Genomic DNA, 119,064 nt, shown 5'->3' on the forward strand with positions numbered 1-119,064 from the left:
TTCATTGATGCATCTGATAATTTTAAACTTTTTTTATTCTAGGAAACAATCTATTTTTCCAATTCTTATGAAACAATGAAATTCGACATAAATGCTACTCTCTTATCCCGAAAAATCTGTTTCAATGACAAACGTTGGTGTTACTTACAACACTTGCCATAGACGACCCCGCTGACGAAATCAGCGTTTTAAGCCGACTTTCCGCAGTTGCTTCTGAGGGTGAACACCCGAGTGAGAAGTCTGATTTCTATCTCATATGAAGGTGATACTCACACGCTTGCTTGCACAACCCGTTTTTACAAGGAAGGGGCTCTTTCACACATCTCACAGATAGAGCACAGGGTAAAAAACAATCATGCCTGAACCAGGAATCGAACCCGGGCCGCCCAGAGCACGTGAAAGCCGCGCTACCCCTAGGCCAGGACGTCGGCGACGACAAACGTAATGCTGATATATCTTTGGTTTAATTTTTTTCAGAAATATCACTCAATTTAAATTTCAAATTACGAAATAATTGCTCTCGTTGGATTTCCGAAAGCAAATTCGAGCATTTGCAATGCTGGAGGTATCTTTTTCCATTTGCAAAGGCAATCCAAATTTTCGGAACGTCACGATTTTTCGGAAAGGAATGAAAAGAAGGGTTTTAATTCTTTTAAATTTCTGGCAATCGAATATCTCATAACAGCACAATCAGGCATCGTATTAACTTAAAATTTGTCAGTGAAATATAGCATTTTATTCTGAAAACGCCATTTTCTTAATCTTGACTTTTGAAACAGAGGAAAATTTTTAAAAAAACTCTCCTCAGCAATCAAGTAACCTTTCTTAGCTGTGAATCAAACGAGAAATTTCACTATAAATTTCCCGCCTTTTAATTTGAAAAGTGAGGAGAGGGAAAATACAAACCAACTTGGTTCAACACTAGAAATTAAGTTCGACAGAACATATTTTTCATTTTCATGTATTGAAAATACTTGTTAGACAGCAAAAAAGGGGAGGGGGCAAATAGTATTATCAAGAAGTGAACTGATTATTTGGATTTGCTGCAAATTAAATAAACACAGAAAACTCAGAAATCATAACATTAAAAATGAACGCACATAATGAAAAAAATTTAAACAATAAAAAACAGTCTCGTAATTTAAAATAAGGATAAAATAGCGAATCATTAATCGGACATTTTTAATGTTTCTTACTAATAGAATACATTTATTTTTTTAGTTCGAAACCACGTGGAATACTGGAACGTTTCAGAATCTATACCAATGCTACACAACGCGATGAAAGACTTCCGTGCCTCGCTGGTGTAAACCTTCCCTGGTATAACACCCTTGTCGGCACGCCAGTATTTGACAAACAATAATCAATCAAAAAAATTTGCTATCCGTTGAAATATTTAAATTCCTTCTTTATTTGAAACGCATTTAAAATTAAAATTCAAAGGAAAAACAAATATGAAACAAAATTTCCATGCATAATATGCCGTCATGTAATGCCGTTGGATATTAATTTTTCAACATGCTGTTGGTCTTAAAGGATGTTTTTTCATTGAACTAGTTCTTTGTTAAATTAGTGTAAAGATGAGATGTAGAGTACATTTTTAGAAATATGCGCCATATTTATGTCAATGCGTCAATGCGTGGGTGGGAGGGTTTTGGGAAGCACGCACACGTGTCGGTTTCATCTTTCGCTTCAGCTGTAAATTATAAAAATTAAATTGCACCAAAATGTAGATAATTCTTCAAAGGTTTTAAATCAATGACTCATGATGCATATTTTTCAGAGTTATGTTTAGTTAAATTGAACGGATGAATAGTGGAAAGTAGGAAGGTGAGCAACAAGTATAACTTCATAACAAGCTATCAAGTGCGTAGTGATGCGATCGTTATTGGTAGCAGAAGCTGCCGCGTGATACAATGGTAAACAAATGTTTGTAGTTACTTATGTTAGTTTCCGGATTGAGGTCTTGCGAACAAGTTGTTTGTTTTGAACTCTAATAAAACCAATGGATTGGTTTTTTAGAGGAAGATTTAGGAACAATCCAAGGCACGATATGTAAGTGTTTAACCCTCATTTTTTCTGTTTTAGTCGTTTTTTTATAAGTATCTGCTCTTTTTATCAGTAATTGATAAAACGATAATTATATAAGAAATCTATGATCAAATCAACACAATAAATATTGTCCCAGAAATTATGCTATGTCTAGAAATATTTATCTTCTAAATCATATGGTTATTTTTCAAGAAAATTCGATTTTGCATTATTTTGTTTGCATTTATATTTATTGGCTCGTGTAAAAACGTGCATGCCATTATATTTTTTTTAATTAGTTACACCGCATTTTCAAAAATAAAAGCTGTTATTTAGAGGAATATTTTAAAAACTTGCCTAGTATTTCATGTTTATTTTATACAATCTATGATCTTTGAGATTATGTATGCCATCAGTTGATAATTTTTGAATGTTTACCATATTCTATTAGCATCAACGTAGCATATAAACGCAAATATTTATTAGATCTGTTTTTTATTCACATTTATCGAAATGCACGCCTTGTTCTATAATCAGAAACTATATATATAATATTCACACACAATTAAGATTTCTAGATCTGTGAATTCTGCTCTACATTTACTTTAGTTTGCACCACATGTATTACTTTTGATTTTTGTTAGATTTTAGGACAAACTGATGTTGAAAAGAATTTATATATATTTTTTATAATTAAATTTTTGAAATAGGTTACAACACTTAATGATTATTTAACTCTCATGGTCAGTGGCAGATTTTCAGCTAGACAAATTAGGTAAGCTACCTAGGGCCATTTGACTCACAGGAAGCCAATAAGCATATAAATTTTATGAATGATAAAATATTAACACTTTAGCAAGTATATTTAACCAGGTTCCTATATGTTTCATTACATTCACTTAGTTAAGAGAATATTTATAAAAATGAACATCTGCTTCAGTAACGTGTGTGCTAACATGGATATGATTAAGTCTGAAGTCATGATGAGTGAATGAAAATAAATACATAATCACAAAGTTAATAAAGTAAAAAATATTAACCCTAAAATAAATCATTAACAGGTTTAAAATATCTGAAACTAAATTAACCACTTTATTAAAAAAGGGGCTTCATAAAGTGCATTTCCTAGGGCTGCAAAATACTTAAATATACCTCTGCTTATGATTTTTTAGCCATGAGCAATGATGGATTTTGATTCACTATTCATAAAATATTTGTATTTTGTATTACTTTTAATACAAATAAAATATTTGTATTAAAAGTTTCATAAAATATTTGTCTTGTATGTGAATCTGTTGTATATTAAAACTCTTAGAGATCAAATATTTTATCATAGGTTCAGTTTATAAGTTATAAAATGCCTCTAATCCTGAAATGGTGTTATTAAAAATTTCAGTTACCTACTCTCAAACTCCCTATATTGGTTATTTAATGCAATTTGAAGAATCATTTTAATTTCAAATGTTTTATTAGCATTAGTTAAATAATTATTTCTAATTGAAATGCTTTGCTGTATTAGTGATTAAAACTCTATTTTCTAACTTGCTTCTCAATTTGAAAAGAAAAAAAAAAAAAGAGTTAAAATGGGATTGCAAATTTGAAAAGATTGAAGAACGTTTCCTTCTAACCATCATGTAGATTATAAATAGGATATTGATTATATTAATCAAATTGTATCAAAATAGATATTTTAAACTTATTAAGTTAGATTAATGAATTTACAAATTGCCTTTCTTTTTCATCAATTATATTCTGTATAAAGAATTTATTAAATTTCAGTATATCTGTAATGGTGTAAGACATTTTCATACTCTCTATAAAAAAAGTAAAACAATAACTGTTGTTCTTTAAAAAAAATTATGCATTTACTCTGGATATATTTCATTTAATTTTTGAAATTATGCTACAAATAAAGAAAAAAAAAAATAACTGGATGAACATGGTTTATTTTTAGTTGCATTTGTCAAGGAAAAATTCTGTAAGAAATTGCATTTTTTTTAATTGTTATTCATTTAGAAAGCTTAGAATTTTTTTAATAATATTCAAAAGGCCTAGTTTTGATTTACTTTGATTTTTTTTTATTTCTTATCATCACAAAAACCAACATAGACAAAGAAAGAAAAGGAGATAAAAAATTAATTATGGATCATTATAAATTGATAGAAATATATGCATTTTTTACATTGTTACTGAAATTTAAAAAAAAAAAAACTAACATCAACTATAAACATGTTAAAAATGTTTCGAAACAAAATTAAATTGATCAAAATGGGGGAGGGAGGCTCATAATATGTGCTACCTAGGGCTGTAAAATGCCTGAATCTACTTCTGCGCATGATGAGTTTAAGAAAGCTGATGCAAGTTCTTCAAAATATTGCATTAAATCTAGATTTATATTATATTGTTTTAAAGCAAAAAAAAAAGTTTACAATTACTTAAAAAGATCAAATGTATTAATTTTCTGAAAGCAAAAGCATTTTACAAAGTGATCATTCACATATTCATAACCTTTTGTCTTGGGGAATAAAATGCATGTTATAGACTACCAAATGGATTGCTGTCATATTCTTAAATGAGAAAAATTATTTAGATAGTGTTTAGGACTTCTGGTATTTTCTACAAAACTAAGAATTTATTCAGTTCAACAAATAGGAGGAGTTAAGCTTGATGATCTAGTTAGCAGTTGGATATGGAAGGAGATTGAGCCTATTCTTTCAGAGTGGGTAGTAGACTGAAGTATATGGATTATATTTAATCAAAATTTCTTTTGATGTCTCAGAATTAGGCAAAGATCAGAGTATGTTTAAAGAAAATGGTCCATCCATTCACAATGTCATTTGAATTAAAAATAAATTTCATTCAAATAATATATTCGTTTTACCACAGCCAGTTGGAAGTTCCAATTGTAGAAAGTAGAAAATATCATAATAGTACTGATTCATTTAGTATATGATGATAAATATCAGATGAAATCTGTCATTGAGCTTCGAATATAATGAATAGGTGTATGATGCAATTTTTACCTAACTGAAATATAATCTCCTAAATGATTCTTTGCTAGTCAGAGTTTTGAATGCTATAAAAGCTAGTGGAAAGAAAATTCCTTATTGATATTTCTTTTTATTTTATTTGCAGTGCTATTGTCTTTTTGTTTTTATAAATAAAACATTAAAAAATAGAAACTTATATTACTGCAATTAATATTTTATATTTACAATTTTCATTTCTATTACTATTAGATATTTTTGTGAAATGTAATATTAAATGTCTGTTATAAAAAGAGTTTGAGTGAACATAGAAACTTAGATTTTTTTTTAAGTCAATTGCCTTACTTTTTTATTACAGGATGTATATATAATAAGGAAAAATAATACTAAATACTCAAGGTTAACCTAATCAAATAATTCTGACATTTTTTAATGCACTTTGACCTTCGTCCAAATGCTTTCTGTGCATATAATTATATGATTTAGTTTTAGTGCTGTACTTTACACTCCTACCTCAATGGAGTAAGACATGTAATCATGTTTCTTGGATGCCTAAATAAAATAATGTTTCTCAATGTAAGTATTAAAGGGACTTCGTTTATTTTTATATAATATTGCTTATTAACAATTTATTTTTAGTTATTGATTTTTTTTTTCTAAAAATGAGTTTTAACTAGATACTTGTAATTTAGTCCAAAATTATTGAGGTTTATTAAAAACATTGTTTCAAAATTACAAAATTGGAATTATTCATCTATATTATTTTGTCAGATTCTTGAATGTCAGACAAAAAAAAAAAAAAAATTCTTAAGGCCATCTTTATTTTAAAAATTCTGCAATTAACCATATTCAATTAAATTTTTTTCCTGGACATGTAAGATTGTGCAAAAAAAAAAAAAAAAAAAAAAAAAAAATGAAGCAAAAAGATATTCTACGTGTAGTAGCAGATTAATGTTGATTTGATATAATTTTTATTTTTTGTAATAAATGCTTTGAGTCATTAAAAATCTTAATAGTTCATAATAGAAATATTTGCTTACTTTTGGCAAAAAAAGATATTTAAAATCTCAAAAAAATTCTGGCTTTTTTTTTTTTTTTTTTTGTAGTTATGTATAGAAAAAAATATATAACTGAAAATTAGTTTTCGTGAATATATGATTAGTTTTCGTGAATCCGTATGAATGCATCACGCCCATTTTTTATACTCTGAGTATCACAAAATTGAATACTTAGAAAAACTGCCAAAATTCAGTTTGCTTTAGTTAAACAAGACTATAATGTGCAAGGCTTAATAGCTACATCCTTCTCTGTGCTGCATTTTAATTAGCATATTCTATTAATTCTGTTATGTTTTTTCTTGTAAAATGAAGTGATTGCTAAGGTATTTAAGGTTATTTGATCATTTATTTTTATTTCAAAGGTACCTAAAAATTTTCATTAGCATTCTCCCAATTATTTTTTAAAAACTAACCTGCTAATAGTTAATTATCCTTATGGATTATTTTTACTATTTTTCTGATATTTTGCTCTCTTTCACTTTTTAAATTAAGAAGAAATATCTGGCAAGCAAACTCTCTTCAAATGTATCATTTATTGGCAGATTTGATCATAATGATCAAAATTTTGAGGACAAAGATGGGCATGAAGGAACAAAAGATTCATTTGATATCCCATTCATTGATCCATTTGAGAATTTGGAAGATACATCCATGGATTTGTTCCGACGTATGGATGATATGCTAAGCCGAATGTTTTCTTCATCTTTTGGTGCATTAGGTAATATTTAATATTTTTTATTTGTTCCATCAGTAACATTTTCTTTTTTAAATATATAATTGATTACAAAAATAATTGCTTATTTGGTGCAGGGGAGATATATAACTAAAACTCAAAAGATATAATTGATCTGAGTAAACTAAGGATCGGAATGAACTCTAATAGGGATCTCAAAAACTTTCATAACACCTACTTCTATGTAAGATTTTTCGATATTCATAAATAAAAACGAGTATACAAATTATCTTAACATTTCATAAAAATCTGGATGATGTTTAAATTTTTCATTTCATTTACTATATCATTTATTAATATTTCACTTTCTTCCTATTTTTTTTAATTTTGAGGGAGGGATTTCTAAAGGGGGAGGGGGCTTGTTTTAAGCTAAATTTTAGAAACTGGAGATAATGATTAACTATGACTATTAAAATGTAAATATTATTTTGCCATATAAGATTTTAAAAATATTTTTTAAGCATGTAAATTACTCACTCCAATTCATTGTTTAATATACATTTAAAATAATGAGCTAAGAGATACAACATTAAATTTCTGATATTGAGATATAATTAATCTATGAAATCTCTTTTAATTTACATTTTTTTATGTCATTAAATCAAGTATTTGGAATTGAGCTTTTTAAGAGCAAACAGATTTAAAACTGAATCATCAATATATTCAGAACTTCCAGTGATTTCATTTTTTCTTTAGGCATGGTTAAAGAAAAGCAAATAATCCCTCAGTTTTTAAAAAACAAGATGAAATTGTTTTAATGAATTATTATTATTATTTTCATTTTTACAATTTTTATTTATTTATTTGTATGACTTTGTTTTGATTAGAATATTAACCTGTTGCTAAACTCTAATATTTTTATTGGATGTAACTACCTTCCTTATTTTTTTGATGAATAACAATTTCTGCTCTTGTATCTTAAATACATAAACTTGCTTTAAAATTATGCATAATATGAAACCGTATACACAAAGTTTAGTGCCACAGAAGATATTTTATCTAGGGTGATTTACATTAAAATTCCATTTTGTAACTGTAATTGCTGTTGATTTTTTTTTTCATGTAGGTATTGGGAAAGCAAATGAGCTTTATAGATATTAATGTTGACTTAAATAATTATTTGTGATTGCTAAGTATTTATTTAGCCATAAAATAAAGTAACACTCTCATTTTTAAATATGAATTAATTTACTTAATTCATACTTAAGTTTTTACATGTATTTGTACTGCTTATTATTTTTTTTTTATACTGGCAGAATCTGAGAATTTCAGTGATCAAGTACAAAATGAAAGTAACCCCCGTGCCATGATGCTGAAGGAGCCAGATTGTAGCAGTTGTGATAGTTCCCCTGTAAGTATTTAAAGAATTGAAACATTATCCTTAATATATTTTTTAAAAATTTATAATTTTTCTTGATGTGGTTTCTATAAAACATTCTGAAATATACCAGCTTTCAATATATGATTTTGTGGTTACAATTTTTCTAAGTGCAGTGCATGTTCTTTAAAGTTTTATGAGTTTCAAAATGAATACCAGAATTTACAATATATTCGTATTATTATCTTGGTTGTTTTATACATTTTAATTTTTTTTTTCATTGTAGAAATATGTTACCAAATATTCAACAATAAAGCCTGCTAGATTTACTTGTTATATACAGAATCGTGTAATGAATCAAATATATTAATTTATTTTGATATGCAATAACCATAAAGATGTGTGAATATAATTATAAATTATCAAACATACAAACATTTATGTGTAATAATTGCATTTTCTTACAAAAATATAAGAAAATTCCTCTAAAAGTATTCTATGAATAGATTCAAAATGACTTTGTTGCTTGATTGTAATACCAGCAAGAAAAACCTAGTTACGATTGTTAGTATGTTATATAGTTATGAACCTAGTTATATTATTTTATAAAGTCATTTATAACAGTAAAATATTGCTAGAAATTTCTTTCAACAAGAAATTTACACACCTATTTTCTTTATCATATCAAAAGAAATAATTTTTATGCATTTTGTTTTTATTTCAAATCATTTGTTGGAAGAAAGCATTTGCATGATGTATTCAGTATTTCATATTGGGAATGCTTTTATAAGGTATTTGATTTAGAAGTAAAATACTGTGCAATGTCTTCTTCGCTTGGCTTACATTAAATATTATGAAAAATACTCGGATGATAAAATTTGATCTGGACAAAGTTTCTATAGTTTAATTTTTAACTATTATTTGTAATTATCTTTCTTGTTTACAAGTTATTTCACTTGCTTAAATCCTTTTAAGATAGATTTTTAATAATTTGATATTCGACTTTACTTATGTTGTTCTACTAAAGCCAAACCATTTTACACAAGTAACCATTTGTAGTATACCAAATGCAAAAGATTAATTTCCGAAATATTTTGTTAAAGTCACTGTTTATGAATGTTGGTATTAGATATTCTATTTATAGATAGTTCTGAAGATGAGGACATTAGAAGTCAAACAGTTGGCAAATTATGGCAATTAGCCTCACTTTTCAGACTGGCATGTTTGCTGGTAGTTTTGTATTTGATATTTCATTTCATTTAGTTTTATTGTACAGTGCATTAAAAAAACCGTAATTACGAGGAAGTATATATATGTCTAGAGAAATAAAGTACCAGAGAAACTATTGTATGAGAATCTATGAAAAGGAAATATGTATTTGGATACCAAAGAGTGTAAAAATAAAACACATAATCTCATTACATAGTTCTCCATATTTGTGTCAAATTATATTCGAATAATCCTTTTATCTGTTGTAAAATTGAAGACAAAAGAACAAGAGCACCTGGGATATAAATTGATGTTCCGAATTTCAATCAAATACTTTTTTTTTTTTTTTTTTTTTTTTTTTTGTTGAAGCAAAATAGCCTTTTTTATAAAATCTATTCATTTAAATTTCTAAGCATATTTTGCCATTATTTCTGTAATGATTTGAAAATATTGCAATTTATTTGAATTTCTATTCTTTTAAGTTAGTAAGGTTGTAAAAATATTTATCTTTTTGTTGAAGTCCTGATTTACATGAGAATAATTCTAACACAAGCTTCTTTTATTAAATTTGTGTTTATTAAATATTTCTCACTGTAGATAAAACATGATGTAACTGGAGTTCTCATTTTTAATTCAATTATTTTATCAGTGTAAAATTATTTTAGCATGATTTATTTGATAAATTTTTACATGTAATATCCTTGTTTAACAATGATTTATTTTATGCATAGTTTCTGATAGCTTATTTTTTCCTAATTTACTGTCAAAAGTTTTTATGAAATGAATTCAAAATATATGCTTGCATTTAAATAAAGTCTAATTTTTTTGTTATCATTTATAATATTTCATTTATTTGGTATTAATTTTTATATTTTCTTTATCCTTGACAGAATGAATTTCCTTTTGATTCAAGGCAGCATCCACCATTGATTGATTCTGGTATGTAGGAAAGCAACATAAAAAAATGGTTTCTTTTAAAATTATAAAAGATTTATTATGTTTTTACCCTTTGAGGATCCTATACTTCTTTAAAAAAATTTCTTTGGTACAACTACATGAATGAAATCCTTTTAATAGTTCACTATTTTATGCCTAAATAATATATCCTGTCTTTATGGTCTTTCAGGCAGATGTAGGACATGAAAAGAGCATAATGCTGTATACAATATATCAAGAACTACTTCCAAAATCCGTTTCATAGTGTACGATTTCATGGTTGTTCATTGAAAGTAGAATTAATTATTCAGCCCAATTACTTGATGCCTGAAAGGATTGTAGCTTCTTTCCTTCAATAGTTATAAGTAATTGACTGTTTTTCAAGTACTGGAATAGAAGTTATTTTCTTTTCAAACATAGGACGTTAGGTCTTAATTCAGTACATCTTGCCATCAGTAAACATTACCTCTTTTCGCCATTGAAAGAAAAATTATTGGAAAATATTGTCTCGCGTACATGCCTGTCCAAACGTCATCCCTTTGGTGTGGTGTGGAAGTTTGGAGGGGAAGGTGCAGCTCAGATGTCGTTCCCGTCATCTGACCGCGGTTCAAAATTACGAGATCCGTCCCAAAATAGCCCAAGTATTGCTTTAAAATAGGACGCTAATATAACTAAACCTGTATGCGCCTGCAATTAACAGCTTAGGCAATAAAAAAGTTATCCAGTGAAATGCAGATAAACATTTTAAGTTATAATTTGTAAAATGACTGGAAACATAAAAAAAAAGCATATCGTTTTTTTATGTCTGTATTCCAAGTTCCGCATTTTTTAAAAAAAGGTGCAATGTTCTTCAAATTGTGATGTTTATCATTCGAAAAATATTGAAAACTTCTAGTGATAATTTTTTGAGGTTTGCTTTCCTATTTACTAATATGTAATTCAATAATTTTATACGTTCTCTATTTTTTTTACTTATTCGAAAAAGGATTTAAGAATTTCACATTTAATTGGAAACTGAGGTGAATATGGGAAGGAGAAAGGAGAATATTGTGGGTATGGCAGTATATCTCATCCAACTTGTGAAAGCTTTTGGCGAGTTATCAAACTTGTATAAGGGAGGTCTCCCATTATCTTGATGGATCTTGCGATCCACCAAGATCTATCCGTGTATGTGTCTTGATTTCGATTCTCACATTTTCTGTTTAAGTGAATCATTAAATTTGTCTATCTGATGACAGTCCATTTCTGAATTGACCGTTGTGTTTTCCGATAGAAGGTCAAAAAGAAAAAGAACGCTTATCCTTTAAAATTTCACTAAACAGCATCACTTTTTTTTTAATGAATATTGGTTTTTGAAGTGCTTTGAGCCAATTAAACTTTTTTACTTCATGGTCTCTTGCGTTTAACATTGTTATAGACAACCCATTTCTTATCTCCAGTGATGATGCCCTTCAAAACTGGATCATTTCTTTAACGTTTGAGAAGCAAATTTACGATTTACCGACGTCAACGCAACGGCATCAATTTATTTCCGTAAGAACAGGAGGAACCCTTATATCGAGCTTTGAAATTAAACTGAACTGTTTCAAAGGATCATGAACGGTCGATTTCTATAAATTTAATTTCTCTGCGATGTCACGAGTTATTATTCACCGAATTGCATCAGTTAATGCCTTTATTGTGTCTTCATCAGCTTCAACTGGCCTTCCAAAACGTTGTGCATTTTCAATATCAAAATTGCCTTATCGAAATTTTGCAAATCGGTTTGCACTGTCGTTCTATCAATATATCCTCTCCATACACTTCGGATAATTTTTTTTCTCCTTCCTTGAACAGCATTTTTATCTTTTCGATAATAAAAAATAAAATAAGCCGAAAATGCTGCTTCTCACTTTTTATATTTGAAAGGGCACGAATCAAAAACTATTGCGTAGAATCAATTGAACTTTTTTCACTAGCAAACCTTGCTATATCAGCTGTCGAAATATATTATGTTATGCGGTTTAATTGCGAAGTTCGCTCCGGAAAAATGCAATTAAATCCTGTTGTGAAAAAAACGAAATTACTTTTCAAACAACCTAATAGTTTCGATTTTTGTGTTTTATCATACATAAATAAACAAACCACGTATCAATATTTTTTGTATTTTTAAAGAAGCGGATATTTTGCATGATATTTTATTTTTATCACTTTTACATTTTTTTTTAACTTTTGCCATTTCTAATTTTATTCCTTATACATATTTTTTTTTTTAATTTTATATTCTGAACAGAATTGCAAATATGTTCTGAACTTTTAGCTTCAATGCAGTTTATCCTACAAAAGGATCTTGCAATAGTATAAAACCTACATCTTATCTTGGAAGTTGTTGAAGATAGTCAACGATAATAATATAAATTACTATACATAAATTATAGGTATTGACTTTCATTGATATTGATACGGAAAACAGCTTGAATATTTTTGATATATAGAATTTTTAAGAATTCTGAAGCTTTCTTGTTAAATTTTATACAATAATATTTGTGCAAAGATTTTTCGTGCATCGAGCATCGACCCTGAAGGCATCTTTACCTATAAAACTGAAGATTTTATTAAGAATAATTCGTTTATCGAAAAAAAATGAGCATTTAGAAGAAAAAAAAATTGTACTTTACATTTTGTTGATGCTTCATATTTACGTTGCATATATGTTTCAGTGAAATATTTAATTGAAATATGAAACTTCTATTAAAATTAGAAAATTAACTCTACTTTAGATATAGATGACAAAGTTGCCAAAAATAAGTGGTTGTTGAAGGAAAATCCATTTCAAAAGATAGAACCAAACTTTTCCTATAAGAAGTTTTCTTCCATAAAAACTGTGCGTTTGCCCGATGGGGTAAGATGTTATTTTTTATTCAGTTTGTTAAATGAATTTATATGCAATCACAGTATGTTTATAAATAATTAGTTTCTCTTTTTAGTAAATTTGAAATTAAAAGAAATAGAATATTCATTTATTAAATTTTCGTATGCGTAATTATATAAAAATTAGAAAAAAGTCTTTTGTTTGTTACAAGAATTTTAAAATGCCGAATTACAGCAGTATGAAATTTGCCCATGCCATTATGGTATCCATTTCTAGATTAACTCTGCTATTTTCAACTTTTAAAATTTATTGTTTCATAATGTATTTAATTTAAGTGTAACTGAATTATTAGCTGCACATCGCGAAAATTAAGCCTTACTTTGGCGTTTTGGTTCAGGCTTGCATGAAAAACTTCTAAAATAATTATCGTCTTAATTTATCTTTCCAGTGGTAACTTAAGTAGAATTATGCTAAATTCCATCTAATTTTTTTAAAAAAAATGTAAATGGTCTTAATGAATGTAATTCAAACCGTTACTAAAACCATTACAGTTTTTAGTATCGGCCTAAGGAAGGAGGGGAAATATTATGGGGGGGGGCTTTTCCAATCGAGCACAGAAAAGTCAGAAAGTAAATTATGCTTCGGGTCATAACTGTAAAAACTATGAAATGAATAGACATATTTTGTAGTTATACTAAAGAAAAATGGAATCCTAAGAGTTATACCCATGTCATGAGTTTCAAAGCACAGTAACAAAAGCGTCAAGATGTTTAATTGCCTGGACGAAGAATCAAGAGACACGATAAAGGATGAACGAAAAGCAGTAAAAGAGGCTTCAACAACAAAGTCTTTATTGAAAGTTGAAAGGAAGAAAAAATTTCATCCGTTATTATTATTTTTTTAACATTTATAATATTTTGCAAAAATATTTTTTGTATTAAAATGATTGATATGAAAGTATTTACTCACGGAGCAACGGCAAGTATATAATAAAAAATAAGATTAAAATGCTTTATGGAAAAATTTTTAAAGATGTTTCTGAAATAATGCTAGACTAATATTCCTTTTTTAAATTCATAATTTGCTATTAATAATTGCGATGGACACTTCAGTAAAATAAATATGTAAACAAGATTTTTAAATGGATTATTTTGAAATTTATCAGTTTTATTGAAAACGAGTTTTGCATGTCTGTTTTAACTTTCTACATGAATGTTTTTCTGTGATATAAAATGTGTATTATATTTTTTATTGTAGACTCTAGAAGAACATCGTACTGTCACAGACAGTCAGGGAAAGACTACAACAACAGTACGTCGCTCAATCGGTGATCAAAGCTATGAAGTGACGACCCATAGTGATGAGAAAGGGTTAAAAGAGAAAGATGAAAAGTTTATAAATATGGATGAGAGTACGAATTATTTTTTTTTTCATCTATTAATATTATTATTTGGTAGTTATTTTGATAAATGATATTATAAAAATCTGAATTTATGGTTGACAGCCAAACGAAAATATTTTAAAGCTAATACTGGTTATTTTCGGCATCTTTTGTGATTCATCTATTTAAACTGCGGCCGTCTTAGCAGCTATTTTAGAAAAATTATCTTTTTCGTAATACTTAGCTTTTCTGAAAGCATTCGAAACATTTTTCAAATTTGTATTGAAGATTCTAGGGAAGATCAACCAGTTTGACATTAAAAATGAATAACCAGCAATTTGGCGAGTTGTGATGTGTGTAGCATTAAATTTTGAGTTTAATAAGATGCCATATGGAGGAGAAAGCGAAATTTTTCTATGTTTGCATATCATTAACTAGTATTGAACCTAACTTTTTTTTTTATCATTGAGATAAGGAAACAGTATTTATTACTTAAATGTCAAAAATTATGTAGACTGTGTCTGTTCTTAAAGAATGCTTTACATTACAGAATGTTTTCAATAAAGAATTACTTAGGCTTTCTTATAATATAGACTTAAAATCTTGAAACAAGAATGGGATTATGAAAAAGATTTATTTCTGGTATTACTGTATGTAGTTCAGTTTTGCATTTTCATTTTACAGATGATCTGGCGAAATTCGAGAAAAAATGGCAAAGTATCAAAAGTGAAAACATCCCATTTCTCGTACCTGATATGAAAACAAATTCATTGGAAACTACGTTGAATTCGCCTGTTGGAGATCCATCATATACATCTTTATTTAAAAAGTTTTTTGGTTTTTAGTAGAGTATTGCTCGTAGTTTCATACGAATAAATTTACGAAAATATGAAAATGGATTGTATTGTAAAAATTCGAATCAGGTTATTCTGCATTTAAAGCTATTGGTTCGCACAACCTGATTGTTATTACTTGTGTTTTTACAAAATGTGTAAATAAGTTTTGAAAATTACATGAAATGTGAGTTGGTGAGATTTTTTTTTTTTTTTTTTTTTTTTTTTTTTTTTTTAGAATTATGAACTTTATTACTTGGAACAAAATGTTTGTTGTTACTGGGTAAAACGTAAATAAGTTTTCACCAGTTTATCGATATTTTAGGATATAATTTATATGGTTGTTTATGAGCACCAGAATTTGAAAATCACCATTAAATCATTCCTATTCCGGGATAAATATCAATCTAAATGTAAGGATTTGAATGAATTGCACTTGAAGTTTAAACTGTGCCAGATTATGCAGGGCGTTTTTGCAAATTTGCAGGGGTTTTAAAAGAAAATAAAAAGTAACTTTGTTGTTCATCAAAAATTACAAATAACAGTTGTAACTGTTTTGAATTTAAATTTTCAAATGCTCACTAGTAGCGTTTCCAAAATGTGGTACGATGATTCATCCCATACTTTTTCAGCATCGCTGATGCGATGCTTTGGAAATCTGCACATATGCCTTTCTTAGGTTTATTAACGCCAAGTGGTAGCAGGTGAACAAATACCTGTTGTTTGATGTAATCCCAGAAAAATCAAGTATCACTATATACGCATATTTACATTCTTTCAAAGCTTCACACCAAACATATAGAAAAAAAATTATGGGATGAGTTTCCATACTACTTCTATCTCTTTTGTATTTCTAGAAGGACTTGACACTTATGTATTGATTTTAAGTTTTGATTTCCGATGAACTTACAAGGTTGTACTTTTAACATACTTGCAAAATTGGGATATCACCCTTAAATTTGACTGTATCTCAGCGAGTTTTATAGAAACATAATAACGAAGGCATTTGAGAATATGACCACTGTTTGCGTATAACTCTGCTAGACTAAAAGAGACTATTGTTCTCTTTGGATGGCTTACACTCAAATTGTAGATTAAAAAGTAGATAGTAATTTTTCTTGAAAATTTTAATAGATAAAAGCATGCACGATTTTACATTCAGGTCACATTATTGTAGATAGTAATGAACTTTGTCAGTGTTTCTGTTATAAATTTTCTGAAACAATGGAAAGCTGTAATTTGAAATTTTTCACTTGATTTCAGAACTATCCTTTTCATTTAAAATCACCCTGTAACTTGGCCGTTCCTCATCACCGAGTGTCTTAAAAACATATTAAAAACGAAGGCGTTTGAGAATATGACCACTATTTGAATATTCCTCTGCCCCAGCACAAATACGATGCATTGTACTCAAATTGTATATTAGAAAGTAGATAGTAATTTTATATTCAAGTCACATTATTGTACATAGTTATGAACTTATTTATATCTTTTCATTTACGTTGAAATTTAAATTTTTCTTTTTTCGTTTGATTTCAGAAATATCCTTTTCATTTATACTCACTCTATAAATTGCCCGTTCCTTATCACCAAGTGCCTTAAAAGCATGATGCAGCATAACAACGAAGGCATTTGAGAATATGCTCACTGTATGCATATTCCTCTGTCCCATCACAAATAACTATGCATTGTACTAGTTCATCGACTAAGGAAACTAATTCTCTTTAGATGGCTTGTACTCTAATTGTAGATTAGAAAGTAGGTAGTACTTTTTTTTTTCTCTTGCGAATTTATTGAAAAAGGCATTTTATATTCAGGCCGTAATATTGTAGATAGTAATGAACTTATTATCAGCACTACTGTTTCCAGTTTCGGTTTTCCATTGTTTCAGAGCTACCTTTTCTAATCTGTTTACTTTTCTTCTTTGAAAAATTTAACTATACAAATCTTTTTGGGATTTTAAATAACTGTCAAAGAAAATATTGCTATACAAAACTAGAGACTTAGAAATTTGATGTGCTACTTGATATTTCAAATATTGCTGTATAAATGTTTCATGAAATCTGTGCTTTGGATAATTTATTGTAAAAATTAACATTTTCATTAATGAAATTTGCCTTTCTTCAAGTTTGAATTATTTATTTATGTGTATTTTCATTGTTCACTAGCTTTCGTCATATTTTTCCTTTCTCTACAAATATTAATTTTCTGACTCTTTAACATGCCTTCTGAAAATAGTTCAAATCGTCGCTTAATAAGCAACACCAATCAATTCAAAATCAATAAAATAAACTATATTTTGAATATTGAACAACGAATACTTTTTCACTTCTATTATGAGCATGAAACTGCATGTACATACCAGATGTGAAAAAGAGTAGAACTATCGATCGCAAAATTTTTGTTTTAATTTAAATTCCAAATATGAGATGAGTGATATCGTTTATTTCGCCATGTTTGACATAAATGAGTCATCTTACCTAGGTTTACAATATTAGTATTTTGAACACTTATTTGCTCTGCATTAATTTATTTAGAAGCTAATTACTCTGTAAATGTTTCATGTAACAGTTATCAAATAAAAACTTCGAACAGTTTTTTGTATTAGATTTTTTTATTATCTCGTTCCTTGAAAATCACATCTGTCATTGTTTTTCGCGCAAATGTACAGCATTGTAGAACGTAATACTTATATGTTTCAAGCCTACACATGTTGTCTGAAGAAATTCAAACTTATTAAATATTGATTCATAAATTATCTGTATAAGCTCTTTGACTCGTTTCAAAAATGTTCAATTAAATATAATATTTACATAATGATCGAATGCAAATCAAAACCAGCTAAAACACGATGATTTTTGATCTTGGTGTATTTTCTAAATCGTCGTCCAGTGTGAAAAGGACCTGTAAAAAAATGTGAGAAAATTAAATAAAAATAGCACTAATTTTGTCGCTTAAACTTTAGATTAAGCAAGACCATGATTATGCTATTTTAAAAATCATTCATTTAAACTTTTTTTTTTTATGAAATCAATGTCTTTTCAAAGTCTATTTCTAACTTGCTTCAACTTATCGAAAAAGGAAAAGATACTGCATTCTTGTTCTTTTGTGTGATATTCAAAACTTTCAGGGATAAAATTACTTACAAAATAGGATCAGAAATAGTATATATATTTACATTTATATATATTTTTATGATTCGTCGCTAATAGTTATTTAAATGTTAACAGAGAAGAAATAAGAAAAGAAAATACATCTATATATGAGTTTACATTATTGACAAATTTCGGCACTTCGAATTGATAAAATTCGACTTCCCTTGAATTCGTTCTAAAGAAAAAATTGTAACTAGGAGATTAGAATAAAATGTAAGACGAAAATTTTTGCCTGCGCCAATGAAATGTCTAAACTGACTGATAAGTTTTAATTACTCTTACCATGCCTGGAAGAAATAACACTGTATGCACTTAATAAATAACCATAAGTTTTTTGTTTTTTTTTTCTTTGGAGAAAACGTCGTTCGTGCAATTATTGTGAAAGTATTTTTCACAGTAGCATACACTGAGCTAACAAAAGTCAGGAAGTACATTCTAATAACTGGTCGAACCTCCTTTTGTGTGGCGAAGTACAGCAACTCGACGAAGCATGGATGTTGAAATATTGACGCTTGTTGCCTTTATACACATCCATAATTGCGAAAGAACAAAGTTCATGAATAGTTGCAAGTGGTCTCTAAGTAGCTGAACATAATTATTTCCAGTCAATGATCGGTTCAGTCGGAGCAGGTCCATTCCATGTAAAATGAACCCACACGATTATGGAACCACTACCAGTTTCTACAGTGCCTTGTTGACAACTTGAGCTCATGGCTTCTTGAGGTTCCATTAGCTCTTACCAACCAAAATCATGACTCCTTGACCAACCCACGGTTTTCCAGTCTTCTAGGATCCAACCGATATGAGCACGAGCCCAAGCGATGTCGTGCTATTAGTATAGGCACTCAAGTTGGTCTTCTGCTGCCATAGCCAACTAAACTGCGAAAAACACGGGATGCAACAGAAAATGGACTGATTGCGAACCCGCGGTATACGCAGCTGGAGGGTTAACGGACAAGCAACACTGCGTGAAGTAACTACAATAATCAATGTGGGATGTACGACGGACGTGTCCGTGATGACACTGCAATGAAATTTGGCTTTAATCGTAAAAATAAACTCTAACCCTTTACAGATTTTTATTATATTATCGTGTAACATATAATATTATTTCACTTTCTTTGAAAAGTATTTGAATTTATTTGCAAACATCGCATCTAAATAGTGATTTTAAAGAATTACGCAGCCAGAGGGTTAACACTGAAATTCTATGCACACGTCAGTGGTCTCGGTCATTAATCGCACGCGGGCGGCCATTGCGTTGTTCATGGTGGAAGGTTATGCCTGAAATTACGTATTCTCGGCCCTCTCTTTATACTATGGATGCCTGGATATTGAATTTTCTATCGATTACCTCGATTACCTAAATGAAATGGCATTTAGCACCAACTATCGTTCCGCCTTCAAAGTCTGTTAATTCCCGTCATGCGGCTATAATCACGTCAGAAAACTTTTCACGCGAATCATTTGAAACAAATGGAAGCTTTCCAATGCACTGTATATTTATATTTTGTACGCGATACTACTGCTATCCCATGACTTTTGTCGCCTCACCGTATTTTATGTGTTATATGTGGTAATTTTCCAAATTCTACATGTTAAGAAAAATAATTATCTAGCATAAAACGTTCGTATCAATTTTTTAACTGGTTACATTTCGAAAATTAAAATATTCATGTCATTCCTCAATTGTTAAGTACTTAAAAGTATAAAAAAAGTAATTTTTTGCTACCAGTAAGTTTTATCGCTAATCATATTATTGTGAGACATATTTGAAAATGTTGAAAAGAATCAGTAAATACCAGTTAAAAAAGATACCAACCATGAATGAAAAAAATAATGCACAGCTTGATAAGAAATGCCACACATCGTGATGATCAAAAAAATTCAAAATGATGCAATGTTTATTCCTTTCTCGAGATTCAGCCGGTGTTACCTGTAACATAAATGTTTCATTTTCATCTATTATACAAAATTATTAGATAAAGATGCTCAAGAATTGCTATTTTCAAAGGAATTCAAGTAATTACAACAAATCAATCGATTTAATGTTTCCTTTTATTAAGAAATATAGTATGAAAATAAATAGATAACATTCTGTTAGCACTTCTTATTTTTATACTTTCATATCTTTCCTAGCTCCTTTGTTAGTAACATTATAGAATAACAATCTGCCTGAACTCTCGAAATCTGTTCGACCCCTCCTTAGAGATGAGGGATGCAGAATCTGTGAAGGATGCAGGATGCATCTGTGAAAGAGCATATACTCTTCCTAACTGGTTTTTATAAGAAGTTTCTGTTAAGAAACTAATTGTTTAAGTTGTATTATACCTTATTTCATTTCATGATGAAAATATAGAAGTTATAAAATTACAGTGAAAATTAATAATCTTTAACAGCTGAGAATCAAAATTATGCGAAAGTAAAAGCTGCCAGAATCCTATCATAATAAACAAAGAGTATTTTATGAACTGAAATTATAAGTATGCTGAAAATTATATGAAGTAATTTATAAAAATAATATGTTAGAAATGTTACGATTCCATTGTAATAGCTAAGCTAAAGCCATTGATAAGAATTGTGGCTTCAAAAAGAATTTTTATCTTAATGAAAGTTTTAAAATTCTCTAGTAACTCTGAATCGCAGAATGTAGTTGCAGTTTTCTTTAGAAATAAGTAAATGTGCTTAGGAAGTACCAATTTACTTACAACTATTAATGCACTTAGTTATCTAAATTTAAGTAAAACTTATTTTAACTAATCACACTAAAAGAAAAATCATTTATACTGATAGTTTCTTGTAACAGAAGAAAGTAATGGGAAAATGCTGGTTTGAAAGCTCAATGTCGATCTATTTAGATTGCTCATTTCCTGGTATATATTGCATTAATTAAATCTGTGTTGGTCTTAAGGCACTTTTAACAGGTCATATAAAGATACATCAAAACGTTTTTCCACACGTTTAGTTTGCTAATCTAATAAATTTTTTGTGTAATGATTGTAATATAACAGTTTTATTATTCGTATAATTGAGTGCAACAGTCCTTTCGATTATGTTTAGAAGTTGGGGTGGGGAGGTCTTTCTAACGTAATATTTGATGTTTACCATAATCCAATGACCACGTGCAAATATAGATCGAGCTATTTGTTATTCACATCTAATAATTGGGAAATAATCGTAGAACTGAAATTTTTTACATTGTACTGTTTACCTGAAATCCCCAGATTAATTATTAGCTAAACTCCTAATTATTAAAAGAAGCAGTGTATTTTTGCTGCTTGAAATATCTGTTATGATTGGATTATTTTTTAAATTGAAAATTAAAATCTTGTTTTTCATTCATAAAATCAATTGCAATTTTAAATGAATTTGATGCTCTTTACGGTTGGTTTTAAGACATTTCATTCGAAAAGGTAAGCTATTCAAGATAAGCAATTAAAATCCAATGCATACCAAAACTGTTTATTTTTTTTCTTTTACAATTAAAGGAAGGAAATTCAATATCAGCTGAAAAGTTTTTCTTCTGCATAACATTAAGTACATTTTTTTGTTATAAACGTACATTTACTATAATAAAAAAATGAACATTATTTTACAAAAGGAAATATATAAAATCTTTCAATATTAAAATAAAATATATGTATTTATGATTATAAAATGCAAGACATTATGCGCATATTTTAACGTTTCTCATATGGAATAATAAACTTACCTGCCAAGAAGTATTCTTTGCTAAAAAGAAAACTAATGCTGCTCCCCAACAAATAAAGGATAAAACCATATACATTGCCGGTATCCATCTGATGCCTTCTTTGTACCTTATCTGTTGTGTAAGAAAATAAAGATTATTTTTTAGAACTATTAGTATTCTTAGAAATGTAAAATCAGCATTTAACTACATTGAAATGTCAGAAAAACTGGTACAGGCCTGCATATGTAAACAAAGGAGCTATGCAACCAATCAGCATAAAATGCTGTGGTCTGCAGCTCCTATATAAGACCATAGGAGTCTTGCAAAGCTGTTTGATCAGTTCTAGCTGCTACAATGGTAGTCTGAACGTGACGTTAAAGTCGACGTACTGGATATGGGGCGTAGCTTCTTCAAGGTAGTTATAAAATTTGGATTTTTGAATACAACAGTTTCATGAGTGTACTGTGAATATCAAATATTTGGTAAAACATTAAATCTGCAGGAAAAAGACCTTAAAAGATAGGGACCATCAACGACTGACGAGAATCTTTAAAAGAGATACAGGAATAAAACTTTTTTGCCGTTGGTTTAAATGCTGGAGCGTCAATAAGTGTCAGCGTACGAACTATTCAATGAAGCATCATTGATATAGGCAATTGGAGCCAAAAGCCGACTCTTGTATTATTTTGACTGAATGATACAAAGCTTTAAGTCTTGCCCAAGATCGCCAATGCCGCTGTAGGACTGTTGATTCGAAACACATTGCCTTGTCTGACGAATTACGTTTTCAATTGTATTGGCCAGATGTACGTGTATGGGCAACCTCATGCATTCATGGACTTTATAAATCAAGAGGGGATTGTTTAATCTGGTAGAGACTGGAGTAGTAAGGGGCATGTGTAGTTTTCGTGATATGGAACTCCTGTTATGTCATGCAACAGGTACATAAAAATCCAGAACGTTAACCTACATTCCATTCATGTCAATCGTGCATTTCGACGGATTACGGCAATTCTAACCGGGCGATTCGACAGCCCATTCGTCGAGAATTGCTAAAGAGTTGCTGCAGGAGACTCTTCTAGCTTAAATATTTCCATAGGTCACCTAATTATTGAATATTTATGTGACGTCTTAGAACTTGCTGTTCAAAAGCGATCTCCACTAGGATGTCCTATAGATTTATGGACTGCTCTGGGGAATTTATGATATGAATTATTTCCAGTATACCATCAAGTGTTAATCGAGTCTATGCCACATGGCATTTATGTGTGCTCCACGATATTAGGTAGGTGTACCAGTTTTTCTAGTTCTTCTTTGTATTTTTATTTAAACAATATTATCAGCACTGTGAAACAAATTTAAAGTTCATAGCCTATTAAATAGGAGCTTATTGTACAAAACAAAAAATCTTTTATATTATTCCCTTTTTTGAAAAAGGAAAAGAAATTTCAAAAGGGGGGGATCAGAATGAATTTAATAATTCTTGGTGAAATGACTAATATAAAATATTAAACAGAAAGTTCAAATCATATCCCATCTTTAAATAGCATAGAATATTGCGGTTTAAAAAGACCGCAATTTAATTATAGTTACCTGAATTGAAATGAATGCATTAGTGAATCAAAGAAATGCCGCATTATAACTGGTGGGCGATGGTCACTCCAAAACTCTCTTGCATACGCTCTAATAAATGTGCTATCCCCCACCCTCCATGTCAAATTATGCTCAACGCTTATTAAATGGGAGCAGGGCCATGAATGCTATAAATGCTCAGATTGTTATTGTCAGAATCCTACACATGCGAATTGTATGCTTCGTAGTATTGTGAAGAATACCTGTATTTTTGTATTCATTACATAGCATTTGCAAACAACAATTATGAAATATCGATCTTAAATCTAGCATTTTTACCGAAGCTAGCATGCTATCTTTGCTAATTTTTTGGTGATTAATTGCCCGTATGCAATTAAAACCTAAGTATCAGAGAATTAAATATGATTTTTTTCCCCGCAACTGATAGAAACCAAAATTTGACAAAGAACAAAAATTGCTGTGACAAGATCAAATACCAAAAAGTCATCGCGTTTTTGAGTTATGGCTTTACAAACAAGCGAAATTGCAGACCGACAGGTGATCAAGTCTATGGCAGCTTTAGTTCAAAATTTGAAAAGAATCTCTTAAAATGTTAAAACTGTACACCAAATATCATTTATCTATTTTGAATAATCGCGTTTACATGCAAACGAACAGACCGTACAGATCCCTTAACGGATTTGGTTTCTTATTTGATATGGATCTACATTTCAGATTTCATCCACCTAGGTCTTTTATGTTTTATAATTACCCTGTTCAATTGTACTCGAACAGTGACTTGCTGTGAATGGATTTCCTTCAAATTATTTTACAAATGTACAAATTTGGTATAGTATATCTACGAGGAGTGATCCAAAAAAAGTTTACAAGCAGCAGTTTTTGGTAAGTAGAGATTGTGGTTGGGAAGTGGAGACAGATGGCCCTAGTTGTCTTAGATCGGTCAAGATAGCAGATAGTGCAGTACTGAGATGATATAGCAACTGAGCAGATAGTGTTAGTACTGAGACCTGAAACAGCGACAGTAATGGCAAGACGTCTAGAGAAGTGGTCTCGCACAGAGGTGCGAGCCGTGATACGATTTCTATGGGCCAAGAATGTGTCCCCATTGGACATTCACGGATGAATCGTTGAAGTGGTGTACGGGGGATCGAAGCAATGAGTTTACAATAGGGGGCGAAATGGTGTCGTTCTTTTGAAGCGGGCACAGAGATTGCTGGAAATGTTTAGATGGGAGGTCTGGAGCCCCCCCCCCCCCATACAGCCTCGATTTGGCTACCAGTGACTATTTCCTTTTTCCGGCATTGAAGAAAAAACTCATCCGCAACTAGGTTCATATCAAACGGTGATGTTCAAAAAGATGCCGAGAACTGGCTCTATAGCCAGAGACCTGCAGTTACCAAAACGGGTTAAACAAATTGGTCCAGCGGTGTGATAAATGCCTCAACAGGTTTGGTGATTATGTAGAAAAGTGACCGCCACATATGTCTCTTAATTACCATTTGTATTCTGTGTCTATTGTTAATAAAGCAGTTTTCTTTTTCCTTGTACACTTTTTTTTTGGATCACCCCTCGTATATCAAATTTCATCCGTCTAGCTCAAAGCGTTTTTAAGTTATCGTGTTCATAGTCATAATTCCATTTTTCAGACTCGGGGATATAGGAAGCGTGGAATGTTTCATATTCGAATTTTTTTGACAATACTTTCTCTCTGTTTACTTTGCATATGATAAAGCGAAAATTGAACATTTAATTGGAGAATTAAAATATCTTAATTCTGCCTTTTTTTTAAAAAAATTTAAAAATGCTCAAATAAATAAAAGCATTGGGAAATGTTTTATATTTTTCAGAAGGTAATTTAACTCTTTGCAGAGCAGCGTATTTTGATTTTTCAATTTTATTGATTCTTGTGTATTTTCAGATCATTAAAATGGAATATCAAGTTATCATTTTTGCATTGATATCTATCAATTGCATTTAATAGAAGTGTAAAGATAGCCGAATTTACTCGCATGAATTGGTACCTTGTTTGTCAAAGAGGCAATACCTCAAAGTACTACCAGCCGTTGGTTCTCGCGCATTTAAGAAATAAAGAAATAAATAAAACGCTTAATGAACCTTCTTCAAATGAGCTGTAGAATTAGAAAAATGATCATCAATTATTATTTAAGCCAATAAGTATTTGAGTGGAAAAACTTTATATTAACTTTGCTGTCGAGTTTGCACTTAAAACTCAACGAAGTAAAATGATGCAAAATTAAATGTTTCGAAAGCAGGATTATACCAAAATTGTCAATTTCAATAATAGGCTCAATTTTCTTTTAAGTTATGAATATTACTGTACATCCGTAGTTTTTATCACGGTATATCCTTAACTAAAAAGGCGTAGATTTTAAAGACATACAAAGATTTGAGAACAAAAGCGAGCCCAGCCCCTAGAAAATAGAATAAAAGTGATAAATAGAAAGGTGTTTAATTGTAATTTTAGATGGAATTTAAGTGGATTTTATTATTAATATTTTACAGAAAATATCCACAAAGATACCAATGACAATTGGAAATCTATTCAGCTATGAGGATTGCAGTAGTTACTAATGCGGCAATAATAGTTAAATGTGCTATTAGTTATCAAGTTCTTATTTTTTAAAAAAATATTAATTAAATGAGATGTTTCAAAGTTCTTCGAAAATTATTCCTTCCAAAACTTTTTAAAAATAGGCATACAATTGAAAGGATATGCTTGATTATTTATTATCAAGGCATACAATTGAAAGGATATGCTTGATTATTTATTATCATATGTTATTGTATTTAAACACAATATCCATTTCAAGTATTAAATTTTAAATTATTAGATAGATATATCTAACTTTATTCTAAAATATGAATAAAACATGCAAGAAATTTTTATATGAATATACCCTTAACTCACCTTCATCATGGAGTAATATATAAGATACATCATGAGATTGGCTATAAATACTGATAGCAGGAATGCACCAAAATTTGGAGGTTGGCTTATTAATCCAAATAAATCACTGGAATTAAGAGAAATCTGCGATTAATAAATTAGTAAACAGGTTAAGAAATTAAAGATGCAAGTTTTCGATACTGAACTCTAAACTTGACGATTTGTTTCAGAAACAGCAATTTTCAACCGTTATAAAACACATTTTAACCATTAACATTTAAATAACGAAAGCAATGCATATTTTAAGGTTTCTAATTATTTGAATTCTTCGATAAGTAATAAGTAAGTTTCTAATTAGAAGTAGTAATTTAAAATAATTAAGATGGATTTTAAACATGCAACATTAATTTTAAATAAAAATAATGATTACACAGAAAAGTTTTACAATTTCTGAACTCCAGTCTTAATCATTATATCTATAGCAAATGAAAAATAAAGACATATGGATGAAAATTCACAGCATTTCTTTGAATATCTCGCTATGCTATTCACCAAACTAATTCAAGTTCTCTAATTAGGAAAAATTCTTCCTAAAATATTTATGAATGCTGGTGCGATTCAAACATAAAACTTCGAAAAGCCGGAATAAAAACATTCCGAATGCGTTACTACAAGCGCATTTCTATATATAATTTAGACGCATCTGAATAAATTAATATCAAGAGGCAATGAAGTGGAAGCAATCATAATAATACAGATAGTAATCATAATCCAGGTATTGTAATTCAAATGCTTAAAGTCTTCTGCTTTTATAAAAGAACATCTTGCATCTGAACTTTTTATTTAAATTAAGGAATACAAACGTACTTTAATTTCTCACTCGCAAACAAAGTCATATTCAGGTTTTTATATTTATGAAATAAATACAATTCAGAGAGGAAAAAGTTGATTTATGTGAAAAAAAATGCACTTACAGAGAAAAATTGAGCAGTACAGCAATACTCAGCATTATAAAACGTCCCTGAAATATAAAAAAGTTTTAATATATTATAACGCTTTTTTCCTAGAAATGCAAATCTGAACATTCGATCATGAAATGTAGATATTACCCTATATACGGGCTGGAAAGAACGAGCTGCAATATCGATTTTGATGCTATGGTACATACGTTTCCAAATCCAGCGATCTGAAATAATAATTATATATGAAAAGGGGGGAGGGAGAGTGATACATTTTATAAAAATCTTTACTTAGAAAGTCTAATTGTGAAATCAAAAAATAAACCTAAGAGACAAACAAAATATTTGAAAAAAAGTACTAACAGATATTAATTAGATGAGACGTATATTGACAGGACGGTGTATTGAATATTTGTGAAGTGTATCTCATCGTATAGCACATTTTTAGCAAACAAATTTGTATTGAAATTCATTTGAGTTTTGTAGAAAGTGAAAATTCGTTCAGAAACTTCCATAAGTTGTCTTATAAATTCTTTATATTTTTTTTCTTCGTATTAATGCCAACATGATGAAATAAAATATAACAGAAGTATCCAGAATTAACTTTTGGATAAGAAGAAAAGTAATTATAAGTAGTTTAAATGGTGTGATGAATTGACCTTATGTTGTAATAAAAATGTTTAAAATTAATTTTCACTTAAAAGAAAAAAAAATCAACTATCACTTGAAAAAAAAATAAAAACCATAAATATAATCGCCACAAATTAATGCTATAGTTATCTGCTTGATGAAAGTGTTAATTACCATACTATATAACATCAAAACTCATGCGTTTGGTAACACATGAGTTTGTGAAGTGAAATTTAAGCATATATTTTATGCGTATACTGTGGGTCTCAAAATTGTACATATATCAATCATTGTCTTTTTAAAAGGTGTAAAAATGTAATACAAAATTTATTTAAGCTTAAAATTTCCAAAAACGTTAAAGTATATTGGGCCAAAAAACAAACATGAAGTCTTCGAAATACCTCATTAATATAATTCTCATATGATAAAGACAAAATCTGAAGTCATAAAATTGAGTATATACCCTGAAGAATTTGTCAATTAATCACCACTTTTTTTAAAAAATTTTTTTTCTTTAAACCATTATATAATTACACTCGAAGCATATAAACAATAATTTTTTGCAAATGCAATTATTTTTTTTCTCTATATAAACCCTTGCAATGAATTCTAGGAGGGAATAATTTCTGAGAATGCAAGTTATTTAGTTATCGAAAAATGGCAAATTTCTTCGGTGAATTGTTTTATTGATTGGGAAAAGAAATGCTTACGTCCAAAAAATTCTACAGAAGTATCGTAGAACTGATTGCGTGGCCAATATTCCAGAAACAGGATGCAAGGAAATTTTGAGCATCACTGCAAAGAAGATGATTATACGCTTCGTATAAAGAGTATCGTATACGTAAAGAACAATTTGAAATCAAGCTCCCCAAAGCTTGCATCACCCATGTCCTCAGCGATTGGAAAAAATTTTTAATTTCAAACTGTTAGACGTGTTCTACATAATGCAGAATTTCAGGGTCGTACTCCAATACGAAAACTATTCATGAATTACGTCAACAGAAAAACTTTTGCAAAAATAACATATTTTAAAATCAGAATCATTCTGAAACAGTATTATTTTCTCTGAAGAAAGCAAATTTAATCTATATGGGAGAAATGGACAATATAAAGTATGGAGAGAAGTTGGAAAAGTTAATGTGCAGTTAATAAGACAGTTAAATGTGCGGGTGGATCCGTCCTCGTTTGTGGTTGTATGGCAACAAATGAAATGAGAGAACTTGTTTTCATTGATGGCATAATGGATACACTAATATATCTTGACATTTTAAAGACTAACTTAGAATAAGGATAGCATTTAATTTTTAGCAAGACAACCATCCGAAGTATACTACGAGGATTATCAAGTTATACTTGTTATACCACATTTTAAATAAAAGATACATATATCATCCCAATCTCCAGGCTTGAATGTCATAGAAAATTTATGGTCTCAGTTGAAGAAATTCGTTTATGAACTTTACGTGAAAAGTAAAAGGGATTTCAAGAAAGTCTCTAAGGAAGAGTGTGGCAAATATCAGTATAAAAAAACCAAAAAAGAAAAGAAACCTAGCGGAATCCATGCTTAAGCGATCACAAGCTGCGAATCATGCAAAGGTTTTGAAATTAAATATTAATTTGCTTATTAAAACAACATTAATAAATTGTATACACATTTTTGTAACATTCTTTCTTGTCTAAATGTTACACTTATTTTTATATTAAAATAAATTTTGTTATATAATTTTTTTCACATGTTCGAAGGTGATAAATACGAATATCATTAGTAAAAAGACACTTTCGTCAAAGCGAAATTTAAGCTGTAAGTAAAAACATAGTTTATACATTCAGGTATACACTCAGTTTTGGGTATATTTCCAGTATACAGTAGGTATTTCAAGGCATATATTTCACAGAAAGCATTCAAAAATACATTTCCTTAATATAATGTATAAGATGAAAGAAAAATATTAAAAACCTTGTGGATTTTTTTCTTATAAAAATATGACTTAGTATTATTATAAATTAGAAGGAAAAACATTATCCAATAAATAACTTTCAATTTACACGATTTACAAGCTCTGTTATTTCGGTAATATTTATTAAACTGAAACTGGGTTTATTATTTTAATTCCTCAAAGTCATTGTGAAAATATCAGGAGTATCCTGACTACTCTCTTCTATTCTATATTGCATTTCATATGAAAAGGATATCAAGTAATTTTAATGTATTAACACAAAATAAAACAAGTTAAAGGTATCGTTTCGTAGAATATTTTTGGATTCATATAATATAAAAAGATCCATTGAGCAGACTGAACGATGCTTTCTAGAGAAAACCGAAAATCATTCAACTATCCAAATAAAGAACTGCATTATGTATAAGAACATCTCTTATATTTCATTGTCTATCAAAACGAGCCAATATCCTCCTCTTTCAATCAAGCAATACAAGCTTCTCTCAATTTCTATAGTTCTTATTTGGATAGCAATAAGTTAACAAGTTCTTACCTAATAAAATCAGTAAGATTTAACTTTCGGTTTGCTCTATGAGTTTATATAAGCAATAATATAAATTGTTAAATGTATAACAAAATGTTATATTAATCTCAGATTTTTAAGCTTCTTGACCTACAATGCCAAAAGGCGTTATTGCAATTTTGTCGTTGTGTATGAGGAAAAGCTAATTTTTCATTGAGAATGAAGATCGTCTCTTAGTTTAATACAGTTTTAATATTACAAAATAATGTACAACAAAAAGAATTTTTCATATATTAAATTACAAAACAAAGATATACTAAAACCACTTTAATATATAAATAATCAGTGTAAACATACCAATTTTGCAACGTCCCATGTAGTAAATTTTGGCACTTACAACAAAAGTCACTGCGCTATGAGCAAGAAAAAAAGGTATCCATACAAGAAGTCCTCCTTTTACCTGCAATAAATTATGCATTATTTTTAGGGCTTTAAATTTTGAATATATATTATTGGCTGAATAACATGAACCAATTAGTGATTATTCACGTTTTATCGGCTTTTTAGTGTGAGAACGCCCATAAGATTTGCATGTGTTTGACAAGTTATTTGGTTAATACACTCGCTTTGAAATAGTTTTTTTAATATTTAGATGCCTATTTAATTCAATTAAAATGAATTTAAAATATTAGTTTAATAAAAATTAACAGCAATTGATTATTTCTTGTTTACAATTAGAAGATGCAGTAATTGTCAAAAAATTTGACATTGAGATTTTGACGAATCTGCACATTTCATTACTAAAATTTTAATATTACACACACACACAGTGATGGCTAAAATTGTGGACACTTAAGAAATTTGTATTCTTATAGGAAATGTAACGTTTCATAAAATGCAAACTCTTACATGTCATTTTAAAGAGAATTTAATGCTAATTTCAATACAAAAAAAATTCAAATATTTACAATACAAAAAAAGGTGAGTGGCAATAATTATAGAGATACATTAGATGTTGATGAATGCAGTGAGTTATCAGTACTTAGTAGAGTAGCCTTTATTTTTTATTACAGCTTCACACTGATGTTTCATTGAGCTGAAGAGAGTTTTAAGCTCTTCTTTCGTTATTGCATGATAACGAAATTATAAACAATTATAGCCTCAATTAATTTTCTTTCTTTGTGTAAGTAAACAAAAAAATTTAAAGGATAACTCGATAAATGGTAATATCGATTAACATGTTATCCTAATTACTAAATAAATTATGAAAAATATGCATTCACAGAATTATAAAATATTAGAATAATATTAACATATCATCAAATAGTATTGGCAGGTTCTTATATATTTGATTGTGGTCTATCAATGCTGTATTTATAAATCCCGAGTGTCTACTAAAAAATAGTGTGTACAAACGTAGCTAGTGCGAATTCATGAGTCACATAAAAGCAAATACAATTTCACAAAATTATTCAAATAAAAATTTAAAATAAATAGCTAGTATGTTGAATAAATTATAAATGTATTTAAATGTAAAACTTCTTTGAAAAATTTGTTGAAAATAAGGCCTTATAAAGTACACTGCCTAGAGTCACAACATTTTCAAATCCCCCATCGTGGACGAAGAGGCACTGCAAAAACATATGCAACGATATATTGTAGTGTAATTACTTCCGAAGTGTCGGTGCATTTTATTTTATCCAAAGTACATAGCAAATTCGATTTATTATATTCTTGCTATCTTATTGAATTTTCATATACAGGCGGTTATAATTAAAGTGACCTTATTCAGACTTATATAGAGCCTGTTCTGGTTGATATACTTCATTGAAACTTTGTTTATATATTATATATACTGTGGGAGAAAAATTGAAAAATAATATTACTTTAAATTTTAATCACTAAATGGAATTTTCATGCAAGAAAGAAAGGTCGTTATTCAAATTAGGAACGTCTAAAAATGTCAGTAGTCAGTGCCATTAAATCATTCTTCACCATGCCTTTAGAGAAATCATTATTGCAATGGTTGAAGAAACGTCCTTTTCCCAATAATCTTTAACAAGTTCCCGAGAAGTTTCATGCAATTTGTTTCTCCCGTGGTGTACAATACGAAAGATTCTGTGATCCATTTTAAACGTTACGTATACGAAGTCCACGCGGTGCAGAAGCTGCACTCCTAAGACGCGGGAAAATGCAACGATTTTGCTTACCGGTTTCTGTCCAAAACAGCCGTTTACAGTACATGGCCTTTGAACATTTTGTGGTTGGATGACAGAATTTTTACTCTAGACAGGACAGTGAATAATTAGAATTACAGCATATGAAGTACTGAACGACCTAATGTGGTACATGAACAGCCTCTGCGTTCTGCTTACATTGCTTTAAGGTGTGGTTTCACTGTTAACTTTATTCTTGGCCCCTTTTTCTTTGATAAGAACATTCCTTAAGAGCCTAAAAGGTGTTCCATTCCCTTGTTACTATGAGCAGCATATCATTCCTTACAATCCTTGTTTTATAATAAAGCGAAAATTTAGGAAGCAATATCGAGCAATACCCGATATTGCACGACAAGTGAAGGAACTGTTTCGTTCCCACTTTAGAGATGATCAGGGAATTTCAAGGCATTTTCTAACTACTTGACTCCATCTCCAAATTTGAATCCCTGGTATTTTTTTGGTTTTGGGGATTCCTAAAAGATGGTGTATATGGAGAAATCGTACAAATTCTGCCTGAATTGAAATTAAAAATAACGCGACATGTCGCTGCAATTCATTAAAAAAATACTTCGCTTTGCTGCTGAACCCGCTATAATACGCTTTGATGTGCGTTTCATTTACATAAAGTGATTTATGTAAATGAAACGCACATTGAACAAATTACGCGATTAAACAAAGTTGTGTTTCAAATTTCTTTCACCATCATCTTTTTACCTGGTTAATAATTCATCTAACTATGAATTGTTAACTTTATTTCAGATTTCATTTCGTTATGATCCAAGTAAGGTTTATAAAGCCTAAACCAAGTTTCAACAAAATAAGTCAACAAGAACGATCTCTACATAAGTTTGGGTAGGGTTACTTTAATTATAACACACTCTGGTATGTGAAGTAAAATGAAAAATAAAGATTAACGAATTCAAAATCGATCTTGTGCCGATGTAATTACTCAGCACTGCAATATCCAATAGAAAAAAAGTAAATGCTTGTTATATTTTCAGATGAAAAGGAAAGAAATCTACTTGCCACTCCTCCAAATCCTATAATGATGACAACAGAAAGAACCATCCATGTAACATGCGATTTTACAGCTATATCTGGATGTCTTGACTGGTACAATTTTAGCATACAAACTGTTGCTATGACATACATAAAGGCGGTATCTGAAACAAACATAGATATTACAGATAATGTATTTAAAAGTATTAATGTTATGCTGGGAGAAAAGAAAAAAATCACGTGATTTACAAAATTGTAATCAAGAGAAACGAATATATGAAGAAACGTACTAGCATCATAATAACTGATTTAAAGAACAAAGTTCAAGAGAAAGAAGTTGGTACTAAAAGAAACTAATTTTTAAGGCACTACAATAAGTCTCATTTTCTCACCAAATTGAAAGTTTGCTCTGTTAGGACAAACGTGATAGCTAGCACTTAATACTCCTTCCATAATAAGAGCCCAACCCATTGCATACATAAGACCGTAGTGGCGTGGAATTCCGGTCATCTGAAAACATAAGATATGAACTTCATTTTAACACATTTAAGAATATTAGACTGGCAACTTAAAACATAAATTTTCATTATATCTATTTAAAATATGTTTCCAGAAGAAAATACCTCTGTTGGTGGTAGTTTCCTTCTTTCCGCTTCATAATACGAGTCCATTGCATCCCTAGATTGAGAAAAATACATTTAAAACAATCATAATACTATGTAGAACCTGGACCAATTTTTATTCAATAACTATTAGAATGAATATTAAATTTTTTGTGCTCCATAATGATGAACATTTGTTTGTTTGTTTGTTTGTTTTCAAATTTAAAAAAAAAAGCACTCGGAAATAAAACGAAATACCGAATTGCTTCATTTTATTCGAAAGAAAATTTAATTTTCTACTATATAATGCCTTTAATATTTTTAACTGTGACTTTTTATGTATTCTTAGATTATTAAAATGAAGTCAAATGCACAAAAATTGATACCATTTGATTTTTGAATTGAATTCAGATATAAGCTACTCATGTATACCTTGCATGGAGAAAGAAGCATGGCTTAAAATGCTGCTCACCCATATTCCGTGCTTTAAAAAATCGAACAACTCTGATTGAATCTTTGTTAATTCTTTGGCTCTGTCCCACCTTTTGCTTAGCTTTTCATGCACGATGATGTATATTTTAACTTACTTTGAAGAGGCTGACATTTTTCAAGTTATAAAATACATTTTTTTTAGAATTTTAATCAACATAATATAAAAAGTAAAATATAATTAATTAGGAACATTTGAATAATGTTTTAACACTTAAATAATGCTGGATTTTAATTTGAATGAATTCGAATGCACTGCCCTTGTAAATTAAAAAAAAAAGCAAAAAATTAAAGTTTTCAGAAAATATCGCACAAAACATTGAAATTACACTTTCGACAATGGCCTACTTTGCCTTTCGGTAACTTGGTTCTGAATCGAATGAATTCTGTAAGAAGAATTATCTTCCGAGAAATTATTAAAGTCTAGTATTATTTCCAGTTATTAAAAGAAAATAGAAAGGTGTATGTGGCTTTATAGAAACTCTTGATAACTATTTACCTTCTTCCAACTAATAAGAGAAAGAGAATTCCAAGCATTACATATCCAATGTTGCTGTAAACATGGTTGAAATCGCTAAAAACTCCCACTTGATGTGAACACAAGAAATTATAGTAGCACAAATCTTGATTTCCTGTCATGTTTACAATCTAAAATGGAAATGATATTTTCAAAAGTAAAATACACATAAATATACAAAGAATAATTTTATGTAAAAAATGGTATCCAGTATTTTTAATTTCTTAACCGATACTATACAATTCAGAAAACTGCAGAAGTCTTGTAAATATTGCATCTTATAAATTCACCATTCGTTGGTGTAAAATTGTATAGACCGTTTTTAGTTAGAATGTATTTTGCTTACATGGTAAAGTGCATCTGGATTCACAGGACTTTTTTCCATTATTGATTTTACTTTCGAATTGAATCTACAAATAGATGACACTAGTCAATTTTCTTGTATTTCTCTTACATTCATTGATGTGTTTGATACGTGCTTTGGGGGTGCAAACATCTGTTCAGTTAATTGTTTGCAGAGAATGCTACAATCTTTTTTAAGGTCCATATTGATTTCATTTTCCTCTTGATCAATTAATGCTCTGACTGCCTTAATTCACCTTCTAACTTACATTTTGTTTCTATCTTTATTTTATATTATATAAAATAGTTTTAAATAAATTTTTTGTTTAGATAGATTTTTCGAGTGTTTGCATATATTAAATGAAAGGTGAATAAAAAAAATTAGGAGAACCTTGGAATTTAATAAAAGTTGCTACTCATGTGTTTCTGCAGCAAACTTGACAATATTGATATTCATTTTACGCAGATTTCTATTTTCTACAATCTTTGCGAACACCATTTTTAGAATTGAACGTGCCGTTTTCGAATAATCTAAGCAAAACTGAAAAAAAGGGTCTTATTTCACTTTTTTTCGTTTAGCAACTAAAGTTCAACTCATAAAAATGGGAAAACTTGGAATATTTAAACTGGTCACTACTTAAAGATATTAAAGCTATAATTTTTTTCCAAATCAAAATTATCTGGCCTTTTTATTCTTAGAGCACTAATATACAATTTTCTCCCACTTCTTTAAAACCGAAAAGATGCATAAGAAAACCGAGAGTTTTTCATCATTTATCGCGATATAAATAAGTTGTCTGTAGAAAACAGCTTTGGCTGAAAATTATTCTGAAGGAAAGTGCTGAAATTAATGGAGAAAAAGAACAATTAGTATGGCAAATGCAGATTAAGATTAAGGGCAATTCTTAATCGGACTTAATTAATTTATTTACCGATTGAAATTTTCCATTATGTTTTGAAAGACCATTAAACACTGACTTTGCAAGAAACGATGGAAATACTATTTGCACAATCATTGTTCATATTTCCGTTCTTAAAAATTAAGCTGCACCAGATTAATTCTAAAACAACTCATAAAAAACTGATGAAGTTTTGCTAAATTTTCTAATGTTTATAAATTCGAATATTATGTATCAAAAATGTAACAAAATAGAGCTACAAAGTGGGGTAGAAAATCTGCATTTTACTAATGCATATTATACTCATCATAATGATATGTATTGAAATAAAGTTATTAGATTATTAGTATCATACTTACTCTTTGGTTTATATAGACAAGTTGAACCACGGGCAAACCATAAAAAATAGCAATAGTCAGCAAATTCCTGTTGAAAAGATATTTTTCAAACCTCAATCGGTACTATTTTCTTATAGCACAAATGCATAAAACAGCATAGAAGTAAAGTACAACAAGACAAGTATTCTCCCTAGATTTATGTATGTACAATCTAAGTAGGTGTTGAAATATTGAACAATAGTACACTATTGTGCGGTACTAAATGATTCAACATCGTAATAAAATTTTGCGAATATTGTTTAAAATCCTACAATATTGTACAATATAATAAACAATAAGGCAACCGCTAATGGATCAGTTAGAATGATAGGGTAGGTACTGAATGTTTCTTACATAATCCATATAACCGGTAGCAGATTTAGGCATTCTGTGGCCCTAGACATTATGATGCTCCTGTTTTAATTAACAGGTCAATAAACGACACATTTCAACCTATTTTTAACTTAATCAAAACATTAAATATTTATTTAAAGCTAATTTTCGTATTTTAGTAATTTTGTAGAAATATGTGTTTTTCTTTACTAAGTTACAATGATTCATGTGTTGCCTCCACACTTGTATCCAATTATATTTAAATGGGTGCATGGTGTGGTGTTTACAAAAGCTGTTTTAACCCTTTCTAGGGCCGTGGGAAGTATGCTTTCCACCAAATTTTTCAATCTTTGTATGAAATTATGTAGTTTGGCATAAGTTCTGACAAATTTTTTTTAGTAAAACAGAAACTAAGATACTTCAGTTTTTTTTTCACACAAAATGATGCGTATTGATTTGTACTTAATTATTAACCAAATTAATTAATTAATCCAATTAAATTTATCTAATAAGCTAAATGAATCCCTTTTCTTATTCTAATTTCAAGCCTCAAAATATTTTAACATAATATGACTAGAAAAAAAATGGCCCTTTAAAGGGTTAACTAGTTAACATAATGAAACGGATAAAGAACCTGATTAATTATACTTGGTAATACTAATAATATAATTCATGATTTCAATATATTATACAAGTCATATAATTTGTATTACTTATTTATCGGAAACTAGTAAAACTTTTCTTAATCGATCTACCTTCGGTTCTCCTGACCCTACGGGTCCTAGCCTAATCTGCCTTGTTGGAAATCTGTCACAACATATGAAAATTTTTTACGAATTTTTCTGAATAACATGATTTTTTTTTCTATTCAAGCAAGAACACATAAATAAATGAAATAATCACATTAAAACTTTAAAATAATTTGTATACAATATCCGAAGAAATATATCCAAATTATAAATATTTTATTGGTATAAATATTCACTCACATTGTCGGTCCATAATTTATTTTTAGCATTATTTTTCCAGAATAAATATGTAGAGAGTGATAATAATCTAATGCAAATTATTATTATTCAGAAATCTAATGCAAATTATTATTATTCAGAAATTTTTTGAAAACGAAATTATATCAAAATGTGCTGCAGTTTCAGGCGAACAAAACAGATTTTTAAGGACACAAATAAAATCTTTTAATTTGTCTGAATTTCAAAACAAATAAGTAGAAAAGCAATATACAATACCATGAATAAACTTTCGTCCTATCACTCAAATACTTCTCTTTCTTCCTTGCCAAATCGGATACAAACAAAACAGTCTGTAAAAAAATGTAGCCATTATGCATATTTAATTTAAACCTGTAATTAGCACTTATTAATACACGTGACGTCAGAATCACGTTACAAATGTTAATATGTCAAGCCCCACCCTTTTTCTACAGTATGCCAAAAAATTCCGAGGTTAAAACGCATATTATATGATTAAATAGATAATATCGTTAAATGCCTAGCTCCGACACCGAGATTTTTTTTGTGGGATTTTGAAATTTTTGTCCATTTTATTATAAAAACCACGCAATAACACCTGCTTAAATTCAAATCAAATATTATTTAAATTAATTTTGCAGCATTATTCTAGAAACATTCCGAATTACCATTTGCAAATTTTATGTTATTTTATTAATCTAAACAAAATGCGGCAATTTATAGTTTAAAAAAAACATCCATCCTATTATTTAGCTTATATTAAGAAAGGTTTTGTCCTTTTTATTTATTGATTTTTTTTTGAAATTTCAATTTTGCATTTCTTTATACGCGATATACTAAAACCAACATTTTACAAAGTGATCATCAATTAAATGTTTTACTATTTTAATGTGTAAAAATTTGCTACTTAAAATCACTTATACAAAGATTAAATTCAAATCAATAAAAAATATTTGCTTATCGAAGCTTTTGGGGGAAGGATCTCGAGATTTGCGTTACATAAGGGCTCTTAGAAAGTTTAACCAGGCCCTGCACATGATAAAGATTGAATCCTGTAAAAGTCGTTAATATTAAAAATCGAAAGTTTTAATAATATTTAATAAAGTTTAAATATTTTAAAAATTAGTTTTTAAAATATTTCATGCAAATTTTTTAAATCACTGCAGAATTCGCATTACAATGCAACATTAAGAAGCATTACTGCATTCGCATTATAATGCAAAACTTTATTTCTTGCATATAAGATTAACTCCATCTCGCTGTGATACTCAATAAAATTATTGAACATAATTTTATTAAAATTATTGAGCATAATTTTCTTTTGTAATTAGCTAAAAATATTCAGTCAGACAAAAGGAATAGATAAACTGGGATAATTATAGAAAAAAACTCCAACAAGCAAATATTATCTGACATTCACTGTGTCGTATTTAACAATAATACAGAGTGGGAAAGCTTAATCTATCTCGCATACAGAAAATCCAATCGGTGGACGTAGGCTGAAAAATTCAATCTCTATAACGGATTCCGATGTTTTATTCCATAAAAAGTGTCGATTTTTAAGGATCCTGTAAAAGGGTATCGAATGCTTCAGAAAAAGAAAAAAATTACGAATCTCGAATTCCAATAGAGATATCGCTAAAATCCCCGCATATTCTAGAACCTTCAGTTTTATCGCCTAGCATCATTGACCCGACATCTATTCAGCATACGTTTCAGTTATCAGTAAAAACTCTCCTTTCTATTAGATTAACCACTCAGGGAAACAAAAGTACGTATTCTTAACAATATAAAATAATTTGCACAAACAACACATTTTCACTAAAACAGAGGATAACGGTTTTATTTATTATTTTTGTAGTATTAAAAAGACTGCGATAAAAGATGTTTAAAATTTACGAGACAATTAAATGATATACAATGGTAAGCAAGTATTTCTGCAAAGTTACGACGCATAAAAGAATGAGAATTAATACTCACCTTTGTTCTCACAATATTTTTATCTACCTCAGCATCAGGTAATTTGTCTATATCTGTCTCATCAAAACTCACTGGTGACGGATTAAGGGGTGGCGGGTTTGTGAAATCTCTCAACGACCTTGTTGGGCTTTGTTCCGATGCTGACTCCGATTCTAAAGTAAAACATTTGTTTATATTGATCTGTTATATGCATTTAATAAAACAAAAATACCTTTTAAGAATCACAAACTTCAATAAATACAGACTAATTGCTGTCATTCAAAATGCAAGAAAATTTTATCTAAACATTTTACGACATTACTTGCGTTTAAATTCAAGACAAATGTTTAGTTATACCATGTGCTTTTTTTTTTTTTCAAAGGATATGTTATTTAGAATTTAATAGACATTAGTTATTAAATTAGAAAAACATCACAAAGAAAAATCAAATATTTCTATTAGAAGAAATAGCTATCGTAAAAATAAAGGAGATAGGTGTTATGGAGCGTTAGATAACATCACACAGTTTCGCACATGTACATTTTACTTTCTAATAGTGAAAAACAATGATTTCTCGGATTATTATCATGTCATGTTCAAATTTTGGCTTCATCCGATCGGAAAAAAGGCGCTAAAATACATATTCGACATCACACCGAATATCGATGTTCCGCCATGCCAGTGCCAGTGTTATGCAGTTAATAAAACAAGTATTGGTTTCTCTTACTGCAAAAGAAACACGCAGTTCTCATGTGTGGGACTTTGAAAAAAAATCTATCCACGTGGCATTTACGATCCTTCACATTTTCCACAATTTTTTGTGGGTGGAAGGGGAGAACACCTTTATTAGAGAGTATATGAAAAAAAAAAAAAAATTGGGGGGGGGGATGACCACTCTCATCGGTTTACTGATATGTGGTCTTTACTGAATACCATACATTCGTTGGAACGGTACGAAGAATGCCAGGGCTGGACAGAGACAATCAAAAATATAAGAAAACCGAAGGAAAAGCAAAATATTTGATTGCGTTTTACTATTTTTATGTTACACGAACACATGCCATTTTACGTCTGCCAGTTGGTAGACAGCATTGAATTACATATCGTACCAAAGGGAGTTTATCGTACCTCACGTCTAATGCTATCTTTCATTTCATATAGTATTTGCGGATTGAATGCGTATACGCTTTAAAGTTCGAAATAAAATTATAAATGGCAATTTTAAAATGATGCTTACTTTTGTTTAATTTAACTTTTGTTTTAAAAAATTAGATTTTGTGTTTTAAGTAATTTGTATGATTTCCAATACTATTTAATTGTGGCCAATAAATCTAAAAACACGAACAACGAGGCTTGACATTTCGATGACATTATGACATTCTCTACATTATGAGTCTACAATGACATTACAAAATACGAATAAGAAGTAAGTTTTAGTTTAGTTTAGTTATATTAACATCCCGTTTAAAGCAACACTAGGGCTATTTTGGGATGGACTTCGTAATTTTGAACCATGGTCAGATGACGAGGACGACACCTGAGCTGGCACCCCCCTCTCCACACCACCCCAACGGGAGGACGTTTGGCCCTGACGTATTTATCGTGCAACAGACCCCATTACACGGTGGTTCTTTGGTGGAATGGGTGGAATCACAAGCCGAGACCTAACCACCAGGACACCACGGCCCTACGAATAAGCAAGTTCTATAATTATAAATTTGATTATTCGGAAAATCTCGTAAGGATTTGGCGATGGCCCAGATAGATTTTACTATAGTATGTCGTAAATGATCTTCTGAATTAAATGAACGAAAGATGACCGTTACATTATAATATACTTTTCATGCAATTTAAAAGAAATTCAGAACAACATTTAACTACTATATTTTTTTAAAGATATATTACCTGATGAGGTTCCATAATTGTGTACGGAAGGATTTTCAACATCTAGAATAAAATTTTTAAAAAAAGATATTAAAGAAAAAAAATATCCAAGAAAAACAAAGAAAAGCAGTGCAAAGAAATAAAAATATAAAAAGAGAATCTCAAAAATTATTGTGCTAAAAATAATAAAATAATACACAAATAATTTTCATTAAAGACATTTTTTCCATTTAATTTAAAGCGACTAAACAATCACTATAAAATACCTACATGCCTCTTTCTTTACCATTTCAAAACGGACCTATGCCTAATGCACTCAATTTGGATAGTGTTTTCCAAATGCAATAAAATCTTTATATTCTGACACAATTTTGATTTATCATTATATCAGTACGTAAAATCCACATCGGTGCTTCTATGCTCGTTCCTTTTCCTTTTATTAAACATATTTTAAAATCACTTATAAATTCATGTAATCCAAATGCTACTAAATTAAGAAATGTTACATAATTCTGAATATACATGTTTTTATAAATGTTGCTAAATTTATGTCCAGAAATGGAACGTCATTCTTAAAACTGGCGGAAGAACTTCCGTTCGTTGTAAAGCGATTTGTGAATGTTTCTGTGCCAAATTTTTCTCTATTCCTCGATATAAAGTCGCCACGAAAAGTACTTGTGTTTTTAAATGGATCTAAAAAGTAAAATATTTATTAATTTTTTTCTCTGCATTTTATAGATAAATGTATTAAATTAAGAAATGATAAGTGCTTTAATTTTTTCAACGGCTGTTTTAAAAAAGGCAGATTAAAATTTAAATTATTTAATTATGTCGTATTAAAAATGACAATTATGACATAGAATTGAAATCTGAAAATAAAGTTTTGAATAGTATTTGGTAAGTTAAGTTTTGAATAGTATTTGGTAAGTTAAGTTTTGAATAGTATTTGGTAAGTTAAGTTTTGAATAGTATTTGGTAAGTTAAGTTTTGAATAGTATTTGGTAAGTTAAGTTTTGAATAGTATTTGGTAAGTTAAGTTTTGAATAGTATTTGGTAAGTTAAGTTTTGAATAGTATTTGGTAAGTTAAGTTTTGAATAGTATTTGGTAAGTTAAGTTTTGAATAGTATTTGGTAAGTTAAGTTTTGAATAGTATTTGGTAAGTTAAGTTTTGAATAGTATTTGGTAAGTTAAGTTTTGAATAGTATTTGGTAAGTTAAGTTTTGAATAGTATTTGGTAAGTTAAGTTTTGAATAGTATTTGGTAAGTTAAGTTTTGAATAGTATTTGGTAAGTTAAGTTTTGAAATAGTATTTGGTAAGTTAAGTTTTGAAATAGTATTTGGTAATCATTTCAATAAACAAAACACAGTAAAACAAACTTTCATGCAATAAAAGGTTGGTGCATTGAATTCTAGAAACATTCGTAAGAAAAATTAAATGAATACACACCAGTGATAGTTGAAATCCCGCCAGAGCTGCCTGGGAAGAAAAAACATTTGCTGGCATTAAAACTTGTTAATGCAGATAAAATTCTAAAATATCGTTAGTTGGTATGATTGTGATGAGGCAGGCAAAAAATGATATACCCCATAATGGGAAACCAGCACGGTTTATAAGACTTGGTGGATTTGTTAGTTCTATGGATTTCAATTCAAAGTGGATTTAAAATTCTTATATTTAAAATTCTTGAAATTTGCCCTCTACTTTTTTGAAATTTAAAAAAAGTTTCTCTGTTTTCTATAGCAAATTAATGAAATTATAGCTAATTAATATAATTATATATGTTATACACCAGTGCAAAAATTCTAAACTTTCAAATTTGCGAAATACTATCCTATTAAAAATTAGTTTTATAACCACTTAAATAGATAACCCGAGTTAATACGTTCTACTTCCTGTGTATGACAAAAATAATTCGGATCTTAAATGGCTGAAGGTGCAGGGAAATTCTGAATATTGACAAAATAAAAGAGTAAACCAGGTGTAAAGGAAAAAAATATGATATAAGGAACAAAAATCACATAGGGACACACAGTCACATACGCTTATCCGGAGAGTTTTAGAATATATAATACAATAGAAGTAAAAATGACAGATTATTTAACCTTCCGTCGGGCGCAATGCAAATCCTAACACGATCGGGCGCAATTCATCTAAGAGATTAATTTCAATTAATCTCTTAGTAATTGAAATTAATTTCAATTAATGCAATTTTTGAATGTATGTTAAAAAAAACATATTAAACAGAACTTTTCACTTACATTTTAGTATATTTAGGCTTTAGATCTTGCTGATTGGTGCAAAAAAAAAAAAAAAAAAAACTCGTGACTTCATCTTACAGATTAGTTGCTCCCAAAGGAAGGTTAAAATTCATTTCTACAAAAAATACTCATCTAGAATCATAATACAAGAAAAATTCAAAGTTTTTATCTGAAGCCTCAACGCAGGTAAGACATCTCCTGATTGAAAAGCACTCATTCTCGGAAGAATGAGTGCTCCAAATACAAAAAGCAATCCGAGTTTAAAATCTGAAACATTTATATATATTCTGGGATCAAAATATTTAAGCCAAATGTTAAAGAGAGGAAAAATGCTCTGAAATTACTCTTCTTAAAACATATCTCGCCTGTCAATAAAACTGACACCAGAGTCGGCTGAACTATTGTATAATTAGAAATGAATAAAATGAATAGTTAATCAATCATTTCAGATAAAAAAATATTATAATCTTTAAGCCTGAAATTCGGAAATTCTTTTAAAATTATAACATTATGTTTAAAATGTTTATTTTTAGCAATTTTTTCAGGCCATTTCATAAAATAGATATGTTTTATTAAATAGATTTAGTTTTCCTAAGCGATATTTTTTAAAGAATTTGAAACAATACTTACTAACATTCTGACTTTCACCTGTATTTCGTCTTCTCCTAAAAACATAAAATGGAAAAAGTTTGAATATATTTTGCTACAATATATATATATATATATATATATATATATATATATATATATATTTGCTACAATATATTTTTTTTATCTCTAATAATGTAATCACCTATACCTATAGTATTATTAGAACCAGTATACAAAGTATAGTGCAGTAAAGTTCGACTAATTAAAGGCTGACGAAACTTAATTAACCCTATTTATATGTAATAATTTCAACAAATACATGATAAATAAACAGTAAGCAATTTTAACAAATGGGGTGATAATTATAATAAAAAATAACAAAAAGCGCAGAACTTTGAATGCAACAATTTTATCATAAAAATTCAAAATAAACAATATAGCCAAATTTAACTTGTTCATTTTTTTTTAAAGAGAGAAAATTTTAATATTTTTTAATTGAATGTATTCTACGGCAATGAGTTCCTTGAATGAATTAAGGCCCTTAAAAATTATTCGCTTACAATCACTGAGGCCAGAAAGTTGTGACATTTTTAACTTGGAAATAAAAAATAAAAAATGAAAAATTTCCTTTTTATCGTCGAATTAACCAGAATGAATTAGAATAATAGATATTGTTGAATGAACATAATTCTTTGATATATTCAGTGTAATACTAATAAATATAATTCTAACTTAACAATTCGTATTAAAGAATCTGAATAAAATATTTCGAATTAACACATAAAGCAAATTTAAAAAATATTTCACAAGTAATTCATGTAAAAAGATGTATTTATAATTGTATAGTATTTATAAATGTTCTGTAATTATATTAATTGGACAAATAAATTTAGTATATTCAGTAATAATTTTTTAAAGAAAAATTGTATGATTGCCATGAATTACAAAATTTTATAAATAAATATAGTTAATTTTTACACTAAGCAAAATGGACATTTTAATTCTTCACAAAATAACAATGAACCGATCACAAAATTAACTTATGAACATGTTAATTTTTGAAACTTGCATTCTTTTTTATAAACACACACACAAAAAAAAATAAAACAAAATTTATTTGTTCTGAACAAAGGAAATTATCGTAGCTGTATCGTGACCACTCAAGAATAAACAATGTACTTAAAAACCTCTTTTGTAAATTTTAGGATCAAGCGATAGAACCCAATTAATGCTCTTTCTGACTTTAAAATAATGATTAGGATTTATTTTATGGTCAAGTTAGTTATCTCAGCATTACTCTGAATTTTCAGACACTTTTTAATTTGTAACAAATATTTGTATTGTCCCTTCCCTGTAAAGGTTACATGGTAGAAAGCGTCTCCACACACATATACATCATTCAACTGTTAAATATGTAAGGGGAGAAAAGAGCCAATAAACTTACCTAACGAAAAGGAAGATACAAATGATGAAAGAAAATATATATATGAGAACATAAAAGCCAAATGCTCCAAATACAGCTTCATAGTACTCGGCATCTAAATTTCAGGAAAAGTGTTTAAAATATTTAATTATATAGCCAAATAAAATATTATAACCACATAATATAAAAAAAATCGCTAAAATACTTTTATCAGTTTATTCAAAAAAGGAAAAGAATTTTAATTTAAAAAAAACTCTAGATGCTAGATACAATTCTAGATAGAAAACCCTAGAAATTTAATTAAAAAAAAAACTAACAGAAATCGAAAAAGCTGTAAGTGTGCGTAAAGATACTCTGAGTATTTCTGTCTATGCCTCTATGTCTGTAAAAGTTACACCAACAGTTTAAATTAAGGCAGTTAATGGGCACCTTTTTGATGGTATTTTTCATCTAATTCCGTTTACATCTTAGGGATTTATTAATCAATTGTAGGCGCATAATGCCAAAAGTTGCAGAGACCGGAACAATTTTTTTTTCTTTCTTTTCCCCTTTTTAGCCAAGATGTCTGGCCTACGAAATGGCGATGGTGAAAGATATGAAAAGTGAAAGCAATTTTACATTGCTCAGAAGTAAATGACTGTTTATTGACACAGGTGATTGATTTGTACAGATGAGGGGGGGGGATTTCTGTGGCAGGTGGAAACATATGTTCGGATTGGCAAAATCGCACACTTCTGACTAGGAAAACTTTCTGCCACCTGGCCATTTAGGACTTCAAACGCTATATATCGCTGTATATAGGACTCGAATATAACACGTCCCCTCATAATGTGAATTCGCATAACACGACGAAAAAAAATTTAGAGTAATTCTTATACACGCGATAAATATTCTCGTATTACGCTTAATATATTTATCTTTTTCACAGATTCGATTTTTTGTCTAAAAAAGAAAAGGTTTAAATATTAACAAATAAGCTGTCAGCTTTATAAAAGTAATATCTAGCTAGCAATATAGCCGGTTAGAAATTAAAGACCTGTTTACATTTTTATGAATTCCTTCCGATTATGCTTGTTTTATATAGAACGATTACCTATCTCCCGTGCAAATACGTTTTCCCTGCCTTGTATGAGAGTCCAGTGTAATTTTGATAACAAAAACCTCAATCTCATAAAGTATTCATACCTGTAATTGCAGGAACAACTTGAAGTGTAACCTGCTTTTCCCGATTTCCATAACCTGTAAAAAATGAATGAAATGAAACTGGCACATGATAAGGAAACCACAATGAAAGAAGTAATAATCTCGGAACTTACCAGAATTACTCTCTTCGAGACAAGAAGTGTCCGTAGGTTTTAACATTAAAATCACGTATTGTTGTCCTTTGTTAAATGTTTTTTTCTGAAAAACACATGAAATGGAATTATAGAAAACAGAAAAAACTAGGGACTGAAATGAATTGCGTATTATATTTATTTTTCTTTTGGTACTTTCATAAAATAATTCATGGAAAAGCCAAACGGCATTGTAAGGAAGTAGTAGCATTGCTTCTCAACTGGTTTAGAAATGACTCAATTTTGTTGGACAAGACATTACGTAATTACAAACAAGATGAAAAATGAGTGAACATTGAAGGAAGTTAGCAATTGCATAACTCACCGAAATCTGAATATTTCATTGGAAAAAATAGAAAGTAACAATCGTATTATTTGCAAGATTTTTGAATGTCAAATGAATATTCATTTCCACACTATTTAGTGAAAGACGCACATCAGTAAACTTCGGGATTTTAATAGCAAGGTGTCAGCCCGCAATATGGCATTTGGACAACATTTTTTTTATATTCAATTTTTCATATAATTCAAATTTTGATTGAGTTATGCCAGAGAACCTAGAGAATTTTTCCGCTATTTTGAGTGAATTATGAGGGACAGTTTCACTTAATACGGTTTCCAAACAACGTAAGAACTAATTAACCAGTTATGAGAAAGTGGCATGCAATTAAAAGGTATTTCCCAGCAAAAATTGTAAACATAAATAAAAGCAGATATTTGTAAAAAAAAATTGAATATTAATGATTAAAATGTAGATATTTCTGACTGATAAAAGACTTCACAGACAACATTACATACAGAAAAGATTTTCATATGCATTAAAAAGATATTAAAAGCATAACAGCTCGTCAATACAGGTACAGCTTCTAATATAAAATATTATACAAATGTAATTTTTTTAAAGAATGAAAATGATCGATACAGTTAATATTGTAATTTAAAAATAAGAATTACAAAAGTGCATTAGCAGTTTCAAAGAACTTACCGAAATTGATATACCAGAACGATGTAGTAGAGTTTGATAATACCCTTGAGGTTCCACCAATTCTAATGAATCATGAATAGGGCACTGCAATTAAAAAAAATTCAAATATAATTATGAAATATGAATGGAAAGAGAATGGAATAATTTTAAGGAAAAGAAAGTTGAATTATATCAGTTTAAATAAGACATTTTGAAATAAATATACTATCGTTAAAACATTATATCAATCAAAAAGATTTCATCTATAATAGAACCACCCAGCAAAATCTATAATGTTGAGTGTTAAAAATAAATTCTTTAGTTTGCGTCATTATCAGAAGAGAAAATACCAGTTTCTCTTTTGGCGTTAAGCAAATTAGGCAAGTTCTTTTGCCTTTTTTTCGTTGGATTGTAGCAAAGGTTAATGAGCTGAGGTCTACAAGACCTATAAGTTTATATTTATATTGATTCATTGAAGGTTACTGCTAATATTTTTTTCAACCTCATTTTTATTTTGTATTTGCATTACATGTTTTCTGTTAGTGGACAATTACTTGTTTCATTATTATTTTAACGATAAGTTTTTATTTGAGCTTCGTGAACATTATGAGCAATCTGCCAGTGCTCTACAATTTTCGTTACTTAATCTGTTAATCTGACAATACCCGAGATTTTGTTAAAAAGATAACTCCTTTATGCAGGTACGTTTTCTAATATTATACAAATATAAATATTTTTAACATATAAAATTGATCGAAGTAAATAATACTATAATTTAAATAATTTTTGAAGTATTTTACATACTCTGAATCAAAGAATGTTTTACAAAAAATAAATAAATAAAGTTTAAAAAAATAACAGTTTACAAATTCATTGCAGATAATTTTTCTTCGTAAAAATAGCAAGCTCAAATGAAAGCTGTGTCAACTCACAACTATGTCTTGTATTGCTAAGACCATGCAACCAGGATCATCCGAAGTTGCTTCAATTCTAACTGCTCGAAGACTTTCTTCCATGCTGTACTGCATTACCCAAGGTTTGGATGGAGTTATAGTCACGTTCACTTCAGAATCCTTCCTATTAAAGGAATATAAAGTAAATTTAAAATAATTTTCTCCAGACAGTATAATTTTTTTCATATTATATAATTACTCTATTTTATTTTTAATCACTCAGATGCTAAATTATGTTTCAAGACTTTCAACAAAAATAAATCATTAATGAAATTTAGAAAAATAATTTATCCCAGATAGGGAACCATATTTGCGCATATTTCTCCGAAAATGAACAAGAATGGGCTCTTGCAGGGAAAATGCAGAAAGAAAATCACTGTTGATTGTAATATGACAATTTTTTCAATATAATGCTCGATTCGTTTTCCAGAAGAAAACATCGGAACGAACAGAAGCAAAAAAAGCATGTCTTTGGGTGCGTCCGTGTTGCAGTAATAAATCTAGTATTTGAATGCTAAATTTTTTTTTTATATGACTAAATATGCGAATTTATGTGCATATGGAGGAAATTTAATGACAGTATTCGTCTAATTATATTACAAATATTACGTTTTTAGAAAGAAACAAGCATTTGAGTGATAAGAAGAGCGATAGTTTTCATGTCAGCCATACGGTTAAGAATGGAAAAAAAAAATTATGGTTTCTTAGAATGTTAAAATCCTTACTTAAAAAAATATTTGACTTTTTAAATTATTAATTTCATTCAACGACCCCATTCTGTTCCGTTTTATTAACACATTCGCTTCCCTGATTGATACCCGTGATTTAAACCACCATCTAATAAGATATTTATTTGCTCTCTAATTGCAGAAAGAAAATATTTAATTAAATAGAATGTATGAATCACAGGCACTTCACGTGCTGGGCAACTTAAAACAAGAAGGTATAAACTAAACATAGGTCTACTCGAATCAAACACTACACTGACTGAGAACTTTTGCTGCAACGCGAATGTGAATGACACGGCAGTCAACGTGTTAAAAAAATTATAATAATTGATTCAACTTACGTAAGGATAAATCCAGTCTCTTGAGAAAGAAGGAAATCAAAATCGAGGAAAATGTTACTACTCGTCGATATTTCGATGGAAATATTCTGTGGACCAGGACTTATAGTTGTTTCATTGTAGTTAGCTAATGGACACAGTGTCCGACAAGTGTCGTAGTAAGGGCTGAAAAAAAAAAATGAGAAAAATTTCTCTATGTACTAGTGCTGTTTAAACGCCATAATGTCTCACATATGTCATAATATATATGTTAAACGCCATAATGTCTCACATATGTCATAATATATATGTTAAACGCCATAATGTCTCACATATGTCATAATATTTATGTTAAACGCCATAATGTCAAAGGAACAGAAAATTCACAAGAATTTGAAAAAATGGCATTTAAAAAGTATCATACTCTTTTCAAATGTCAGTTTAACAACACAAAATGGTGAAAATGCCTCATATGCAAGAAATTATTTGGATTTCAATTTAGTGTTTAAATAAATTGAACTACAGCAAATGAAGCTAGTATTTCGCAAATACCAGGTCATAAAATCTATAATTACATCATATGTTGTTTCAAAGTAAATTCTTCAAGGAAAATGCATTAAAATAGACTTTAAGTAATCTGAAAAATATCAGACCAAAAGAAAGCCATAATGACGAAAACGCTGCATTTGCAAAATTTAATTATTTAAAAAAATCATCCTGGTCATATTATCAATTTATTACACTAAATAATATATAACGCATTTTGATGACAAAACATATGTTTATTTCACAAAATAGTACAAAATGCCTTTTATGCAAAATATTAATAAATGCTTTTTGCCAGTAAATCTGCATTTATTCACAAAAATATTACGAAATAGAACAAATTATACAGGAAATTATATCGTCGTTTTAAAAGCAACTCCATTTCAAATTAATTTTCAAAATTCGGCGAGGAAGAAAAAAGCTCATGCAACCAATAACGAATACATCTGATATGAAAATGAGACCGAGAGTTTGTGTGATATGAAATAAAGCTAGAACTATTCTTTATTGGTTATGAAAATCTTTTCTTCCTGTTACAAGTTTTAAAAATTAAAATAGGTGGTATTGTCTGTTAACTGACAATATACAATAAATACTGCAAAATGTAATCCAAATTCCTATCGTTTATGTAGCACCAAGTATCATTGTACCAAGCATTATGTATCATTTTTTTTTAAAATGATATGCTAGGAACATAAATTCTAATTTCGCAATCAGAGGTATACGAATTTATGAGGCAATTAATCATGTATTCAAAGAAGAGTAATTAATACATTGAGAACAGCATTGGGGAAAAATTTTTAACAATGCTGTTTATATTATGAACCTTATTCTCGAAGAGCTGATCTATGAAAAACGATTTATTTAATTTAAAAGAAACATTTAATTTTTTCAACGTCTCTAAGGTCGATCCCACATTAATTCACAGACGACATAATAAAGGCAGAGCATTTTTGTAAGCTAACGTTTTCCCTAGGATTGTGGTTACTAGTGACAACAGATATTACAAATTATCACGCGGAGTCGGCAGGGCAGTTTCTAGGCTACAAGTAGCTACTAGCGTTGCGTGGCAATTTAACAAAACGCTCATTGAAATAATGGTTTAACGAGATTTGGTCGTGCTATAGAAAGTCTTAATAACGACAAATATTCAATTTACAAGATTTAATGAAATATTCAGAAGTATAATGATGATTAAATAATATTTACTTACAAATATGATGACGGTTTCGTAATAAACTTTAAAACAGTTAAGATATTTTTATTCAGCATTATAAAGAGTTTGCGAGATGATTAGTATTTTGTTAATATTTTACTTCTTGTGACGGTTGCCATCTTAGCGATCTAAACTGCAACAGATAAAAAGAAATATTATATAAAATTTCGATTCGAAGTTAAACTAAGTATTTTTTTTTAGTTGATAAAAAAACAATATTCAGCCGGCATTCTACACCACATTTCTAATCTAGGTCAGCGTGGTAAACTGAGTCCGAGCTATTGTATCCACCTAAAACTATCAGTCTCGCAACGAGATAATCATGATCTCACATACTTTCAATAGCATTGGTCATGATATAAAAATTACTTTTTATCTTCTAACCAAATGAGGTAAACACATCGAAAAAATAAGAGTAAGAGACCGATGCCATTTTGGAACTAAGAGAGCAACGGTTCTCAACATAATTTGTAAAGGATGAAAGGATTGTAGGAATGCCTCATCTTGATAGCATAAAAACTGTATGAGTAATGTTGTCATCCGTTCCTAATGTAATAACATAATGGCATTTGCTATTGCATTCCATCGGATGATCTGTATTTCGCTGGATCAGTGTGGGTTTCCATTCCATTTATTATTGGATATCGTCGCCGGTGTCCTGACATAGGGGTAGCGCATCTTCCCCGTGATCTGGGCGTCCCGGGTTCGAATAACGGTTCGGGCATGGTTGTTTTCCATCTGTGTTCTATCTGTGAGGTGTGTGAATATGCCCCATTGTAAAAAGGGGTTGTGCAAGTGAATGTGTGTTTCATCTTCATATGAGCTAGAAGTCAGACTTCTGCCCTCGGGTGCTCCGGGGTCTTTACCCTCAGAAGCTACTACACCCCCTTTCCGTGGTAACGCGGACACGACATCATCATTGGATATCGCCAAAATGTCAAGAAAACGGCTGCATAAATACCTATTTCAAAACTTTTATTTCGGCCAATGGCCCAAAATCATGAATTTGAAATCTTGCAAAAATGAATTTATATCAGTGTATTTAACAACGGGGGAGGTCTTCCACAACTTTCTCGCGTGCTCTTTAATAAAGGCATCATCTCCTCTCATCTTACATTATATACCTTGCGTAAGGCCACGAATGCGTTGCGTGCCATTGGTGAACAATAATTAAGAATTATCATGTGATCTTTGGCGATTCATTCCAAGCATGCGGTTAATACACAAAGTCTCGAAAATCGAATATGTATTTTGGACGCTTTTTTCCTATTGGTTGAAACCTAAATTTTGCATAGAACTATAATAGTAGTCACAGGATCGCATACCAAATTTGCGATCTAATAAAAGTAACGAAGTTTTATTTATTTATTAATTATTATTATTATTATTTTAATTATTACCTTTACAAGTAGGCAAAAGTACGAATTTTCACACAATGAGCCTTTAACGAATATAGTTGGAAATTTGAAATGAATCTACATTTTAGATGCTAAATATGTGCACTAAATTTTATCTATCTAGATTTTACGTTTCGTATTGATCGTGCTCACTTATCATACAGACATACACAGACAATCATACAGACAGATTTTCTCCGAATGGTTTTCATTTGAAATTTGACAGAAATTTATAAATTTGGTGTTAACTTCATATACCAAGTTTCATCTTTCTAGCTCAAAGCATTTTTGAGCTATCGCATTCACAGTTAGACAGCTTTGGCAGATACTTTCAGCATTGTCAATGATTTTATAAATCCACAATTAATTTCTTTACACAAAAGTTATCCTGTATTGCAAACGTTCTCTCTTATGAACAAACATTTAAAGTTAAAATAACAGTTTCATTTGGAAAACCCTTAAATAATTAGTTACGTTTAAATTTTTAAACAAAAATTTAGGGTGAAAATTTAATTTCAAAAAGAAAAATGTGCATAACTTCCTGCTCAACAGAATAACAAGAAAAAGCAATTATCTTGTCAAACGTACGAGGTCAAAATAAATAAAGTAAACGTTGGTAATTATACAATCAAAAGCAACCCAGATTTTAAAAAAGTTCATGATAAAGCTCATTGTTTCTCTACTGCCGTATATAGGCATTATTTGCAAGGTAAAAAGAAGCGTCTCGACTTGATGCATCCATCCAGGATAACCGGATTAATAAATGTAATGTCTAAAACATAAATTTGAATCAGATTTGAGTTTTTAAAAAATCTTATAATGCAAAATTTTAACAAGGTTCCTTTTGTTGGGTAATATACGTTTTTTCTACTATATTATATATATTATATATATATATATATATATTGCATTACAATCTTGTTTTTATTAGCTTTTCATTTTATTTGAAATATTATGACTGGGTCCCATGCGTTAGATAACAATGACGAAGATTCTGAACTAAGATTCCATTCACTACATCATGAGGGCATTTGATCCTTAACAAATATTTAACGTTTTGATTCAATATGCAAATGACACTCATAACAGCAGTTATTCTGATGGAATCAATCCCGAACTTGCAATTCTCCAATCACGATATCCATATTGTCAATAAATAATAGTGACTGACTTTTTATCTAATGACTTCAGATTCGCGGATTGATATATCGTTTGAATCCTTTTCAATCAAAATTAAAATATTTAGAATTTATTTTTAACAAATCGTTACTTTTATAGTAAACTGCATATTTAAGTTCTAATGAAAAATTAAACAAAAATCGGCTTCGAATTTCCAGTATATTTTTCTTTCATTTATCTCCAAATACATCCCCTCGTACTTTTTAACTCTAAAATAATATATTGCCTGATGTAACCAACCCTTCACAACAATTTTCAATATTTCTGTACATAAAAGTTTAAAACTTTTTTAAATTTTGCTTTCGAATGCTGAAGTTGCTTTTAATATTATTAATCCAATTTCAATAATGTTTATTATTTTATTAGTATTTTTACGTTTTTCTTAGCTGAAAACTCATGAGGATTTGTTTTGATAGAATTCTGACTTAATTTAAGCAATGGGAAATATTTGCGTGACTATCTTTAATTACCAGAAAGTTAACTGGGCGCCGAAAGTCGTTGAAGCCCAGACGTGAGATTTTATGTCATCTAATCAGCTGGAAGCTGAAACTACTGAGATATATGAAGATCCACTCAACATATTTCGTGTTTTAATGACAATGTTTGCCAATTCAGAGATAAAACAGCTGTTGTTCTAGTATACTGAAGCGCCATTTTTTATAATTTTTTGCCACATGTTAGATCTCATAATATGAAAGTTTTCAAATAAAGAAAACATTTTTTTTATTGATTTTATTCGAAATAAACAACAACAGAAGATTATTTCCTGATAGATCTTTTCAGAAATGAAACAATTTTTCAATTAAATCATAATTTTAAAAAAAAATATAAGGAACTGAAAGTTTCATCTCCTTTAGTCTTTCTTTTTAAAAATTCATATTATCATGCTACATTTGAAATGAAATCAATTTCGTTTTTATTCTTATTTGTGCACAATCGATAAACTATCTACCTACATCGATATACAAATCATTCAGAAAGCTTTCTCTTTGCATGACAAGCAGCTGGCTTTGTGCAGCTGCATTTTGTCAGTTGTTTCAGTTAGGAAAAAATGCTTCATCTATTTACATTAATTAATACTTGAGTAAAGCAAATTTGCTATAAAACTGATTTAATTTCAAGATGTGTATGTTAAGACGAAAGAATAATTTTGAGAAATAATTATAATAAAAGTTAAATGAGAGACATTTATTAAAGTTTCGTTTTTATTTTCTTACTTAGTCACAAATGTTTTTGAACGAATCTGGGTGGTGAGATTCCCTCCCCCTTTTTTTTCCCCAATTTGAAGAGGAATTACGAGAGAAAAAAAGGTTTAAGGCATCGTGATTTAACCTATTGTATTTTGTTAAATCATGGTAAAGACAGAAGAAAATCAAACAAACCAGAATAAACTGTAGTTCCATAACATATTGTAAATGCTTAAATTATATGCCATTTAATTTTTATTTCTCAACGAACTATATCTAAATAAAATCTACGTCTATATTGAAAATGAATTATGTAAATATTCAGCTCTGGAAATTTCTAACAGCGGTCTTATTTTACAAACGTAATGTAAAATAACATTCATAATATGTATTTGATTATTTGAAGATAAAGTATATCTCAAATGTATCCACTGTAATTATTACAAATTACAACGCCAAAACGAGTAGTAGCGCTGTATGTATTTATTTTCATGTATATATTACGGTCAATATGCTTATTTTTTTATTATTATTATTAATACACTCTTTCCCAACAGAGTATTCACATTTGTTCACCAAACGTATTTGTAGGCTCTTGAGTTCGTTCATTCCTTAACGAGTCGTGTGATATGCAGGCCATCTAAGAGGAAATCGTCCCCTAAAGTCATTAATTTATTTGAAACGAAATTTCTAATTTATAATCACAGTTTCATAGTTTAAAAACATGATTTCTATTCTTAAATATTTTCTTTTCAGCGCAATGCTTGTTTGAGTAAAAAAATTTTTCATAATTTTTCTCTGGACTATGTCATGCGAATATGAATCTATGCAATCACTTTTCTCTTCAAATTTTAGATGGTTTAATAATAAAATATTGGTGAATAAAATATTTTTATTTATTGCATTTTTAGCTTTAAGAAGGAAAGTATTTTAGTAAGGGAAATTTTGGTTAAATGCTTCATTAAAAAAAATAAGTTCAAAATAACCAGTTTGGAAGTAAACATGAATGACCCTTGCGAAATGCTGATCAAGGTTATATTGTAAGCTAGTGTTTAACAAAAAGGATTAGATGTCTCAATAGTAGGATGATACAAAACTTTTTTTTTTAAATCTGACGTGCAATCCAAGTCTATTAATGTATTTTTTAAAATTCTACCTTGAAAGGTTTAAAAGAGATTAGAATACAACTTGATGAGCCCAAATTAATGTACAATGCATGGTAGCACTTCAAGCGCTGAAAGGCCGTAGGATATTTTCTAAACTGGAAGGGCCCCCCAACAAGTGGGCAGCACATTGTCAATATATCTTGTCTAAAATGTCATTTCTCTGGAGATATATAGATTATCTCCTTTACGATTCTGAAGTGGATCCTGCAAGCAAGATTTCCCCAACAGCAGCTGAAGTTTGAGAAATTTTGGTGCTTTCGCTACTTTATACTGATCATTCCGATAACGAAATAAATAGCTATACTGACTGCCATACTTTTCCGCAGTTTCTTTATTTTGTTCTTTAAAGCATGTTCATCATCAAAGATTGACTTTTATTCATTTTCATCCCTTTTATGCTTCATTATTTCACTGTCCAAAATATGACCACGCGTTGTATGATAATTTGTGTGGATCTAGATGTATTCTACTGCCATTAAATTCGCATCAAGGATTTAGAAACAGTCTAAATAATGATAAAAGGATATCAAAATAAATGTTACCTGACACCAGGGAAAAGAATTGGCAATTGGAAAGACATCACATTCAAGCTCTCCCTGACTACAACAAACATGGGCGCATGCACAGAAGCTTGCACACTCATTACACATAGTCTTGCTGCCCAATCCTTTAAATAAAAAACGCAATAAGTGAAATATCAGATGCAAGTAAGTAAAGCAAAAACAAATGACACAAATTAATGTTAAAATTTGAGTAATTAATCATGATAAATAATCCTATTATTTAATTTCCATATTGATAATTTATTATTTAAAGAATCATTATTTAAAAGATAAACTCTTTGATTGTTAAGTAATATTTCGCACACAAATGGAAACCAAGCTTATATTTTTATCCATGGTTTTTAGATTCCATGATCAGAAGAAATTATTAACAATTTGGAATTATTGTTAATAAATGAATTATTTTTAATAATTGAAGACGGAATTATTAACAATTCGGAATTAACGAAAGCATAAAATTAAATTCCTTTATTCTTCAATAAAATTCTTAAATTTTCAACATTATTTTGCATGCAGAAGGAGCGAGAAGTTTTTTCGATATATTTTTGCACATACATGTGCTTATTTAAATAAGAAAGTGAGACGTCTTTCCAGGAAAACTTTTTTGAATGAACAGCTGTGCATTTATGAGTAGATACTTTCCATAACATGCCACTTCAAAAAGACAAATATTCGACGATAAAGAAAAATTTTTAAGTTACTCTCCCCAAAATTATTTAAAACTGGCAAGCTTATTCAGCTTTTCCTTTTGCACAAGAAATTAGGAGGCATTTTTCAATAAAAAAAAGGGGGTCATAAAGTTTCTTTTAGCAAATGAGAGGGAGTCTAAGTAATCAGTAAAACTGCTGCTATGAGAAGTTATGGATTAAAATTTTCTAATCTCTGCTTTCTGTTACTTGCAGAATTCCCTATATGTCTGCATTGCAATTATAGTATTAAAAATCTTTCGTATTCTGATAAAATGCTCATATTTCAACTCTCAACGATAACATTGCTTTAACGCAGCAGCAATTACATTGACAATGCTGGTTGATAAGGAACTACATGCTTGTTTTTTCTTTCTTTTAAAATCCATAGGATTTATTACCTTGTTTAAAAATGATATATAAATTTTTTCGATATATTTCTTAATTTATTATCATATTGACATTAATTAATTTTGGTCCCATTATTTCGATATTCTTTTAACCCTATAAAAGGGCATTTTTTTTTCTAGTCATGATATATTAAAGCATTTTTAAGATTGAAATTGTCTTAATAAAAGTGATTCATTTATCATATTAGGTAAATTAAATTAATTAATCTTATTAATTAATAAGTAAGGAAAAAAAAATCAAGACACCATTTTGTATGAGATAAGGAACTCAAGCGTCTAAGTTTTTGTCTGATTGAAAAACTTGTCAGAAGTTATCCCAACCTACATAATTTCATACAAAGACTGATGAATTTGGTATCTCTAGAAAAGGTTAAACGCTGATTTTTTTTAGTTATTATTTCTGTTTTTGGAGAAAATGGTATTACTTGCCCTCAGTTAAAAATGAATAAAGTCAATGTAATACATGCGGTGATATACTACTAAGCTGTATATACATTTTGTTGTACACTCGGAACGCTTAGAGTCAAAAGCTTATTTGAGAATGTGTTAGTTAAATTTAAGAGGAATATTTTATAAAATTTATATAACGAGAATTTGTTTTTCTAAAGAATTTGATATTTTAAATGTCTTTTGATGTTTTTAAAATTAAATGTTTACAGTTTTGAAATTTTCAGGGTGTTTCTTAATGTTTTTAAAAGCTCGGTTATATACAGCTTTTAAATTCTTTATATGATTCTTAATATTTTTAGGATTATGAGTTTATAAACTTTAAAATGCTTTCTACTCTTTTTACATTGTGACTATAATTATTTCCCAATGGGTTTTAAAAGAATTTTATGGTTTACTTCTTATAGTGTGTGTGTGTGTGTGTGTGTGTGTGTGTGTGTGTGTGTGTGTGTGTGTGTGCGCGCGTGTGTGTGCGCGCGTGTGTGTGCGCGCGTGTGTGTACGTGCGTGCGTGTGTATCCATTTTGTAATGCACTATGTAGCTGGAGTTATTCTTATACAGAACATTTTCTTTTAAAATAAGGAATAGTGCTTAGCACACAGTATAGCCAATATACTGGGTTCTCGCGAGGGAGAAAAAAAAATCCCTCGTGAAAGAAGAACTCATTAGCGATTTCCTTTCAGGTGAAAATATATTCCACGGTTTTATCTACGAATGAAACGGTTTCAAAAGTCCAAGTTCCATCATACTTAAATAAATAAAAGAAGAAAGCGAAACCTTTATTGATGATGAACAAGAAAAACGTAATTTTATTCTTACTAGTTTTTAAGAAAATATTACAAAGCAAAATGGCTTTTTGAACAATTTTTACAGGCTAATATTGAAAAATCTAACAACTAACAACTAAAAAATCTAACATGGACAGCCGTAAGTCCTCCTTCACAAAGCTAGTTTTCCAGCTCTCACAGAGGCCCCATTAGAGCCCACAGTTTGGAAAACCCGGAAAAACGAAATGCATATAGGCTCCTGTCGTATTACAGCGTCCTAACTTTTTTTTTTTTAATCTTTTTGTAATTATGGTAAAAAGATGGTAATGCTTCGGAAATGTTTTGAGAAGCATTCTTTGAATTAAGAATATATTTTATTGTAATAAGTATAATATGTAAAATTGATACTGAGAATTAAAAATTTTCCTTAAAAAAACAAGATTCTTTTTGTAAAAGGAGATTAAAAAGACATACAATTTTACCAATAATAAAACTTCTAAACACGAGTTATTGTAAATACAGCACGTAAGAATTTTGGATACGATGAGCATTTTATTAGTACTTAAAATTTGTTTTACAAAATTAAATAATATTTTCAGCTAATTACTTAGATTTAAGTATTTTGCTATTTTCCAAATAAATTAGCATTCTTATATTTTATATTTTTAATAGCGTGCATTATCAGAATATCCATCTAAAATACAAGAAGTTGTGTTTCTCTTTTCAAGCATGACTACAGCCATAGTAATGATTTCAGCAACTTTTCTTTGTTGAAAAAGCGGTTGCTGTGCAACGTCAATAGTGAAGAAACATTGGTACTGTAAAGAAAAATACAATTTCTTTTCTGGCTCTATTTTGGAATTAACAGTTGGTAGATAGCACACGATGGTAGCAACTTGCACGCGAAGGTTAATGTATGCTTTACTATTTTCTTCTTTACTAATGTTAAATTATAACTAGACGGATAAAATTCGATATGCTGTCTGCACATCAAATTTGCAAATTTCTGTCTAATTTTGAACGAAATCTGTGCACAGGAACTTTGTTCGAACCCATGTAAATACGAGTACTAAACGTAAAGATCTAGTTAAATAAAATTTGGTACACAGTCTTAGTATCTTAAATATAGTCTATCAACTTTTAAGCTGTAAAGGTTTTTTAAAAAGGGTCAAACCATCTGTCACTCTGTATATTCGTATGTACATATGTAAATGCGATCATTCAAAGGTGCAAGATAAATGAAATCTGAGAAGTGATTTTGCTAAAATTGTACTTCTAGGTGTAAATTTGGTTTTAAACATTCGAAAAACAAGGTGTTAAAAATTCAAACGACAAATTTATTATTTTTTTCAATATATTACGGTTCACAAAACCCTCATGTGAGGAACTCTGAAGATAAAATACTGAACACGCGTGGAGTTTACGGTTTAGCCCAAGGTACAACATTTTGATGAGGGTATAGGGAGAATAAAAGCCTTCATTGCCTTTGATTTGATATGCATATTACATGTATTCGCGTATAAAATCAAGTGAAAGAAAATTTATGCATTTTTTTTTTCATATTTTATATATTTTTAAAGGATTTGTATTTTTCTACTTAAAAAATATTACAAAACTATATTTTGTTAAAATATGTACTAAAATTATAAATCGTATAAAATTTACCAGTTTAAACAATTTTAAATAAAATTATCGAATAATTTTACGAAAAAAAGCATCTGAAAGGAGAAAATTTACATTATTAGTCATAGAAAGTCAATGTTTAAAGGGTTTCGCATAATTTACTTGTTCCGAAACATTAACTTTATTCTTAAAAAAAAAAAAAAATCTCACTTCTGCAACTGGCCTTGAAGTCAGTAAGAAGATACAAGAGACTTACTCGAATATCATGATTTATTGTACGAAGAATAAAACAATGCGATTTAATTATTTATCACATTAACTATATATAACCAAAATGAAGTCACCCATTTTCGAAGAATAGTTACCAGGAAGTGATACTCAATCAACATTGAGTTTAAATAAATAACAGAATTACATTTATTACTGTGGATCAAATATTAGGATTATTATGATAAATAGAGTGACTTGTGAAATAATTTGAAAGCTTCTTTCTCAAATATTAATAACCGAAAAAATTAGCAGAAAATAGAATCTAATTTACGAATTTTTAGAAGATAGGAAAGTTTGTAAATCGAAATACTTCAAAGTTTTTGCAAAATGGAAATTTAGACTGTGGGAAATATCCACCTTGAGTTGCATAAATACTAGTTGCCAAATCCCAAAAGGTTTTGATGAGATAGAGGAAGTCTGTTCAACGAGGTTGGATTCGGTCATTAAGATCCAATTTCATAAAAGATTTATTTTATATATTACCTTAGCGAAAGTCAAGCATCAAGAGTCTTCGAATGGTGTGGAATCGAAATCTGACAATGGAATACAGACTCAGATGTGGTCCTCACCATCTGATCACAGTTCTATATTATAGCACCCATCCCAAAATAGCATTCGCGCTTCTTCGTTTAGTTTAGTTAAGTCTGGCGTAGACTTCCGATTTATGTCTCTTAGATTATTATTAAAATGCCAAAGAAATGATAAAATATATTAAAAGCAGCTGCAGCACATACCTCCGATATCCCTGCACTGTCTTATGAAAATGCCTGAGCGAAAACATCCCTAATTACTTGTCCGACATCTTGACTCGGAGGAAATGGGTATGCAATACACATCAATCAATATCCTCCAGGCCGTTAATTGCTTCCCTGACATTTTATCGTTAATTACCCCACACAAATTGGGTTTTCGCATCGAACCTCAGATTAATGTTCCGTTTTTACTTTCTCGTATAGGAAGTGGAGAGTATTGTAACTGTCAAATAATTTGAGCTCGAAATTTTGGCGAATCTTCCCGTTTTAGACCTCTCCGAGTTCGAAAAACACATTTTTAGCATTAAGTTTGTCTTTCAGTGACAAGGATAACTCAGCTAAACGGATGAAGTTTAGTATATGGTTTTTATGCCCAATTCGTAAATTTCTATCAAATTTTGAGCAATATCTGTTCGGAGAAAATAAATTTGTCCAGCTGCTTGAATACAAGTTAACAAGATGACGACAAAATAAAGAAAGCTAGATGAATAAAATTTGGCACACATATTTAACATGTATTGTGTGGGCATCTCTCAAATTTTGTCTGCTTCAATAAGAGGTTGAATGTCTGTTGGTCTATACCTTCAGAAACATGTAAACGCGATAGCTCAAAAACGCAATGACTTAAATATATCAAATTTGGTATGCTATTTTTGTGACTACAATTGTAGTTCTTAATCAAATTTTGGTTTTAATCAGTTGGAAATAAGGCATCCAAAGAACAGATTCGATTTTCGGAGACTATTAACCAGATGCCAAGGATTAATCGCCAAAAAACTCCCCAAGGATTACAAGATAGATGTTAATGGATAGATAAAAACGCTAAATTCACGCAAAGGTGAATATTTCGCAACTATTGTACGCTAATGCCGTGTAAGGCGTCCTCTGCCATATCCAAGGTCCACGATTTTTGGGTAATAACACCTTTTTAAGAGAGAATGCAAGACAATTTTGTGGAGACCACTTCCGTTGGTTAAGTTATATAAGAGTTATGTTGTGGCCAACTTCGTCATCTTGAAATGTGATAATATGACGAAAACGATACCTACGCCTGTTCTTCTCCAAAATTCCACACCACATTAACGGAAATGCGTTCAACTGATAATCTTAGTGGGGTCTGTATGAGACTCGCAATCCACCATTTCCGAAACTAAGGCAACTACGAGGCTACAAAAATGTGCGCAATAAAGTAAACATCTAACAGCGACATTTCACGAAGCATCCTTCTACAGCAGCGCACAAATATTGAATAATATTTAATAATATTTATCGTATTGTATAATATTGTTTAATATAATAAATATCACACAATGCTGTAGAATATGCTGCATTATTTAGGTTAATAAGAATTTTAGCTTCATAACTTCAACTTCAACAACTCCATTAACTTCAACTTAGAAATGCAGTTTTTTTTTTTTAATCCCACACAAATCCTTAAAACGGATAAAAAGGATTTCATTAACGGGGGATAAATTTTTCCGAATTAGGGAGTAATAACTTTCTTCACAGAAATCCACATTCCCTTCAATATTATTATGGTGTAAATCCATTAACTATTTCTAACCACAAAACCCTTAGGAAATTCCAAATTTGTAAAAAAACATCAATGTAGAAAGAACCGTTCCTTTAACAGAAATCCTGCTAATGGTCAACAGATATAGGCCTTTGATTCCAAAATATTTACAAATAAAAGTTAATATAGGATGCCTAGAAAAAAAAATTTTTTTTTTTTAATAATGGGAATTATCGTAACAAAATATTTTTTTTCATCACTGCCGAAAAGCATTGATTTAAATGGAAAGAACACACTAGGTAGTGAAAACCTTAACACGATGTTATTGTATGATCCAAGTTTCTGACTCTTAGATCAGATTTGAAAAATATATATATATCCTATATTTGTATCGCTTTTTGAACATAATTTGCAGATTATCTCATTTTTTAAAATTTTATTTCATTTGAAAGCAAATAATTCTAATTACAAATGTGACCCTCATCTGAAGAATTCTTCACAAATTTTATTAAACTTAGAATAAAGCATACTTCTTTACTGAATAATGGTAGTTTAGTATCGTAATTCCTTTGATTCATTTCAGTTTTATGAAGGATCTTTCTATTATCAGTATTAATGAGAAATTGACCAAACGTCCAGATTCTTGATTCTTTGTCCCGTTTTAAATCCCTCCCCCCACCTCCCAAATAGATCATTCCGAAACTGAAGTTCAGAAAATCTGGTATTTCATATTTTGATGTCAATTCCAAACAGTTGCTCAGAAATAAATTAAGTAAAAGAACAAAGTATAATAAAATAATTCCTTAATAGTGAGCATGTATATTTTAGTTATTGTTTGAAGAGCTTACGACTTGCAAAGGATTACTCGGTATTAGAAATTAGATCACTCTATTCTTAGTTTATGATTATGAAGATAATTTCTGTATTTGCAAATGAATATTTGTAAGAAGTCTACATGAAATAAATTTAACCAATTATTACAAACATTTTAAATCTTAATTTTATCCAAAATAACGCAATAAAAGAAAAAAAATACATGACTACAGGTTAAAGTAACATTTGTTTCAACTGAATTTGTTCAACTTTTCATGGAAATAAGATAAACTGCAAAACAACTAACTAATTTCAAACAAGTTGCGTCATTCAGTGTTAAAAACCAGAAATGAATTGCAAATTGTTCATAATAATAAGAACAGAACAGGAAATCTGCAAATAATGTGAGGAAAGTGAGAATAACGTTAGAATAAAAACGCGGAAATTTGCCGGTCAGGGAAGAGTTAAGATATCTGCTTACGATATGAAAATCATTTTCGCTGCTGATAGCGAAAGATTATGCATACAAAGCCGCTATTCGCCGTATTCACTCTTTTGATTATAACCGATTATTGAACACATCATTCATTAAACAGAAAAACGGGAATTGCACCTGCCAATGTACATTGCCATTTTAACAGACACCGAGTTTCGGTTGAAATAAGCTTGAAGTGAAAGGATTGGACTCAGATAAGCATTTTATTTTTGTATCTATTATTTCGGGAATAAGGCGTCAAAAAACTAAAGATTTTCTGAAATTCAACCAGGAATCCCTAGATACTGGGTGTTTGTAGAAGAGTATGGAGTGAAGCCATAGCTGATAGAAATAAAGGCATTGCCCCGAATTGTATAATCATCTGAACACTGATCTATAGAAAAAACGTACATATTAATTGCTGTCATGTTTTTATATAAGATTCAAAGGAGCCATAAACTTAGCTGTCATTGTTCATCAAAATTGGGTAATTATGTTTTGACAACTGAAATTCATCAGAAGCTATCTGTCTGAAATTCAAATGTAGTTATCTCTTTATTTTTTCGAAAATGTTATTTTTAGGTAAGTAAAAACAAGGAAAATCTGGCACATTTTAGTCAAAGTAGGAACAAATATTGTACATTTTAATCAAAATGGAAAGAAATCCAAAATCGGCACATTTTGTTATAACCAGGACAAAGTTAAAATCCGAAAAGCTGTTCACTTTCAAGAAAATTAATTTCAACTTCTTTTAGCCATTAGGAAATAAGTCACTGTGGTGTCTCTTTTTAACAAGTTTTTATTAATTATCTTTCAGCGTTGCCTGTTTATTTTTTGGATGCAAATTTTCCGATAAGCTAGAAACTTGAAACTTCAAATAAAGTTTAGAATTGGGTGATAATAGAAAATATTAATAGATTGTTTTTCTCTTCTAGGTACACATTTGCAATCCTTTAAAACTGTTCGCTACCAACAGGTGGCGCCATTCCAGGTAGTTAGCTCATCGAGAAATTAGTTTGAAATCGTTTTGTAATTTCACACATACAAGACTTAAAAGCAGAAAATATTATACCACGCTTTTAAAACGGATTAAAAAGTATCAAATAATTTCTTCTAACCCTATACAAAATTAAATCCCCATGCAGATTGTCCTGAAAATTTGTGATTGTGAGCTTTTAAACTTCTGTAAGGGGTTAGGAGAAATTATTTAATATTTGTTAGTCAGTTTTAATAACGTGGTAGATTAAAAAAGTTATTTAAGTAATTTTTGATATAAAGTCTTTTTGTGCTTAAAAAAATCATCAGAAAATAAAAGTTATGTGCTTTAGTTCGTATCTTATTTTTAGAATTTTCTTTTTGCATTTAGGGTCATAAAATTTTCTTTAACGCTAACAAAACATTAAAAAAATATTTTATCGCCAATACTGCGTCGGAATGAAACATTAACGATTTCCAAAATTCACATTAATTTTCAAACAAATCGGTGAGAATTCAGTAATCTAAACCGATGTCATTGACAACACGATAAATAAAACTTGAGTCTTCTGAGAAACTATTGTTCAAAGGTTGATAAACATTCCCAATGTTTCAATTTTATCACATTTATGCTGCGGCTTCTGACAGGTAAACTGATATCAATTATCATATACCTTGAAACACCTTTCAGTGCAAAAATAACCTTCACACACTTATAAGTTATCAAATATCATTTTAAAAGAAAAAGTTTGTTTTTCCCTTCACTTAAATAAAAAATTTTAGCACAAACATCACAATATAAAAATTAATTAACGTTGTTGTTGGTTGTTGTTGGTGCTTATTCTCCTTGAATTGAACACCAATTCAAACCAAGTTAAAATCGGGGAAAGAGGGGTGCGGTAGCTTCTGAGGATAAAGACCCCTGAGCACCTGAGGGCAGAAGTCTGACTTTAGCTCATATGAAAATGACACTCATACGCTTCCCTTTTTACAGGGGGGGGAAGGGGGTCTCTTTCACACATTTCATAGATAGAACACAGGGTAAAGAACAACCATACCCGTACCCGGGACGCCCAGATCACAGGAAAGACGCGCTACCCCCAGGCCAGAACGCCGGCTTAATTAACGTGAAAAATACAATTAATCTTATTCCAATATATTCCAATTGCTTAAAATTAAAACATTGGCTTTCAAAATAACTAATCATAATATTAAAAGAATATCATTTTTAAAATAGCATGTCATGTATGAGATGAGGTTTCTTGGTCATGGTAGGATTAGATTTTGGTTGGAAAAATATGGCGAGATTTATTGCCGCATAAACCATATTTCGCCATTCATTAAGAGAAGGATAAAAATAAGTTCATATAATAAGCAACAGGATAGTATTTGAATTCTAATAAATAGGCAAATAGATAGGATTTATTGATGTAAACAGAAAGCTTTACACTATGCTCTAGTTTCAGAGAGTAAAAAATTAATATCTACCAATGGAACAATTTATACTTAGTTTCAATGTAAACAATATTATTTGCAATTCCCGATTAGATAAGTTAAGACAAAATATTGAAAACGGGAGAGATCCAGTCTGAAAGAAAAAACATTATCCTTTATTTCAACATCTATGTTTAATCGAAATGGAGTGGAATTATAGTAAATTTTTCCTGGAATAACATTTATGCGTCTGTGCTGAGTTCATTTTGAACTCGTTTTAATCTAGTGTGAAAGAATTCAGTGCCTTCGATCTAAGTGATAAAAGTGTGAATAATTAACTTTGAGAAAGCCGATAATCGACATATTTTTCAAGTCACGGATGTTTTAAGTTGTTAGAAGCATTTTAGATATATAAAAAAATGTTTCTAAATATAAATAACATTTTAATTGAATTAATTCATTATTAATTTAATTTTATATCCACTTATGATGCCGTGAAAAATATCTTTGACTGGCCTTTGTTAGACTCCAATATTAATAAGCAAAAATTATTTCGAACGCCATCCATTATTATAAAAAAGTCTTTGTCAAAATAGTCATCAATTAGAATCAAATTATTAATAATTTGATGTTTGATGTAATTACAATATTTCTAAATAAATTTAATTAATTCTCATTTTGTTTATTATTAACCCTCATCGTGGCAAGATTGCTTTTTTGAAAAAAAGCAAAAAAAATGTATATAGGTAGCTTCTTTACGCTACCTATATACAGATAAACTACTATTTTTATTTTTGAAGTATAAATAAACGTCTAGAAATGTCATGTGTTTAATAAAACTAAGTTAAAAATTATTTTATAGTGGTAGTATATTTTTATAAAGTTGTATGTATGGTATACTATACAAAATGAACATTAGGGTTAAATAACACCTCATTAGTCTATCTTATTTTCCTATTTACACTTTCCTTTTGGGGTCGCGAATAAATTCTTGAGCATAGATGGGATCACTGAATATTAATTTAATGTCTTCACTTCCAGCAATTAAAAATTTTATTTGTTATAATAGCTATAATCCTAGTAGCAATTAACTTGAAAAACACAAATCTTTGAAATATTTCAAATGTCTCTTAGGATTTTATTTAGATCAAAATAAATCCAAAAAAAGATTTCCAACCAAGGAAAAAAACAAAAAAATTTGTTACGGAGCCTGTTTTACTAAAGGTTGAAGATGAAATGTCCGCATAGTGATTAAACAACCATTTTTGCCTCATAAACACTCCTACGACAAAACTGATACAGTAGACTCCCGATTATCCGCGGTGCGGATTATCCGCGCCTGCCGCACAAAGTTTTTTTTTTTTTTTTTTGACTGATTTTTTCAAAAAAGGTGCAGTTTTATAGTTATGCTTTTGTAATTACATAATACATTATAGTATTAAAACAGTACATATGTATTAATTTTTCTGTGTATCCTTGACGCCTCTCGTAAATACAAAGCACTTTTCTGTTTTCATTAAGAAAATGCATTTTAGGTTAGTTTTGAGTGATATACTAAAATATTAAGCGTTAGTTAAACATTTCCTGCTGTTTATTTTACGTTTTATCGTACATAAAACGATTTTTCAAAGTTGGAATGACTGTTTTCTTTTTTGCTATACCCATTTTTATCTTTTTTTGGATTATCCGCGGCGGCCGCGCCACCCAATTCCGCGGATAATCGGGAGTGTACTGTGGTTGTATTTTGATGAAAGAAATATGAGAAACTAGTAAATAAGTAACTTCCTGTATCGTTTTTGTTTTCACAGGAGTGTGATTTTTTTTTTTTTCATTACATCTAATAGGGCAAGCTCCTGAAAATTCCCTTTCCGCTTCTTTCTTGAAAAAAATTACAATTGATTAATTAAACAGCTTTATTTCTTCTTTCAAATTTGTAATTTTTGTGACTGAAGAATGACAAACTAAATCATAGTTGATAAGCAAAGAGGAAGCAAACTAAAATTGCGACTAAAAGCTTTAGTTTCATGCTAGTTACTGAGATAATTTTTATTAATAAATAGACCAAAAGAGACATGTCTGATGTCTTTCAATCAGTAATTTGATATTATTATGTGAGCTCAGTGTTTACGAAATTTCGCTGAGTTTACATTCAGACGAAAAATATATCTAAAGAATATCCTATTCACAAGAAACAATTACTGAATTGCTCATGGTTTCGAAACAAATCAGAACAGATATTATAATTCCTGTGTTATTGCGTTATTTTGAAATCAAATATTGTTTTCAATGACCAAAATTATTTTACTAAGTTTTCAATGATTAACTCTCTGAAATGATTTCCAGTGCGTAAATTTTAAAGTGTGTTAACGCATTAAAAAGTCAGCGTGGATACTTCGCATGGAAGTATAATAGTATCAAGATTAATAAAGAAAAAAATTATAAAAAAGCTAAACACATGTTTGTAATGTACTCAAAATATTAGAGTATAACAGTAGACACGAGTCAGATCGATGAAACAGGTCACCTTAACAATGAAAAAAAGAGAAAGGAGTGCTTAAGGTTTCTTTCGACGATGTTTTGGAAGACGTGTTTTTGTCAAGGCACAAGATATTCAGTTCTTGTACCCGTACAGTGTTGAATGTGACGAGAACGACCGTTCATTTGCGGTTTGGTTATTGAGTGGTTTGAGTCATGTGAATTAGGTTTGGAATCCTCTAAAGTTTCATGAATGGTATAATCTATAACATCATTATTGGACAACGAATTTCCAGAAACCATTAGTTAAGTTTTCTTTAATATCAGCATTATCTTAATGAGAGATTAGTGTATCTAGATTGTGTTGTTCAACAGTACCGCCGGACATTTTAAGCGCTAATTTGTTTAGGGTACAGATGATTGATTAGTCTGTTTTGATTTTTCAATAATAGGCGAGAATTTCTTAACTTTGGAAACAGTCTTTGTATACAAATATTCTTTATCTAATTTATATTCTCTACTTGGGCTCATCTTTCTTATAGACGCTACAAGTTTAGAATTTGAGGTAGATTGGTTCGTTTTTTCGTGAGAGAAATACATTGAGAATGATTTTAGATTTGAAGATGGCAAGGCACTTAAAGTTTGGACAATAGGCTTATTTACTGCAGTGGAAATGTTTTTATTTCTTGAAGACAAGTCCAGAAAAGCAGGATTTCGTATTTGAATTATTTCGACTACGAAAAGGAGGTAATTTAACAATAGGCGGACACGGAACTTTTGTTTTGTCCTTTTCTAACAGTTACCTGAATGATGCCCTGATTAAAGAATCCTTCAAGTATTTCAGCCTCTGATGTTCTCAGCAGATTAGGCATGGAGATTATTCCTAGAACAGGATTTAAACTCTTGTGGGGTTTGACAGAAATTCGCATACCAAGCACACCTTCGGCAAAAAGAAATTACTTAGTTTGGAGAGCGGACAAGGATTCAATTAGAAGATCTCGCAATTTTGTTTTCTAATTGTTTTGGGCTCGTATACAATTCCAATTACACCTTTGTAAAGAGCGAAAGGAAAAAAATCTGGATATAAATCGCATTTATCTCTCGGAAACAAAATCAAACAGCGAACGCAGTTAATGTTGAATTTCTCCAATTTACGAGCTTTCACACCAGTTAAAGAATTTTCTGAAGATCCCAGGCAAAGCAGGGCCATCATTTGTGCCCTGGAACCAACAAGGGAAGTCAGTAACCGACTTTGGACATGCCGGCTTTAGCACTCAGCCTGGTGCTGTCCGGAACATATACGATCAGATTCACCTCCATGAAAGTTGAACATTCTAACGCCAAGCCCCAGAGAGTGACCTTTTCACTTGATCCCTAGCAGGTTAGCTTCTTAAATGGCAAGGTATCTACTGAAATAATATACAGGGGACCACAATGCACAACGCATCTAATGGGACACTACGCACGACTTACACGAGGGAATTTTGGCTGTCCATGAAAATCAAGCTTCAAACAGCATCTCGTGAAGGACTCTCTCGTTTACCGACGAGGGATGAAAAATCAATAAGAAAGCAGAAGACGAAGGGGATGTAAATTGGAAGGAAATAAAGATCTCTGGGAACATCGGGATTGGGCCACCAGTACGTACCTATAGAGAGTGAGCCCCTGAAAGCTGGATACTTAAAGGAAAGTCATTTTAAAAGAAATCTTTGATGTTAGCTTAATGTGAGTGGAATATAATTTGGAGTTTTTCAGGAGAAATGTGTTACTTTTTATAATTGTAAATATTTGCTTTCACTAATCAGTACTTCAGAAAAACAAAAAACAAAATTATGCACAATCATTTTCTCTAATTTTCCAATCTGACAGAAAATTTTTTGTAAAATTCGAGCACCTTAATATCCATGAATTTTGATTCCAAATTGGAATTGCAATGAGTCTCTACTGCTCCCAAAAATAATGTCGATGTTCTTCAATATTTTTATGCTTCAGATAGATCGAAGTTCTACTTATATTTCATTACTAATCACGTACAATCAGAAATATTAATATAAATAAAAAGCTTTTTTTGAAAACATGCTTTTATAAATTCACTGCAAAATAGAAAGTTTTATCAATTTTAATACCAGATGATGACATGAAATTAAAAATTTTAATTTTATCGAGCAAGATCATAATTTAATTCTCAAAACATAAAAATATCGTTTTGTAGTCAGGAACACTTAACGATACAAAATTTTAGAATTTCAGAACATTAGGATGGAAGAGAAAAATCGATTACATAATTCTATCGATTCCATCTAACAAACCTAAAATCAAGTTAAACAAAAGCATGTTAAAATTAAACTTAACCCATTATGGGCTTATGGATTACCGTTATGATTAATCCTTTAATGGTCCACAATGTTAATATTAGCAATATTAATAGCTAGATTACCTACCTACTCGATGCTCAATGCGCGTGTTTATAAATATAGTAAGAAGTTACAAAGGCTTTCACTGATCAAAATATTATTTTCCCTACATTAGTTTTTAGGAATTAAAAAACTTAGAAATCAATCAATATCAATTTTGAGCACTTCTCTCCTGCCTTTTTAAAAATTCAAGCAATATGATCTTTTATCAGTCGAACATTGATCTCATATAATAGTGCATTAACTTCGGAAGAAGAAAAAAAAGAGCTCTACGTGTACGTATTGCGCAGCTGCCATTGTTTACTTGAATATAAAGTAGCATAGCAATAAATTGCTCTTTTGATTCAAGATGCTCATTTACAAACAATATGTGATCAAGTAATCATCTGAGTGAATAAACCGGTAAAAAAAAAAAAAAAAAATCACTTGCTTTAATTTTCCATGATAGAATAAGCTATGTGATTATTGAAAGATTTCAACATACTATTAAAAAAAACAAACAGGCGTTTTAAGATATTGTTCTTTGCACATTGCTTTATAATTAAGAGAACACTGAATGATTTGGGCAAATTTATTTTAACCATTTAAGATCGCACATCAGGCAAGTTATCCAGAGCACAGAAAAGATACAAAAAAACTATTGCATATGAAATATATCAAATTAAATAAAAGCATTTCAAAAACAAACATATACTCAAAACTTTTTCCCCCTCCATTTCAGATCTAACACTTTCTTTTTCTGAATAATTTCATTCTGCTCTGTTTATAAGCACGTCCCTTTATATTTCTTAAAATTACCTTTCTCAGTAAAATGCTTATATAAATAATAAATTACATATATTTTCAGGGAATTGAAGGTAATAATACATTGTTTTACTATGAATTCCAAAACGGTAATCTGAATTTTCGGATAGACAGAAGATGAAAAGCTATTTCAGAAGTCCAACGAGCAATTTTTTACATCACTTCTAATCGTCGTTTATGAATAGCGCACTGACGATCTACTCCATAAGGGAGATCTCTGCGCATGAGATCTGTCATAGATCAAATCTCCTTTCGGTGATGTAAAGTAGGAGTTTGGAGAGCAACAGACCAATTCATGCGTCGTCATCTTCATCTGACAACGTATCAAAATTGTTAAATATGTTCCAATATGAATACTTGAATAGTCTACCATGAATACCAATATGAAAACAAAATGTTAATAAATGAAAGTTAATAACGAATATGAATACCAATATGAAAACAGAATGTTAATAAAAAAAATGAAACCATTTATGAAAAATGCATATTGCTAATGCAGATTTATCACAATACGGGCCTTTTTTTACTATAAATGTAAGTCACAATTATCCATATTTAGGGCAGAGATTTCTAAAGATCTTTAACTTACGAACAGCAAATTTTTAAAAACTGCTGGTAAATTAAATTAATTGTTTAAACCTCATTTCTGACGATTTTTTATTAGAAAAACAATTATTCCATGTTATTTCATTTATTTTACATCGGCCGCATTTCAATTAAAGTTTAGTGATTCAACTTTTTTTTTGTATTAAAAAAAAGTTGGATAAAATTCAGAATATCGAGTGGATTCAGAGAAGAGTAATTTTATTTTATCTTAAAAAAAATCTAAAAAGAAAGTTAAACCTACTCATATGTCAATATGTTTGAAAAGCTGAAAAAAAAGTTGAAAGTCTGTTGCGTTTTTTGTGTTCAAGGTTTTTAACTCAACCCTTCATGCCCCGCCTTGAGCAAATAGTCAAAATTTCCGCCGCTGATTCTAGATTATGTGAGAGAAGGTTACACATCCCATATTTATTCATATTTTCGAAAACAACTAGAAACTCCTTCGATTCTTCTGCAAACATATTCGGAAAACCGCAGAAGGATCTGACACTTGAAATTCATATAATCTAAGGAAATCGTAGAAAAGCTGATAAGGAAAAGAGTGTGCCATAAGTGTTAGATTGAAAAGGTCAGAACTTTTTAGAAATGATTCACAATAATACAACAAATATTAATAACGACAAAAAAAATATAGCAATTCTTAGACACATGAAACTTTCTATTAAATGGAGAAAATTAGAGATAAAATGAATATAATATATCGAATATTAAGGAACACTTAGTTGCAGTATTTCAATACCCTAAGCCTACTCTTGTAATATTTTTGTACGTTAGAGTGGCAAATTATTCTTTACACTTTAATCGTCAAGTGAAGTATCACATAGGCAACGTATTTGTTTGGGCTGTATGAATCACACATGCTTTACGCGCTTGCATCTAAAATAAGTCAGTTGTTTCCCATCACCCAGCAGGCCTGAACAATATTGTTCAGGCATAGATTGTATATTAGATTATTATTGTATATTAGGGGCGTGGGCTAGAACTGAAACATTTCCTGTTAAGGTTTCATGCAATGTGAGCCAGTGAATAACAATTCACTAGCTTACATTAAAAAAGAGAAACATGTAGAATGTAGCAATTACCTACAGTGCGAGAGCTGATGGACATGAATAATGCCAAGTCTATATAGTCTATAACAAAGCCATGTCTTCTTACATTCAGAATGGCATTATGGTGATACATTTTGTTTAAACGCTTCCATTCTTTATCATATTTTTTGCACAAGTTGATAGGGTTTTTTTTAACACATCTTGTCAGAACACAATCAGTAGTATAATAAATAGACTGAGAAATTGTAGAAACATAAACAAGGCTTGTGGAAATGGGCCACAAATCATTAATATCCTGTGATGTGGAGGGATTCTTAGATTAAATAGTATCTAGCTAATACTAAAGAAAGCAACAGTGAAGGACAGAGATGACAATGATACATCTTTGATGCAACAACTGATTCTGAAGCGTCTCGTCTCGAGTAAGGTAGTACCTACGTCTCAATCACTACATACAGTTTGGCAGGTGATTATTTCAGTACTGTGCTTGATTATAAAATATTTGGGATTACTAGCAATCGTTACACAGAAATAGTGAATAAAAGCATGCCGCGGTTTTATATATGTGTAACTTAATTTTGCAGAGGTATATTTGAAAAGAAGACAAATTTGGAATTAACTTCAATTTATTTTACCATGGGAGGACATTGTTCGTATATACAGAGGGTGTTTTAAGTTTAGTTTAATTCACGTTCCTTTTTAAAGCGACACTAGGGCTATTTTGGGACGGACCTAGTAATTTTGAACCTCGGTCAGATGACGAGGATGACACCTGAGCTGGCATCCCCTCTTCAAACTTTCACACCATATCAGTGTTAGGATGTTTGGCCCCGATGGATTTAACGTGAACCAGCCCCGCTTACACGACTTTTTTTCAGTGAAATCGGGTCTCGAGCCTGAGACCCTCCGGTTCAGAAGCCAAGATCTTACCACACGCCATCGTGGCCCTTATAGAGACAAAGGGAAAGCATCAGTTCACAATAGAGCACAAGACCAAAAATGTGTGATAAATTTCTCCTTAGAGCTTTTGTTAACACAATCTTAAAGGAGTTTCATTCTCACGTGCCGATTTAGGAAAGGGAACCTTAAGTATCTTTTAAGTTATGCCATAGGCCTTAGGGATTTCAATCCCTTCGCTCATAGCTTGAGAACTTAAAATGTCGGCAATTTCTTTGGAGAGCTTGTTAGAAATAAATAAAATAAAAGGAGGAATTCAGATCAGGAAATAAGAGAAAATTTTAGAATAAAGTAACTTGGGCTAATTTGAAATTAAAAAAAAAATAGGAAATTAATTAGGATTTAGATTAAATCAAACGATATCCTTACATATGTATGTATATAAAATAGGAAACATGTCTTCGTAGTTTTTATTTTGACGCGACTTATTAGTTGGCGAAAGTCAATTTTAGATGGAATCGTTACGGAAGGGCTCTTCATATTGCAACAATCGAAGACAATTCAAATTTACAAAACTTAAAGAAAAACATAATTTGTTATTAAAATATCCCTGAAAGATTCTCTCTCTAATATCAAAAATAATACTCATATTACAACAGAATTTAATTTTAAACTGCAATGTTTCATAATCCATGAAACAAAACTGTATTTAAAACTAAAGTTATTCAATTTCACAGGTTTCTTCCATAACCCTAAAACATGTACAGAAACATAAGATTGCTCGGTTTATTTATTTTTTTTTCACTCCATCAATTTAAATGTACTTTACACATATTTCATAAATTGATGAAGCTTCCTTAACCCTTGAGGACAAGACAAAATTGATGTAGAAGACAACCGATTCATTCAAGAAAGGCCGTTATCAGAGAGCTCGGTATATAAATAGCAACGGTCTCGGTTCAGTTAAATTTACGTTCTGCTTCATAGACACTCCATAACGAAAGTTTCCAAAAATTTGAATAATTGTCAGAAAATGAGATCAATATCACAGCAATCTAGAACAAAATTTTAAATTCCTGCAGGATTTCGGAGATGTTCGTTTTGTTTTTAACGATCCCCAGTTAAATTACTTTCAGCTCGATTAAATCAACCGAAACACTAGGGCATTTTATAATTTAACTATGTTATTTATAAATTTTTTTTTTTGATTTAGTAATTTCACACCGCACAGTTTTTAAAATTCAACTATATAATTCTAGATAAATGTCTCAGGGACATAGGGATGAAGTAATTTGATTTTCGAGTAAATATTTTAAGCAGTACATTACGTAATTAATGCAATTTATATAATTAATCGTCATAAAAATATCAAAACCATATATCATATATATCATATATTTTTATATAAACGAGTCTCAAACCAAGAAATATTTGTAAAAATTTTTTCGCTCAATTTACTTATATTCGGAACACTATTTCACAAACAAAACTGCATTTTTACTAATTAAACACAATATGAGATACTTAAATGACCAAAATAAAATATTTAAAAATACCGAACTTGAAAGAAAGATTTTGTCTTATAAATCTATAAATTTCTAGCTATAAAACAAAAATGCATCACAATAAGCATCATAAAATTAGTATTTGAAGCGAAGCTATTTCGAGAGTTAATAGGATGTATTTCGCAAATCTGAAGTCTGATAGTTTTCCAATAGTTAACGAACCATTCTCAAACCTCCTAACTCATGAAACTTTTCAAATGATTTTTTTAAATTTTGAATCACATTAAAGATAAAAAAGATTAACTTTAAGAGATCAACTTTAAAAGATCAATAAAACTACTAAGACATGGACCGATATTGAAGTTTATAAAAATAAAGCAAGTCTTATCTAATGTTATATTTCCATGCAAAAGCAATTAAACTTTGAATTGACATCTGATAACTGTTTAATTCCGTCCAAAAGATTTCGCTTCCCAGAATTTCCCAAAAAGTTTATTTTATTGGAAAACTCTAACGATAAAAGGGATTTTTAAAAAGATATATCCGATGACACAAGTTCTGCAAATGTGTGATATTTATTTATTATAAAAAAAAAGTAATGTCACTAAGATATGAAGGAAGATTACATTTAAGCGATAGGGAACACGATAAAATTTTGTAATAAGCAATGTCTTTTTTGTTATAAATTCTCACAAATCGGATTACTACTTGCATTTCATTCTATAGAAATAAAACTTTTTCCCAAGACTTTTAAAATATTATTTTTACTATCATTAAAGAATTTTGTGGTAGTATGTTAATACTGTATTATTTCAAACGAATTTCCTCTGATAATAAATTGCAAAATAACGAAAAAAAATACTGAAAAGACGATTTATTAAAAGATCAGTTAATAAATCGTCTTTTAAAAATTTAACAAAAAAAAAGAAATGAATTTCAAATAAATTCCCTCTGATAATAAATTGCATAATAATGAAAAAAAAAATATTTTATAAATCGTCTTTTCGAAAGTTAACGTAACTTTTATTGGAAATTAGCATTACCTAAGAAATGTTGAGCAAATGTGACCTTCAAATGCTTGCTAGCTGTCAGCCTGATCCTTATCAGCGTTTTAAAATTTCCTCACAACAGTTAATATAAACGACCTCGCTGACACTCAGTTTAAAAGAAAACATTAAAACATTGATGTTTCTTATTCTATTTTTAAAATCCTTTACATAATACGCCATCCACACTTTTTAAATTATGCTATATTAAATCCCGCATTTTTCAACACTTATATTTAAATTGTTTCATATTTGTAAAGTTGGAATTTTATTATCTCTTTTGAAGGCCACTTCCTTGCACGCTGGAGTTCTGAAATTCTCTGCACATGCGTGTTTTCGATGCAAATACAATATTCTAATATTTCCATTCCGCACTATATTTCATTTAATATTTTCAGTCAATTAATTTGATTCTACAAGAGGCATCGATTAGCAGAGAGTTTCAGAAAAATTGATTTTAAGAATAAAAACAGAAAATTTCAAAATTTTCCCTGTGAAATATACTAATACAAATGTTTTTCTAATTTATTATGTAATAATCTATAGTTTTTTTTAAGGCACTAAAATTATTTAAAAAATAGTAAAGGGGGAATAGTATAACAAAGTTTCCAATATTTTAATAATCTTCTAAATTGCTAAAAAAAACCTTTAATTATTCAATTCTAATTTTATCAAAAATTCACATACAGAATTCACATACAGTACAGAAATTCACAATATGTACAAGAATAAATAACTCCAAAAAATTAACCTATGTAATATTTTTAAGTGAAATAAAAAAACAGAAAAATTAATTCAAATATGTTTAAATGATTTAGTTTTCTCAACTATATTTCAAGTCTTATCTCCAATTATCTAATAAAGAAGCAACGTCACAGAAAAGCCGAGGGGGAAAACTGCTGTAAAAATTATCGTATGTTTTTTACATCCGATATGTACTCATTAATCATTGATACAAATATAGACTATCGAATACGAAAATCACTTGACGATTCTGCCCTCTATTCGTTTCTTCAGAAATTATGAAAATGGTGTCAATGCCTTGAGCCTAAATTCATTTCAGGAGCTAAAGAAACAGCAATTCTAGCGTATCGAAAACTTATAATTTTTACCGATATTCTGCTGCAAGATATGGTGCATTCGAGGGTTTGCATTTGTATCGATTTGTATAAAATATATTTGTCTTCCGCATTATAAACTATCTAATCTTTAACCTGCCAGAAAGTTTGACGAATATTTTTGATGGACGAGATATCTCGCCCATATCGATGAATGCTTTAAATACTTAATTCATATGCATTAGTTTTACATTTCCCCCTTATGCATTCTCCTCACACTTCTTTGCATTTATCATTATCATTTTTCAGTGATTTATTTAGTCGATTTTAGATTAAAAACAAAATAGCACATTTTAAAAACAAGTCGAACAACTTTACTCTTTACGACAGAATGACAAATAATAAAATAAAATATTTTACTATTGCAAGTTTTATAAAAAGGACATAAGAGCATATCGTATTATTGAATCATATTACATCTATCGCCCGAAATTATTTATGGGTAATTGATGGCTTAATGCGTAGTGATGGGAAAAAATTATCCAAGCTTAAATGGATCGATAATGACTAACAGGGAAGCCACCTCGTTGTTGTCTGTCTAGGGAACAATCGATCAATACTCCTCAGTTTTTCGTAGATAATAAATCAAAAACGTTGAAACAAATTTATTTTTAATAAAAACCACTTTGACAAGTAACAAAAGAAAGGGATAATGAATGAAAAGTTGGATCGTCTAATTCGTGTAAGTTAATGGCATTTAAGAGTATTTGAATTTCTTAAATTTATTCGAACAAGTAATATGAAAAATTTTTTTAAGTCAATTCCTTAATGAATGGAATGAAAGGAATGGAATGGAATGAATTCCTTAATGAGTGGATGAATAAAAAGTATTTTATTAACGATTGAAAATTTGAACAAGATATAACATATATATGGAGAGTGTGAACTAATAGTAGGAATTGAAAAAGAATTTCTTCGTATACAAATTCGCATGCTAACTCGACTCAAAATTTAAGCTTTTAAGGGAGGGAAATAGGGGCAATTCTATATCGAAAGTAAATAATAAAACTAATATCTTAATCTATCTCACATTATTATAGCTGTATAATGTATCTATTTAAATTAAAAGAATAAGTAGTTTGGGTATGGATAATATGGATGTGGATAATATGGAGTCTAACGCTTTTAAATTGTGGGGTCAAGAGGAAAAACCATTAAATCACACTGCCTTCGTTTTTCATATTCTGCAAAGTTTTAAAGCGATTTAGCATAGAAAATCACCAGAATTTAACGTTTAATTATATTTTATATTTGCATTCTAAATTAGTTATCATTATTCAGTTACAAATTTTTTGCATTTATGAATTTTTGGGCTTATGAAAATTTTTCCCACTTAAAATAAGGTAGCTAATACAAAATGCTTCATGTTTCCTATCTTGAAAGATTTTTCACAAACAAATTTTGGCCATATTTGAAAATTGAATAAAAGTTGCAAAACTTTTCTGTAAAAAAACCATATAAAAAATAAACGTATAAAATTAATTTAGTTCCTGGGAAAAGATTTCATAAATACAAAAATGCAGTCTCCTAGATAAGAAACTTGCAACCCGTCGTGTGAGGCTTAAGTGCGATATCAGTTTGAAAATACTAGACTCACTATTGGGTACAATATATCATGTTAAATATTTCTGCTCAGCTCATTGGCAAAATTAGAAATCGCCAATATTTTTATATATTTATTGTTGGAAGTTTTATCAACATTTTTTTTTACGATTTTTTATAAATACAAATTTTCTCTGTAGGATTGAAGACAACCTAAGCATATATTCGTTAAAAATTCATAGCAGTATAGATCAACTTTACGTACATTTTTGAAATGTTCTGTTGATACACAGTTTGGCAACAATCATAGCAAAATTTTGCACCTAAAGCTAGCATCTAACTCGCGATTTTAAAAATAAATTTACAATTGGAGGCTAAGAATAATACAATAACAATGTCCTGCTTAAAATAATATTGAGAAAAAAAATTATTGCCTTCGTTGTTGTTGTTTTTTTTTTTTTGTTTTTTTTTCTTTTCTTTCATAAGTGAGAATAGTTTTTGAAAAATATGTGCGGAATGAATCTTGAACCTTTTGTTACAACAATCATATAAATTTATATTCTTAAATTTTTATTTTTAAAATTATTAAAAACTCAATAAAATACTTTTAAAGTATAGTTTATATATTTTAATTTTAAGTAGAATAATTTTTAATAAAAATTAACAAAAAAATTCTTAAAACTTATTTCCATTAAAAATTTAAGTTCAAAAATGATTTTATAATTTTTTTTCTTACTTTCATTTATTTATATCTATTTGGATCACTACGGTTTAAAAATAAAAATTCGTCCAGTAAAGGGTTAAAATACTTTACAATCAATTATTTCCAATATTTTTCTCTCGACTATTCTGCAAAAGTTATGATTTTTGTTTCTCCCTACCAAATTAATATAAATTAGCGCAAAAATCATTTTGACACGAACACACAAATAAATAAAAGGACATGTTGTCTGTAAAAATAAATTGTTACCCTGGAGGACAAATTTGGACAACTTCCCGAATGCTATTTTTTCCCCTTCTCTAGGCAGGTTGCAGAAGGATTGGAGGAAAAAAAAAGGAAGAAAGAAATGAATGCCGGCCACCCAGCCATTTTTAAAAACCCGTTTTGTTCCTTTTAAAACTTGAAAATTTCGATATTTAAGCCAGAAGTGGCAAAATATTTTTCAAATTAAAATTATTTGAAAAAAATAGCAAATTTCTACAAGTATATAACAAATATTTATAATGAAATTACTGCACGGCGATGTACAGTTACTTTGTAGTAAATAAGTACTGATCGTGAAATGTGAAAAGTAAACGTTTACTTCAATAATTTTGATAAAAGTGTTGTTATAAAGTAAATAATTAAAAAATTAAGACGTTGAAAAATTTTTTTTTAACTTCGTAAAGTTAAAATTATTTTTTATAATTACACTAGAGTAAATCATTGATGATATGAAGATAAGCATCAAATCAAGTTTAAAAAGTGAGCTTCAAAAAGAGTATAAGCACTAGAGGACAAAATTGATCAACAATTTGTATAATTGATTAATTACGGATCAATTTTCATATTTGAACAAATTCGCTCGCTTAATATAAATTTATATGATACTTATAAATCTCGAAAACGGGTAATATTCGGAACGCCATCGATAATCTTATTTCATCACTTTCCACAAAGCCGTCACTAAAGTGGTCTTCTTTCATGTCAAAAACCTAGCAAATGGTATCTATTTCATATTAGTTTTTAAATGAATAAAATTTATCAAAATGTCTTTTTTTCAATTCAAAATTATATCCAGGTGGCCTCAAAATAAAAAAAAAAATGTCAATAATTGAATATACCTTTAAAATAAAACAATTATGTATGCCTCAGTATAACTGGGCAATTAAATAAGATACCAACCCTAAAATACATATTTAGAAATTTAGTTGGTTTTGCAATGTCTCGCAGGAAAAATTCTAATGCTGCATTCTTTCATTACATTATTAAGTAACCATTCCGTATTTCTTCAAATCTTATTAAAATTATACAACCTTCGGTACAGATTTCAATAAATGAATCCAAAACCACAAAATGGTAAATGATTAATAAGTGCATAACTGTAACAAATTGATCGCTAATTTGATGCTACAATTATGAAAACATGAATTCGTCAGCGATCAAAAACGTGTTTATAGGAATAATTCTTAGAAATATCTGCTAATTATATCAAAATTACTACAATTAAAAAAGAAATCGTCTTAAATTAAACTTAACATTTTTTTCGGGGGGGGGGGGTAAATGTTTGCTTACTAATTAAACTTCTCAAATCGAAAAAAAAAATGTTATAGCATAACTAGAATATATGAGAAATTTTAAGAAGTATTTTTTCAATTAATTTCTTAAAGAAAACCAAAAAAAATTCAGTTCCTTTTTTTCCCACAATCTAAGATAGTGAAAAAGAAGGAACAAGCTGTTAATGGCAAGACATAATGAATAACATATTTTTAAAAGCGGGACGTCATGCTTTATATAACACAAAAAGAAAAATGTGCAAATGAAACAAAAGTATAAAAAATAAGACAAGCCTTTTTTTGGTTCGCAGATGTTTTTTTGATGTTCAACGATTAGCATTTGCGTTCCTAGAAATAAGGTTTGTCACCCACGACACAAATGTGGGCAGTGAACCGTCTAGGAGATGTCAGTTTTTTTTTAATTCAGTTCATTTTTTTCATATTTATCAGTTCAACGTTTGACAGTTCATTTTATTTTGCATTACTCTTATACTGTGTAATGTTTCACATCTGCTAAATCACTTTTGGCATTTCTCATTAAAGGGACAATTTAATAAACTATTGACAACATTATTTACTTATTGCATTTTTAATTTTATGTTTTTTAATATGAAAACTCAACTGAATAATTAACGTTTTGCAATTAATTTCACTTTAAAATTTATTACAAGATTAAATTTCCATTTATACATTTCTTTACATTGTACATTATTTATCATCTGTACACTGAAAAAATGTCATGCCAAGCAAATTTAATACTTTTGAACAATATATTTAAATACTATAATCACAAAAAAAAATAGCGCAAAAGCTAATATGTTATATGTAACAGTTCAATTTAACGGTACACTGAAAACTATGGGAGAAACGCTTAGTTAAATAGTTCTAGATAAGGCCTTAAAGTGTTTAGAATTATATTTGAACAGAAATGAGTTTTAAACACAAATGATAATTTGCATATTAATACTATATTGTTAAAATGATTTTTTTTTATTTCATAGGGATGTATCTGTAACACTCAGATTTGTAGAGACGCGAATTAACGTTATTCATTTGCGATTCGATCTTTCATAGCTTTCTGTGCACTACCAATTTAAGACATCACAGACATAATAATTTTGGAGAACTCAAAAGATAGATCGTCTGATTCGTATTCCTGCTTACTTAACTAGTATTTTAGAGGTCATAATAAATGATATTTCAGGCAGAAGTTAATTTCTTAATTATATAAAAAAAAAATATGAGCAGTTATCCACTCCCCGAAATATTCTTGTATGCTTCTACAATGTAAGTCGCGTTTGAAGTTTAACCTCTTAACTGTTTTGTTTTGTCTTCTATCTAATTAGATGATAATTTCCGCTTCCGGAATCTGCTGTCCTACCGATTCAGCTAAGAATTCATAGAACACTTGAGGTACTTCTATATTAAGTGTAACTAATCGCCTTTGGTGATCAACTTGTTTGTCGCGATATTTACTTTTTAGGGGGTTAACTTTTAATATGAAATGCATTTTTTAAATTTCACTTTTTTATTTGAAAGGATTGAAAAACATGAATTAAATTGAATCAGTTATTAGAAATTACTATTCTTGGAAATTGAAATTTGTATATTATGAAATAAAAGCGGAAGTGAAAATCCCACTTCCTGAGTTAATGTTCAAAGAAAGAAAATTTTTAACACTGACAAAAGCACGCAATTTAATATTTTGATGGATGAGATTGAATTTCATTATAACATTAAAATCATCATTACAAAATGTGTTTTAAATTAAATTTATAAAATTAAAAATAAAGAAGAAAATTGTAGGGAAATGAAATGGATATCATTAAAAGGTAACTTTTTGAGTTTTAAGATCATGCAAAAATCACTTTTGTGGAATAATAGCTTTGAAAGATATCAACATCAATTTCTGTCGGTAAGTCATAGCGACTAACAATCTGACGACGATAAAACTTACTTTTGGATTAATTTGTTTAACGCCTATTTCTATCATAATGCTTTCTTTTTACATATTCTTTCCTCTATCTGAATGAAAATTTCGATGACACGGCGAACTCACTATCGAGCATTTCTAATATTATTTTGCAATTCCATTAATTAACTAAGAGAAATTTTTAAGTGCAAGAGCAACGACTTTAATGAAGCAATTTGAAACGTACGGCTCTTTGTTTACATTTTATTATTGTCATTCGATAAAAAGTAATAAAAATTTTCTTCGAGTTAAATTTTATATATTCGATTTCCGTACCGAATTATTGAGTCTTTGGAGGATTTTATTTTAGTTTATAAAGTTAAGAAGCGATAATTCGATGCCCGCTTGACGCAGAGACAACGGTTAAGAAGTTTTCTTCTTTTTGTAAAGGGAATCGAATATGCATTTTCAAGCAGAAAGGCTTCTCTTGAAACCATTCTGACCATTTTTTCCAAACATTGCTACTGACAGGGCTATCCATAGGAAGAGGAGGGCTTCATCAGGAAAGAAAATCAGTCTACATTTTTTATGTTTTAAGGATCTAAAGAATTGGAATTTAAAACAAACAACAAAAAACAGTTATCTTCTTCCATTGCGAAACAAAAGTTCATGCAAAACTAGAATTTTGATGACAAGAACACATGGCAAATTTCATTTATCCAAAATAGTAGATTTTTCAGTTATAGTTTTCAAATACCCACAAACAAGAAATTGATAGACAATCAACCCTTTCATGGATTTTATTCAAAATATGATACAAACTAACAATTATGATGAAACCATATGCTAAAAATAAGTTTTCTAGTTGTTTGAGTTATAACCACATGCAAACGGCCGGTAGACAGATTTCCTGTAAGCGGATTTCATGTAAAATTTGGTCGATATCTGAAGTTTTGGTGCTATGACCAAAAACCAAAATTCATTCGCTGTGTTTGAGTTATCGTGTTAAACTGATTTAGCCCCTCCCTCCCCCAAAAAATGATTTTCTTTTTGATTAAAGCATATTTGAAAACGCGGATATCCGTGAAACTCTCTAAGCTTTATCGAGCTTTTATCGAGAATTGTAATGTCTTCCTTTTGTATATTTTATGTACTACAAAGTAAAAAAAAAAGTAGCTTCTAAAATCTTTAACTCAATTTTGCACTCACTGATAATTCAACCGACTGCAAGTCGGCCCTGACTATAGTCTGTATTTTCTGTAGGCGGTTCAAGGTCACATTTTCTACCTCGTTATTGGTTGTCTGGTACCAGTAACGCGGTAGAAAATGTGATCTTGAACTGCCAACAGAAAATACATAGACTATAATTCTGTACTATTGTGGTGCAAGTCCATACAACTAGCTCATTACTTTCTCGTATACGTAGTATAGAGAAAGTATAATTATCTGTGACAAAGATAACTTAAAAACGCTTTGAACTAGACGATTATACTTTATATCAAATATGATGACTTTATCAAATTTTGAGTAAAAGCTGTTCATAGGAAGTTCGTATGTCCGGATATTCGAATATGATTTAACACGATAATTACAAAATGAAGAGAGCCAGATAGCTAAAATTCGGTACACAGATTAATATCTATAGTGTAAACACCTGTCAAATTTTGAGAAAAATGTAACTAAGGATTCAGCTCTGCACTTTCATAAACATGTTAACGCAATAACTCAAAAGCGTAACGACTTAAATATATGAAATTCGGTATGGTGTTTTGTGGCTGCAACTGTAGTTTTGTGTCAATTTTTTTTAAAAAAATCGGTTGGAAATATCGCATCTAAATCGATTTTCGGAAACTATTTACTGCATGCCAGGGATTAGTCGCCAAAACACTCGCCAAGGATCACACGATAGATTTAAGTAAAAAGGCTAAATTCATGTCAAAGCTTAATATTTCTTAACTATTTTATGCCTTATTGTATAACTGGTTGCTTTACTGAGTTATCACGTTCTCACACATAAGAACAGAAATGTTAAAAGACAGTCAATATGTTAACACATTTTGTCATGAATATTGTATAAGATGGAAGTTATTTGTATGTTCCACACCAGATGGCGTAGTTTTATTGTTGCTGCCTTCTTTTTGCTTGCATATACTTAAGTATGTAAGAAAGCAGTTCTCTTCCCTTATAAGGATGGATCGTGAGAATTTCTTTATCTTCTTCAGTGAATTGTGTACCCTTTTCTCTAATAATTGAGTATAACAATTAAAAGGGAAAAGACAAAGTAAACATTGAAAAATCGATTAAGAAGCGAAATACAGTTAGTTAATAAGAGTTAATAAGTTAATTAATGCACAACAATTCAACAACTAGCAACGAAGTGAGTTGCGAAAGAGTTGCTCAATAATTCCGAGTTAGATGCAGATCAAATAGAAAAAACTTCAGAAAATATGAACAGAAACATTAACATTGAACCTGTAAAAAATTTATCAAATTCTTTGTGACGCTTGTATGATGATTTAATTACATCGATGCGTAATCCTTACGCAATGTCAGTGACATCCGGTTCTTATTCTTTCATGTTAGTCCCAAATGGTCTTGAAGAAAATACCTCATGATATGGTGTTAGAATTCAATTGGAGAAAAAGTTCTTAAGATGGTGTTGAGGTACTGAAATTATTAGAATATATTAAATTGAAAGTAGAATGTAAAGAATCGTTTAATTTAATCATTAATGAAAAAGGTTCAGAATTTTCATATTTTTATGAAACTCTTTGAGAGTAAAGAATATATTCATACGAAACGCCTGGCAGCTTCGGCATTGACTGCAATTGTTAAAATATACGATTATTGTTTTTATAAAAAATGATTCGCGTGAGTCGGACAAGTGTAATAAAGAAAAGCAGAATAAGAAAAAAAATTGCAGGGTAATAGAAGCTGTTACCGCAGAGTCAAATTTTCAAACGTCTTTCGTTTGTAAGTCGAAAATTTCCCCACGTTCAATTTGTAACAATTATTTTCATATTAAAATGTTTTGTTAATTTGTAGGGAAAAAATGATAATCCCGAAGGAAAAAAGCAACAGCTATTCAGTCAGTTCCCAAAATTCTAGTAATATACTTCTCCAAACTTGCACAGTTTTAGAAACAGTGACAGAAATAATTCGATTGTTTACTTATTCGGTTGTAGACAGAAGTTTTGTCGGATCGAACCGAGTAAAAAAATTAAATCTAAAAACATTCGGAAAAGAGACCCTGCAGACATATTCCTTTGGAATGAAAATTCCTTTAAAGATAGTCTATGGTGATGTAAAAATAAAATTAGTCTTGAAAATCCTCTAAATTCTCTTAAATTTGAAATTCTTGTAAAGATAGTGGGCACTGAAATAAACAATGTAAATAAAGTGACATGCAAGTTTCTAAAAAAAAAAGTTTATGTGGGGTTTTCAGCTATCATCGAGAAGACGTGAAAAATATACAAATCATAGGAGGCAGGAAATCTTTTGGTAGTTACAACCAGAGAAAATACAGAAGATAAACACCTGTTTTTGCCAGAAACTTGTTTTGCTACACTACCAGGGGGTAACAGAAATGCAAAAGAGGGGAGATCCGCTGCAATTTTAAGGGTTCTTGCGATTCCTGAGGTCAGGACGGGGAATTCACCGAAGTTGAACAGACATTGAAAGACTTTTTCCTGGTGGAAGCGTAAGAAATTTACGACCCTGAGGATTCGTTGGAACGGAAACAGGGCGAGTTAATATTACAATCCTTTGAAAAGGGAATAGAATTGGTTGACGTTAGATATCTTGCAGATCTCTTATAGAAAGCATTACTCGATACTTGGTTACTAAGTAATAACTTTCATGTTAGCTCTTAGACGATTAGAGTCACTAATAACCAAATTCGAAAAGAACAAATGGCTGCATCAAAATTGCGATTCTATCATAAAAGAATAGTCGGATTTACGAATAATCGAACCCTGCAAATTAAATGAATCAAAACAAAATTCCTATTACATAACACATACAACTGTAGTTAAAAAAATAATGAAACGACAAAAGTCAGACTTGTTTATGACGCTTCTTCGAAACAAGCGAAATTCTATTCATCGAATGATTGTTTAATGTCCGAGCCCGGTTTGAATTCAAACTTTCTAGACTTACTCATAAATTTTATAAAGAATATAAAATGATTTTTCTCCGCAGATACTGAGAAAGCATTCTTACAAATTGGGATTAAGGAAAATGAAAAAGACATTGTGATTTTTATCGTTTGATAAAAATAATGAACTTGAATGCCATAGAATGAAGCACGTGCTATTTGGAGTAACTTGCAGTCCTTTTGTTTTAGCCTCAAAAATCAAACATCACATAAAAAATATAAGGAAAACTGAAGTTTATTAAATATTTGATAAATCTGTTTATGTAGAAGATTTGTTCTATGGTGGGTATTCTCTGGAAAAGGTACATCAACTATCCACTGATGCACTTAATATGTTGCGAGAAGCAGGAATGAAACTAAGAAAGTTTCAATGCATTTCAACAGAGTTAAAAGGTATTTGGCTGAAAAATAACGTTATTTCTGAAATTAATAATGATTGTAGGGAAATTTTTGGCTTGATTTCGAATGTTAAGACTGATACTTGAAATCTTCTCTATTAAAAGAATATTATTTGAGAATTATGAAGTCAATTAAATGGAAATCAATGTTTTCTGGATTCGAGCATCAAAGCTTATAGTGATATACCTTATATCAGGCACAAAACTGCTTTCGAGGTAAAATTTATAATGTCGAAGACAAGTGTGGCCCTGTAAAGAAACTGACTTAGTCGTGTTTGGAGCTTCTTAGAGTTCTTGTCGCAGTTCGTATAGCGAACTACTTAAATTGTCTTCTACACGTTTCAGTCTAATATATTTCACAGGACTCATTTCAGTATACCATTGCACTGGCTTAAAGGCAATTCGATGAAAGCAATTGTCGGCAATCGCAAGAGAGAAATATGAAACCTCATCAAGCCACAAAACCGGAAATTTTGTGAGAGTCGAAAGAACCCAACTGATCTTTCTCGTGATTGCACCGTTCAGAAGTTCCTACAATCTGAAATTCAGTAGTTAGGAGCTTAATTCTTGAAACAACCTAAACGTCTTTGTCTTACTGACATTGAAAGGAAGATTCAATAGAATAGAAACTACTGAAATGGGAAAGGTTAAAACAGTTGTCCAATATGAAACAGTTAAAAAATCTCAGCATTCTATCCAGTATCTGTTCGACAAATATTCATCCTGGACTCAACTCCCTCGTGCTGTCGTTTGGTGCCTTCGTTTCACCAAAACTCTTCAAAACTATTGCTAGAAATAAGACTATCCTCTTAAGAAGTAGCCTTGATGCAAGTCAGATAATCATTGTGAAAGTTTAAAAGCAGGGATTTACTGGTGAAATACATTGTTTGAAAGATAATAAATCATTAAAACCCAATAGTAAACTACTACTGCGGCGTTTCTCATCCAGATGGGGAAATTTTGTTTATTATAGTTGTTTTCTATTTTTACTTATATATATGTAAATTAACAGTTTTTTCTTCTGCTTTATATGGGTGCGGTAATGTGAATTTCTTTCTCTTTTTTAAATGTAATAACTTCCCTTGTAATAATGCAAAATAACTTCCCTTGAATCAGGGGTCGAACCATTCCATTGCACTTTGCTATAAACAAATATGTTGCATCTCTACAATACTACTGATAAAACCGTTGCCATATTCCATCCATCTAGCTCAATGCATTTTTAAATAATGTTATTCGCATAAACATCGGGTGAACTAATTTCCTTTTGATGGATGTCGTACAAAATTTAGAAATTTTTTTCCGCAATTTTATTGGGATTACATCAAATCAAATTTTATCTTTCTATTTTCTTACATTTTTAAGTTATCATATTTAGACAGGCAAGAGTCATAATTTCAAAAATAATTCTTTATCGGATACAAAGAGATCTAAATTGTAGAGATTCATAAAAATCCCGATGTCGATTTTTTAAAATTTTTGATTTTTCCTATTTTTGTATTTCACATACGAGAAAGTTAAAAATAATCCATAAACCATACTAAAAATTTATAAATCCTTTTTAATGTTTTGGTTATGCCTGTTTGTTTACGAACTAAGTGCAAGCTAAAAAGAGACAAGGATATGATTTTTTCGATTTATTATTTAGATCGTCGTCCAATTTTGAAACTGTGCTGCAAATTGTTTGAAACGAATTTCACAATTCTGCGCTACGGTTAGAAAAGGATAACATTTGAATCAGCACACTTTTTTCAATACTTCCACACCACAAGAACACTTGGGCCTCCCACAGATGTAATAATTTATAAACTCGCATAAAAACTGATCCATCGGCTTCACGCATTCCCAATTATAACATCAATCATCCATCAAATCACTGAATCTTTCACAGTAAAAAATTTTTATATAAATTATTTATAATATAATCTTATAATTATAAATATATTGTGAACATTGAGCATTCTGAATTCTCTCATGAACACAATTCTTGATCATCGAAATCGAAAATAACTTACAAGTATGTTACTTAAGAACGATAAAGGAATGTTAAAAAATGCAGGTATCAAACATGAGACAAGTACATCTGAATCATATTTAGAATGATAATGCATAACAAGACTTTGGAATAATGATAAGCGGGTTATTTTTTCATTATCACAATTCATCCGTTCTCATGTGTTCCCCCAGTGTCTTAAAAAGTATCTGTTGTATTTGTTTTCATTTATTGAAGGAATTTTGAACTAAAGAATAAAAGATACAGATGATAATTGTGTCATTCCAAGTGATTTGGTTTAGTTTATTTTTACAACTACACGACAATTGTTTTGAGACAGATCTCAAACTTTGCCTTTGGGCAGAGATGATGAGACAGACACTTGAACTAACTCTTCTCCAAACTTCCTTGCCACATCCACGGGGGATTTTTATGTCAAGTTCAGAAAATTATAAAATATAAAATAAAGAAATTTCATCTAAAAATTCTTACTTTGAATTTCATTACTATAAAAAAAATTAAGGTAAATAGGACAAATTTTTATCCAGCATTTCTTTCTCGCTTAAAATTATGCATTTATGCTATAAAAAAATCCTGCGACTGTTAAAAATTTTAAAAAATACATTTCGGGTATATTCCAATCTTTAGAGAGCGAATTCTACCTTTTTCTGCAAGTTAACTGTCACACAGATTTTTTAAAAAATCAGGAAAGCCAAGCGAGACAATGTTTCTTTATTTTTGTTATCTCAAAGAATGTTATTTCTTTCTTATGAGACTACTCTGCTGTTAACCCTTTGAATTCCTAGTTCGATGCTATATTTTATTTTGGGCATTTTTTTTTGTTGTTATTTCAAACCTTATAAAAACGGTAAGGCCACTTGAGATGCTTAAGATCATTCAAATGACTTTCTCTTTTAAATTGTTACTTTAAATATAAAAAATTCTGTAATAAGCAACACGAATGACTCGTCTTTTCAATAAAAGAAGTTATTTTGATTCTACTTTCGTTTAAAGACATCGAATTTAAATGGATTCCTTAAAAGTTTTCTCTAACTTGCATTGAGAATTTCGACAGAAAGGAAGGCCACTGGCATTCGAGATTCAGAAATTTTAATGCCTCTTTTGGAAATAACTTGAAGTTGGGAATAACTACATTGGGAAAAATTTCCTAATTTCAAATCATAACCAGGTGACGAGGATGACACCTTAGTCAGTATCCTCTCTCCGATTCGGTTTCATACCAACTAAGAGAGTAACTCTGGGCGGGTTTACAGATTTCCACATCAGTCTATATAGTGATTTCCAGTGTATCCCAATTTTGAACCCAAGACTCAACTACGAAACCACTACAGCCTCTAAATCTCTTATATTAGTCAGTTTTAAGTTATTAGATTTACATATATTTTTGAAATTACGTAGACTAGTTTGGAAAAATATCTCATTTTGAACCGCGGCTTTCCTTTCTAATACTTAAAATGATACCTCTATCTGCAGCTCACATTTCCAAACCTCCTTACCTTCAAGTGGGAGATCATTTTAGCTCAAGAGATATATGCAACATGTTGTTAATCCACGGGCGTTACACTATATTTTGTTCCATAGTTAGTTTATATGCCATAGTTAGTATTTACGCTCCATTTTGAAGCAACACGAAGTCTATATTGATATAGACTCTCATAATTTTGAACCGAGTTTAGATGACAAAGAAAGCACCTATTCCAGCAAACCATTTTCTAACCTTCATCGCAACACATGCAGGAAGAGTTCTAACTCCCAACAGACTTAATTGCACCACTTAACACGACACTTCTTCGGCGGAATAAGGTTTTAAATCCAAGTCGTTACCTTACCACGATGTCACCATGATCAGTCAATGGGGGAAGTGGGTTCCGAACTCTGTCACCAGATAATCGTGGTCTTTTATTATTCATTTATCAATATTTCATGCATTGAGGATTTTTGCAATTTTTGATTGACAAATTTAAACGATTTATCGCCAACAGAAACTCATTTCACAGATGGTTGTTGAATTTGTCATACGTTTGATATTGCCTGAGGCAAGAGGATCAAAGCAAGGAAAAATTAGCCTCGTAGTTCATTTAAGAAAACGTCGTTTTATAGAAAAGCCTATGTTTACTCCACAAAATATACAGAAAAATAAATATCACAAAATATAATTCAAAAGCTGAACATTATTTCGCGCTAATGTCACTAACATCGGCATGCAGTGATTGTCCTTTTAAGTCCTTCACTCGCACGTTTGAAAATGCTGGATTACTGGATGGGTCAGATTGGCGAAGTGCCATACTATACAGAAATCATATGATGATTTCTATACATTTTTTCGGATCGGATCAGTGCACGTTGAAAATATTTCGGGTTCAAACATATGCAGCACATTATCACATTTATCCTTATAATCTTGAACACCCATTGGATAATAATGTTTGAAACACATTTACACACACAGTTGAGAATTCGAATTCCAGTCAGATTAGGAAGTAAACAAGAAATAACCAACAATTTATAATACTTCAGGTCAGCGGAAAATCAGTTGTTTAAAAACGCTGCATGATTTCAGACAGCATGAATAACCAATCAAAATTTGCATACAGTAGCGTGTGCAAGTGTGATTTTTGACTTTATATTTTCTTTATACCCATCGATTTTATCTGAGATATATTCAGCATTCCGTCTCGTGCTCATTTATTCCGGGCTTATGAAAACCACCAGTAACTGCAAACACATGACTGACCATAATCCAACAAACTTACATCAACTCCAATTTGCATCCATCAACGGTTTAGACACCGAAATGGATCCCTAGTTCTATTCTAATCGCAATTATTTTTTTAGCAAGCGATAATGTCTCAGTTTAGCCTTTGGGTTTCCTGCTTTATATTCTTCAACAAAATATTTTCCCCTCAGTTTATTTCTAGCAATCCTATTTCAGAAACCTCGTTACTTATCGGTTAAAAACATTTTAAAAACTTGTATATCGTTTAAGAAAGAAGTAGTTTAAAGTACTATTGCCAACAATATGACAAAATCCGGTTTTAAAATTACTTAGAATAGGTGCTTTTTTTCCCCCTAGGTGATTGAAAAGTAATTCATCCACTTGAAAAGAAATATCTGGACAACAATCAGAAGTGCATCACTGATTTTTCATTCTAATTTAAGGTGATGCAAACGTAAGTGATAATTACTAATGATATAAAATAATGAAATTATCCATAAAAAAAGGAAACACTATTATAAGTTGTCAGCAAATTTCCAGTAAATAACTAGAAAAACGGCACAAAAAAAGTATAATTTTTATGCGTTCTTTTTAGGTAACTAATTGTGCTAATAAGATTTGGATTTATACTAATAGGTTAATACTATTTTTAAATAAGCTACTGTAACTGCAAATATTCTAATCGGATTATCAGAGGAGAGATTATTATGCAATGCTAAAACTTCAATTTTTACAAATTCAAATATTTTTTTCGTTTTTAAATTCCAATGATACATCTGAACTTTATTTCTTATTTCAGTTTCAGAATCTTAAAATAATATTCATGATAGTTCGTATAGTTCAATTTGTCCGTATCCGTTCATATGACGTCACGGTCATGACGAACATTAATACGCAAATCATCTGAATGCCTGATGGTATGATGTCCCATGTCCAAAATATTCATTGGATTCCAAAATTTAATTGGTCCGGCCTATTTGATGTTTATCAAGCAAACATGAATCTAGCTTGTTCTAATTGCAGCATTTCATGAGTAACTGAAAATTATACTAACATATACTAATTCAAGGATAATAAAGACAATTTTTTAAAAAAATCCTAAAAATAAATGACAATAGAAAGAAAATGAGACGCGGAAAAGCCATAATGGTGGGAAAGAATATTTCTCACGATAATTCAACCACTTATTCATAAAGCAATGAATAAAACTGATTTTTTTTAAAAATTATTTCCGTAAATTTCACCTTTTGTTTATTTAATGAATGTTTGTAAACGTAGATAATTTACGAGCTTTTATTTTCATACATATAAAAAAATAGAAAAGGAAAATTATTATGCTGACAGTCTGGACGTCATTTTATATTAGACCACAAATATATATATATTTTTATTATTATTATTATTATGATTATGATTATGATTAAAAAGTAGATTCAGGATTAAATAATGATAAAACTTTATAAACTTGTAATATTTTAGTAATATTTATGGATATTTTTTTAAAAAATAAGTAAACTTTTACGACATGCATATCCTAGGCTGTACAAATAGGATTTTTTTTTTTTTTAACTTAGAAATTATAAAGAGGATAAAACTTCAAAATCACACAACATAATTAGAAATTTAATCATCCGAACTCTCTTAATCCAGATTTCTTCCATCAATGAGCAGAATGTTCTAAAGAGATTAAACTCTTGGTTTAAAATTTTATTCGCCTAATTAGAGGACATATCATATTGGAGGAATTTATTTTTATTTCAATCCATATAAAAATTATAATTTACGTTTAAGTGCGTTACTCCAATTTTTAATATAAGCACTAGAGGCGTATTTTATAGAAATGGTAAGGTTCGTATTTTAAGATTTTTTCCTGCCTTTCCGCCCCTTGTAAAACTGAAAAGTAATCTCCTAATCCCACTAATTTACTGTGAAATTTGGAATTTATTTACTTCAAAGTTACATTGAGGTCAATACTTTTTATTTCGTATGCTATTTATACTAATTAAAAATTCTTAAATGATATTTTTCCGCCATTTTAAATTGCTACGATAGGTTATAGGCCTTTATAGTTAGTTTATAATGCATTTTTTATGGCAACTGGCATTCTACCTTCTTGGGAATGAATCCAATTCATAAAGTACCAAGAAAAAGTATTTGTCAGTTTTAAGTAAATATCAAGAGATTTTTGTATCAGTTCGTACAGTTGTTCGTATCCTTATTGGCGTGGTGTGGAAGTTTGAATGAAATTAAGATTTGAGAGCTATCCTCGTCACCTAATCACAGCTTAAAATGACGAGGTTTATCAAAAGACAGTCTTAGTTTGTTTTCAAAATAGAATACAAGATTAAATTGTTCAGAATGCAATATGTTTCGATAAAAGCTCGATTATCATTTCTGTCTTCCCGATCCAAGTGAGTTATTTTTCAAGCTGTAAAACATTTATTATTCCATATTCAAGATTATATATATATATATATATATATATATATATATATATATATATATATATATATATATATATACACACACACAATTGAACTAGAGCCTCGGAAATCGGAAAGGATAAGCGTCAGAATGATTGATAACGGAATGGGCCATAACCAACCGAAAGACTGTTGAATTACTAGAATAAGCTGATTGATAATGATTTTATTGAATATACAAAAATTTAGCAACATTAAGAATTTAACGGTTACATTTTGAAGCCACATAAGGTGTTAAGAACAAACATCGCAATTTTAAACTTCAGATAAACACATCCTTTCCAAATTCAACACCATACTAATATAATGACTTTTGACGCTTTAAAAAGGAAATAGCTTTCTAATAGTTCAATGATAAGCATCTGATCGCCTGAAACAGCCAGATTCAATATTATAAGGTTAAAATGTTAAACTTGTATGCAATCCATAATGAATATTATTGCAGCTCAGTAAACTTAAGAGAATATAACAAAATTGAATAAAAAAATATACAATTTATATCTTCTTTAAAATCCCTAATCATACGTAATAATAAAGAATGATTATCGTCATTCGCCAGATTACTAATCGTAATACATCAAAACTTCATTTCCCAAATCAATAAAAACCATGAAAATTTTAAATCCTTGGAAAAATAGTTTTGCCTTCTTCGGTTTATTCTCATGGATATAGAATCAATACTAGACATAATCAAATAAAGTTAACCAATATCTACTACTCTTAAGATTTGAAACCAAAATTAAACGAAGCTGGGATTTCCTAATGTAATAAATATTTATCAGCTAGATTTGAAAACGCTGGAAAATTGACAAATGAAATTTTCACATTTGGATGTTTTTATCGATGCGAGTAATCATTTATACATATGAAGGTGTTAGGAAGAAAACATTTCTATCGCTGCTCTTTCTTATATTGTATATTCGAATAAAGCTACTTTCTTTAAAAATCGAAGCCCTCTCCTTGTCTTAGAACCTTATTTCTTTCCCTATTATCACAAAATACCCAATAATATTCTTACAATATCTTCATGATATTCTCTGGAATTCAAAATATCGAAAAACATGATGGGAACATAAAATTTTTCACGAATAGGATTCTTTCATGCTAGCTTTAGAGTTTAATCCCTTGGGTCTACATGTTATATATATGCCCTGATTTAATAAGACTTTCTGATGGAGATAACATTAAAAATAGGAAAACAGGCAGAGACTAAGCTTATGCTATTGAGGCTTCCATCATATTTGCATCTATTAGATTAATTGAATAAAGCAATCACAATTATATTATATGAATTTTAAAAGTTCCTGATGATAAACAATTTTATTTGTTAGAAACATATACTTAATTTATACACATAATTTATAAAAGATGTAATTACAAAATATAAGAATCGTTTTCCAATTTAACTTATAGTACTTTCTAGACAACAGAAAAATATCAGCCCGCCAGATAAAGGAATTATATTAAAATATCTTATATAAAATAAAAGAGACCGGCGACCAAATGCATTTCAGTAAATTACACAAATATAGCACCAAATAGCATAGCTATTTTGACTCAAACTCAGACTTGCGATGCATCTTATAATAATAATAATCATTCTTTTAAAATGGCATGCATATTATAATTCTAATAATTCTTTTAATTTACTCTTTGAAAAGAATGGATCGGTCCCTTCGTAATTCCTTCCCAGCCACTATGTGAGCCTTTCAGCAGAGGGGGAGAAATATTATGCGAGGGAAAACACGTGCTTTTGACGATGGGATATCCATGCAGAGAAACGAGAATTCCGTCAAAATGGATTGACAAAGGACCAATTCTAAGGGGGTTCACCCCTCATTGCTACTACTTATTTTTAGAGCCCTTATTCAATTTCTAATAGATTTATAGTATATTTGAACTGCATAACACATAAACATTTAGGCATTAAAAAAATTTATATTGAACAATAAAATCCATGACTTTAAATAAAATCAATAAATTAGACAAACAGGAATCTTTATTATATGATTGCATTATAAATTAATGTAAAAGTTTATTTTTATAGCATTAACATAATTATTTGTCAAATATTAAAATATAACTTACCTGAGTGAAATTGAAGTCGTATGTAAACACAAAACATTGTGGACAAGAGGATGCTACTCTGCCTGATACAGATTCATTTAATTTTTTTGGTTGTGGTTCACAAGCACATGCTGGGTCCAGTCTATTAGGAGCTTCAATTACAGCTTTTGATACTGCTAAGTCAGAGAAAATTAAAAAAATAACTGCTAAAAAATTTAGCAGTTGTCGTAAATTAACTAAGAGAGCCATGGAAAATTTCTGCTTTACCACACCTGGATATCTACCCCTCTTTTTTAAAGATTACAGTTCGGTTTTGTAGATAAGGTGTCAATGCATTCGATAAAAGCCGCAACTTTTTTTTCTCCCTCCTATGAATGAGCAGCATTTCATTCATACCGCGTAAGCAATACACATGAAGATTGAGTTTTCATCTCGGAATGCGATTACTTTCTTCATGTGCAAACATTGATAGTCACAGTATCCTCATGTAAATATGATTCTAAAAAATACAGCATGTCATAATTTTGAATCTCGATGCATGCATGATTTTGCTGCAAATATTTTCCGTGTTGAGCTTGGGCTGGAAAAAAAAAAAGACAAAATAGATTTTAGACCCTGGCGCCATCTTTTGACGAATAAAGAGAGTATTTGTGAAGCTTTGAATTTTATTATAATCGTCAAATCGGGCTTTCAAAAAGGATTTAATGAATATGATGTCCCCGGATCCATCTTCCATAAAGCACCAATAAAGATGATCAGTAAAGATTTAAAAAAAATTAACTATGTGGGAAAATTTGGGGGAAATACTAAAAATCAGTCCTTATGTAAGAGTGGTTTGACTTCTTCAAGAGCAAAAGAGAAAAATAAATTACCAAATTACATAATGCGAATAGTGGTGAAGCGGAGAACGAAGTGCGAAAGTCCTTCTCAATATTGCTACCACTTTTAATAATAATCGCTATGAAAAATTTTAAAGATTAATTTTATCTAGAAAATGAAAATTTTATTTTATTTTATATATATATATAATTCAGAATTCCTCTTTATCATCAAATATTTTTTAATAAGAATTTCGACCGTAAGGGTATTATAATAGTAAGTAGATTATATCACAATGAATCAACTGATCATTGTGCCGATACGGCGAAAACTATATGAAGTAGCTTTTTTTTTTTTTTTTTTTTTTTTTTTTTTTTTCTTATCGATTTTGAAGGATACATGGTTTCTTTTTCCTTCGGGACCGAGGAATAAAACTTGACTCTCTCCTTTTCTATGAAAAAAAGAAACTACCTAAACTATAAAATATAGAAGATAAGTATCCGAAAGCTAATTATCTTCTATATTTTAAAGGATGTATGGCTTAAAGTATTAATAATAAAGTTCGGAGCATGACTTTTACTATTTCAAGAAAAAATTTACAAATTTTTGAAAGTGATTTGACTTATATAAAATTTTAAAAAATATATTGTAGGGATATGTGGTGATAAGGTAAACGTGGAAGCAAATTTAATGGTTTCCATGACCCTTTGGCACAACGAGTGAATAGGGCAAGTTATAGATGGTCAGTCATAGCAGAAACTGAAAAGACAAAATATGTGAGCGTGTATTGTACTTTTTCAACCCAACTATGACGAGTGTGGTCGAAATATAATATCTTATCTAAATATATATAATTATTTCCAGGAGGATTTTTCTTTTTTCGAATTTTTTTAAAGAAATCGAACTTGCCTACAATTGTATATCCGTTTTATTTCTTTGCACACGCAATTATTTTTTTATTTATATTCATTACAAGTACAGCGTTTCATTAACATGAATTTTTAAATCTGAATAAGACAGATCCTTGATCAAGTTTTAAAAATTTGAAATTAACCATTCCTATATATTATTATAATTCCCCTATTTTAGCTAAAAATATCCAACAACATTATTTCGATATCTTCACGATATTGCAAGGCATACAGAATATCGAAAATCGGCGTGAAGATACCAAGCAAAATATTGTTCTAATATGATTCTTTGCGAAATTATTAAATATGAAAATGAAAGCTCGAAAAATATCAAACGCGTTATAATCTTTCTGCGTCATTATTATTATTATTTGTTGTTGTTGTTTGTTTGTTTTTTACTTCTCAGATAATAAAATATTTTTTTAATCGGTTCCCTCGGTTTCCCTCTTGTTTCATTTCTTTTTTTACTTCTTCTTCTTCTTTTTTTTTTTTTTTTTCTTTTTTCTTTTTTCTAAAATCCTTTAATTGATTGAAAATTGTCTGAACTTTACTAAAAAAAATTTCACAAGTACGTTTTTAAAAAAAAATATTTTTCTTCCTAATTATCTAAATATATAAATCTTTCAGAAAACATTCAAACTTTAAGTACTTAAAATGAATTTTGAGTCCCTTTTTATAATGTAAATTTCAAAATATTCTAGTTACATCATTTGTATTATTTTAGTTATGGTACTTTGCCTTCTTAATATTGTTATGAAATTTCCGAATAATCGATTATTTGCGATTAAGCCGTAGGTTTTTTTTTTTTTTCTTTTCTATTTTAATTTTTGTTTAAAAATTCACATCGTTCCTATTAGCAACTAATTATTGTACGAAGCAAGTTTCAACGACAGCTGGTCATTCATTTTTTTTTTCGTGCTTTGAAAACAAACATTCTTTATTAGCATTTTATTCGTTATCAGTGTAGTTGCCCTTGACGACATTCATTCGTTTTCAGCAGATGTTTTTTGCGTACTATAAGCATCAATTTTATATCCCGCCATCTTCTGCTAATGATCTCATAAATCATATCAGAGTTAGGCATATTTGGTAAGGTAATAAATAAACGCAAATCCCATAATTTATTTAGGTTTCAAAGAGCATTTTATGTTTTATATTTAATATTTGCCAAATAAATGATTAAAAATAGTTAAATGTCATTTGTCATCTATTTCAGGGATTAATATCAAATTTCCAGATTTATTTATATTTATTATGAGATTTTTTCAAATACCCACAACCCATTGGTTAAAAGTATTTATAAGAAGAGTGTGTTAACCGTCTATGATCTTTTCTAATAGTGATATGCCAAGAAACTAGAGGCAATTCAAATGACATCACAATCCTATAACACGCATAACTGTGAATGTCATCAAACATCTAAATGCATGTTGTCTTACATTTTATTGTGATTTTTTACTCCTATAAGATGCCCATTGGATTCCAAAATTAGAACGATACCTTTGAGTGGATAATATGAGCATAAGCGAACTCCATATTACATTTAATGTAATTATGCCAAATTAGAAATTTAAAAAAATGATAAAATATATTAGAACTTTCATCACATGTTACAAATATTGAGCCATTGTCTGTAAATATTATACAGCGAGATGGTGAAGAAAATATTTGAACCTGCGACCTACTTTCTAAACTTCCACTCCACAGGGGTGTAACGACATGAGAACAAAGGAGGTGTGGGTACAGATGTCACAGGCGGCAGTTTTAAGGGATGCCATGAAAGCAAAAAAATTAGCAAGTTTATGTCACTTTTTAGAGTAAATTTTAATGAAGAAGGGAAAGAAATGCTATATTACCAGGGGGAATTTACAGTGACTAAACCACTGATGACGAATGAAGGTGGAAAATTATGTTATATATCTGCCGCTAATTACTTTCGCTAAGCCACTGCCACTCCATACGAATTTGTCTATTGTGAGATGCCGAAAATGAGTTCAATTTATATTAGTTTAGTTTTGAATAATGCATAGAAGTTAGCATATGAGTTCAAAATTTCGATTAATTCACACTTCACTATACCCAATGAATAATGTAATTACAAACTTAAAAAAAAAGACTTTAAAAACTTGAAAAGATGCTAAAACAGAAACATTTGTTTTAAAATATATGAAAAGGAAAGAAAAGACCGAATCAAGTAATGCATTATAAATTCAGGGAAACACAGATTAAGATGTATGTTTCTGTAACTAAATGTAATAAAAAAAGATTTTTAAAAAAATATAATAAAAAGAGGGATTGAAAATGAAACTATATGGGTGTCGGAAGCAAGAATATGGCTTTTATCTTTAGTTTATCGTATTTATATCGCATTTTGGTTTTACTGGTTGGTTCATAACATTCATGGAGCCACGGTTGCCTGGTGTCGGTTTCGGGTCAAAAGAGTCCCAGATATGAAGCATAACTCATAATTCAGACCATGAAACATAATAAAATAGGTCAGAGCCATACCAATTCCCACTGATAGGGCGCCAAAGTTTACAGAGACCTCGCCGGTCCAGGTATCGTCTTCGGCATCTGACAATGGCTTAGAATTATAAGGACTGTCTCAAAATAGCCCTGGTGTTGTTTTAAAACGTAACGTAAATATAACTAAACTTGTAACATTCATATTTGGAAAAATGCCATCTAAATTTATTACAGTTTCCTCAGAAAGAGAATCATTACAATGAAAAATAAGCTTAAAAAATAATATTTTTTTAATCATCAATGTTAATAATTTGAATATCTTTTTGAATTATCGTTGATTTTACCCTGCAATAATATGAATGAAAAAAAAGATGATAATAAGAGATAATATAAGGAAATATAATTAATATATTGAATGAAAATTAGAAACAAAACATGAGGCTATAAAAATTAATTAAAATTTTACGTTGTAAAAAACAACATAAAGGAACAATTCAGGTTTGACTCTATTAGAATAAATACTCTATTAGAATCAGGTCCTCTTTTAGAATAAATCATTGCGTACTAACTTCATTTTACAAAAATAAAAAAATATATACATACTCAAATAAAGAATTGAAAAAGTGCTGTTGGAAGATAAAGGCGGGTCAAGCATATTGTGTGAAAACAAATAATGCATTACCAGATAGATCGGACTCTGCAAGCTTATCAATTTAAAGATTACCGCGAAGGAAAAACCTAATAGAATTTGAAGTATCATTTCCTGTGGAATATCCGATTTCAATTTTAGTTACACGGCAGCAATTCTTTCTCTCTTCCTGAGGTTATTCCATAAAACAAATATTCAATGCATCCAAGTCTTTCCACTTCAGAACATAATCGGTCATCGGAGTGAACGCGAGGATTCACCTTTTATTTCAGCTCGCCCGCTGAATATTTAATATTCAGTTGAGTGGATCAGTATGGGAAATTATCGTCTATTTCTACTAACCTCGTCATATCGAGCACCGAGTCATATCGAGTAAAATAAACATTCTGCTATTTTGAAGTCTGAGCGCTCCACAAGGAGACCGCCGTTGACTTTATTACTAGAATAACTTAATGGTTAGTGTTCATGATTACAACGTGATATAAAAGTATAGTCACCACTCTAATAATGTTTTTTTTCTTTTTTGTTGTATAACCATATAGTGTCCTAAAAAAGTGGAACGAGTGTTTATTTCCTTAAATATTGCACCTAGATACATAGTTCCACTTACAAACTTTCACTAGAGAAAGTAGGCAATTGAATAAAAATGCTTTAGATTCTCTGGAGATTCATAATATAAAGTTTTAAAAATTTTAATTTTTATGTTGTTTTCATACCTTAAAAATGTCAAAAACTAAAACGTTTCGCTTATATACTCTATGTATACACAAAGTATACATAGAGTATATAAGCGAAACGTTCTCTTACAAGAATATTTTTATTCTCTCTTACAAGAATATTTTTATTTCTAAATTTAGTGAGATTAGTCACAAGTGTATATGGAAACATTCATTTTAGAATTTGAAATTTATTTGATAAAAAATAATGTCATTCGCAAATATTTGTCTATTAGTAAATCATTCAATCATCATGAATTGAAATGAATCTATTAATCATGTATACCGGTATTCAGTTTGATTAGTCGATAGTTGCAATTTCAACTTTATTAAGAAGGGAAGAGAAACTTAAGAAATTGAAAGAATGCATACTAAACAAGGAAATAAAATTCTTTGCTCGAAATTTATACTCGATATTCAGCTTTCTTTGAAATAGCGTATTTCAATAATGGGAAACGTTTTGAGATGTTTATGATTTAGGCTGTATAAAATCATAATGTAGCTGCACGTGTATGCAATTATTATCAGAAGAATGAAATATTGTAGAGGGCCAAAAATGTTCACTTTGAAATGTAAATACTTCAATCAATGTTAATTATATGTCCACTTTTTTAAAACTTAAGTGCATTCTTTGATTCTGCACTTTTAATAATTTATTCTGATAAGTAAATTGTCCCTGAAACAAAGTACTCGTTAAAGTAGTCTCATGTTATTATTTTTCTTACTTTTATCAAATTTTTCTTTAGAAAGTAACATATACACACAAGCGTTTGTCTCCATGGCAACCCCTAAGATTGGTGCCGTGAGCAACGATACCCCCCTTGCTTCTCGTCGCTATGCCTCGGCTTCAACGCAAGTTTTATTTAACTTTTTGACATTATAAAACGAAAGCTGTTTCATAGACTCTGTACAATCAGTGCATGACAATTCCATTAATGACGAAGCATAGATCTGGAGTAGACAACCAGTCTGGACCATGCCACCAAACATCATCTTGCACTAACACTCGGATAGACAGTCCTCGGGTTAGCTTGTCTGCGGGGTTAGTCTTTCCTTTGCAGTAATTCCACTGGTCTCGGTTGGTTTTCTCCTGGATCTCCCGTACGCGATTTCTCACAAACTCCTTCCATCGTATGGGGTCTCCTTTTATCCAGTGAAGGCTGATTTGCGAATCCGACCAGAAGAAGATGTGGTCAGATGTAATCCAGGAAAATGCTCCTTTAAGTATTCTGCTAATCTGACAGAAACAAGGGCTCCCATGAGTTCGAGTCTGGGCAAACTCAATTCTTTCAATGGAGCTAGGCGGCATTTCGCCACTATGAAACTGGAGTTCACCTTCCCGTTGGTCACTTTTTTGAAGTAGGCCACACAACCATAAGCCTTTGGGGCATCGGAGAAAATGTGAATTTCAGCCATTGGAGTCTCTGCATCAAAATAGTAAGGACGAGGCAAAGAAATCTGAGGGATAGTTTTTACCTCATCCATCCATGACAGAAATGTCTCTTGAATGTCCAGTGGTAGTGGTTCATCCCATTTTAGCTCCCGTTCCCAGGTGTTCTGTAGTAACAATTTCATTCTGACAGTGAAAGGGGTTATCATTCATAGTGGATCAAACAGCATCCCACAGATGCTCAGAATCAATCGCTTTGAAAGATTACTGTTTTTCATCTTAGAAATTTGATGAATGTCTATGGTAAATTTATCGTTGATATTGTCCCAAATCAGTCTAAGAATTTTTAATGGTAAACCTAATTCTTCGGATGTTTCAAGGCGGTCAACATTAGCTTGTTCCCAAGCTTCATTTAGAATTGGGGAGTTCGTCGCCCATCTTCGAAGATTCATACTGGCCTGACTTAAAATGTAAAGCACTTCTTTGCTCAATTTTATAGCTTCGGAAACGCTTGACGTGCCTGCTGCTAGGTCATCTACCTACAAATAGTTCAACATTTTACACGCTTCTTCATATTCACTTCCGTATTTTTCTAAATGCAATTTAATAACTACAGCAAGTAAGAATGGGCTGCAAAGGTGACTCTTTTATATTAGAATGTTTCAATATTGTGAGGCTGAAACCGAGATTAGGACCATCCCCTTTAATCCATAAGAATTTCAGAAATTGCTTATCTTCCTCTGCAATCCATACTTCTAAAAAAGCGCGCTGAATATCTGCACTAAATGCAATTTTGTGTAATTAAACTGTAACAAGATTTCAAGTAAATCAGGATTTAAGTTCGGCCCGCTCTCTAAACAATTGTTTAAAGATAACGCGCCTTTTCCCTTTGATGATGCGTCAAAGACAATCCTAACCTTTGTACTATCCTTCCGTTCTCGCACTACAGCATGATGTGGAAGAAAATAACCTGTGCTTATGTTTTGGCCTAAGGCATTCGTAGGCAATTAGTTAAGGCATTCGTATGCGAAGAATATCTATTTTTGTAACCTTGATCAGTTTTGTTTCTAAATGAATACTCTTTTACATTAGAAATTTTTGGGTTTGCTAATAATAACGAAGCTTCCCTGCATTCTGCTTCAATTCTTATGAATTCTATAAATTAGTAATATCAAACAATTTACCTGCCTTACATTGACCATTATAATTTAAATTTAATTCTTCGGGTAGCTTTTGTTGTATTACAGTGCACAATAGGTTACTATAAGTACCTGTAGCTACATTTAATGATTGCAACGATCTAATTTGAGTTTCTATTGCATCATACATTTTTCTTAAGTCTGTTACATTTGAGCAAGTTTTTACTGGATCAATCAGTAAAAGGTTATGCATGTCAGAAGATATGATCGTATCTGTTCGGCCAAATCGTTCTTTTAATAACTGTATCGACTCATTATAATTTTGTTCAGTTAATGAAAATCCCGATACAGCAATTCAACCAAGATACGTTTTTAGATAAGCATATTTCTCAATTTTTGTTAATTAATCATTTTTATGAATTGCGACTTCAAAGGAATTCCAAAACTCCATAAATTGACTGCAATCTCCTTGAAAGGTTTGTATATTTAATTTAGGTAAATTAACACTTTGATTTCTTAAGGGAATAACAGTTATTTGTAATTGAACTGTTTGTTTTTACTTGTGGAATATCACTCAAATTTTCTATTTGTCTTTCTAGCTTAGATGTTAGATCGATTGCTTTGTCTTTGTAGTCTTCGCATAACTCAATTTCATTTGCCATTTCGCTTAAGCCTATATTTAATTGAATACTGTCATCCAAGCTAATTAAATCCTTTAATTTTTCCGTGAGCTGAGCTTTTAAACTCACAAGCTCATTAAGTTTGGTTTCTTTTGTGTATTCATAAGAAATTTCTTTACTTAAAGTATTTTTTTTTATTTTAGTTAGATGTTTCGTGAACATAGTTCGTAATCCTTTCCTTTTTTTTCCTTTAATCTATTGATGTCCATTTTAAACTAAATCATTCAAAAAACTTAGAACAAATAAAAAATGTGCCAACCTCTGGTTTCTGCTCCTCACTGCGCTTCCTCTAAATTGTCGTGCTTTTCTAAAAACTTCCAATTTTCAAATTTCAACATATCACGTCCAGAGTACACCACGATATACAATCAGTGCATGACAATTCCATTAATGACGAAGCAGGAGTTACCATTAATGACGAAGCAGGAGCGAAAAACTGCGTTTTTAACAATTAATAATGAATATATCTTATATTTTCTCACTTCTGAAATCTGCAAGAGATTGGGTAAAAATTCTAGATGTGAAACCAAAAGGCAGGAATAATAATTGTTGGTTGTGAAAAACTCAGATTTTTTCCCTCTTTAAAATTAGAGAAAATTGAGATAAATCTTGCTGCTTATTAAGCGATGATACACAGTATTGAAAAATGTTTGAAAGGAAGATTTGTTTCTTTACCTTTTTAAGCAAAAAAAAAAAAAAAAAAAAAAAAAAAAAATGATTAAGTGAATTATTTTGTCTTGCAATTGCAGTTTTTTCTGCTTGGTCTACAATTCTTGGCTTGTAAAAAATTAGTACTAACTTTTTTACTCTGTGTATAAAATGCCTTTTTTAACAATTATTGCCATTCTTCAATATATATATATATATATATATATATATATATATATATATATATATATATATATATATATATATATATATATATATATTAGTAGAACATAAAGACCCCATTATTTAATGCATCACACTAGGAAAGCAAAATTTAAAAATAAATTGCTTTTCAACAATTTTAATAGATGCAATAAAAAGCGCCAAATTGGATTTTGTAATTCCTTTCCGGTTTAAAATTACTCTATGAGATAGCGAATTGGGATGACGAATATTTTCAGAGCGGTTATTACGTAACCAATATCAAAAAGTCGAAATACCAGTGATCAATACTTTTCATAGAGGGATATGATTCAAATCCTTGATACGATCTTACTGGTGATATTTCGATTACAGGTTTTGGATCACGATAGAAAGTAACAATCGATACGATATTACTGAAATTTACCGGAGCGGTGACTTCACTGGAAAGTGTGAAGTCGCCACTCCACTTCATGAGAGTAACCTTGACTTTCCGGTATTCGCATTTGATGATGCACTATTCCATACAAATCCTTTTTAATTGCTTGGGACTTGACTTTGCATATATTACATTTACTGTAATCTATTGGTAGAATATAGAACTAAAGTAAACAATTTAAAGAAATGACACATATATTTAATTCAAATTTTTCAGAAAATGATTTACTCCAATAAAAAAATTAAATAAATAGTTTTGAAAAAAAATCAAATTTAAGAAGTAAGCTGAAATAGATAAATTAATTCAATCACACGTTACTTAAATTAGTAAATTAAGTATTAATTACAATTAATAAATTTTATATTTAAAATTAAGTAATGATTTTTAATTAATAAAATGACTGGAATGACAGATATTTGGAACAAATATTTAAAAGTAACAATAGAAAATTATTTATTATTCAAAAAATCGTGGATTATGCATCTCTAATAGTGAAACGATTACTGTGCGACTACCGAGTCGGCATTTTGTGCCACAGCAAGTAGTCAGGGCATGATCATATTCATTGCGAATTAAGTCAGAAACGGTAACCTTCAATAGAGTCAAAGTTCGATCGCAACGGTCATAAAAGCCGATATTATGAAAATTAAAGATTATCAGCTAAATTAATTTGAATTTAAATAGCGCGAGAATCAATCAATTATCTTTTTAATTCGATCTTGGAATAGCTCCAATAAGAAGAATCTACCTTTCTTTTTATACAGGTGTCTGTTAAGAAAAATAGCCAATAATTTCTAAAAAACCATTATATAGTCTATATTTAGCTATATTAGAGAACAGTCTATATTTTAGCTTGACATCTATTTCACATCTTTATATCTCAAATAATATGCATGGAGGGCTCGTATATAGGAAATGCGGAACTACAACACCCCTTACTTTTTAAAACTTAATCACTCATTTATTTCGTTTTGTATATAATATCTAAATCCATCAACAATCTAATCTTTCTATACTGTCCATTACACTCGAAATTCAAGACTAAAACTTACTTGAAAGAATTTACCCTTTCCGCTGCCCTTTCCCTGGTACAGAAGTTATATTAATTTTCAAGTTTTATGAATTCACTTTTTCTGCCTGCGAATGCACATTTTAAAGTAATCACAATCTTTCTTTCTTTCTTTCTTTCTTTTTTTTCCTTCAACAAGGCATTTAACTGAGAAAAGCACTGTAGGCGATGCAACACTCATTGAAACTCAACTTTTTAAACAATTTTTCACAGCGTGAATTTTTTCTTTCTCTGGATGAAATATGAAAATAAATAATAAAGAAAAATAACAAATAATTAATGATAAACAAAAAAAAAATGTTTAAAAAATCACTGCAGATAAGTTTGATTGATTTTTTTTAGCATTCAAAATGATTCTTTAAAAATTTTTACTTATATTATTTTACTTATTTTTTTTATTAATTTTACTTATATTTACGATATTATTCTACTCAATTCCATTTAAAATATTGAAGAAAAAGCTCTGACAGAAAAACACGCAAACAACAATGGGGAAACAAACACGAATGGTTTCAAAGAATAACATTTCTTAAAAAATATTAAATAACTGATTCTAGAGCCGCATATCGTCGTCCACTTCAGAATAAAATGCAAGAAGTTTCAATGACTACTTCTTTCTTAAATCGCATTCACAATGAAAAAAGATCTCAGTACATATATAATAAGATGCAGAAAGATATAATGCCATAAATATTCATTCGTCTTTCTCTAATTCATATATTAATAAAAAGTAGTGTAGAGATGCATAATCCACGATTTTTTGAATAACAAATAATATTGCTATTGTTATTTTTAAATATGCGTTCCAAATATCTGTTATTTCAATCATATTATTAGTTAAAAATTATTACTTAATATTAAATATAAAATTTATTAATTGTAATTAATACTTAATTTACTAATTTAATTAACGTGTGAATGAATTAATTTATCTGTTTCAGCTTACTTCTTAAATTTTATTATTTTCTCAAAACTATTTATTTATTAGAGTGAATCATTTTCTGGAAAAGATGAGTTAAAAATATATGTCATTTCTTTAAAATGTTTACTTTAGTCCTATATTCTACCAATAGATGGCGCCAGCAGTAAACAGAGTACATGTAATCAAAGTCAATCATGTCACGAGCAATAAAAAATGATCTGTATGGAATAGTGCATCATCAAATACAAATATCGGTGACCTCGCACTTTCCGGTGAAATCACCGCTGCGATAAATTTCAGTGATATGCAATTCAATGATACGATACGATAATTCCAATAACCGGTCCGTTCACTTTTCAATCCAATCACAGATTTCTTTCGAGAGCTTCCATTGGACAGATCGTATCGTCACCGCTCCGGCAAATTTCAGTGATATCGTATCGATTGTTAGTTTCTATCGTGATCCAAAACTTGTAATCGAAATATCATCAGTAAGATCGTATGAAGGATTTGAATCACACCCCTCTTTGAAAAGTATTGATCACTTGTATTTGTGACTTTTTGATATTGGTTACGTAATAACCGCTTTGAAAATATTCGTCATCCCTACTTATAAAACGAAGTGATTTTTCATTTTATCAATGACTTATTGCTAGATTTCATGCATTAACCGAAATATCTTTGCTTCACGCCATTGTTACATAGGCAATCTTTCTGCTGATACTTTGTCTAAAATTATAATCTAAAAATGTGGCAGTAAGTTTAGATTTTATTTATATGTTAGATATCTTTTAAATTTTACATTTCAAAAATATCCAATTACTTTTATGTCAGTTTTTGCGTTTAAATTTGATCTGGCTTAAAATCCAGTCTCCATTTGATAAATTAATGACGGGGCAGTGTTGTCTTTTTCTAAATGTTTTATTAACACCACACCAGACAACACAAAACATTAATTCAGATGACAATAATTTTTGTTAGTGTGGGTTTCGATTCAAAATTTGCACTGTGATTACAGACGTCAGTTGTTGCCGAAATCTGTACGGCGTCTGCCGATGTATCTTTGCTTACACTCGTGATCACATGACCGGTTGGGAGCGCGCATGCGCCAACATCCCCCCTCCCGGCCTTGATATGTTTACATGCAAAAACTTACAAAATTTCACTCTTATTTAACACAATTAAATAAAACATTTCATAAATATACAATATATGTTTCTGAATCAATTATTTCGCATAGAAATTATACATTTCTAAAATATTTTTCACTTAATATTCAATGCTAGCTAAATAGACGAGAAAATAACATAATAATAAAGCAAAGCAAATCACGATGGTAAAGAAATGTCATTTGAATTTAATAAATAATACAAGCTAAATGTACAGAACAAATGCAGTAACTTTAGAACAAATTAAATTTTCTATAGGCAGTAAACTGTATTTGTTTATGGATCTTTTGTAAATAGCCTTGCTAGTTTTAACATCCACCATTCTCACTTTATTATCCTTTCCAGGAAAAAGGGATATTACACGTCCCATTAACCATTTGCAAGGTGGCAGATTTTCTTCCCATATTAAAACCATGTCTCCTATTTTTAGATTTTCTTTATTAATTGCCATTTTTTTCTTTTATTAAAATTGTTTAAGTATGAAAGACTCCATCTCTTCCAAATTGTTTAGACTAACTTAGTAACTCTTTTTCAAACATTAAGGCAATTTGACTCAAGATCTGTTAGAGATGGTTCAACTATTGCTGTTATTGACCTCCCAATTATGCTGGTTTAGCACTTCTAAATCATCAACATCAGTTGAAAGTGGCGTAATAGGACGAGAATGTAGAATCGCTTCGATATGGGTAATCATTGTTAGCAGTTCTCAGTTCTTCGTAAGTAAATTTTCAGCTTCCTGCTACGCGTTTGATATGGCACTTAAAAGGCTTTGATATTTGCCTCCCACAATCCTCCCCAATTCTGACTTCTAGGAGGAATAAAGGACCATTCAATATCTTCTTCTGCAAAAAAGGCATATAAAGACTCATTTTTATCTTTATCCAATTTATATAGAGATCTTAATGCTCTGATATCCCCTACCATGTTAGACCTATTATCAGAAAAAATCTTACGACATTAAACCCTTCTGGAAATAAATCTTTTCAGCGTAGCTATTAGAGCTTTAGATATTAAATCACTGATTATCGCTAAGTGTATAGCCTTTGTTACTAAATAAATAAATATACATATTTACACTTTAATTTCAGGCCCCTTCCTTTGATTTTTATTTTTGATAAAAAATGGACAACACAAATCTATTCCCGCTGAATTAAAGACTTTATCTGGGGTTCTTTCTTTTGGCAAATTGCCCATTTTTTGAGAATACTCTTTCGGATTATTTTTAAAATAAATAACACAATTATGCACAGTTTTTCTACACACATTTCTTCCATGAATAGGCCAATATTTTTGTCTTACCTGAAAAAGCAAATGTTGTGGACCTGGATGAAATTACTTTTCATGATAATAACTTACAATAATTTCAGTTAACTCACCCTTTGAGGTAATATTATGGGATGTTTCCTAAATACGGCAACTGCGAATTTTATAATTTTCCTTCTACATCCAATATACCTTTATTATCTAGAAAGGGAGATAAATTTGAAATCTTATTCTTATTGGAAATTTCATTACGAGACATTAATGATATCACTTCTGCAGAATTCTTCCAATTGACGCTGTTTCAATAAGTAATTTTCTGCTTCTAACAGCCCCTCTAATGTCAGTGGACCCTTTTTCTCTTGGTTTCTGCAATTTGAAAGAAATCTGAAAAGATAACTTAATATTCGACCTATAATTAGAAATCTATTACTACGGTTAACAAAATAATCAAAAAATATTTTGTTAGAGTTTAAAGTCAAAACAATATTTAAGTTCTCAGATTTGAGTTCAGGAAAGTAATCTTCTTCATCTGCCTCTGGACATTCACAAAGAGTTTCTGAAAATTCAACAGATAGTAGAAATGATAGACCATTCAACCACTTATTTTCACATACAAGAGAATTAGCACTGAGTCCTCTAGACAAGAAGTTTCAAGGATTGTTCTTTCCTGGAAAGTGAAACCAAGTATTGGAATTTGTCAAATCAGTGATTTCCTGGACTCTATTCTTTACAAATTGTTTCCACTTTCTATGTAAGCCTTTAATCCAATATAGATCTATTTTGGAATCTGCTCAGTGGAATACAGTAGTCTTTTTTCTGGCTGATGATTTCTTGAACTTTGGAGCTCAGACGAGCTGCTACCAACGCTCCTAGGAGTTTAAGTCGGAGCAATGTAACACTTTTCAGTGGAGCCACTCGAGTTTTTAAAGTGATGAGGTTAAAAAACACTTTGTCTTGTTTCTTTACTTTTACATAAACTGAAGCACCATAAGCAAGTTTTGAAGCGTGGCAAAATACGTGAATTTCTATAGTGTCGTTTTTCTTTATATTTGTAGAATCTACTCTGCGTAAAAAAAAGTAGAAGGACTTAAATTTTTTAAAAAAAAATAAGGATTTTTTTAGTTTTACTGCGATTATTTTTATAAGAATTATTTTTTAGATCATTCATTGGAAAAATATTAGTATCATTACCATGATATTAAAAAATAAAGTATAAATGACAACAAAAACGGTTTCTTTCATTTGAAACCGTGTAAAAAAAAGTAGAAGAACAGTTATAAAAAGAAAAAAATGTAAGCGGTATTAGTAAGGAGTACTCGTTCCATTAGCTTTTATGACTTCGAATATTCTATTTAGAAGTGAATCATGCAAAGTTTCGATTTCTGTTTGACAAAAATTATCCCATGAGGTATTTAATGTCACTCGAAGCTTAGAGAGCTATTCAAATTGCTTCCCACCAACATATACTCAACGAACAAGCATTGCCCAGATATTTTCTACTATATTCAGATCGGAGCTTTTAACCGGCCGTGGTAAAACCTGCACATTATTTGCAGCGAACCATTTTTTAACTCCATTGGCAGTGTGGATTGAGGCTTCATCTTGTTGAAACACCCACTGTTCTCCTAATTCGGAGCCATAAGGAAAAGAAGCTCAGAATTCAGAACATTAATGTAGTCTATATGCTTCTTCCTAACATTGAGAAAGACCAAGCTTGTTCTTCCTCATAACCAACTTCTAACCAGATCATCAAATTTTCTCCTCTCATTTGTCTAGTTGAATAGTTGCATTCTTAATTCAATTCCAGTAGTCATCAATGGTTTCGTTTGCATTGCACAATTTCTGATTAACGATAAAAGTACGGCTTCTCTTTGTTCTTAAAACGTAATGAATGGTTCGAATGTAGAAACATCTTTTACTTTTTGGCTTAATTCAAAATTCTTTCTAGATTCTTTATTTAATTTCTTTATCACAATATTAATTAAGAAAATATCTAAGAAATCATTTTGTTTGTTTACTGCTCGCAGATTTCTCTGAATACAATCAATCATTTCGCGGATTTCTCTAGGATTTTTATGTTCTATTTTCTTAAAATCTAATAATGACTAAACATGATTATCAATAATTAATCTTTTATTATCATATTACGATTCCAGGGATTCATATATATATATATATATATATATATATATATATATATATATATATATATATATATATATATATATATATATATATATATATATATGTAAAAGTATCAAATGAAGATGCAAATTCTTTAACTTCATTAAAAAGAGAAGAATTCAAATAGTAAATTTTCTGTGACTGCGTCAATTGTTCATTACATGTAATCAAATCATCGAATCATTTTACATTTACTAAACTGTTCATAGTTTCCGAAAACGTGGGAAGCATTAACGGTGGAATTCTAGTTGATATATTCAAAGATTCAGTTTCGTTCGCGAAAGTTGCAGTCACAGAAGGAGGTTTACAAATAGAATTTATTAAAGTTTTAATTATTACCTCCAAATCCTCGAAGCGGACATCACATTGTTCCAATTCTTGTTCTAGAGCTGTTAATTCAGCTGTATTCACATCATCCAGTTCAAATGAATTTCTTCTTAGATTGTCGACATTTTGCTGCAGCTGGGGGATTTTTTTAAAAAATTTATCAGAGGCGGCGGCAGAGATTTTCCAAGGGGGGGGGGTCAAGACAAAAGAAAGGGCAAAGAAAATTTATCTCTAAATCGGTTAAGTTTGGGTCTTTTGACAATTTATTCACAAAGTTTTGAATTCTTGTAATACTTCCTCTGAAGGAAGTTTTGACTTTGTTAAACTTATTTATAGTATCCATGCTTCGTCTCACGATCGACTGTTCCAGAAAATGGTCTGGTTGAAAACCCAGCGTCCATTTGATAAATTAATGACAGACCAGTGTTGTCTTTTTTTTATTTTTTATTTTTTTATTAACACCACACAAGACAACAGAAAACATTAATTCAGAGGACAATTTTTGTTATTGTAGGTCTCGATTCATAATTTGCACTGAGATTATCCACGTTAGTTGCTGTAGAAATCAGTACGGCTTCTGCCGAGGTATCTTTGTTTTACACACTAGCGCCTCAAACCCAACTCGGCTGAGAGTGTGATGGATTAAACTATTTTTCTGCAGGTTGGTAAGGGAGTGCGTGAGAAAGCCAATGGGGTCAATTCATGTGACGTAAAAGTCACATGTCATGTACTTCTTGCGCATGGCATTTAAATTTCATCCGCACCGTTTTCGTCGATCAGTCTGCCATTAACGTTCTCTGCCAAGTATGAAGCGGATTTTTTGTTTACATTTGAAGTTTTAATTTTTGAATCATTTTCTTTCCTCTTATTATGTGTTAACAGAGGAAATACTGGTGTGCTCATGGATGCATGCTTTAATGCGAAACACAAAAGTGACTGCCATGATTAAATGTTTTCTTATTTTCTTTCCAACAATCCTGACTTGGATTGATAGCTTTGGTATAGATTTTTTCAAGCCTCCAAAATCAGTGATATGCTCCGATCATTTTGAAGAATTCATTCAGTGTGTCTCCATTTATTAAATATAGCTGTTCCAGTAATTTGGTAGAAAAACTCTTCGAAGAAAAAGAAATCGGTAAGCGATTTGCCGTCAAAAACTATGAAACAAAATCGTGAGTGCATTTCTAATTTACTTTATTCACATTTGCTGAAATTTCTGATAATTTTGAATATGCTTAGAAGGTTTTAAAATGTTTACATGAATATTACATTGCATTCTTTTACAAAATCTTATCTAAATTTAATTAATGTAAGTAAACAAACTCCTGTTGCAAAAATAACAACTGCTATAATGTTAAACTTAGGTGGAAGTGAATATTACTAGTTTTCTAATTACATTTGCAGATTTATGATGGATTCAAAGTGAATTTATATCAAATAACTTTTATATTGTTAAAAATGAAATGTCAATAGTTTATTGTACTTAAACTGAAATTGATTGTTATCATAATATCCTGTTTTATAACACTGTGCACCTCAGTGATTTCTGTTTTAATAAATAAAGGTCTTTTCATTGAAAATCAATTTCCATATCAGCATTTATTATATCATTTTTATTCCCAACTTCAATACTAAATGCATGCTTCACTTTTTTTTTTTTCTGTTTCTTTAACATATCAATTTTGAATTTAAAATTCTGTGAAAGCATAAAAGTGTTTCTTTCAACTCCTCTTTATATCCTATTTAACTTCTCTCTCTGTGTGTATATATATATATATATATATATATATGCCATAGTCATTTGTCAAAATATATCCTTTGCATAAAAAAAAAGGGTGGGGGGAGGAAAGGAAAGAATAAAGGGGTTCCAAACGAATTAAAAAGCGATGTTAATTAATTATGCAAAAACAATATTTCCATTGAAAATACTAATTAAAATTTTAATATAAGAAATAAAATTATATAATTAAGAAAATTTAGAGAAAATAATTCAAAATAATATTTTTAAAAAAAATCAGAAGTTTTTAATAATTGATCGGCTAGCGTAATATTTACTAAATAATGGTTTCGTCAACGTTATCGGCAGACATCACTACATGCGCAGAACGGTTGAAAATTGAACAGAAGCGGTTTGACCTGACACGTGACCGTGAATTGACCCCATTTTGGATTTTACGTCACGTCCGCTTCGGTTTCATTTGTATACGCGAAATTCTGAAACACGCCATTTGTTATTCTTTGCAGATTTTACTGGTGTGAGTTGACTATCATCATAGCTGAAAGAATATTATC

The 119,064-nt window shown here is 29.9% G+C and overlaps 2 protein-coding genes across 6 annotated transcripts; one reads left to right on the plus strand and one right to left on the minus strand.

Annotated features, from left to right (window-relative positions):
• Positions 1–1,651: 1,651 nt before the first annotated feature.
• On the plus strand, positions 1,652–17,934 carry LOC129958566 (uncharacterized). 2 transcript variants are annotated; one of them, XM_056071119.1, is made up of 8 exons: positions 1,652–2,055; positions 5,505–5,594; positions 6,619–6,794; positions 8,066–8,160; positions 10,227–10,275; positions 13,032–13,153; positions 14,381–14,534; positions 15,189–17,934. In XM_056071119.1, the coding sequence occupies exons 3-8, from the start codon at positions 6,728–6,730 to the stop codon at positions 15,347–15,349; spliced, it is 648 nt and encodes a 215-aa protein (XP_055927094.1). In that variant the 5' UTR covers positions 1,652–2,055; positions 5,505–5,594; positions 6,619–6,727; the 3' UTR covers positions 15,350–17,934. The 2 variants fall into 2 exon arrangements, with proteins under 2 accessions (XP_055927094.1, XP_055927093.1); XM_056071118.1 differs by lacking the exon at positions 5,505–5,594.
• A 46-nt stretch (positions 17,935–17,980) lies between these two features.
• Positions 17,981–104,672, minus strand: LOC129958564 (SID1 transmembrane family member 1-like). 4 transcript variants are annotated; one of them, XM_056071114.1, is made up of 26 exons: positions 104,580–104,672; positions 99,802–100,360; positions 58,140–58,264; positions 50,931–51,092; positions 49,841–49,985; positions 48,930–49,013; positions 47,927–48,011; positions 47,796–47,849; positions 46,632–46,725; positions 45,227–45,261; positions 43,785–43,814; positions 42,358–42,399; positions 40,474–40,625; positions 38,752–38,825; positions 37,157–37,223; positions 35,539–35,687; positions 34,572–34,626; positions 34,341–34,458; positions 33,976–34,112; positions 31,091–31,193; positions 27,794–27,870; positions 27,659–27,705; positions 26,706–26,811; positions 22,205–22,315; positions 20,315–20,428; positions 17,981–18,241 (listed from the first exon to the last, which is right to left on the minus strand). In XM_056071114.1, the coding sequence occupies exons 2-26, from the start codon at positions 100,027–100,029 to the stop codon at positions 18,179–18,181; spliced, it is 2,457 nt and encodes an 818-aa protein (XP_055927089.1). In that variant the 5' UTR covers positions 100,030–100,360; positions 104,580–104,672; the 3' UTR covers positions 17,981–18,178. The 4 variants fall into 4 exon arrangements, with proteins under 4 accessions (XP_055927089.1, XP_055927090.1, XP_055927092.1 ...); XM_056071115.1 differs by having other exon boundaries at positions 99,802–99,953; positions 104,580–104,647; XM_056071117.1 differs by lacking the exon at positions 99,802–100,360 and having other exon boundaries at positions 104,580–104,663.
• Positions 104,673–119,064: the final 14,392 nt, after the last annotated feature.

Source organism: Argiope bruennichi, chromosome X1, assembly GCF_947563725.1.
Source record: "Argiope bruennichi chromosome X1, qqArgBrue1.1, whole genome shotgun sequence".
Taxonomy (NCBI): domain Eukaryota; kingdom Metazoa; phylum Arthropoda; class Arachnida; order Araneae; family Araneidae; genus Argiope; species Argiope bruennichi.

What these genes read in the sequence shown, in the direction of transcription:
- LOC129958566 (XM_056071118.1), top strand. Translation starts at nt 2,006, where the DNA reads ATGGATTGGTTTTTTAGAGGAAGATTTAGGAACAATCCAAGGCACGAT. An exon ending in GCAGTTGTGATAGTTCCCCT is followed by an intron (nt 8,161 to 10,226) that starts GTAAGTATTTAA and finishes TATCCTTGACAG; the next exon opens with AATGAATTTCCTTTTGATTC. An exon ending in GTTTATAAATATGGATGAGA is followed by an intron (nt 14,535 to 15,188) that starts GTACGAATTATT and finishes TTCATTTTACAG; the next exon opens with ATGATCTGGCGAAATTCGAG.
- LOC129958564 (XM_056071114.1), bottom strand. Translation starts at nt 100,029, where the DNA reads ATGGCTCTCTTAGTTAATTTACGACAACTGCTAAATTTTTTAGCAGTT. An exon ending in AGGTGAAAGTCAGAATGTTA is followed by an intron (nt 43,815 to 45,226) that starts GTAAGTATTGTT and finishes TTTTCTTCCCAG; the next exon opens with GCAGCTCTGGCGGGATTTCA. An exon ending in CATTATTTTTTTCATTCATG is followed by an intron (nt 18,242 to 20,314) that starts GTTGGTATCTTT and finishes ATTTTTTTACAG; the next exon opens with GTCCTTTTCACACTGGACGA.